A 144179-nucleotide genomic window follows, 5' to 3' on the forward strand; every position below is an offset into this window, starting at 1 on the left:
TAATAAAATAATCTTACACAATGAATAAATGTGGTAAGAAAAATCGTAGTCAGTTTGTTGAAAATTGGTGAACAGAAAGAGAAGAAAGATTAGCAAAGTATTAAGGGTGCATTATTTGTCCACTTGTAAGAATGACAAGTAACAAACCAGCATGACTTTTGGAAAATCCAATTGAAACCATTCTTTCTTTTTTTCACAGGCTAAGAATCTTTTGTTTTGAGCTGCTATAAACCATCTTCTGAAGAAATTGTCTGGCTTCAGGCATTCACTAAAAGGATTAAAAATGCCTCTCCCTTGTTTTTGGGCAAGATTCCAATGGCTTTACTGCCACTGAATGGTACATTATGCAGTGAGTAGTCTCACTGACACCTGTAAGGTATTTTTCAACCTAAAAATTGGACCCTGATTTCAGGCAATTCAGAGTGTATTGTAGATCTTAAGCTCTCCAAGGTGTGTGCCTTGGATGTGTGCATAGACCAGCTTATGCTCAAGTCCTAAGAGTTTTTGGTGGGCTTGTATGACATGGGGTCTTGAAATCACAAATCAATATAATGAAAACCATCTTCCCAACTAGTACTATTGCAGTGATAATTAAAGAAATTAAGGAAGGAAACTGGGATCTTCATGTCCTTTTTGTGGAACTCAGGTATCTAACAGCCATGATCCTTTGAAAAGCCCAGCCTCTGTGGGCATGGAAACTAGTTGCCCCTGAGATATGCTTGAGCCACACTTCTAATGGATTCACTTCGAATGCTTATCCCTCTGCTGTCAGCAATTTTTCTTTTGATGAGCCATTCCTTATGTCTAACCCTACAATATTTTTTATGCTTTAATGTTAAGAAGTATCCATTCAGCCAGAAGAGGGAGCCAGCAGCAGAACTATACGTATGTGCAAGCCAGGAAGGACTTAAATCAGGGCTATGACTGCTTGTGACTAATAAAACATTGCAAAGAGAAGGAAGTTTGTAGCAAAAGGAAAGACACACCATATTAAAACTTTAAAGGAAAATGAATGCAGCAAAGAATGATCTCCTCTGACCCAAAATAGATTACTGCATGAACATGAACTTGTCTTCTTCAGAAAGAGGTGCAATTGCTCAGTGTTTAATCTGAGTCAATGAAAATAATCAGTGAAGCTCCACCTCTCAGGGACCCTGCCATCAATGTTTTGTTCTCATGCCAAATTCCTGGACTATAAAAATTTGCCCATAAGCCAAAGCAAAAACATTCTCCTGTAAGTATTTTCAAGTTGCTAGTTTGCACTGAGATGGGAATAAATAACAGAAGAGCACTATGGATCTTCTTCCTAGTCTGGAGTTGTTGTGAAGCCAAAACACCACTGAAGATAGGTAAGAAAGATCTAACTCTCATGTTGTTCACTTAGATATTTATGCCCATTAAGTGATTCATATAAATTCCAATAAAAAAACAGAATTTGTTAGATGATGATAAATACAAGTCTTATATACAGTTTACCACCATGTACAGTCCCTATACATTGATCACATTTAAGTTATTCATTGTTTTCTTTGTACTAAAAAGCAATGTATCAACTATTTGTCTCCTTCATGATCAGTTGTTTAAATAACAGATTCTCTGGGCATCTTTTTTAATATATAAAAAATAGCAACATCCTCTTTAAATGTCTAATTATACACACAAACACACTGTATATGGGATAGTTGTTAGCTTGATGCCTTGCTCGAGTTTCTTGCCCAACATGGTATGTTATACCATTTTTTTATTCCTGTTCTGTTATATTCTCATTTCTGGTTCTCAGTGTCTCATGGCTTTCTGAGTACATTTAATACATAAACAATTGATATGATGGTTGTTGTATTACTAGCAAGGAACCCCGTCTCCCATTGCCTCAGGAGCAGAACTTTCTTATTTTCCCTTGCCTGATATGTGGAAAAGTACTAATTTACTCTACTCCATTCAAGTGTTACAAATAGCCATTACAAATTGTAACCAGAAAAACAACTCTAAAGAGTCATTGGCACCTTACTTCATTTTATAGATGTATCTTATGCATAATGAAATTTTCAACCCATGCTTGCTGATTCCTAGTTATAAATATTTCCTAACTTTTCAGAGTTCACTATGTAAGTTAATGGTTGCTTTTGATTTGAACGGTGATGCATATTGTTAGTCTGGTATTCCTACAAGAACCAGATTAAAAAAATCAAGGAAACTGCTCATTTTCTCCTGCTATTTTTCCAGCTGGGGCAATGAGAGATACTAAAATCATATTGCAGCAAAAACACATTCTTGAATCTAAGGTGTAATTTCCATTGAAGGAGTTTTTTGACTAGCTTTAGTTCAGCAGTATGAAAGCTACCAAGTTTGGTTTTTTTTTCTGAGATGTTAGTCCATTTGTCCTCTAAGGCCATTTTGAAATGTGGCAGGAGTACAGACAAATCAAAACTCAGATGATTTACTCCTGAGACAGGCAGAGAAAGGGAGAAGCCAGAGGGTTTTCTGAGCAATACAAATTGGCTGGATTGGGGCCAGGCCTCAGGTCCAAAGTGTTTTAGGTTGGATTGAGTTGTGCAGAAAATTGAGGGTCCACCTAACTTACAGCAAAAGGTCTTTATTGGCATTTCCATCAAGGAGGATAACATACTGACTAAGCTAGGACTAAACATAAATAAACTATGAAAAAAAATTGAAAAAATTGTAATTACAGCTGGCATTTTTTAATTTCTGGTGGAGGCGGCCATCTTGCTGCATAGACACATCACTAGTGATATTTGCTGAACAGGGGTCCAGTCAAAGTGACTAGTTTCTAACAGCAAACATGTAATGATATTTAAAGGGAATCATTTTAAAGGGGAAAAGGACACAAAGGCACTCAGCTCCCAGTATAATCCAGTATGAGTTGGATGTTATTACTGTTTGGGAAATTCTCCCATCATATTTTTAAAGAACCACACCAATGGGAGAGGCTTGTGTGGAAATAAGAGCTTGTGCACACTTGAACCTCTCCACTTTCTCTTTCTACAGTTCAGCTTCCTGCAGTCAACAAGAGTGAATGTGCTACCTGGGGCAATTTCCACTTTCAGACATTTGACCAGGTTAAATTCAGTTTTCCTGGAACCTGCTATTATGTTTTTGCCTCACACTGCAATGATGGCTACCAGGATTTCAACATCCAGATCAAGCGCAGTAAAGGGCAAGGATCCTCTGTCTTCTTCACAGCCAACATTGATGGCGTGTTTCTAGAGGTGAAAGGCTCAGGCATCATAGTGAATGGAAAGGAGTGAGTACACATGTACCGCTGACGTATTTTCTCTTCTACATGCCTTCTTCTATGTGGTTATAGATCACTGTTCTCACTGTAACTGGTATATTGTTTTGGAGAGTGAGAAAAAGTGAGGTAATACAAAAAAAAAAAGTAAGACATTCATGATACTTCAAACTCTATAGTGCTACTGTATACCAAGAGGGAAGTTCTTCTTTTACCCAGTTGACTGATCTGGCAACGAGAGCTTTAAGAAAGTCATAAGCTTTAAGACCCTTTGGAGTACTGAACATCATTGGCATTTAGGCAAAATTCAAATAAGTTTCTTAAGGGCCTACACTTAGGTTTGCAGTGCCTAAGTATTAGGCTCTGTGCTCAGGCAGTTCATTCAGTGTGACCAGATTAGGAGTCTAGCATCTCTATGCAATTAATGCAGAGGGTTTGGAGACACCTAAGCACTCTACAAAGAGAAGGGCAATTCAAAAAGCTGAAAGACCTCTAGACTAAGTTATAAACACCAAATGCAGGATGTCTGGTTTCCTACCTCTCCTAGGCTGGGTATAGACATTTAGGGAGGCTAGGAGAAGGTTATATTGAGTTAAAATAGCCAATCAGTCTAAAGTAAGTCAGGCTGAGGGGGGCTAGTGGGGGGAGACTGAGGTGTTTGCAAGGGAATTGGGAGGTAGGCATGGTCCATGGGGGGAGCTGGGGGGACAAGCAGGTTCTGTAGGAAGAATTAGAGGGGCTAGTGAGGTCCACAAGAGGGATTGGGAGGATCAGGGGGCAAGTGGGATCTGTGGGTGGGATCAGAGGGATTTGGGGAGCAGATTGCATTCATGGGAAGGAATAGGGGGCTATTGGGGTCTGCATGAGGGATCAGGGGGGCCAAGCAAAGCATGATCCATGGGGGGATTGGGAGGATTGGTGGGGGGGCAGATTGGGAGGATTGTGAGGGCGGGGGACAGGCAGCGTCCACAGGGGAATCAGGGGGGCAGGTGGGGTCTGTGGGAGATTGGTGAAGTCAAGGAGGGTTTGACAGGATCAGGGGGACTCACAGGGTCTGCAGGGATCTTGGGAGGAATGGGGGACTCTCTTGACTATCCCCCAGGCTCAGAAGCTATTTTCAGCCTCCCCAACCCCTCCCCCGCAACAAACCTACCTCCACCAGGACTTACTATCCCAATGTAACCTCTCCATAACCTCCACAAATGTCTGTACACACCCTCAGACATTTAAGTGCCTATATCACTTTATGAATTAGGCATTAGGATTGTGCGAAACAGCACCATTCCATTTTGACCAGTGTTTTGACAGAACAGCATGTCATTTCAAATTTTGTTTCAATGTGAAACAGCTGTTCCATTCCATTCCATCGAAACAGAGTCGAAACGGTGAAACTGTTTAGACTTTTCACTCATAGGATATAATGGGGAAGTTTCAAAACAGCCTATAACTTTGTCACTTGTGGCCTGATTTGGATGAAATTTCAGGAATGGTAGCCCTTTCTGAGGGCATGGAGCCTGCCAAGTTTCAAGGAGATAAGTATAGGGGGTTTGGAGAAACTGCACCCCAAAATCGTGAAAGCAAAACTTGTGTCACATGTATGTGTTAAGCCACAGCAAGGTCAAAACTGCAGACATGCTAGCCCCTACTGAAGCCACAAAGCCTGCCAAATGCAGGGGTTTGGGGAAAATTGCACCTCAAGCTGCAGACAAGCAAAACTTGTGACATGGGTGCACAGCAGGGTGAAAGCTGCAGGCCTGCTATCCCCTGATGAGGCTATGAAGCTTGCCAGCTTTCAAGGAGATAGGTGCAGGGGTTCTGGGGCCCTGCACCTTTAGCTGCTGACAGGCAAAATTCGTGTCATGGGTGCTTGTGCAACTGTGTCTGTCTTGGGGCAAGGGTGGTGGGGGCGAAACTACTGCAGGCCTGGCTGCTAGGCCCTGCTGTGGCCACAAACCCTTCCAGATGTCAAGAAGGTAGGTGCAGGGGGGTTCTGGAGCCCTGCACCCCTAGCTGCTGACAGGCAAAACTCGTGACATGGGTGCTTGCGCAACTGCTGCCTGAGGGGACTGAAGATCTCCCATCACTTGCCACCACATACCTGGGGGTAATAATTGACCACAGTATGAACCTGAGCTGGTAGTGCAATGCTGTAGCCAGCAGGGCCAACAATACCCTGGCAGGTAATACACATATTTGACTTACCCAAGTCCTGCATTTAGGCGAATTAATATTAGCGCCCAAGCAGAAAAATACACCCCGAGATGTGCATCATTTGCGTATATATGTGAGATGCACAGACTGAGTCAAATGGAGTTACGTGCAGCTTGGGTTCCCAAGCAGGATTCTGGATTCAGGATTCAGTCTCAGTATCGCCATTGTGTTCAAGATGAGTGCTTCTAATACTGATTCTACAGGTGCTTTCACCTCTACAGGGAAAAGGAAAGCTATAACTTTGGAAGAAAAGCTTGAAGTTGTGAAGAGATACGAAAGAGGTGAGAAGACAAAGGAAATTAGGTGTGCTACAGGGTTCAGTGAGTCAACTGTCCATACAATTAGGGAGGATGCAGAGAAAATTAAGGAGCCCTGTAACAGTGCTATACATTTAGCTACTGCCCGTGTCATTAACAAGGTTGGCCATCATGGAGAAAATGGAACTCATGTTGACAACATGGATTAAGCATCAGAATCAAGAATATGTGGCACTTTCGACCCAGGTGATTCAAGAAAAACCATGCAGCATTTATGAAGTGTTAAAGTGTGATGATCCTGAAGCCAAGCCATTTAATACAAGTGCTGGATGGCTTGATAGATTTAAAGCATGCCATGGATTTCATAATCTCAAGCTGATGGGTGAAGCAGCAGCTTCTGATAAAAGTTCTGCAGATAAATTTCCTTCGATCCTACAGGCTGCCACTAAGGAGGGAAGCTATGATCCGAGGCAAGTTTTGAACTTGGACAAAACCAGACTCTTCTGGAAACAGATGCTACATTTGGAATTGAGGACTTATTGTGACAGGCAAGATCTGCCTTTCAAAATTCTACTGCTTCTTGATAATGCTCCAGGACACCCCTAAGCCTTGGTGACCTCAATGAGAACATTAAGGTGCTGTTCTTGCCACTGAAAACAACATTGCTCATCTAGCCCGAGGATTCAGGTGTTATTCCAGTTTTCAAAACCTATCATCTACAGAAGACCTTCAAGAAGCTTATCAATGAGACAGAGTCAAAAGAAAAGGCAAATGTCAAAGAATTTTGAAAGGCATTTAACATCAAGATGGCCATAGACATCACTGGAGACCCCTAGAATGATGTTACACAGCTGTGCCTTAATGGTGTCTGGAAAAACATCTGCCCTGCTGTTATGAATGATCTCTGAGGCTTTGCCACTGATGAATTTATCAGTGATACAAGGCATGAGATCACTGAGATGGATAAGAGGGTGGACTTTGAGCAGGTCGACAAGGAAAATGTGGCTGAGCTGCTCAATTCCCATAGGAAGGAACTCTCAAACAAGGATCTTCTTGAGCTGGATAAGGAGAGCCATGAAGAGGAAGAGCCCATGGAAGAAAATGAAAGGCCATCCCCCCGAGTTCTCACGACGAAAGGCATGGCTGATGCATTCAAACTTTTGGATGGTTACCTAGCCTTCTCTGTCAAAAATAACCCCAATCATGAAAGAAGTGCTAAGGTTGCCAGGCTGATGAAGGAACCCAATGCCTGATACATGGAGCTTTACAGGGAGAAGTAGCGCTGCTTTGCGCAGTCTTCCTTGGACAAGTTCTTCAGGAAGCGTTACAGCACTATATCAACTCAATCAACTGACTCTCAGCCCTCCACTTCTGGGGGATAGCCAGCCACTTCTGGGGGAGAGATATCACCACCATCTTTTGATGTGTTCGACCTGGATGAAGACTTGGCTCCCCATTGATGGATGGATTGAAGATTGTTGCATGTCCATTTTTGTTTTTTTTATTATTTTACTTATAATGTAAATGAATAAATAGGTTTACAATACGTTTTTGTAACATAATAAATAAAGTATTGGTTGAAAAATGTTGTATTTGGTGCCTTTGGTCTCATAAATGTGAGGTCCAAGGAACGCAGCCCCTTACTTTTCTATTATTTCCTATGGGAAAATTCACCCCAAGTTGTGTTAATTGGTGATATGCAAGGTTTCTCAGGAACACAATATATGCATAAGTCAGGGTTCTACTGTATCCCATTCTTAGGTGTTTAATTTTCCCTAGCATTGTATAGAGAATTCCAAAAAATGGCAATGAACTCAAAGTTAGGCACTGTAGTGTTCAGTGGGTGCATCTACAAGAGATGTTTAGTGTACAGTAGCCGAATTAGCTGTGATGTAAATGTCATGCATTTACATGTGCACCCCTATTAAGCTGGAGTAAACTAATTTACTCTGCAACAAGATAGTACTTGTAAATACAAGTAAATACTGTAAATGCAAGTACTATCTTGCTGCAGAGTTTTTACTCATATAGATGCCTCCCCAGCTGTTTGGGGCACAAGGGTGCTTCACTGTGTAGGCTGCCTGCTGGCTAGCCCCATGCTGTGACACCCTCATGCCCCAGCCAGCCCCTTTGCAGCATGTTGGATCAGAGGGGAGCAGCCCTGGGCTGGCAGGCTAACCCTTGGGCCCCTTGCCAGCTGAGGCTCCTCAGACCTAGCTCAACATGTTGCAATCCCAGGCACATGTGTAAACGGGTGCACAGGAGCACTACAGTCTGCTGCAATAAGCACCAGAGTTTATTGCAGTGCATTAATGTGCATGTGTACACATGCCTAGTGTTGCAAAAGATAAGTCCATTTTTAGATCTAGTCTTTGGTCATTATTCCTTTTATGTTGTTCTTTACAAATGTGCAGTTATGCTGGTGAATGGGATATTTGGTTCTCATGATAGATATGGGAGAGCTCTGTTGTCCTTGTACTTTTATTTCTCTTGATACTTTTGCTTAGTTTTAAAATGTATAAAAATAACCCCGGGGGCAAAGTTTCAAATGTACAAATGATTTGGGATGCCCAACTTCAAATACCTTGAAGAAGCCTACTTTGTATGAAGCGGGGAATATCAGGCCTCTGCAAACTTGGGCACCCAGCAACAAAAGTACTTAAAAACAACAGTTGTGTCTGAAAATCTCGGTCTCTAGATTCATGTGGTATAAACAAATATAATATGACATATGTACAACTATCAGTGTCAGCTGAAAGCAACAGCTTCCCCAATTTCAAAAATAATTTTGACTTCAATCTGCCCTTCCAAGAAAACATTTGGAACAAACCTTGAGAGTTTAAAAAAAATAAAACTTCTAGTTATATCTGAGCAAGAAACAGTGCTGAGCAAGAATTGGGAGTTTCCATTCCACAGTATATTCTTGTCTCAAAAATGTCTCAAAATACTGCAGTTAATTCACAAAATGAAAAGATTCCTACTGATGTTTTTGGGACTGTTTAAAACATTCTCTTTCTGGGTTTTGAACTGAATTGAAAATACTGTTTCATCTTAGTCAACCATAAAACTGAAGTTGTCTCAGATTTGTCAGTGCTTCATGAGACTCACAGTTCACCTGCCTCATGCCCTGAGGATTTTTCCCCAGGAATTGGGATCCCTGACTGGAATAAATCTCTCCCATAAGGAATTTCAGTTTCTTGACTCCCTAGTTGACTTGGAAAGCTCTTTCAGGAGAAGGGGAGAGGGAGGAGATCCCATTATAACATAAGGCTGGCTATACACATGCTTAGGGGTGAGGGTGTTTTAATTAGAGTGGTTCCCAAACAGCCACTCTAAAACAGCTCTCGGTCACATGTATTAAGCCCCTGCACATTTCAAAATGGCTGTGGAACACTTTAAAGCTCATTCAGTCAGGTTTAGATAAAGTGCCCCCTCAGCCATTTTGAAAGGCATGGAGGCTTAAAACATGTGATGGTGAGGCAACGCTGGAGCGTTCTAATTAGCACGTGGAGCAGACTCGATTAATTGAGTCTGCTCTGACATGTTCTAATTAGAATGTGAATAAACACGTCTATAGGCACTCTAATAGCCAAGGAACCAGCTCGCTGGAGAGAACAGGGGCAAGAAGTTCCCATGAAGCACTATAGAGCTTTAGCCACATGCAATTGAATGTCTAACTGATCCCAACCCCAGGGCTGAGGCGAGTCCCTAGGAAGGGGTGCAGGCAATAAAACCTGGAATTTATTGCCATTTGAACATGCCCCCTGGAGTGCAGTACATTGAGCCAGATTGAAGAAGCCTGAGCCCCAGCTGGCAGGAGACCCAGGGGGTTAGCCTGCCAGCACAGGGCTTCTCTCCCCAGCTCACTGTCCTGCAGAAGGGCTGGCTGGGGCACAAGGATGTTCAGTGCAGGGCTAGCTGGCAGGTAGCCCCTGCACTGAAACACCCTCATGTCCCAGCCAGCCAAGGCAATGTTATATGTGCACTGCTGCAGAGTAAATTAGCTTACTCCAGTCTAAAAGGGGCACACACATAGAAGCCAAGAGGTTTACTGTGAGGCTAATTAATCTACTGTAATGTCTTGTGTAGAGATGTCCACTGTGTAGCAGAAGGTGAAAACCCATGCTTTGCTTTAACAAAACTAAGCTGCAGTTAGCTATGCAAACTGCATTCTTTTCTGGAGCCTAAAAGTAATTCATTCTAGCTGGAAAAGCAATGTAAGTGTAAGTGGTATCAGCATAGTGATGATACCACAGTTTCCTAATACCGTAATCTTGCTTTATACTATTTTATGAGAGGTAAGGATTTTATTTGTAATATCTTTTATTGGACCAACTGTATAGTTGAGAGACCTGCTGGACAAGCTTCTGGCAGTAAGTGCCTTCCTCAGATCTAAGGAAGAGGCAGTTTTTCCTTTGTTATCTTACTAGGTCGGATTCTAAACACAGCTAAACTGAAATCATTGACCCATTGCGAGGTTGGAGTATGGGTATTTCATTTAGCTGACCATTTGGCTCATACTGAACATGCTAATGTTCAAAATCCTTTTGTAGGGTTTAGTATAAGCAAGAGGGCATGTTGGACAAAATGCTTGTCTTGCTAAAGAATGGATTATCAATAAACAGAGACCAAACCTATTTTTTTCCTGAATAAATGTACACCTTTTGGGGACCAGTTTGATTTTCATTAATTATTACCTCTGATGTGAGAATTTTATCTGAGCTCTGGAATATGTCTTGATTTTTCTTTCGTTTTCCTTGTCTAGGATTCCCCTGCCCTACAATGTGAAGAACATTTTGTTTGAAGACACCTGCGCTTACTTCCAAGTCACATCCAAGCTGGGCCTGACTCTCAAGTGGAACTGGGCTGACACTCTCTTAGTATGAAGATCCAGTTAGTTGGTTTTCTTTTAGTGAATCTTAGTGTCCCTGATAGATGCTATCTTGACAGCCCTTGAACCAGTTGTTCTGTAGTTATCTGCTCCTGAGTACAACACAGTCAGTGCCCAATGCTAGTTTTCCCCACGTTATCCCGTTCAAGTGCCTCAGACCTGTATATGAGGGAATTGTACAGGGCTAGGGGTGAAACAGTAGTTTTGTCTCAATAGTCCATTCAATCCTTGGTGTCTTTTCTTATGGGACTGCAAACAAATTCAGGGGAGTTTTATTTTACCTTTCCACCTTGAATATGCATATCACTATAATATTGTATTGCCAGTTTTGTTGTGTAAATAGTTCCTCTAGGATCATGACTAAGAATACCATATTTTCTTGCATACCACATGCCCCCAAATAAGATATACACTTGGTTTTTGGTAATGCAGAATAAAGGAAAAAATTATGTTTCCAGAGTTCTGGCCACATGCAGCAGAGATAGATATAGCTTAATCTGCAGCTGACTTATCTTCCCTTTCCTTGTGAGACAAAACCAACATTTTTAACCCTCTTGGCTACTTTTAATTAGCAGCAGCTCTTGATTGCTCAGCCAAAAGTCACAGCCAACTGCAGCTACTGTGAAAAGATTAAAACTAGCTGCTGCTGAAAACTAGAATTCATCCCTTTTCCCATGATATCAGCTCATGGAGAGAATAGGAAAAGAAGCAGCAGCCATTTTACAATGTTTCCATGGTTCTATTCCAGACAGAAGATCAGTTTTCCTTGTTAAAACATGCACCCAAATTTTGAAGGGCTAATGGTTTTGAGCAGAAGATTTGTGTGGTATGTGAGTAAATATGATATTTCACATAGCCCCCCTTTGCATGTGCGGGTAAAGACATGTCTGTATCTAATGCATGACCCACATGATTGTGACTCCTGCCATGACACACACACATGGCAGGGAGCATGATTCTGGGTACATGCATAGCTTCAATTGCACCTTATTACCAGTGCATGCAATAAGGCGTATCAGTAAGGAGCAGGGTCCCATGACTGGGAGCTCCTTTTGCTGATGGGAGTCTCAGCTGTGGGGACCACGTGCAGCCATGACGGAGAGCCATCTCAGGTGTGGGACTCTCAGCCCCACAGCTGTGGAGCGCTGCTGCAGCCTCCCAGCCATGGGAGTGCATGGAATGCCCCACAGCTGGGAAATCACAGCCGCTATGATCTCCCAGACATTGCCTGGAACAACCCCACACACCTGCAGCTGGGAGACTACATTGGCTGTGATCTCCCAGTCCTAGGGGTGTATTATTCTCCCCAGAGTCTGGGACACTGCAGCAGCTGTTGTCTCCCAGCTGCAGGACTACATGCATGTGCAAATTAAAGCTAATAGAAACCAGCTATAAAGTTATTAAACATCGGTGAGCAACAACTTCATAAGTGGTTGAACTTTTTGAAGGCATGCTAGTTAATTTGCATGTGTAGCCACTCTACATGTATTGTTCAATTAACAAGTACTTATTAATTGCACAATAACAAGGTGATTATGCAATAGATATAACATGTTGGGGGGGGTCATAGGTAAATACATTAAAGTATTTTATTGCATGTATCATGGTTCTCAGAGAGAGGGAGAGAGTATGGAGAACAGAGAAAAAAACCCTCCAAAGATTGAGAAATTAATCACCTCTGATATCCAGAATCCAGATATCCAGATTCTTCATATTTAAAAAGAATATCAGATTCTGGTTTAGTTACCTGTTGCTTGTCTCCACTGGTAACTCCTGGAAATGTTATGAAATTTTCTCAGGTGTTGGTGGAGAGGATAAGCCAGTTATGTGTCAAATTAATGTAGCCAGAATCTGATACCTCCAGGGACTGCTGACTGGCAAACACTTCCAACTGCCTATCAAGAGTAGGGCTATAGTGTCTTGACCTAGGCAGGAGGCAGAAGCGCACATTAAGATAGCTATATTATTGGTCCAGCTGTGCGTTGTGTTTGTAATTGGCTGCTAAACCAGTTGGAATAATGAGTTAGAGGAGTACTGCCCTCCTTAAATTGGGCCATTCTGCTAAGAAATACCATTGCACATTGATTACTAAACAGAGAAATATCACAAAGCACTGAACATGTAATTTATTTTAAAATTGTATTCTATTAATTTATTTGTTGAAGTTTACATGCATATTTTCCATCTGACACTTTTTTCCCCTTTCTATTGAGGATCATCTTTCCTTCCTCACTGCATATACTTGAATTCATCAGGACAGTGGTAATGGTAGAAGTCTGGATAAAGTACTCCCAATTATTTTCTTGGCATTTTAGTCTTACTACAGCAGGTGTCTCATTAATCCTTTTTGTGCTCTGCATTTGGCAGGAGTTGTTCCTTTTTTTAATTCAGCTATAGAAATGCAGAGTCAGTACCACAGCCTTTAGGTAATTTACACTGGGGTAAATCTCTACTCAAAATAATGCAAAGATACCTGTAGAAAATTCCAAGCCAGTTATTGTTTTTAGATGAATTGTGTGAAATCAGAACTAATGCCACAGGAAATTATGTTCACAATAGAAGCCAAAGAACATTTTTGTTCTTTTCCATACTGAATCAGTGAGTATCAGAGGTTACTCTGGTAGCACTTTAACTTGTGATCTTCCTGTTTGTTCTCTTTCTTAGCTGGACTTAGAAGATACTTACAAGGGGAAAGTATGTGGTCTGTGTGGGAATTTTGATGGCGATGGGAAGAACGATCTGTTTTTGAAGGGTAGGAACTGCACGTTATCTGTATTCTATATACTAGAGCTATGTGAAATCTGAATCAAAACCTGAATACCATTTTCGCTTGATTTGCAGATTTCAGGTTTGCTGAAAGACACTCTAAAGTCCATACACATTTGCTAACCACAGTGTGTGCTTTGAGCAAACCAGAGTTAACAAATGATACTCAAGAATTTGGAAGCCTGAAATAGCATCTTTCAAACTTCAGTGAACAAGTGTTAATGGTACAGATCTTATATCGTGGTGCTGCTTAACTTCCTTTGAAATTTACCTCTCCTAGATGTATGCTGTTCTTTGGACATCTTTACATTTTCACCCGCTTATAGTAAGATAATGACTATGATTTTGCATCTGTGTATTGTGAAGACATTAATATTGATTTATACCAGCTCCATTGAGCTGAAGTTTCTTACGGAAAACCTGGTTCCATCTCAACTGGCTGCCTCAGATATTTCTTCGAACTTGAAATAGATTAAGACAATATATAGCTTTGGCCTCTACTCCAGTACATGAAAATAAAGGGCAGCTTGTACCCCAGCATACATCCTGAAAAAGCTGTAGCTGAGGGAGCATTTTCATACAAGATGCCCTGGGTCTGGACTTTTCCAAAAGTCAATATTACCTGCTCAGGCATTCAATAATCATGAGTCAGGATTCAAGGAATCAAGAGGGAAAAAAATCCCCCCATAAAAATCATAATAGATTTGGGGTTTGTTTTATTTCTTTTTAGTTTTAAGCATTTACAAGGTGTCCTGATCAATTTTTCCAGCTTTCCTTCACAGCAATCACAATGAGAAACAAAACCTGTTTTGAAAAATTTCTGATGAAGCAATTTTCTGTCAGTAAACACTGACTTCACAAAACTAAAGTGTAATTCATATTAGGGACCTGACTCCTTAGATAGTTGGCTACCAGATTCCAGAAGCAGTAGCTCCCTGGCACCCCAGGCCACCATGTTATCTGATCCTCACACTACCCATGGAGCAAGGAAGTTGGCAATCTGGCTGCCTTCCTAATAGGGGACAAGGCAGCCCAGTAAAATGGGCTGCCTGTCATGTTTTGGAGCTGGCGAGTCCAACAATTCAGTTTTGTTTCTACAAAAATGGAAATGTTCGCCCCTAAACATTCTGTGAAAAAATGAGATTTCCCCTCTTCTGCTTAGAGCAAAAAAAACCCAACCCTTTTTTTTTCATTTTTGCAGGAGAAGTATCCTATTCCTGCATAGTGCTATCAAAATCTCTGTTTTTAAAATGGCAGTAGATATGTTCATCAAATCATATGACTCCAGGAGCCAGGCTACAAAGAAATAATTTAATACCACAAATTCATAATGAAATTATGAGAGCTGGTATCACTGAGGTCTCTGCCAGAGTTTTCCCTTTGCCATATCTGTGATGGAAACAAGCACAAATTACTACAAAGGGAGTTATGATTAACCTAAATTTCATGACTTGCAATTATTCCAGGGGCAATCAAATGGTTAAGAAGTCCCTTCATGTATTTTATTTGTAGGCCATGTTATATAAGTCCTGAAGTAAGTTAGGGGATTGAATAGTATTGAAGAGAAGAGACAGTCAGAAATTTTTCTGTGAAACATTTCTTCAATGTAAAATGTTAACAAATCAAAAAAATCCTTTGAATGCACCAGTTTCAAGAAATACTTTTCCTTGAAAAATTCTAAAGTCCTGGATGAAATTTCTGGGGAAGTTATTTCAAAACTTTACACATTACATCAGGGAGGCACTTCAACCTATATAGCTTTTTAATACCAGAGACTTCTGATTGAGAGATTAAAGGTCCTTCTATTTCTTTTGGGTTTTTGTTTGTTTTCCAAAGTGCTCAGTGGCTCCCAATAAATGCATTTCAAAAGCAAAGCGGGAATTCTATTAATGTGTAACCTGCGGTGGTACAGATTTTTTGCTTGTATTAAATAATTTTGGTAAAGAAAATATTGCTCTAAAATAGGGATGTCAAATTTCTCTGGCCCCATGGGCTGGATGAACAGCAGGGGGCTGGTCCATGGGCTGGATCAGGCCCAGGGACCACCACCCTCTCTGTCTTCCCTTGCATGCTGGATCCATCTTGCGCTACACCTATTCTGGCTGCTCCATGATCTATGCCACATTTGGCAATCTCTTCAGCCAGGGCAGGCGGTGTGGATTCCAGAGTGACTGGAATGGGTGCCATAAGCAGCATGCATCTTGGGCCCTGCCCATGGGGTTGGTTCGGCATGTGCTGCGAACAGCACATGGATGAACTCAGACCCAATGGCAACACCCAGGGTTGGATAACAGAGCTCCATGGGGTAGATCTGGCCCATGGGCTGTATCTTTGACACTGCTGCTCTAAAACACAATGTTTTAACTTGTCCTCACAACAGACAAATGAAACAAAAGATTCAGCCTGGATCTGATTGGTATTCAGAAGGCTCTTGTGTATTTTATAGGTTACAAAATACATCCACGGCAGTTTGGAAACCTTCACAAAGTAGAAGAGCCAACAGAAATGTGTCCTGATGTAGCTGAAGATGAAGAAATAGATCAGTCTGACCAAAAACACCAGTGTCGTCAGTATGTAAGTGTGCCAGCCAGTGCTTCGGGAAATATAAACCTTTCTAAATTACAGTGATGTGAATCATGAGGTTATGTTGGGGCAAATCTGTAACCAACATAAAAAGAATTAAAATTGTTCCAGAATCCAGCCATGAATCTCAACTCAAAGAAAACCTAGACCTGCTGTTACAGTGATGCACAGCAGAAAAATGCATTCCAGTGAATAGAAGACTCCACTCAAAAAAAGAGTAGCAGATGCTCACATCAAATGCACCAAAGGCCATTTCTGTGACCTTTTTTTGAACACAGAACCAATCTTGATAGCTTCCTGAAACTCACTGAAGTTTGAGGATCAGGAGAAAAATGATATTCAGATTATTTCGTTTCCTTTCTTTACAGAAAAAAAAGTGTACAAAAATCATGTCCGGTTTTGGGAACTGTCACAAAAAGGTTGCTTTTAACGACTACGTAGCAACCTGCGCTGAAGATATGTGCACCTGTACAAAGGAAGCTTCTGATTCTGGATCTGATTCTGATTTGAGTTTCAGATGTATATGCAGCACTCTTAATCAATATTCTCATGACTGTGTCCTCAAGGGGGGAAATCCTGAGAAATGGAGAACCAAAGAGCTTTGCTGTAAGTAATCATGAAGTTTGATGTTTTTCAACCAACTGGATTGGTACCAAAGAATAAGTTATATACCCTGAGCAGAATTTATAAGAGCAGGTAACAGCAGTGATTGTTTTAAATATATTGTATAAAAGCTTTGGGGGTGGGGGTGGGGGTAGGGGTAGGAGGAGAATTGTCTGAAATTACATGTCTTTTTATAAAATTCTCTATTTAGAATGACTTGTTTACCGGTTAAATTAGTGAAGCATAAAGATAAAAAATGCAGTTCTTTACTTAAAGCCTTTGAATATGCCTCATTGACCTCAGAGAGTATGGGAGGATATTTACTATACTAGTTGAGCATAGTAAGTAAATTGATATAACACCTTACCATTTATGCCTGCTTCATCTCGGTTTGCAGACAAAGAGTGTCCAAACAACATGAAACATATGGAATGTGGAGATCCCTGTGCTGACACTTGTGCAGACCCAGAGAGGAGCAAGATTTGTAAAGCCCCATGTACAGATGGTTGCTTCTGTCCTGCTGGTAAAGTAACGTTCTTTTTATAATAAGCAGTACTGAACAGGAGGACAACAAGAGGAGATTTCACATAAAGGAAATGTTTTTCCTGCTCAGTAAAATTTACAAGTATTTAAATAAAACCACAGAGAGCTTTACATTCCTAAATGTATTAAAAACTGGCATGTAGATAGTACATTCACCCTACAAGAAATCTAGATAGTCCAAGGCAATCAAGGGAAGTCCAGTCTACCATTATTACAGCACTACATAGGAATGAACAGTTTCTTATGGTCTACAAACTGGTTGGAAAAACATCTCTCTCTTCTTGGTGAAGCTAGATCTGTGTGCTGTAAATCAGGGGTGTCAAAGATATGGCCTGTAGGTTGGATCTAGCCCACACAGCCATATCATCCTGCCCCCAGTGCAGCTCACAGATCTCAGTGACCCACAGGCAGCATGTGGGAGGCACCTGATGACTCTGTGCACCACACATGATGTTTGCTCCAGCTCACATCCAGGTGCTGCAGAGCAGCGGCCAACTGCAACATAGCCCTGGAGTATTTGTGTGCCACCTGACAGCTGTTTTGCAGCCATGCAGAACAGCCCTGTTCCAGTGGATCTGAGGCTGTGCCCCACAGCCCTGGGGCGGCAGCTCCAAGGCCATGTAGCACAGCCCAGCAGAAGCTGCCATGTACAATATAGCCCCAGAGTAGCTGGCTTAGGAGTGGGGCCAGGGCCCAGAGGTGGGGGCCAAAGACTGGGAGTCATACTAGAGACTGAGAGGACCAAGGGGTCCATAGCATTAAAGGGACAAGGACTGGGGTTGGGAGCCCATAGCCCAGGAAGGGTGTATAACAGCAGGAGGTATGGGCGTAGTGTAAGAGGCAGTCAGTCATGTAATTAGCCCTTAAGGCAATGAGCATCGACACCTGTATTCATGAGAAGAGATCTGACTTGGGAAACCCTGGGGCAGTCTCCCTTTTCTGAAAGTAGTATTTCATCAAGGCATGGCAGGTGAGGAAAAGGGGAAAGTGACCAAAGAGAGATAGACCAAACAAGGGCTGAGGGAGCTCCAGGGGCATCAAGGTCATGGCTGGAATTAAACCCTGGGACAGAGCCATACTATTCTTGATATGCTGCTTACAAACAGCTAAGAATTGGTGGCAAATGTAGAAGTGGATGGCAATTTGTGCAGCAGCAACCATGAGATGACTGAGTTCAGGATCCTGAGGAAAAAAAGGAAGGACAGCAGCAGAGTAAGGACCCTGGAGTTCAGAAAATCAGACTCTGATTCACTCAGGGAACTGATGGACAGGATCCTGTGGGAGGCCAGTCTAAGATGGAAAGAAGTCCAGGACTGTTGGGTATAATTTAAAGAAGCCTTACTGAGAGCACAGGAATGAACCATCCTGACGCGTAGGAAGAAAAGCAACTATAGGAGAAGAACAGTTTAGCTTAGCAGGGAACTTTTCAATGAACTAAAACGTAAAAAGGAAATTTATAAAAACTTGGACAAACTACACAGGGTGAGTATACTACACCTGGAAGCACAGTTTGAGGAGGAGGTGAGCATCCAACATCAGCAAAAGAACAGGTTAGGAACTATATAGAAAAGCTGGATGTGTACAAGTTCATGGGGCTGGATGGGATACTCCTGAGGGTGCTGAGGGAGTTGGCTAATGTGATTGCAGAGTCTCTGGCCATCTTCTTTGAAAACTCATGGCATTTCTAAGCACTTGGAGGAGAAGAAGATGATTAGGAACAGTCAGCGTGGATCATTGTCTATGATGGATGACTGGCTCGGTGGATGTGGGGAAAGCAGTGGATATTATATACCTTGATTTTTCAGCAAGGCTGTTGATGTGGTCTCCCACAACATTTTCATAAGCAAGCTATGGAAGTATGGGTTTGGATGAATGGAGTTACATGAATGGACTGTAAGGTAGATAGAAAACTTACTGTTTCATAGTTTTATAGTTAGTAGGGTCGGAAAGGACCTGAACAGATCATCAAGTCCGACCCCCTGCCATGGTAGGAAAGAGTACTGGGGTCAAACGACCCCAGCAAGGTGTTCATCTCGCCTCCTCTTAAAGACCCCCAGGGTAGGAGCCAGCACCACTTCTCTTGGATGTTGGTTCCAGATCCTAGCTGCCCTGACAGTGAAGTAGCGCCTCCTGACATCTAGCCTAAATCTACCCTCTACCAGCTTGTGACCGTTATTCCTAGTCACTCCTGGTAGTGCTTGGGGGAACAGAGAATCCCCCAATGCCTGCTGGTCCCCTCTGAATAGTTTGTAACAGGCCACGAGATCCCCCCCCAGCCTTCTCTTGTGGAGGCTGAATAGGTTCAGGTCCCATAGCCTCTCCTCGTAGGGCCTGCCCTGCTGTCCCTGGATCATGCGAGTGGCCCTCCTCTGGACCCTCTCCATGCTGTCCACATCCCTCCTGAAGTGCAGTGTCCAGAACTGGATGCAATACTCCAGCTGCGGCCTAACCAGTGCCTCATAGAGGGGGAGGATCGCCTCCTTGGACCTGCTTGAGATGCATCTGTGGATGTATGACAAGGTACGGTTGGCCTTCCTGACTGCATCCCCACACTGCTGGCCCATGTTCATCTTGGCATCAGTGATGGCTCCAAGATCCTTTTCTGCCTCTGTATGGATGAGAAGGGAGTTCCCCAGCCTGTAGGTATGGTGCTGATTGTTCCTCCCCAGGTGTATCACCTTGCACTTGTCAGTGTTGAATCCCATCCTATTCTCACCCACCCACCCCTGTAACCTGTCTAGGTCTGATTGTAGCCTATTCCTCCCTTCTAGCATGCCCACATCCCCCTACATCTTAGTGTCATCAGCAAATTTGAACAGGGTGGTTTTTACCCCCTTGTCCAAGTCACTGATGAAGATGTTGAACTGTGCAGGCCCGAGGACTGAGCCCTGCGGAGCCCCACGGCACACATCCCTCAAAGTCGAAAATGACTCATCCACCACCACTCTCTGGGTGCGGTCCTCCAGCCTTTTGGGGACCCATTTGACTGTGTAGTTGTCGACACCACAGTCCCCCAGTTTTTTAATGAGAATGGGGTGAGAAACAGTGTCAAAGGCCTTCCAAAAGTCCAGGAAGACTATGTCCACTGCAACCCCTGCACCTAAGGATTTGGTGACCTGGTTGTAGAAGGCCACAAGGTTGGTCTGAAAGGACCTGCCTCTAATGAACCTGTGTTGGTTGCCCCTAAGCATAATCTCCCCTGCTGGTCCCTCATGGACATGTGCCAGTATTATTCTCCCAAAAAGCTTGCCCAGGATTGAGGTAAGACTAACTGTCCTATGAGTTCCTGGGTCTTCCTTCCTCCCCTTTTTGAAGATGGGAACAACATTGGCCCTCTTCCAGTCCTCTGGCACCACACCAGAGCACCATGAGTGCTTGTAAAGCTGTGCCAGGGGTCCCGCAATGACCTCAGCTAATTCCCTCAGTACTCTGGGGTGGAGATCATCCGGACCAGCTGATTTGAATACATCCAGTCCCTCCAGAAGTTCCCTAACTAGTTCCTCACTAACCCTTGGCCTAATTGCACCTCCCCTGAGGTTTAAGGGGGGCCCAGAGCGGGGGTGGCTGTTCTGGTCCCTGCTCAGGAAAATAGAGGCAAAGAAGTCGTTAAACAAGTTAGCTTTGTCATCTGGTGTGACGACCAAATTTCCTAGCATGTCTTGCAGGGGCCCCACATTACCCAGAACCTTCTTTTTGCCCTCTCTGTATTTAAGAAAGGACTTCCTGTTGTCCTTGATCTGGGAAGCTAGTTCCTGCTCCATCTCCACCTTGGCCTTCCTGACTGCCCTCCTACATCCCCTAGCAAATGCAGTATAATTCTCCCTGGTGATGGCCCCTCCCTTCCAGTGGGTGTGCGCCTCCCTTTTAGCTAGAATACATTCCCGGATGCTTTTGGTGAGCCACAGAGGCTTTAGCGCCCTCCTGCCCCCTTTGATCTGTGTTGGGATTACTTCCCTTTGGGCTTGGAGGATCGTCTCCTTAAGAAGTGACCACTCTTCTTGGACACCTGGCTCCCCTCCCCTCTGGGACCTCAGTGCTTCCCTGACTATTCTCCTTAGCTCATTGATGTCCACCCTTCTGAAATCTAGGGCTGCTGCCTTGCACTGGATGGTGAATTCCATCCTTTTCCACCTTGCACTGGATGGTGAATTCCAGCAGGCGATGATCACTGTTGCCCAGGTGGTCAAGCCCCCTCACCAGGTTGTCGCCAATGGCCAGCACCAGGTCCAACAAGGCATCTTCCTTGGTGGGGCTGTGCACCTCCTGGGTTAGATGGAGGTCCTGCATTTGGGCTAGGATCCTACGTGAGTGGTCAGACCTGGCTGACTGCTCTTCCCAGCAGATGTCTGGAAAGTTCAGGTCACCCATGATGACCACATCCTTTGACCTAACTACCTCCGTGAGATGACTTAAGAATTCCTTGTCTAGCTCTTCCCCTTGGTTGGGTGGTCTGTAGTAGACCCCCACCATTAAGTCTCTTTCCCCTCGACTGCCCTGTATTCTAACCCAGAGCACTTCAGAGTGCCACTCCTCTGACTCTTTGCTAATTGATGAGGATGTGTATTCCTCCTTAATGTAGAGCACCACACCCCTGGCTTACCTCCCTGTCCTGTCTCTCCTGTACAGCCTCTAGCCCTTGATATTCACCGCCCAGTCATGTATTGGGTCCCACCACGTTTCAGTGAGCCCCACTATGTCTGGGTTGGTGTCAGCTAGCAGGGCAGTAAGTTCCTCTTGCTTGCCGGATCATCAGGCTCAAAGGGTAGTCATCAATGGCTCAATGTCTAGGTGGCAGCCAATATCAAGTGAAGTGCCGTGGGTGTCAGCCCTGGAGCTGGTTTTGATCAATATCGTCATCAACAATCTGGAAGATGAGCCAGTGTGCACCCTCAGAAAGCAGATGACACCAAGCTGGATGGAGTAGTATGACAAACTGGAAGATTGGACCAATGAAATTCAATAAAGACAAGTGCAGAGTCCTGCACTTAGAAGAGAACAATCCCATTCACTGGTGCAGACTGAGCACCAATTGACCAAGCAGCAGCTCTGCATTAAGGAAGGTTACAGTAGACAATAAACTGAATACCAGATAACTGTGTGCCCTGTAAAGCCAGCATACTGAGCTTTATTTTTAGGAGTGTTGCCAGCAGATTGAGGGAAGTGTCTCTTCCCCTCTATTCAGGACTGGTGAGGCCACATCTGGAGTACTGTGTCCAGTTTTGGGCCCCCCACTACAGAAGAAACGTGGACAAGTTGGAGAGAGTCCAGCAGAGGGCAACAAAAATGGTTAGGGAGCTGGGGAATATGATTTATAAGGAGAGGCTGAGGTAATTGGCTTTTTTAGACTGGAGAAGAGATGATTTAGCAGGGATTTAATGACAACCTTCAACTACCTGAAGGGTGATTCTAAAGAGGATAGAGCTAAACTGTTTTCAGTGGTGGCAGATGACAGAACAAGGAGCAATGGTCTCAAGTTGCAGCAAGGGAAGGTTAGGTTAGATATTAGGAAAAATTTTCTCACTAGAAGGGTAGGAAAGCACTGGAACAGGTTACCCAGAGAGGTTGTGGAATTTCCATCCTTGGAGTTTTTTAAGACCTTGCTAGATAAAGCCTTGACTGGGATGATCCAGTTGAGGATAGTCCTACTGTGATCAGTGGATTGAATTATGTGACCTCCTGAGGTCCTTTCCAGTCATATGATTCCTTTCCTTTCTATGATTCTTTGACATTCAGAAATATTGATGGATGATGTACTCTGTTTACTTCCTTTCTGATCTTTGTTCTTACATCAGAAGAAATATTTATTAACTAATGTGTTTCAACAGGAACCATTCTCAATGACCTCAAAGGCAAAATATGTGTCCCCAGAAAGAGATGTCCATGCATGTTTCAAGGCAAAGTCTATGCAACTGGAGAGACCTACTCTGTTCCTTGCCAAAATTGGTACTGTTTTCATCTGTTAATGCAACAGATGCATTTATTATGGAGCAATGCTAAGTTGCATTATGTTGTCCTTTTATTTCCTGTTCTTAATATTTCATTTAACTGAATGTATACTTACCCTAAGCTTGAGATATAAGCATAAATCATCTTGTTCATTCACTGTAAAGAAGCTCAATCAGAACTGAACTTGATGTAATTATGACTGTGGTTGGGGTCTTCTGCAGAGACTGAACTCAAAACCTCAGAATCTAAAAAAGCATAAGGCTCTCTTGCTTGGTGTAAAGAACTCAACCTGTTCCCCTGGAGACAATAACTTATTCAAATCATTCTCTGTATGGTCTAGCTCAGGAATGGGTAAAATATGGCCCATAGGCTAGATCTGGCCTGCCAGGCAATTTCATCTGGCCCATGGGCACCCACCAACTAATTGTACCCTGACCAGCTCATATGCCTCATTTACACCTTTGTGCATGGAAGGGCTCAGCCCAGCCAGTGCACAGCTACTGCTGCCACTGCTTCAGCTGCTGGGGGAGCTGCTTCGCTTTCCCAGTGTTCAGTGGCTCTCCTCCTGTCCTTCCTATAGTGCTCACTCTTGGAAGCAGGTAAGGAAGCATCAGGGGTGGGGAAGGGTTAGCTGCAGCTGGGCAGGAGCATGGGGCTGGTACGAGTACAAATCTAGGACCCAGGGGAGGGGAGCAAAGAGCTCAGAGCCCAGGTGGGCAAGTTGTGGGTGTGAGGGGGAGTGGAGGGGGATGAGGGAGAGTGGGGAGGGGGGTTTGTGATTTCCCATGCACTCCCCCCCCATGGTGTGCAGTCCCTGTCGCTGGCGGCAGCAGCAGGCAGTGAGCACTTAGGGCACTCGTGGCCTACACAGATGTTGCCACCCAATGGTGTGTAGCTCCAGCCAGCTCTGTACTTGGTAACAAGAAGCGCAGCCAAGCTGGCCTGCCTCTATTGTGTGGGGCTCCCTGTGGCACGCGTGCAGCTCTTGGCACTCATGTGTCACCAGGGGAAACCCCATGCAATGGAGCCAGCTGCCTTCCCTGCCCCCTGCCCCCTGCCATGCAGATCCCAGTACTCCACTGGGAAGCAGGGGGTGGAACTCCCTTCCACTTCTGGCAGAGTTCTGGGACCTTCACAGCAAGAGGTGGGGAAAGCAGCCAGCTCCATTGCATGGAGTTTCCCAGTGGGAAGCCCTTTGTGATGGAGGCAGGCTAGCCTGGCTGCATACCTTGACACCATGAGCGGTGCAGACCCCTAGGTGGCAGCACCTGACCAGTCCACGAGCACCCCAAGTGCCAAGGCTGCTGTTGCTGCCTCTGGTGGTGGGACCTGTCTTCCATGGGGGAAGTGTGTGGGGGGTCCCCACATCCCCCACTCTCCCTTACACCCCACAACACCCACACAAACACATCCTGCCCCCATGACTCCCTCACATATATACCCACCAACATACCCTCTACCCCCACACATACACAGCCACACCCCAGCACAAACCTCCCCCATACACCCTTCCCACCATATGCACCTACCCCAATCATACCCCACACTCCCCCCACAAATATATAAGGATAAAGCTTTTGAGTTATTATGCAATCAACTCTATATACACTACACAGACACAAAGTATGACAAAAATATTTTTTGTAATAAAATTAAAATATGTCCTAGTAAGAGTTTGACTTTTAGTCTATGATTTGTTTTTATTCCTGCTTCCAGGATGGCAACCCTCCCCTCCTACAATAAGTACATTCAGGGGTAGGGGGAGGGACTTTTAGTGGCACAGGTCAAGGGTTAGGGGCAGGACTTTGGATCCCAAGATGGCGACCAGGGGGTGGGGCATCTGTCACAGTTGGGACTACCCTTGTATCCCTTAACAGCTCACCAAAATTCATTTGTTTTGAGGCTGTTTCGAAGCCCTTTGTTTCGATTCTATTTCGCTGTTTCAAGCTTGAAATGAGTCAAATCAGTGTCAAATCGAAACAGGTGGTGAAATTTTGCACAGCCCTAGAATCCATAGTGTTAACAGTATTTTGACTTATTATGGTCTTTTTGACTTCTTTGCAACAGAAAAATTGCACTATTATTTATCTGAAGTCAAAAAACTAATAAAAACAAAGACCTGGAATTTTCTAAGAGGTGCCTCAAGTCTAAAAAGGTTGAGCACAATTGTCCTATACCTTTATGTAGCTTTTTATATTTTAACACATTTTTTCCTTCTTGTGTTTTTTATAGTACCTGTGCTGGAGGCCATTGGGCTTGTATATCTCTTCCCTGTGCTGGAAATTGTAATATAGAGGGAGGATTCCACATTACTACGTTTGATAAGAAACAGTACATTTTTCATGGAAATTGCCATTATGTCTTAGCTAAGGTAGGAGAAAATCTCTTATTTAATTTCTCGATTTATTTAGGATCAAACGTTAAGCTAGATATAAGTTGTATGCCTCACTTTTTCAAATAACCACTTATCTAACAAAAGTTTTAAGTGCATGTTTACCTTTAAACCACATAAGTGATCTTGCATGATCTATGATTGTCACTAGGTATTTTCTGCCTCAACCCATTTTTAAAAATATATATATATTTTCACATGGACTTATTGACAGTTTTAATGGTCTTTCCTCCCTTGAAGTGATGGACAGTTATCATCAGGCAAGTATTCTTTCTTTCAAAGGCTGTATTTCAAATAGGCTGGTGGCAGAGATTGATGGAACAGGAAGTAAAGAAAGGGTAGTGGAGATGATAGTGCTATTTGGGAAGGAAATGTTGTAACCCTTTGCAGTTAAGGATGACACAAATGAATGTTGTGCTTTCTTATAAAGTTCTTGAAGATTGCTGTCTGTTTCTTTTCACTATGCCAGAAGATATTTCATAAACTTATTTTTCTGATTCTATTCTAGGACACTGAGCGTACCTTTGTGGTGGTTGGAGAGATTGTTCAGTGTGGGCCGTTCAGTACAATGTCTTGTTTGAAGAATTTGTTGATCACGCTAGGAAATACTGTAAGTCATTTGCCCTCAGAGCTGTCATTTCATTCCTTTTAAATTAACAGAAGTGTGAGTAATGGGAAAGGATTGTACTGTATGTACACTTGTTTGGTTATCTGTAATAGATGCCTCCACTCCCCCATCAGAGTTAAAGACAGTCTTTGTAACAAAGTGTTTAAATAGATCAGTTAAAAGAAAAGTGAGATGCAGAAGTGTTACATTTCTTATTTCAGGCAGGGACAGCTGTTTCCCAGCCACTAGGGCTGTCTTGGGAACAGTCAGCTGATTATCAGCATCCACTGGGACAGCCCCAGGTCTGGAGACACATGCCACACACTCTAAGGTACTGAACAAATGAGCCACAAGGATATTTCTACATTAATTGAACCATAAATGTAACATCTCCTGGGGCCATGAGTTACTTAAAGCCACACATGAGGCTTGTGACAGACCCAGGGAACGAATCAGATTTTGTTGAGGCTCAGTGTGGTACCCTGATCACAAAAACTTTTTAAAATGTTTTATGAGCATCCATACACTCTCTTATTTCAGGAACAAATCTTTGGAGATATTGAGTAGAATATCTGCTAAGTGCTCAGAAAGATAACTTCCTTTATAAGTAAGTTCATGCAGCTTAGGGATATTGCTTATAGCATGAGTTCTCCTTTGTCCAGTATGGCTGCTAACATTATTTAATTTTGATGCAGATCTCCCTGTTCACTCCAGCACTGTCAGGTGTTAACTGTAAGAACTGTCCTGGTTGGTATACATTTGTTAAAAACCCTTTTTTCTTCAAGCTTGCAAGTCTGGAGCCCTTCAGGTTGTGGCTGGAAACTTGCCACTTCTTTTGACATTTATTTTACATTGTGATGTCTTCCTTTTCTTTTCTTCTTTTTTTCCTTTACAGCATATACGACTGTGTTCCTGTGGAAATGTGTATGTCAATAACCTCATAGTGATACTGCCAACAACTAGAGGTCAGTGTTCCTTCTTTGGTGTTCATATCTGGCCCAGATTAATTTACTTCTGCCTATGGCAGTACTCTTACCCCTGCATCTGAAGGATCTAGTGCAAGCTACTGTTAGAGTGGGACATTGGAGCAGCTGAACCTAGGGTCTAATCTAGTATGCAACTTCTGTTCCCCTATTAAATGACACGGTAGATGGAGATGCATATCTGGCACAGTGAATATTGTATGTATAATAGGGGTGTGCGAAGCAGGACCTATTCGATTCAGATTTGGCTCAAATCAGGGACTGTGATTCAGTCCGTTTATTTGGATCGCTGTCCCTGATTTGATTTGGCTGAATCTGAATCTGACGATTCAATGCTGATTCAGGGAATCAGCGATTCAGACACAGGCACAGCTTTAAAAAAATGTTCTACATCCCTTAAGGCAGGAGCACGGTTCATGATTGCTGCAGTGCTGGGGCAGATGGAGCATCCCACAGCAGCATGAGGAGCTCTCAAGAATGCTTGGCAGTGAACCCAGAAGTAGACTGGGAGTATTCTGGATCTGCTGGGGAGCATGCTAGGGGGGTCCCCGTGTCCCCCAGCCTGGTGATTGGCCACAGGGGGACCCCAGGTGTCCCCCCAGACCCAGGAGGAACCAGTTGCCGAGCTGGGGAGAAGGCGGGGGGGGGGGGGGCCAGCATGCTCCCTGGTGGACCCAGAAGTGCTTCTCATCCACTCTGGGTCTGCTGCCAAGCATACTGGGGAGCTCCACTGTGCTTCTGTGGGACACACTATCCACCCCAGCACCACAGCACTCATGAGCCCCTGCTACCTAGAGGTATGTAGAAAAAACATTTAAAGCTGTCTCTATGTCCTAATCACTGAATTGGTCCAATCTGATTCATAGAATCATAGAAGTCGGGTCAGAAGGGACCTTGTAGATCTTCAAGTCCGACCCCCCCACCTGGGCGGGAGAAAAAACTGGACTCAAATGAGTCCAGCCAGGTAGGTATCAAGCCTCTTCTTAAAGACCCCCAGGGTAGGAGCCAGCACCACTTCCCTTGGAAGTTGGTTCCAGATCCTAGCCACCCTAACTGTGAAGGGTTCTGAATCAATCTGAAGAAATTAAAGGGTCCTTTGATTCAATTTGGATTCAGAGATTTGGCCACTGAATTGGGCTGAACCTCTGCTGAATCGAATCAGGGACCAAAGCAGATATATGCATATTTTCTTCATGAAGTGATATTCTTTTTCTTTCCTTCTTTAGATGGTATCACCATGTTCAGACCTTCCACATTCTACATCAACATCTTGACCCCTGTGGGAATACAAATTCAAGTACAAATGAAACCCATTATGCAGCTCTTCATAAGTCTAGATGACTCATACCATAATCGAACATCTGGTATGAAATTAATGTTCTTGCTGTATACCTTTATTGTAATGTGACTTACAGCTAGCTGTCCATCACCCTTCCTGTTCAAACTTTGACTTCAGTAAGTTCAGATACCTAGGCTTCTTAGAATAAAAATTAAAAGCTTGGCAAGATTGTCTAAACCCTTTATTCTGCTGAATTAAATAAATTGAATTTCACAGGCTGTGCCTACATGAGATGCCAACTGTACGTTTGTTACTTGCATAACCAAATACTAAATGGACTGCACAGTAATTGGCATTAATGCACAGTAGCATCCTGGCATGGATGCCTACTGATGCTTACTGTGCAGTAGCTCATTATTATTGCACAGTAGTTCATTACTACAATGCAGTAGCATCGTATGATGGTTAATGCCCAGTGATGCTACTGAACAGTACTAATGAGCTACTGTGCAATAGTAATGATCTACTGTACAGTAAGCATCTCATGTAGATGTGGCCACAGAATCCAGTATGTGTTTGTTTTGGGGATTGTGAAGGAAGAATAGTTAAGGTACTGGAGAGGGAATATGGATGAGACTTTTTGTTCTTCCAATGGATTCTTGTCCTGGGACAACTCCTAATCTCTCTATGCCTATGTTCTTCACTTGTAAAATGAGATAATATTCTGTTTCTCCAACATCTTACCCTTTTCTTATATTGTAAAGTCTTTTGAGACAGGGACTTTCTTTATTGTGTGTATGTACTGTGGCTGATATAATGGGACCTCAGTCTCCACTGGGATCACTAGGTATTATAGATGATGATTATTAGACTTTAAAAACAAGATATCAGCAGCCTGGTGTGAATGTTAAAACTCCTACTCATAAAAGATGTTTGCTTTTTGAAGGGTATTGGAGAGCAAGTGTTGTTCTTGATTATTTGAAAATTGTTAATTAATTTATATTGTGTGGGTTTTTTTTCCTTACGCAAGGTCTTTGTGGCAATTTCAATAACATCCAGACTGATGATTTTCGAACAATTAGTGGAGTTGTGGAAAATTCAGCTTCAGCCTTTGGTAACTCATGGAAGACTATGGCCAGCTGTCCTGATATCAAAGACAGTATTAAAGACCCATGTGCTAATAGTGCAGATAAAGGTATTAGATTTATCACCAAATTACCAGCTTTAAGTGACTTTTGTATTTCAGGTAGCCTGACCTGCTAGAAATATTTCAACCAGTTTTTCCAGTAGCAAGATCTGTCTGTCCTTGAATCAGTGGCATAACAAGGACAGTTGGCATGCAGGGCAAACCCTGTGGGATGGGGGAGGAGCACTCACTTTCAACAGTGGAGGTAGGGGTGTGGGGTCAAGCAGTCTTACCCATGCTGAGGACTGCTTTTGGTGTTTCTGGCACTGGTATGCTACTGGGTGACAGACTCTGTGGTGGCCTCAGTTCCAGGGCCTCTTCTAACTTGATGTCTCGGGTGGGTGCCCCTCTTGCCTACCTTTAGTTATGCTACTGCTTAACAGCTATTAGGACACATTAGTTTCCACTAGAAGTAGATTTAACCTAAAGGAATTATTATTACTGATTTTAACTTCACTAGCTTTGTCTTTTAAGAAGATGCCCACAAAGAAAGAAAGATGTGGCACCTTCTACCTAAACTGGCCATTGATGACTTTGAGAACATATATTAAATTACAAGATGTTAAAGACTCAAGGGCAGACACAGTTGTACCTAGTAAGCACTCAAGTAGACTTAGATGCTTAATTGTGACCCTATTCCTCCTTGTTCAAGTCCCTGAAAAATAGTTAATGCAAAATGTAGATAGGTCTTCCTCTTCCTCGCTATTTTTTGTAACTTAGACTTGAGATTAAGATGTTATGTTACAAAAGTAGGTACATTTTCTATTTTTCAGGGACTCAAACTAAACAGAATAGGTAGAGTAGGATCTGGCCCTAAAGGTACATGGTTGTTAACCCTGGGTGCATCTATACATGTGCATTTACTATGCATTAACAGAAATTACTGCACGATGAGGACATGTGCATACCCGTACTGTGCAGTAAATATGGTGATTTATGCCAACTTGAGTGTAAATTTGATACCTGCATCATGTAGATATCATATTTATGACCAATTAGTTACTGGGCAGTAATACATGTATGGATGCTTTACTCTGCAGTAACACTGTGTATGTGAACTGACTTAGGACTAACTTTAGTTCCAAGTCAGGCCACAGTGTCAGTGTGCTTTAACACACGCATATGTAGATGCCAGCTTATTCCCGCTTACTGCATAGTGATTTACTGAGCAGTAAATTTAAACCAGCATAAATTCACATGTAGACACACTCACTGTGAGCCACATTTTCAGTTGGTTTACATTGGCATAGCTTAATTGATGTTAATGGAACCACACACAACAGGTCAGTCACTGAATATCTGGCCTTGTCAGCCCCTCCCTGAATACACAGCCAGAACTCCACAATCAATACTCTCTGAAGTCCTGTTTTTTTCATATGTGTCTGGACTGCAGGACCAAGCCTTTTAAAAGCTACTGTGTGGTGTGAAAACATCAGTACACTTCTGGTCTCTTGGCTAGTTTGTGGTTCTTTGAGTAATGTGACTGTTCACTTATTTCACTAAAAGTAATTAAATTAAATACTTAAAACAGGTTTTCACATCAGCTCTTCAAACCTAAACCCGAGTAACAATATTAGTAGTATATTAAAGCTATCACACTGGGGTATCTGTCTACTCTCTTCACCATGATTTCTGAACATCTACCATTTCCCTCTATGGTGACCTAAAATATTTTAAAATATCTTTGGTATAAGAATTTTTAGATATTTGTTAAAATCCTGCTAAGAAAATGAATGCAATTAAGGAGAAATAGAGAGTATAAGGTAACAGACATAACTATGAACAATTTATCCTACTTTTCTGTTTCAGAAAAGTTTGCAAAGCACTGGTGTACACTTCTGTCCAATACAAGCAGTGTGTTTGCTTCCTGTCATTCTGTTGTAGACCCCTCTTCATACGTCAAGGTGAGGCATTGCTTTAGAGGTGTGATCTACTCCAGTCCAACATTCAGTTTACCGTAAAAGTATTCCTATCAGAAAGGAATACTTTTATTCCACTATATTATAATAGCTATTTATTTAAATGCATGGATGTCAATGAGAAAGTAAAAAAAAAATGTTCATGAATACTCTGCAAGGTTTTAAGGTTCTTTTTTCCTGCAGACCTAGCAATAAATAAACTTAACAAGCCTTCCCAGAGGATCTGTAATGTCATCAGTGAAAAAGCTGTTGTATGAGCAAGGAAATAAATTTAAAAAACAAGTTTTACATATTATGTTAGAAACATACACTAGAACAGGGATAGGGAAAATGTGGTCCTTGGGCTGGATCTGCCCCACCAGACCATTTCCTCTGGCCTGCAGGCACCCACTAATTAATTGTAACCAGCCCAGCCCACGTGCCTCACTCCCACCCTTATGCTTAAAAGAACCGAGTGCAGCCAGCATGCAGCTTCCAGGCAGGGCTGCTGCTGCCACTGCTACAGCTGCAGGAGGACCTGCTCAGTTTCCTTAGCATCCAGTGGCTCCTCCTCCTGTCTCTGCTGTACTGATTGCTTTGGGTGGCAGGCAGGGAAGCAGCAGGGGCAGGGGGAGCTGTAGCTGGGCTGGAGTGTGGGGCTGGGGCTGGCAGAAGTACAGAGGCTGCGCCCAGGGAAGTGGTGGAAGCGCGGAGCTAGGCAGAGAGGGTGTGGGTATGAGGGAGAGTGTGAGTGTGAGGGAGAGTGCAGGGGTGAGGACTCCCCCATATACTTCCCCCCATGGTGCACAGCCCTTTCTACCAGCCGCAGCAGTAAGCAGTGGGTGCTCAGGGCTCTTGTGGCCCACACAGATGCTGCCACCCAGGAGCATGCAGCTTTGGCCAGTGCTGCACATGGTGGCAAGGAGCACAACCAGGCCGAGTTGCATCTGCCATGTAGGGCTCCCTGTGGCACACGTGCAGCTCCCAGCACTCATGTGATACTGTGGGAAGCCCCACATGATGAAGCTGCCTGCCCTCTGCCATGCAGGTCTTGGACTCTGCCAGGAAGCAGGGGGTGGAGTTCCCCTCCACTTCCAGTGGAGTCCTGGGACCTGCACAGCAGGGGCAGAGAAGGCATCTGGCTCCATTGCATAGGGCTTCACCATGAGGAGCCCTGCACAACAGAGGTGGGCTGACCTGACTGTGCTCCTTGACACTATATGCAGCAGTGGCCAGAGCTGCACACCACTGGGTAGCGGCACCTGCGTGGGCCATAAGCACCCCAAGTGCCTGCTACCTGCTGCTGCTGCCACTGGCAGGGGCTATGTGCCATGGGGTGAAATGTTTGAGGGGCATCTCCACACCTCCACTCTCCCTCACACCCAACAAACCCCACACACCCACACCCTGCTTCCATAATCCCCCACATATACACCCCCAGCATACCCTTTTGCCCTCCCACACTGCCACACCCCCTCACAACCTCCCTCCCACATCCCCATAATCCAATGTACACACACTCCTACACCCAACCACACCTCACGCACCCCCAACACACAATATATGAGTGAGACCTTATTTTTGAATTATTATGCAATCATCTCTATATAGACTATGCAAACACAAATCATAACAAAAATATTTTTTGTAGTAAAATTAAAGTATGTTATAGTAGGTGTTTGACTTTTAGTGTATGATTTGGCGGGGGGGGGGTTCTGGTTCCAAGATGGCAACCCCCCCCCCAAAAGAAGTACTTCTGGGAGCAGGGGGAGGCACTTCGGGTGGCAAAGGTCAGGGGTTAGGGGCAGGACTTTTAGTCCCAAAATAGCAACGAGGGGTGGGGCACCTATCAGTGGGTAGTGCTACCCTTGCAGTCCTCAACAGCTCATCAAAACTCATTAAGTGGCCCTCTAGTGAAAATAATTGCTCACTTCTGCACTAGAGGCATATTGACATTCTTTGCCAGTATAGGTGTGCTGGATATACTTTGTAGATGCATTACCATCAAGGTTTCAAAGCATTCTTGTATTCTAGAGAGGAAAAAATATAGTAAAAACAAGTTAACGGTGTCTTTTTAATTGATGCTATTAAACCCTAATAAAGCAAAATACTTTAAGTGTTTTTAACATCAAAGTACATGAGTAATAGAACTGATAATATAAATCACCAATGGTCTTGTGGGAAGTTCCAAAAAAGTATTTAAAAAAAATCCCACAACCATTTTCTGTTCTTTTGACCAAAATCCAAAATTGAAAAACAAATTTTCCAATTTTGTAAATTGTTTGTGGGGGACAGGGATGGAAAGAGATGTTTTTAGAATCATTTCATTTTGCAAACCATACTCAATTTCTTTTTTGAGACCAAAAACTTGGGAAAGTTACCTGAAATGGAGATATGGATTTATTTTATGTGGGTTTTTTGCTCCATTTAAGAAGGATCTTGTAAATTATCCTTCAAATATGCCAGAGCACTAACATTCCAATGCCAGCTACATGTAAAACAGGTTGCATTGATCAAAACTCTAGATTCACCACACGATGGATATATTTGCTGTCCCTATTGATTTTATATGTGAGTTATGGCCCATTGTTGTTTCTACTGATGTCAGTGAGAGTCTTTCTTATTGATACCAGTGGGAGGAGGCATGGCCACTATATACAAATGTATAAGCACATTGCTTTCTGGCATCTGGTAGTAGTTTGGAAAGAATGTAAGGATATTACTATAGGTGACCTAACAGAACCATTTAATTCATTCAAGTGGTAGAGGCCCATCTCTTTTTTTGTCTCAACTAAGCAAATATATATTTTAACATAGGTAAGCAATACGTGCTTTACCTTTAAAGTTGAAATTGAAGACCCAAAATAAAGTTATTTTATGCCCTGAAAATGCTTACAATGATAATTTTTTGGATTTATAGTATTGAGGATTAAGTGTCAATGGCAGGAAAACATTCTGGAAAGTAATTAAACCAAAATGAATTAATTTTGAATATATAGATTTTTAAGCCCCTTCTGTTTCTACTGCTTAGATTTCCATTATAATTCTGGTTTCCTCTTCTGTTCCCTAGAACTGCATATATGATACCTGTAATGCTGAGAAGAGTGAGGAGGCAATGTGTGCTGTGTTTTCTACATACTTCAGAGATTGTGCTACAAGAGGAGTACCTCTGACAGGGTGGAGGGAGGGTATCTGTGGTATGTATAATATAAAAAACACATATATGTGCACTGGAGAGCAACTTCAGCAATGTTATGCTATTCTGTGCTTGCATACCAAGGGAATAAGTATCTTAGAAATAGGATAGGCACATTCCCAGGTCAGGTCCTTTGTTACTTAGCAATGACACTACACTTGCTATTTTGAGGGTCCTAAGACCTGGCTCAGCCTTCTATGCTCTTTAGTCTTATCAAACAATCTCATTGCTATGTCCCTGGCCTGACCAGTAGCAATGGTTGGGAGATGAGGAAAGAAAGGAAGGAGTACCTGCATTGCAGTACCTCTCTTGTGGAGAGACGCATCATTCTTAGTCTTCCTTTCAGTTTGACATTACCTCAAATAATAGGGCTGTGCAAGGCTTTGTACCCTGCATCAGACCTAGAGAAGCTTCGGATGCTTCGGGGTCTGAAGCAGCACACCCAGGTTGAAGCGCTGCCTCATTTGGCTTTCCAAAGCAGTTCAGAGCTTCTGAAGCGCTTTGGAGCCACCTTGGAGTCGCCTCCAAGATCTGGTCATAGGGTATAATGGGGAAACAAAATATCTATAACTTTGTTGGTTTTTGTCCTATTTGGATGGAATTTTCAGGGATGGTAGACTCTACAGAGACCATGAGGTTTGCCAAGGTTCAAGATGATCTGTGCAGGGATTTGGGGGGAAATGTACCCCAAATTCATGAAAGCAAAACTCCTGTCACATCAAGGTATTACAACATAGGAAGGTGAAAACTGCAGAAGTGGTAGCCTATGCTGAGTCCACAAAACCTGCCAAATTTCAAGAAGATCAGTGGAGGGGTTTTGGGGAGAAATGCACCCCAAATTCTTGAAAGCAGAACTCCTGTCATGTCTATGTGTTACAACATGGGGGGGGAGGGTCAAACTGCAGGAGCGGTAGCTCTTACTGAGGCCACAAAGCCTGCCAAGTTTCAAGAAGAGTGGTGCAGGGGTTTGGGGGGAACTGCCCCTCAAGCTGCAGACAAGCAAAACTTGTGCATTGGGTGACACTGTGTGTGTTAGGGCACAGCAGGGTGAAAGCTGCAGGGATGGTGGCCCCTGCTGAGGCCACAAGGCCTGCCAACTGTGGAGGAGATCGGTGCAGGAGGGTTCTGGGGCCCTGCACCCCATCTGCTGACAGGCAAAACTGGTGCCATGGGTGCTTGTGCAACTGACTATCTCTGTCTTGGGGCAGGGAGTGGAGACACTACTGCAGGCCTGGCTGCTAAGCTCCTGTGTTACCAGTTACCAATCAACCATGGTTCACTCAGGGATCAGCTCAATACAAAGGACCTAGCTAATGTAGCCAGTTAATTGCCATCAATTAGCACCTACAAAAACAGACTAAGGAGAGGAAAGAATCAATACAGACAATCAACTGCCCCAAGGCAGAGACAGTCAGTCCCACAAGCACCCATGGCATGAGTTTTTCCCGTCAGCAGCTAGGGGTGCAGGGCCCCAGAACCCCCGTGCATCCATCTCAACAGCTGGCAGGTGTCGTGGCAGCCGGGGACACCATCTCTGCAGCTTTGACCCTGCTGTGCCTTAACACACACAGGGTCACCCATGGCATGAGTTTTGCTTCTCAGCTTGAGGTGCAGTTCCACCCAAACCCCTGCACCACTCTTCTTGAAACTTGGCAGGCTTTGTGGCCTCAGTAGGAGCTACCATGCCTGCAGTTTTCACTCACCTGTGGTGTAACATACAGCTGTGACATGAGTTTGGCTTTCAAGAATTTTGGGTACAGTTACCCCCAAGCCCCTGTACTGATCTTTTTCAAACTTGACAGGTTTCATGCTCTCAGCAGAGGCTACCATCCCTGCAAGTTTCATCCACTTTAGACAAAAAACAACAACGTTATAGATATTTCATTGATTCCCCCATTATACCCTATGGCCAGATCTCCGAGGTGGCTCTGAAGCTTTGGAGCTGCTTTGGCCGGATCGAGGTGGAAATCTGGTCTGGATTTCCAGATCAGATCCGTGGCATCCAAAGCAGCTGGATCTAAAGCCAGATCAGATCACTGTGACTCCCACAGGCCTATCAAATAGTAGTAGTAGTAGTTTATCTGCAGCTTTCACCAACATAATATAATAAAATGAACAATAAAATTATATATACAAAAATTAAATACCATTTATATTATTCATAATTTGTGCTAAAAGCATACAATAAGATAATGTATTTTACCAGTTTACACAAAATTAAAACAGAACATGATGTATAATGATCTAAAAGAAGAGGTAAAATGGAGCAATGAATGATAGAACAGGAAATTGTATTTTATCTTGGCCCTTATTCTTGTGCAAGTAGCACAAATACACTTAGGGATTATTAGACAGGCTCTGAAGTGTGAGAAAGAAACCAAATTATCTTTTTCCTCATTTGCCTATTTAATGGAGAGATCTATTTCCCTCTTATTTCTTCAAAGAACATAGAAGACCACATATAATGATTTAGTCATCAATCTCATTCTTTAAGAGTATATTGTATCTGAATATGGACTCTGACATCACCTGCCCATGACAACTGCAGATATCATTAGTGTAAATCTCAATCTAATGATGCCTATTGTTGCTTGTAGTTTTGTATTACAGACCGATAGGTTTGTGGGCCAACAGGATGTTTTATTGACTTTAAGAAAGGGTAAGTTTGATTTAGTCTCACTGTCAGAATATCTTGTCTGCATTCTGTCATCCTTCATTCTTAAATATATGCCTTGTTTTAAATACAGGAGAAATATCAGATCAGTTACTCTCAGTATATTTCTGAGGCCATTTATATGGAAAAGAATGTAGATGTTCTTTAGCCAACCAAACCATAGTTTTTTGACAGAGGACAGGCATCTAAAATGCACTTCTTGGGGTATTTGGTTTGTGTAAAAGATCTAACTTTCATACAGGAATTTAAGGTTGTTAATTGGACTAAAATATTCACATTTATCAGTCCAGTTTTAGAGCTCATGATCCCCACTTCTGCAGAATTAGGTAAAGATAAAAGCTACCTTAAAAAGTAATTAGAAATCTTTTCAATTTTTGGGTGGACCATGAGGTCAACACCCCAGAATGCTGCTTTATACAATAAAATGCAATCTGCATTGTATCTATAGACCCTTCAGGTGTTTATAGATATGCTCTAGGAGGCCGGGGGGGGGGGGGGGGCGGGGCAGTGCTTTAACTGGAACAGCTATCAGAACTGTGTTATTTAAAAGTGCCCAGAGTGTCATGTGTATCAGTGTTCCCACACTGAAAAGTGGCAGCAGGGTACTTTGAAATGAAGCTCATAAAATGAGCTTCAGTTTAAAGCAGTCTGCCACCATTTTTCAGTGTGGGGATGCTGATACACATGATACTGGAATCTGCTGGAGTGTGGTAATTACTTGGGCTATGTGAAGCTTCAGTTCCTGATTCGACTCAGTGGAGATTTGGCCCAATTTGGTGGCTGAATCTCCAGATCCAAGTAGAATCAGGAGGCCCTTTAATTTCTCCAAATTGAATCAGAACCCTCGGAATCATTTTGGAAAGATTTGCAAAGATTTGGCAATTTGGACATAGACACAGCTTTAAATGTTTTTTCTACAAACCTCAAGGTAGCAGGCAGCTCATGAATGTTGCAGTTCTGGGGTGGATGGAGCATCCCACAGGAGTATGGGGTGCTCCCCGGCATACTTAGTAGCAGAAGCCTTCTGGTCCACTTCCAGGTCTGCTAGGGAGTGCGTGCCCCCCCCCGCCCCATGTCCCACCTGGCTTGGCAATTGGTGTCTCCTGGGTCTGGGGGGGGGCACCCAGGGTCCCCCCAAGGCTGATTGCTGAGCTGGGGGGGAACAGGGGGCCCCTCCAGTGCACTCCCCGGCTGACCTGGAAGTGGACCGGAAGTAATTCGGGGTTTGCCACCAAGCACACAAGGGGTCTCCTGGGCTCGTGTGGGACACTCTATCTGTCTCAGCATTGAAGAGTTCACGAGCTACACCTAGTACCTTGAGGTATGTAAAAAAAACATTTAAAGCTGTGTTTATGGCCGTATTGCAGATGCTCCAAATCGGCATCAAATCTTCAGATCTGGATTTGGCCAAATCAAATCGGAGACAGTGATCCAAATCAACTAATTAAATCATTGTCCCCAATTTGGGCCTAGTAATTACCACCCTCTAGCATACTCAATTAATTGATTCTGCTCTGACACACTTCAATTACAGCACATCGGAGCGGCCTCATTTCATATGTGTAGGAGCCTTTTGTACTTCCAGACCTGGTCTTCTGCCAGTCTTATTGTAAAAAGATAAAACTCCACCCAAAGCTTGTTTTGCTCTAACATTCACATTTTCAGTGTGCTTATTCCAGCTCAGATTTTTGCTAAAATATATTCCAAGTATTTAAAGGAAGACACCACTTCTTGTTTCTTTTCCTGTGAACACCCATCCGGTTTCATTCTTTCATTTCCAAAGCCCATTACTTTGGTTTTAGCTGTATTAATTTCTAAGCTATTTCAGGTTCAACACTATTGAAAGGCATCTAGTAATCTTTGAAGACCTATTTGGGATTGTGACAGAATTAATGCATCATCTGCATAAAGCAAGAGAGATATAGTCTTTTGGAAGTACTAAGTATGGTGCAGTAACAGCCCGTACTGCACTGTGCTGGTGACCCACAGTTATTTTTAGCCACTACACTGCTGTAGCAATGCACTATAGCAGCATCATGGTTTGTGCCTATCAATGCTATGTCACTGTAGCATGTTGCTATGGCAACATAGTGTCATGTGTAGACATGTCCTGTTAGAACCTGTTTTAAATCATTCAAAAGTAAATTGAAAAGTGGCAGAACCAGTAAACATCCTTGCAATACATCTGCCTTAGTTGGGAAATAGGGCACCGCCAATCCCGCAATGCACCCTTGATGCTCTGTTTGAATGGAAGGTGACAATTAATTGTAAAAGAGCTTTGTCTACTGACATTATTGCCAGCTTCTTCCATAATTTTAATAGGTCTATGGACTCAAAGGCTCCCTTAAGATCTATAAACGTAACATACAAGTGATTACGTCTTTTAATGTATTTAGATGCCAAGTAATACAATGCCAAGCAATGGTCCATGCAGGAATAGCCTTCTCTAAAAACAGCCTGCCTTTCATCCAAAATATTTTTTCAGAGCTCCATACCCAAAGGTAAAAAAGTAAATGTGTCCTGAATATTTTGGCAGGAATACACATAAGGCTAATTGGGCATTAAGATGTAGGAGCTCTCTTATTACCATTTAAAAAAATTAGGACTATTATATTTAAATTCCAGTACTTTGGATAAATGCTTTCTAAATTAATTATATTACATTTTTTGGTCAAAACTGGCCTTTCCATTTCTCAGTAAGGATATATAGGATCTTACATCATGAGGTTCAGAGGTGAGATAATGATCTTACTTCTGAAACAGAACTTGTAGCTTAACAGATAAAATTTCCTTCAAAAAGAAGCTACAATTAACTTCACTGTCTCAGTTAAGTTGTTAAACTTATCTTTAAAGAGCAAGACCAATGTATCTCCAGGGATAGATGCCTCAGGAAATACATTTTTTCCCCTTCTGTTATAATCTGCTTAAAAGCATTGATATTTTCCCCCCTGCAGCTAGTAGTTCCTCCCATTGGTTCATTTGATATTGTTTCCTTTGCTTATCTATTGATTTTTTGCAGTCTGTTTTAATCGTCTTGATCCACTGAAAGCTAATGCAGTCAGTCATTTTTAGACTTATATTCCTCCAAGTCACCTCTAAAGTCATCTTTAGTTTGAGAACATTTTTCATCAAACCAGAGTTTGTGCCCCCAACAGTGCTTATTCTCAGCAAAGGTAGTCTCTTTTATAAGGGCAGTTTCCAACAGTTGAACAACTGCTTCACATCATGTAATTGCTTCTCAGGGTTCTTGACTCTGAGAATATGATATAAGTGGTCTGAGAGAGTATCTTGGAAGAAGGCAACACATTTATCTCATAACTTATTATTCCATTGAATTCTGTTTTTAATGACTATTTCCAATTTGGGGGCTAGTTGCACAGTTTTGAGGAGGAGCTCCCCGTAAAATTGTAATGGAATTTTTAGTAAGAGGAGGAACTGATCACTTTCTACCCACAGTAGAACTGTTAATGATTTATAATTATACTACATCTATGGTTCTATTAATATATAACCTATCACACTTGCTCCATTAGCCATAACAAAGGTGAATATCCCAGTATGTCTTTGCCATTTTATCCATTAAGCATTCTCTTCAGCAATGAATATTAGGAGGCATCATCCTCCTTCATTAGTTTCTTATCACATAAGATTGCAGGGGGGGATTTCCCATATTCCAAAGACTAAAACAACAAAATAATGAGATGGCATAAAATAAGCTAAAAGTTATATAAAAGTTCTCAACTCTTAAAACATATCAAATAAAAAAGTACATGCACTTCAGACTTACAGAGTGGTCAGTGACCTTCAGCTGCCACCTCTAGGGCAACAGCATTTTATGTAGGGGGAAGGTCCAGCTCACCCAGGTACGGAAGGTTTTACTGACAAAGACACTGCTGGGCTCCTGCCTGCAGCTCCATACCCCTCAATTCAAATAGTAGGAACCACTTGCCTGTCACTGTAACCTCTTGGGTTATTCTTCTGTATACTTCATGCTCCTTGTAAAGATTTGAAGATGGCTGTTGTCAATGGTATGTTCAGTTTGTCCAGCTTTTTACTTTCTCACTGGGACAACTCAACCCTTTTAGACATTGTGTTTAGCCTTTTGGTGCACTCAAGGGAGCCTAAGACTTTGTTTCTAGGATGTTTCTAGGGATGTTTCTCAGGGGGTCCTTCAAGAATTTCTCACGTGGTCTCTCCATTGTCCTCAGGAAATCAAGCATCTACACAGAGTTTCTTTGGCAGCTGAAATCATTACGTTTCACACCTGCTGAGTGCTATTTTTTTTTCAAATTTCTCTTAACTGAAGAAGGATGTATCAGAAGTATCTGGGGCCTGATCTAGAAAACAGATTTGTAGATATTATCCATAACAAATTTCTATCTAGTCATCTACTCCATCCCCTGCTACGTCAGGATTATGCCTGACTATAGTTTACAATGTTTTGTCTCGTTCATTTTTAAATACTTTAAGTGAGTAGGCTCCCCACCCTCCACCTGTGAGCAGATGAGATTTCATTGTAATGGAAAAGTGGGCATTTGCATTTATCAAAGTTCAGAAAGATACTTCAGGAGCAGGAATGGTGCTTAAGGGCTGCAGGTCACAAGACCATTTCCATCTTTGTTTCATTTATCTTGCAAAGATGTCTCCGATTGTCCTGAAACGATGGTGTACAGTTATTCTGTGAAGTTCTGTAACTACTCCTGCCGCTCGCTGAGTGAGCTTGATCAACTCTGTAGTGTCAAGAGCATTCCTATGGAGGGCTGTGGTTGCCCTGAGGGGACTTATCTAAATGCAGATGAGCAATGTGTGCTTCCGGAGAACTGTCCATGCTACTATAAAGGCCAAATCATTGAAGTGGAGAAATCCTTCCAAGAGGACGAAATGATGTGGTATGTTGATTCTGATGAGGTATTGATTGCGTCATAGCGGCACTGAAATGTTATACACACTGTTGTTTGTGCAAGTAATACTTGCTGAATAAATTTGTATCATAAAAGGGAACAATGGTATTTTTTTCCATGGGAAAATACTGGTGCAGGCTTCAGTACCAATGAATGGAGCAGCACTTCAGAGCAGTGGCATAACTAAGATTGGGCATCCGGGACAACCTCCTGGGCACCAGCTTGGAAGGGGCTGGAAAATTAACAGATGCCACTGCAGCTGCATAATTGTGCTGCCAACAAGGCAGGAGCTGCAATTCACCACTGCTTCCATGAATCACAGCTGTCCCAGGCACCTAGCTGCCTTGTTACTCCTCTGGGTTGGATGTAAAGCCAGGTACTGCAGCAGTGGACAAGAGGTTTCTAAAAAAGAAGGTGGGAACCACACATCAATACCAGGAGTGAGAAGGAAGAGTAATAGCTGTAGGCAGAAGTGAAGAGTGTGGAGGTATTAAGAGGTACTAAGAGAAAGGAGGTAATAAGAGGTCAAAAAGGAGGGAAGATGAGCTAGCTGAGTTGAAAAAGTAGAGTTAGTAGGCACATGGAAAAAGGGAATCATTAATGAGGTACAGAAAAAGCAAGGATAAATAGTAGGGGTGAAAATGGATATGGCAAGGGCTTTATGGTCTCAGATGTCTTACTCATAGGGCATGAATAGACCTCATACATGGGCTCATATATGCCCTTAATGAGCCTTAAAAATGGCTAACGTGCCTTAAATCAGCACATGTAGATGTGCCTGTATACTATTAGACTTTATTGATAGACCCCTTTCAACATACAGTTTTGAAATAAAGATCAGAAATAAAATTTTATTGTGGAAAAAAATGTCATTTTTGTCACAGTGTCCCTTTTCGGTGTAAAAAACTCAACAGAAACATTTTATTTCTTCCAAAAAGGAAGATTGTAAGTCAAAAACAGTTTTGGGGGAGCACAAACTTCAGTTTTGAAAGCCAGACATTTGAGAAATTCTAACACATGGTAAAAATAAAATGTTTTAAATTTCAAGTGAAAAATAATGGGCATTTTCAACCAATTGAGTGCATCACTGGATTATAACAATTTGCTCTTTATATAATCCCCTTTATTCAAGGATCTCAAAGTACTTTGAAAACATTAATTTTGTATCCCAGTACCCTTGACTCATTTTACAGATAAGGAGAAGGATTAAATGAATTGAACTGAATTGCTTAATGATGCACAAGTCAGTGGAAGTAGAAAGGACAGAGCATAAGTCTTGTGTCTCTTACTTCCCCCACCTTCTCTCTGTGGTGACAATTCTGTTTCGGAACATGGGAGACTTTATGACCCCTTCATGCTGGTGTGACAACTTTAGACAACTTTTGCTTTCTAATACAAATGTGCAAAGAACTGATGTGTTTCTTATTTTATGAAATATCTTTAGCAAATGCATTCAAGGAAGATTAGACTGCATTGGAAAAACCATGATAGACAAAGGTGAGATTTTAATAAAGTCAGGAATTAAGATGTCCTTTAAAAGTTATTTATTTTCAAAATATTTGTCCCTTTTTAATATTGTATCCACATCCTGGTTCTCCCTGAAATGTGTGAGTTAGAGGTTGAAAGCATAGTGGCTTTTTGGATACATTTTCTTTGTAAAGTATTTCCAAACTTGTTGAACTTAAAAAAAAAAAAGCATATATCCCAAACCTCATAAGATGAAAAAGGTGCTTTTTTCCTCCCCTATGCATTCAGCTTTTTAAGAATGAATCCTTCAGAAATGAAAGTATGGTTCATTTGGATAATGACTTTCTTCATGATGCTCTTAGCCTCACATACGCACTCATCTAGAATTTCTGATGTGCCTCACACAATGTTGTATTTCTTTGTTTCCCCCAAGAAGGATGTGTGTTCCAATATCACAAATAATTCAATTCTGACAGCATAGAAAGACATGTTCTTTTGTGGGAATTCTTTATTTCATGAAAGAATAAGGGGTCCCATGCTTACCTGTGCTGCACGAGTCTGCTTCATCCCTGTTAGAGACATAATGGATGAGCAAGGTTCATGGGTAGAGACGTATGTGTTGGTGGGAAAAGGAGGGGCAACTGCTATTGCTCTGTTGTTACATCTGCTAGGCTGCAGATTCCTTCTATATCTTGTGCTACATTAAGGCTAGGAAAAACACAAATATGGACAGAACCAAGGCAGTAAATAGTAGATATTAAAAGGGAAAGCCCACACTATAACAAGTGGATCCAGAGTTACAACATTATTCCTCTACAGGATTTTCAGATTATCCCCCACACATCCTTTTCAACTAGTTTACCTTTTAAAAAATTTCAAAGCCATTTTCAGCTCAGATTTACAGCAAGATTTTTCAGTGTAAGAACGGGCAGCTGGAGCCACTGTTGGCAAACTTTCTTGGGGGAAGTAGGAAAAGTTTACTCCGTACATTTTATAATTTAAAGAAAAAGAAAAATATTTAGTAAATTCAATGACAAGGGCGGTGCTTTCAAAAACAAAAAACATCTGCTAGTTTCTCCTTTAGAATCTCATCTAATAGCTCAAGACTCTATGAAAGAAAATCCCAGAAATACAGCTCATATGCTCCATAATGTACTTGAAATGTCTGGTGTGGAAAACATTATGAGATGACATCCGTATGAGCTTCATCAGCTGACCCTTCTGTTCTGGCTTTTCCCCTCTTGTAGAGTGCCCTCCTCCTATGTACTACTTCGACTGCACTTTCGCTGGGCCAGGGACCATTGGATCTGAATGCCAGAAAAGTTGTAAGACACAGGACATGCAGTGTGTAAGGGGTTAAATTCATAGTAGCTAAAAGATGCATGACTAACACTATTCTGCATGTACAATTGTTCTTAACAAATGCCAATGGCAGTGCATTACATTGTTTGCAAACAACCTATATTCAGTTATTAACCACAGCTATAACTATCCACTTTTTCATAATGCTTGTCATGATTCATTTTAATGGTTTGCAGCAATCTGACTTGTTGAAATTTTTTGAAAAAAATTTGCTTTCCTACATGCATAAAATAAATCAGTCCACAGAAACTATAGATCTGTAATATCTATGGCTTCCAAAAAAATATAATGGGCCTGATTTGTAGATTGTCTTTGGCTTAACTTCAGGTTTGCAGCTATAGTTTTGCACCCATGCCCAACTGTCTGTGATTTTTCTTCCTCCTACCTGGTTAACTAATATACCACACTGCATTATTTTTTCATGTTCACAGTATGTCACAGAATGTGTCTCTGGCTGCATATGTCCTGATGGGCTTGTATCTGATGGCAAAGGGGGCTGTATTGCTGAAGACCAGTGTCCATGTGTCCATGGAGGAAGTTTCCATAAACCAGGGGAAACCATCATAATCGGCTGTAATACATGGTATAGTATTCCACAGAGTCTTGTATTATCACTCACTGTGTCAGAAGGTGGTGGCTAGTAAAATGGCTGTTAAAAACAGCAGGGCAAATAATCCAAAAACAAAATAAAAATCAAATGCTCAGCCCCCCGCCCCCACTTCCTCAAAGGTATATGTACGGATGCAGAGTGCATTTTAATATTAGCCCAGGATCGTAATGTTGGCTCCCTTTCAGCACCCGCTTTTTCCCCACATTATATCAATTCATTTGCATATATAGGGACAAAAGGTGCTAGCTACTCTTCATATTATTTTTGGCCTCCTCTGTAAATTGTTCATGTACCTATACATGAAACACTCAAATCCCTGCCTGGTTGAGAGCTAGATTACAGCCAGTTATTTTATGAGTAGTAAAAGTGAAATTGCCAGATGCTTCTCTCCTAATTCAATATCTGTGTGCAGATAGTAGCCAGGGATGCATCTAAGTCTTCACCTACATGTGTGGACTGCTTTCTGCTACACTTGATGTGGGCTCTGTGCAGCCTAAACTGGATGGGAAGTAAGTAGGATTGGGCTTCCTGTTCCATAGTTACAACAGCACTAGTAGGCTATGGGAGAAGTCCTGCTATATTGTGGCTGTCTCTGCACTCTTCAGCAGTGCCCCCAGTTTGAACCTACCTGTTTGATGTAGCTGAGCCTTATAAGAAGAGTTAAACAGTAGGGCTGAATTTGAGGAAATCTGATGTTCTCAGGAAATAGCTGCATTTCTGAAGTTGTTGCTGAAGTTTATGTAACACCTGCTGCCTATGGCTGAGGAAACTGGGTGAATGTCTTTGAGGAAGCACCTTATATAAAATGTAAAAAAGTCAAATTTGTGCCTCAGTAATACAATTGATAGGAAAGACCGCAACTTAGCTTACCAGTCTAAAACTGGGAATTTGAAGAGTGTATGTTTTCTCTAACCAAGTGAAACCAGCTGAAATAAATTAATCATAAACTCTGAATTATTTAACATCTTCCTTGATTTATGTAAGACCATCCATCATGGAAAAATTGTCATCCTTTACATTTTATCTTTTAGCACATGTAACAACAGGCAATGGAACTGTACGGGCAATATCTGCCATGGAGTATGCACAGTGTATGGAAATGGACATTACTGGACTTTTGATGAAGAGAAGTATAATTTCATGGGCGACTGTGATTATATACTAGCTCAGGTATCAAGTTTTTATTGCCATTCTGACTCCTGCTGGTTTTCACAGGCTCAAGTCGCAGTGTTGCTTTGAAGTGCTTAGAAGTCTATCCTATATAAGGCAAGAGACACTAAGAAAAGATTCTACCCCTCCACCTCTTCATGGCTGTAGAAGAGCCCAGGCCTCAGCAGAAGTAGTGAAATGTCCTCTGAAAAAGAATGACAGTCAGTGTTTAAAAGCCCCACAAGCAGTGTTCAGCTCCCTGAGGGTTGCCTCCAGGATATCATGTAATAAGATTCTGAGTGGAGGACATGACTTCACAGTCCTCTGCCATGTGGCTTCATTAGTCTGTTGCTTAAGGTATAGTTGGGATATTATAGCTGTAGGATCCACTACAGTCTCAGACCTGGAGCAGGAGCTGAAGGGCAGGAGCTTCCTTTCCAGGAAGAGACCCAGAACAGTTGGGCAGAATTCTGAGCAGAGAACAATGCAGAGGTATCTCTCAGTGGCCTAACTGAGGGGGGATGACAGAGGCAGCTGCCCTGGGTGACAACTTGGTGTGTGTGGGAGGAAGGGGGGAGGGGTGTAAAATAGCTGCTACTGGTGACTGCCTTTTTGCATTCAGGAACTCGAAGTCATCACTTCTGCTTTGCCCCAGTTGCCCAGCCATGTTCCTGCACTGCTGGTATCTCTACAAGAACATTATACCTAACAGTTAAATACTGGGGCCCAGCCTTACAAGTTTTTGCTAGGACTGTCAAACTAACTGAAAAAAAATCCTGTTTCAGAAGAGATAATGAGGAAATCAGGGCACCCTTTGTCCTGTGGTGTTTGGAAGAAAAATGATGGTGCCAGACTCTGTTTATAATTGAGTGTATAAATTATATATTTTATATCTCAATTGTGTGGCTGTGACAGGGGGCACTCTCCCAGGCCTGGTCACAGTACCGGCCCACCCACCTGTCTAGGGCAGTCTGCCTGGTCTCTCCTGCCATGCCTTTGTTGTAAGGTAAACTGGTGTTACAATGTAAGCAGGAGGCTGCCCATTCAAGATCTCAATGCCTAGTGGTTTACACATGACTCCAACTTTCCCTTATTGTGTCCTAAGCCTCGCAGATGTCATCCTTGAGTTGCTGTTTGCTCCAGCTTGAGGCTGAGCCAAATTCAGCCCTTTGCTCAGCCTTATGCATTCATCCTATCATTCCACCCCAATGGACCTCATTCACACCACCTGTTCTCACTGAGCCTCTAGCACTTCACACACTCTCACTGGGCCTCTTACTTGCTGCTCCAAACAAGGCCACATTTGACCTGCCTTTTTCCCTTGGGTGGCTCCTGTAGGCCATCAGGCTTGCCTACTCACACTCCTTAGACTGAACCAGGGCCAGTCTTTGGGCCTCTCCTGCGAGCCTCATCTAAGCATTGACCAGCCAATTCACCTTGCCCTGGGCAGAGTTCTGACCCAAGCCCCTTGTCGGGTAACTCCTCATTTGTACCCTCTAATTAGGACCAATTACTTGCCCTCTTGGCTACAGGCCCACTGTGGCTTCAGGCATCGGAAGACTTACCTGGAACTAACTGCCCCCTTCCTGGGGCCTCAACACTCCACCCCTTCACCAGGGTAACTACTCTACCTTCGCTCACTGGGGCCCACATTCTGCCCCTATGATGGGGCCTTGGTGTATTATACCCCCATGGGCTCAGGTGCCTCTCTCGTAGGTGGGCCTGGCCCCACCATGCTATGGGGTCTTACACCCCAGTGGGCTCAGGTGCCTCTGTCTAGGCATGACTGACTCTCCTTCCCTCTGGTATGAATGACCCACTGGATGGTGGGGGCTGGGGTTTTAAGATGCTCCTACCTGCCTTTCATTGGGGAAGTAACTGGCCTGGTATTTTTGGGGAACTGTCCCACCATGGACAGCCCCACTAGACCACCCTTCCCCTGCAGGGTGTAGTTTTCAGTCTTACCCAGGACAAAGCAGACATATCCTCCCAGGTCTAGTTCCCTCATTAGGGCACCTGGCTGATGTACTTGGGCTCTTTTTCTCATTGGGCCCAGCTCTCACTCTGACCCCATTCTGATCTTATAACATTCTGCATGCTGGCTGACCCTTGCCCTCTTTGGCTGTGATATCCCCCACGTCGAAGGGACCTTCAGCCCTTGCAGGCTCTGGCCCAACCTCCAGGTCAGTTGGGGTGCCAGATAGCTCACAGTGGCCCTGGCCTGCCCCTCACATTGGGTTTAATGGCCCTTTGGCCCTGGCCCTCTTGCATTGAGCAGTGTGAGGGATCAGAGACTCAACTTAGCCACTGCTGACATCCATAGCCCAGAGGGGGGTCCCCCTTGGGTCCCACCAGAGAGCCTTCTTCTACTCCTGGGCTTCCTTGGATTCCTTGTAGGCCCACAAGCTGTTAGCCACATGCCTAGGCTGGGCCTTGTTCTAACTAAGCTGAAATCTTCTTCCTGGCTCTCAGGACCCCACTCATCTATAGGAAACTCTTGCCATCCATGTCAAGGTTTTTTATGAGCAGCAGCTCAGCCAGATTTCATAGATTTCATAGACATTAGGGCTGAAAGGGACCTCAGGAGATCATTGAGTCCAGCCCCCTGCCCAAGGGGCAGGAAGTCAGCTGGGGTCATAGGATCCCAGCAAGATAAGCATCCAATTTACTCTTGAAGGTGTTCAATGTAGGTGCTTGAACCACCTCTGCTGGCAGACTGTTCCAGACCTTGGGGGCTGGGACAGTAAAGAAATTCTTCCTTGTGTCCAGCCTGAAACGGTCTTGCAGGAGTTTGTGACTGTTCGACCTCGTCACCCCTTGGGGCGCTCTGGTGAACAAACGTTTCCCCAGATCCTGGTGGTCACCCCTGATAAACTTATAGGTGGCCATCAGATCACCCCTGAGCCTACGCTTTTCCAGGCTAAAGAATCCCATGGCTCTCAGCCTGTCATCGTAAGATCTGTTTTCCTGACCTCTGATCATGAGCGTGGCTCTCCTCTGGACTCTCTCAAGCTTCTCCACATCCTTTTTGAATTGTGGAGCCCAATACTGGATGCAGTACACCAGCTGCGGCTTCCCCAAGGCCGAGTACAAGGGGAGAATGACATCCCGGGATTTGCTGAAGAAGCATCTATGGATGCAAGCCAGCATTTTGGTCGCTTTACTAGCCGCAGCATCGCATTGCAGGCTCATGTTCATCTTGTGCTCAATGATGACCGCCCAAGTCTCTTTCTTCTGTAGAGCTATCCAACGTAGCACTGCCGAGCCTATAAGGAAGCTGCAGGTTTTTCCTCCCAAGGTGGAGAACCTTGCATTTTTCGGTGTTAAACACCATCAGGTTCTCGTCTACCCATTTGCTGAGCTTGTCCAGGTCAGCCTGGATCACCCGCCTATCTTCTGGCGTGGATGCTTTGCCCCAAAGTTTGGTGTCATCGGTGAACTTGCCCAGTCCACTCCTGACTCCAATGTCCACATCATTAATGAAGATGTTGAACAGTATGGGTCCAAGGACAGAGCGTTGAGGGACCCCACTGGTCACAGGGCACCACGATGAGTGACTCCCATCAATTACAACCTTCTGGGTCCGACCACGGAGCCAGTTTCCCAGCCAGCGGATTGTGGTGGAGCCAAGGCCACAACTGGCCATTTTGGCCAAGAGGTGATCATGGGATACCAGATCAAAACCTTTTTTGAAGTCAATTTATATGACATCTCTTCTCCCTTGTCCAGGTTATAGGTCACCTGGTCATAGAAGGAAATGAGATTGGTCAAACAAGACCTACCCGCAACAAACCCGTGCTGGCTATCCCTTAGAATGTTAGACTGGGCCAGTCCATCAAGGATGGCCTCCTTAATAAACTTTTCTAAGATCTTCCCCAGGATAGAAGTCAGGCTAATGGGCCTGTAGTTAGCCGGATTCGCTTTCCTCCCTTTCTTGAAGATCGGCACGACATTGGCCTTCTTCCAGTCTTCGGGTACTACACCAGAGTGCCAGGAGTTTTCAAAGATCTGTGCCAGGGGCTGGGTTATGATGCTCGCCAGCTCCTTGAGTTCCCTGGGGTGCAGATTGTCAGGGCCAGCTGACTTGAAGGTATCCAGCTTCTCAAGATGTTCCTTCACGAGGTCAGCATTTATGGAGGGTAGGGGATCCCCATCACCCGGATCTCCCTGTCCCATAGCAGGCATGGGCGTCCCATGGGACTGATGAAAGACTGATGCAAAGTACCTATTTAATAGGTTGGCTTTTTCCTGGGCGTCAGTTGTCAGTTGCCCCATCTGGTTTAGCAGGGGTCTAACATCACCCTTTCTTTTCCTCCGGCTCCCCACATATCTGAAAAAGGACTTTTTGTTGTCCTTGATGCTTGAAGTTAGTTGGAGTTCAGTTGCAGCCTTGGCTTTCCTGGTTTGCTCCCTGCAGGCACAACGCAAAATAATCCTCCTTGGAGGTGAATCCCATCCTCCATCCTTTGTAGGCTTTCCTTTTTAGCCGCAGGAGGTCCGCTAGGTCCCTAGAGAGCCAGGAGGGCTGCTGTGCCTTCTTGCTGCCTTTCCTCCATGTTGGAATAGATTTGGCTTGTGCATTGAGGATCGCATCCTTGAGAAGCAACCACTCTTCTTGAACTCCCATCTCCCTGGGGTCATGGTGCCTGAGGGCCTGACCGACAAGCCTCTTGAGCTTGTCAAAGTTGGCTTTTCTGAAGTCAAGGACTTCTGTGTTGCTGACTGACTTGCCAGCTTTACGGTGGATGGTGAAGGTGATCAGCTCGTGGTCGCTGTCACCCAGCTTCCCATCGATCACTAGGTTGCCGATTAGGTCATCCCCTGTAGCCAGTACCAGGTCGAGCAGCGCTTTGCCTCTCATTGAGTCAGGTAGAGGTCATTCACGCATGAAAGAAAGCTTTGCAACCGCTCGGATTTTGCTGAGTGATCTTCCCACAAGATGTCCGGGTAATTGAAGTCACCCATGACAACCAAGGTCCTGGAGCAAGCGGCCTCAGTCAGTTACTGGGCGAACTCCTGGTCAAGCTCAGGACTTTGAGTGGGAGGTCTGTAGTAGACTCCCACCGTTGTGTCCCCTGTGCCGTATTCCCCACAATTTTTTACCCAGAGGGTCTCTAGCTGTCCATGCTGGTCGCCAACATCAGCTTGCAGGGATATGTAGCTTTCCTTCACATAGAGAGCTACACCCCCGCCCCTTTTGTCAACACGATCCCTCCTGTACAGGGTATAGACCTCTATACCCGTGATCCAGTCATGGGTGGAGTCCCACCAGGTCTCCATTATCCCAATAATGTCATAATTCTTTGCACTGAGCAGGAGGACGAGCTCCTCCTGCTTGTTACCCAGGCTTCTGGCATTAGTGTACAGGCAGGCAAGTGTGCCCTTGGGGGCACTTGCTTTGCCCACAGGTTGTGCCAGGGCTGGGGCAGGGATGGGCTCTCTTAAGTGCCTTGGTCTGCTGGCTTTGCAAGGGTTGTTCAGCGGGCCAGCAGTGGCAGTAGTCCCCCCACCCCCAGTGGGCTTAGTTTAAAGCCCGGTGGAACAGGTCAGCCAGCCTGGCTGAGAAGAGCCTCCTCCCCAGGGAAGAGAGGTGGAGGCCATCTCTTCCCAGCAGCTTGCTGCCTCTCTCGCCAAAGAGCAGGCTGTGGTCATGGAAGCCAAAGCCTTCCCGATGACACCAGCTCCGCAGTCTTTGGTTCACTGCGTGGATCCTCCTCTCCCTCCTCAGCCCATAGCCCGAGACTGGGAGGATCGACGAAAACACCACCTGAGCTCCTAGACCCCTAAGCCCCACTCCCAAATGCCTGTAGTGCCTCATGACCCGGCTGGGGGTGCTCCGAGCCATGTCATTGGTGCCCACGTGAATAAGGAGCATGGGGTAGTGGTCTGTGGGCTGGAGGAGCTGTGGGATCCTCTCCGCAATGTCTCGGATGTGGGCCCACGGGAAGCAGCAGACTTCCCGGGCTAAGGGGTCGGGGCGGCAGATTGCCCCACAGGATGGAGTCTCTCACAACAAACACCTTTTGCTTTGTCTTGGGGAGAGCGGGGGCATTAGCTGCGGTTGAGCCTGGGTTGCCTGCGGGAGCTGGCAACTGAGCAGGCTCTGCTGGGGCTGCAAGAGGTGCGAACCTGTTGCTAAGCTCCGGCGAGGGAGGGGCCTTGGTGCGGCGGGCCTTGGGACCCTTGACCACCTTGGTCCATGCCCCTGACTGGGCAGAGTGGGAGGTCCCAGAGTCCTCCTTAGTCCTGGAGGGAGACGGTGCTCTACCCTGTGGCTCCTGGGGGAGAAGAGCCTGGTGGTAGGAGTCTATCTCCTGCTCGCAGTCCCTGATGGCACGCAGTCTCTGGACTGTGGCCTGGAGCTCCTCCAGCTGGTGTGCCAGAGACCCCAGTAGGGAGCAGACCCCGCAAGATGTTGTTGCTCCTTCATCTAATTGCAGTAGGCTGCTGCCTCAGCCCAGAGAGCCAGGATCTAAAATGGCCACCTCATGAGGGCTGGCCTGCACTTGCCGGCTGTTTGCTTTCAGGTCTAAAGGTGCTCTGCCACACACCTTCCCTCTTAAAATGGCTACGGGGCGGGGGGAGGGGCAAGGGGATCTCCCCGCTGATGACCATTCAGGCTGCTTTGTAGCCTGCAGCAGCACACTACATGGTGAGCACCCTGATTGTGCTCTGCCTCAGTGGCCAACCTGACGTGCATATTACTTTTCCTGGTAAATGCCTCTTGTCAGTCCACCTGCTACATTCCCACAACTCAGCTAGACTCCAAAGCTTATTTTTGAAGAGGTATGAAGGGTTCTAATTTATCCTTGGAGAAACAGCACAGATTCTGGCATCCAAATTCTGATACCTTTGCTTATGGGCTAGATCTCAACTAGAAAAAATCCTAGGAGACAACCTAAAGTTCACCAGGACTAGCAAATATATTGTTAACAAGCAATATACCCTGACTACATGGCATTAATTTAGATTTTTTTTTAAAAACACAATTTCTTTCTTCATCTCCTCATGGCCTTTTTATATAATGCTGTGTCGAACCATCACTTCAGTATGATTCCTTAGTAATAATAATGAGACTTGGCCTTTAAACTGGTTTAATTTATACATTGAATTGTCTGGGTAAAGCTGTATGCTGAATCAGCACAAATTGGGCTTAGCTTTCTCTTTGAATTTGGTCCTCTATGCCCACTTCCAAATGATTCCAGCCTGATTATAGAGTGTGCTTTGTATTGTGTGTGTATTGTTCAATGGTTAACATCCCAGGGCCACACTTATCCTTGGAGTAACTCCACTGACTTCAATACGTAGAGAAAACTGGGATTGCTTTGCTGGATTTGCTGGCAACATTTTTCCATATTCTGACCCTTGTGCCTCTTTGAAAGACATAACTGCTGCTACAGTATAGCCCATTCTATAGACAAAACATAGTTTGTGAGAGATTATTGTAAAATTCAACTTACAGGTACTGAAATGAACAGGATTCAAGGTCCCCATTTTTCAGTCTTCTTTTTTTTGTGAAAATGCTTAACTATTTATATTTAGAAATGTAAGTAGGTTTATAAAAAAGTTCAGTCTTTCACTTAGCTTTGCTTTCTGTTAAAACAGCCATTGACTTAAATAAGCACAATAAAACCAACACTGAGCACTTCAGAAAATTGGAATGTAATGATGATTCAAAAGGTGCAGTCAAATATGACTCACATCATTCATTTATGGGAATGTTTAAGACTTATACTTGTCAGATAAAAAGATGTAATATGCTTTTCTTTGTTTTGTAAAGGACTTTTGCCCCAATAACCCTAATGATGGCACCTTCCGAATTGTAACTCAGAACAATGCATGTGGGAAATCACTGTCCATCTGCTCCATGAAGATCACATTGATACTTGAGGTGTGTCTAAAATCAGTTTTAACTCTGAATTATGTTGTGGGGAGAGGGGAGGGTGGTGGCTAGATGGCATATAGGTAGGGACTTACTGAGTTCATGGCAGAAGTGGGGTGCACTGTGGGTCCTTTAATCTTGCAGGTTCCCTTGTGCCCTCCCCCCACTGATTGGTGGAGGAGCCCCACTTGCAGCTTGCTCTTGATCAGCAAGGAAGCAAAAACTATGGTTTTAAATATGGCATTATTTTTGCCTCCTGCCACTGATTGGATGAGGGCCCCTGGATGGCCCTGCTGTTTGCTGCTGACTGGCAGGGAGGCAAAAATGGTGCCATGTTTAAAACTGCAGTTTTAGCTTCGCTGGTGATCAGGAGGGAATGGCAGGGTCCTCTACTAATCAGCAGTGGAGGACGAGGGCACAAAGGGCGAGGTGCATGCAGGGGAGCATGCAAGATTAAAGGACCCGCCACGCACTCTACTTCTGCTGTGAATTTGGTAGATCCTTAGATAAAGGTCTCAACAACAATTAATTCACTGTACCTTAACACTGCTATGCAGCCACTATTAGAGAAGTAGCTCCAAAACTACAGAACATGACCTCAAGTCACATTGCAGTACTTATGAGTGGGCATCCAGTTGGACCTGCAGTTAATGTTGGTATGGCACAGGAAAGGAGAGGTATTTACCATTCCTCAGCTATTCCCCAATCTGTAATAGGGCAGTCTATCCCTTTAAGAAGGAACAGCCAGCCATGTTGAGACAGCCCAGCTGCAGGGGATTTGGATAATGAAAATGTCTCACTGGGAGATTAAAACCCCAGGGAAGACAGCAGAAAGGCAGCAATGTAAGGGAAAGGTTTGCAAGCAGGAGGCAAGCTATGACCAGAGCAACCTTGCTACCAAGGAGGGGCCAGGATGTTGTGCTGAGGTCAAAGTCAGAGGGCTCCTCTCCTAGCTCATGGAATAGATCAGAACACTATCCCCATGCCCACAATTACTCAACGTACATGGAAATTAAATTGGACAGCTTGTCCCTGTTTCATTTAAGGTTAAACTGCCATGGTTTAACTCCTGCTGTGGAGTAAGTGCAGACACAGGACTGATACCAAAGAGCAGTTGAGGCTTGGCTAGATCCCTTCCTTTCCCTGGCCCTATTAATAGAAATACAAATGGTTCGCGCCACATGGGGTTCCATAAAGTTATCAGTTAGCATGTCTACATGGTGTGCTACGGCAATGTAGTGATAACACTGGTCTGAACATGATTGCTAGCTTATAGCATACTGCTACCATGACGTAACAGGGAAATCTAAGTGTGCACCACCTGTATGGCATTGTATGGGCAGTTACTGTGCTGTGTTTTAGTATTTCCAAAAGGAAGAAATAAAGCATGGCACAGTAACAACGTTGCTGTATAGTGATGTGTAGACACACTCAGTTTGTGGGTTGGGTAATCAAACCAGGAAGCTTGCACTAGAGATTTCTTTGTTGAAAACAAAAAGCCAGAAAAAACAGAAATATGTGAGATGAGGCAGGGCTGGACATTTAGAACTGGTCAGAATGGCCAAGGCTTGGCATTTAAGTGGAGGAAATGAAGGAGACAGCAGCCCATAATAAAAGAAAAGAATCAATTTGTAGGGATTTAGGGCTACATGGGGGTGGGGAACGGTTATATTCAAGTCTCATGGTTTGTACACAGGGCAGTGGCTGCCATACTGTTGTATCGTCATCACATAAGGCTCCCAAGCTGCAAAGGAAAGAGCCTCTTCCTCACTGTAGTGTTATATTTTCTATTCAGTTGTGATTTCATTCTTGTTTTCTTCAGTGCAATCTAATTCCTTGTTCTAGAACAGTGAAATTAGACTCTTGGAGGGGAAAATTCAGGAGATAACCACTGATCTAACAGCTGAAAAGAATTACAAAGTGGATCTCCGAGGAATTTATATTGTGATTGAAACTACCCAGGGAATGACCTTAATGTGGGACCAAAAGACCACAGTGATTGTCCAACTGGCACCATCTTTCCAGGTAGGTAGAAGACTAAGGGTAGAGAGACTGATTCTCAAATTGGGTCTCAGTTTCTAGGAGGAACAATTGTGTGCTAGTGGACACATCTACATGAAATGCTACATCAAGCATCTACATAAGACTACAGTAAAGTAGCATCGGTAGGTACAAACTGTGTTGCCACAGTAGGATTGGAAAGGATCCATGCACTGCCAGAACTGAGCAGTAATAATGGTTACTGTGCAGTCATTTAGTACTCGCTAAAATAAGTACTAAATGACTGCACAGTAACAACTGCACAGTCGGGAGCACATGTAGACACGGCCAGTATTAACCAGGACTCCCTGACAAGTGCAACACTGACAAGTGCAAAGTGATGCACCTGGAGAGGAACAACCGGCACCATACCTACAGGCTGGGGAACTCCCTTCTTGTCAGTACAGAGGCAGAAAAGGATCTTGGAGTCATTATTGCCTCCAAGATGAACATGGGCCGGCAGTGTGGGGTTGCAGTCAGGAAGGCCAACTGTACCTTGTCATGCATCCACAGAAGCATCTCGAGCAGGTCCAAGGAGGTGATCCTCCCCCTCTATGCAGCACTGGTCAGGCTGCAGCTGGAGTATTGCATCCAGTTCTGGGTGCCACACTTCAAGAGGGACGTGGACAACATTGAGAGGGTCCAGAGGAGGGCCACTTGCATGATCAGGGGGCAGCAGGGGAGGCCCTATGAGAACAGGCTATGGGACCTGAACCTGTTCAGCCTCCACAAGAGAAGGCTGAGGGGGGATCTCATGGCCTGTTACAAACTAGTCAGGGGGGACCAGCAGGCATTGGGGAAGTCCCTGTTCCCCCGAGCACTGCCAGGAGCGACCAGGAATAACGGTCACAAGCTGGCAGAGGGCAGGTTTAGGCTAGATATCAGGAAGCGCTACTTCACTGTCAGGGCGGCTAGGATCTGAAACCAACTTCCAAGAGAGGTGGTGCTGGCTCCTACCCTGGGGGTCTTTAAGAGGAGGTTAGATGAACACCTTGCTGGGGTTGTTTGACCCCAGTAATCTTTCCTGCCATGGCATGGGGTCGGACTAGATGATCTACTCAGGTCCCTTCCGACCCTAGAAACTATGAAACTCCCAAATTTGCTTTTTATCTGCAATACCTTGCCAAAATATTTTTTAAGCTGAAAATTATGCCCCCTAAAAATGGAATACCAATTTGAAATCCATGCTGTAAAAAAAGAGTGTTTCTCACTCACTGTAATGAAATTAACTTATTGCATTAGTTAAGTTTTTGTGATCACATTGGTACTATGAACTATCCAGTGTAAAGGAAGGCTAGAACAGATTTTAATGCAATAGGGCTTATTGGGCTTTATCTTGTCCCTTATACCACAATTCTTCCAAGGTGTGCACTGCAAGATAAAGAGCTCTAAGGGATGTTTAGAATTTGTGAGATTTGGGAGTCATTTACTTTTTTCAGTATAGATTTGATGGAAAAGCAGACCATATCTGAGGACAGGAGGGGCAGCAGGAGAGGTCAGTACTTAATTATAATTTATATCTATTCCATAGGGTAAGGTCTGTGGTCTATGTGGAGACTTTGACGGTCGCTCAATGAATGACTTTACCACCAGAGGGCAGTCAGTGGAGCTGAATGTGCAGGAGTTTGGGAATAGCTGGAAAGTTACTAGTACCTGCACTAATATAAATGTGACTGACCCATGTGCTGATCGGCCTTTCAAGTCTATGCTAGGACAAAAGCACTGCAGCATTATTAAGAGCGATATCTTTAGTACTTGCCACAGTAAGGTAATTTCATTCTTTTATTAACTTTAGAGGTTTTCACTTCATCAGGATTCAGTAAATTTAGACCCAAATCCTATTGATTGGGAAGGAAATTGTACAGACACCCAGGAGAACCCACATCATGATTAAATTAATTCAGCAATATAGAATGAAGACAATCAAAGACCCAGAAAATAATTCTTATAGAGGGAAAAAATACCAATTAGCTGAAAACCTTAAAGGTAATATAACCTAGTGTAGCCTAAGGCTTCTCAGAAAAAAATCATCTACATTAACAAGAGGTGGGAGTTAAGATGGCCTTAATTTGGGTTAGTTTAGATCCAGATGGAATTAATCTGAACTAGGGGTTGGTAACTTTTTACTAATGGAGGGAAAAATTAACAAACTATGGCCCTATGGCAGGCCAGACCAGAGCTCCCAGCATGCTCCCAGCTCCTCTGGGACTCTGGTTCCCCCTTTAATTGAAAGTGAGGTGGGGGGGGAGGGCTGAGGCCATGAAAATCTCACAAACATTCATGTGTCTTGGAAACCTTGCATCGGCCTAAGCAGCTCTGACTTGCCTGGGCTAGGTCTCCTGTGTGCTCCCATTGCCCAGCCAGACTGGGAGAATGTGGGCAGTGGACTAGGCTGTGGAGGGTGGTGGGGGCTGGGGAGCCAGCTCCAGTGTCGGGGAGGCAGTGGAGAGTTCTTATGCAGTAGCAGGCACAGGGTGACACCTGGGACCTGGGATTTTTTGGTGTGCTTGGCAAACTAGATAAAATCTCTTCACAGCCAAATCCTCCCCGCAGGCCATAGGTTGCCAACCCCTGATCTAAACCAAATTAAGGCCATTGAAATTGTGACTGAAAATATATCCATATAAAGTTTAAAATAGTTTAATCAAGTTTATAAATTAATTCCCCCTAGTTTTCCCAAGTGTCCCTGAGTAAACATGTCCAAAGACACAAGCAAAATCCAGCTTTGTTCCACTCAGGATTTTGTTTTATATACTTTGAAGTGCTACATACATTTGGAGGAGTCCTGCCCTATTCAGTCCTATCCTGCACAGCTGAAATTCTAATGGCACTTTCAGCACCTTTATCTTCATTATGTCAAAGAATTTGGCACTGAATGGCAGATTACTTGGGACCTTTTGTCTCAGCTAAGATAGTTCTGAGGAGGAAGAGCTCTTATAACAGAGTCTTTGTTATCTTACTAGGTCGACCCAATTCCATTTTATGAGTCTTGTGTCTTTGACTTTTGTGGCTGCGACAGTGCAGGGGACTGTGAGTGCTTCTGTACAACAGTTGCTGCATATTCAAGAAGTTGCAGTAGAGCTGGTGTGTGTATTGACTGGAGGAGTCCTACCATTTGTCGTAAGTACTCACTATGAAAATCATAGAATCATAGGGTGTTTTTACATGTGCTCCAGGGTGGGGACAGAGGGGGCATTTTAATTAGAAAAGCTGTCAGGAGCCACTGTAATGAAAACACAGCATCTCATGTGTTCAGCATCCCACATTTAAAAATGGTGGCAGGGGCACTTTAACTAAAGCTTGTTCAATGAGTTTAGTGAAAGCACACATCCTCCACCCCAACATTTTGAAATACAGGGATACAGCATACATGAGATGCTGCAGCACACTGGAGAGTTCTGATTCAAACACTTGATTAATCGAGACTTCTCCAACACATTCTAATAAGAACATGAAGGGACTCATGCATAGACACCTGTAGAATCATAGAAAATTATGGTGGGAAGGGACCTCAGGAGGTCATCTAATCCAACCCCTTCTCAAAGCAGGACCATCATCAACTATCATCCCAGCCAAGATTTTGTTTGCCAAGGGCTTAAAAACTTCCAAGGATGGAGATTCCACAATCTCTCTGGTTTGCAGGTTCCAGTGTTTGACTCGTGAGAAAATTTTTCATAATATCTAAACTAAACTTCCCTTTCTGCAACCTGAGACCATTGCTCCTTGTTCTGTCATCTCCCACTACTGAGACCAGTATAGCTCTATCCTCTTTGTAACCACCCTTCATGTAATTGATTAAATCCCTCCTCAATCTTCTCTTCTCCAAACTAAATAAGCCCAGCGCCTTCAGCTTCTCCTCAGAAGTCATGTGCCTCAGCCCATGCTCATTATGAAGCAGTTTGCATGCAGATGAGCATATCTGAGATAAGTAAGGCTGTGCAAAGCTTCAGTCCCTGATTCAATTCAGCAGAGATTCGGCCTGATTCGGTGGCTGAATCTGAATTGAATCAGAGGACCCTTTAATCTCTCCAAATTGATTTGGAGAGATCTGGAAAGATTCAGAGACCCAGACATAGACACAGCTTTAAATGTTTTTTCTACATACCTCTAGGTAACAGGCAGCACATGATTGCCTTGATGCTGGGGCACATGGAGCATCCCACAGAAGTATGGGAGGCTCCCCGGCGCAGTCAGCAGCAGACCCAGAAGTACTTCTGGTCTGCTTCCAGGTCCACTGGGGAGTGCATCAAAGAGGCCCCCTGTGCCCTCCTTGGCTCGGTGAATGGTGCCTCCTGGGTCTGAAGGGGGTCATCTGGGGTCCCCTGCAGCCAGTCGCTGAGCCGGTGGATGTGTAGGGAGCCCCCCCACACACACACTCCCTGGCAGACCCAGAAGTGGACCAGAATTACTTCCAGTCCACTTCTGGATTCACTGCTGGGCATGTGAGGGGCCCCACCCTGTGCTCCTGTGGGATGCTTCATCTGTGCTAGCATTGCAGCAATCATAAGCCACGTTGGTACTTTACGGTACATCGAAAAAACTTTTAAAGCTGTGTCTGTGTCTGAATCACTGATTCTCTGAATCAGATCAAATCTTCTGATTTGGCCGAATCAAATCACAGACAGTGATCTGAATCAACGAATCAAATCCCTGTCCCTGATTCAGGCTGAATCCAAATCCAAGTCAAATAGGGCCCGCTTCACACATCCCTAATAAGAAGGGTAAAATCCTAACTTCTGTACAGGTTCAGGACTAAGAATCCTTCAGCTTTTAAAAATTAGAACATTAGAGCAAGTTTCAGTGACCTGAGATTTGGTATTTTACCCTTGTCTTCCAGCTGTGTTCTGTGATTACTACAATCCTCCTGACAAACGTGAATGGTATTATAAGCCCTGTGGAGCCACTTGTCTAAAAACCTGCAGAAATCCACAGGGAAAATGTGGTAACACCATGTATAGTTTGGAAGGTAATTCTTATCTGACTTTGATGGACTCTTGTGGGGTTTAAGCTAAACCACACTTGTCTTAAGTAATAGAGTTTCTCTCTTCTTTCAGAAGACTTTTCAAGTGATTGCATTGATTTCATGATGTGCAAGTCTAGGTAAAAATAGTCTGATTCTTTCTAGGTCTTGCAGCAAAAGAATATCATTAATACTATATTCGCAACAATAGAGATAATTCATATTAAGGAAAATAAAAAGGAGAGGATAAATGATCTGTGTATGTAGATCCCCATTGGTATCCATGAAGATAGAAGCCTGTCTTTTTAAAGATGTTTTAAAAGGGTTGTGTCTTCAGTTTGTGCTAAGCTGACAAACAATTCTTTCCTTCTGCTCATGTTCCAGGCTGTTACCCAGAATGCAGCCCTGACAAACCATATTTTGATGAGGAACAGAGGGAGTGTGTCTCTCTACTCAACTGCATGTCTTGGTAGGTCAATGGATGGTAAGAGGGACTATATAAGGCTTATCAATTAGCCACACACTGTGTTGCCTCAGCTAGTAGGGAAACTTTGCATCTTGAGTTCTCACCAAAGTCCTAACAGAATATGTTTTTTTCAGTTGGATAGAACTGTGACTTATTCTGGCTATGCTCTGGTGATCTCTTTCATTGGAGGTTGTCAAGAAGAGGATGATATAGGACTTTTTCTGGGATAATGCACAAGTAGTGTACTCTGTATTTGTGCAGGGGGTTGGACTAGATGGCCAATGTGGTTTCTTCCAGTCCTATGATATATGATAGTATGATTGCAAATTGGCTGAAGGGTCATACTCAAGGTAGTGGTGGACGGGTCTTTTTCAACCTGGAGGGAAGTGGGCAATGGAATCCCCCAGGGCTCGGTCCTTGGATTTCTTTATTAGTTACTTGGATGACAGGGTAAAAAGCATCCTGTTTAAATTTTCTGCTGATAGCAAGATTTGGGGTGAGGTGGGCATGCTAGTAGGGAAGGACAGATTACAGCAGGACCTAGATAGCTAATGAAAATAGGATGGGGTTCTATACTTACAAGTGCAGGGTTCTGCACTTGGGCAGTGGGAACCAGAAGCACACTTATAAGCTGGGAAACTCCCCTCTTAAAAGCACAGTGGCAGAAAGACATCTTGGAGTCATTATTGACTCCAAGATGAACATGGGCTGACAATGCGAGGTCACAGTCAGTAGGGCCAACCGTACCTTGTCGTGCATCTACAGATGCATCTCAAGCAGGGCCAAGGAGGTGATATTCCCCCTCTATGCAACAATGGGCAGGCCGCAGCTGGAGTACTGTGTTCAGTTCTGGGCACTACACTTCAGAAGGGATGTGGACAGCATTGAGAGTGTCCAGAGGAGGGCCACTCACATGATCTGGGGACAGCAGGGCAGACCCTACGAAGAGAGACTATGGGACCTGAACCTGTTCAGCTTTTGCAAGAGAAGGCTGAAGGGGGACCTGGTGACCATCTATAACCCAGCAGGGTTTGGGAGAGACCCTGTTCCCCCTAGCGCCCCTTGATGTAACAAGGAATAATGGCCACAAATTGTTAGAGAGTAGGTTTAGACTAGACATCTGAAGGCACTACTTCACAGTTAGGGCGGCTAGGTTCTGGAACCAACTTCCAAGGGAAGTGGTGCTGGCTCCTACCCTGGGGGTCTTTAAGAGGAGACTTGATGTCTACCTGGCTGGGGTCACTTGAGCCCGGTTTTCTCTCCAGCCCAGGGCAGGGGGTCGGACTTGATGATCTACAAGGTCCCTTCTGACCCTACTACTTCTATGAACTTCTTCTGTCTAGGGCAATAAAACATCAATTATATTTGGTTACTGTTTGTCCACAGCAACCCTGAAGAAGAATTGTGCGCAGAAGACAGCAAAGGTAACTTTCATCATTAATTGTACTATGATCGCAACAAATGACCTCAGAGTGTTAGGCAGTGGATATGCGTATAGCATATGTCTATGCAGCAGTTACAGATGCGATTGCTGTGCAGTTTAGTCATAGTAAAGCTAATGTTAAACTGCAGCAGCATGGAACTCAGCACAGGTTTGCTGCCTGAGTGATTAGCTAGCTTCTCAGGGAGGTTTTGCAGCTTACGCTGAGTTCCATAATTCTCAAGGTACCTTGCTTGCATGACCGAAACTGGATAGGTTAAAACTCACTTGGGTATATCTACACAATGACTTCAGTATAGTCATACACCTCAGTGAGCATATCTACATGTGCATTAAGGTGCTTTTTCTAATACACGTTAAATTTAGTATCTCCAATGTGAGGTACTAAAGAAATGTACATTAGGCTGCCTTAATGTTCAGTAATGAATGCACATGGTTTTTAAGTGATGTGTAATGCACAGTAGCCTATTTTACTGTGCATTAGCATAATTACACATTTTTAATGTGATGAATAAATGCTCAGTAAAATAGTCTACTGTACATTAAAGACCATGTTTAGACATACCCAGTGTGAGGCAGCTTTTGCCTTGAAGAGTTTATAGACTAAATAGACAGGCTAGGAACAGACATTACATTTGTCTCTGGACAAGTTGTCCTTATGTTTGTCCTGGAATAGAAAATTGATTCAGTGATGCATTCCCAGGATAATTTTTCAGAGGTACTTTGTGATGTCTTGGGATAAACTGTTAATATATTTTATCTTATAAACTTTTTTTGGATTTATCCAGGAACAATGGCCATGGATGTCCAATTGATTACACTTTGTCCTAGGATAAAATGGCTTATCCCAGGACAAATGCAGTGTCTGATTGTAGTCACAGAGGCATACACTGACTTGACTGAGATATGATACATGTTTTGTGAAAGTGTGGGAATAAAATCTATGTCTCGGAAAAGTCAGTCTAATATTTTATGTCCTGGACCATTTTGCTTCCCTGAGCAGGTGTTTGCTGAAGATGTGAGGGCCTCTTCAAATACAGTTACCTGGCATTACTAGTTAACTCATCAGGTGATGGAATTTTTTTAGGATTCAGCATATTCCTAGATGGCTACTGTGACATCTAGAGGCTCACTAAGGCAAAGGGGAGTTCCAAACACAGCTCTTGTTTCTGTAAATACCTGTTGTATTCAGGGATGGGTTACAAAAGCATCTGTATGCCACTTATAGCTCTGTGCCTTCCAGTGATTCCTTTCATACAAGTTGACTCTTAAGGGAGCCACTCAAGTCAGTTTTGCGCTGCCAGTGGGTCCCTGGTTCTAGCACAGAATGAAGTTTGGAATCCAAATGCAATTCTGCAACTAGAATTGGGATAGGGCTGTGCAAAGCTTTGGGTGCTGATTAGATTCAGAGGAGATTCATCCCAATTTGGTGGCTGAATCTGTGAATCCAAATCAAATCAGGAGACCTATAAAAAGGTCCAAATTGATTTGAAGCTCTCCAAATTGATTCAGAAAAGATTTGGAGAGCTTTGGAGATTTGAGCAGTCCGCATTTGTTGCCACAGGGAGCTGGACCCAGAATCCATGCTGGTAAGTAGGGAGGGGGAGGGGGGTGTAGGACCATGGGGGGGGCCCCACCAGACCCCATCCCCTTCCTGCTCCCCCAAGCATCCCTGAGCATCCCCTGATCCCCACCTGCTCTCCCAGCCTCACTATGGCTGTCCTGCCTGGCCCCAGCTCCTGGTGGTTTTTTTTTTTAAAGATCCAGGAGCTGGGGCTAAGCAGGGCAGCCATGGTGGGGGTGGAGTGGGGACTAGGAGAGCAGGTGGAGGTCGGGGGATCTGTGGCAGAGTCCCCCACACAGCGTGGGGCAGTGGGGTGCAGCAAGAATTGCCTCCCCCACCTGGCAGCAGCCGGTGTGGGGGCTTATTTTTTTAAAGAGTCGAGAGCTAGGGTCAGGTGGGGCAGCCATTGATGGGGCTGGGAGAGGCGGGAGGGAGGGGGCTGTCCGATTCAGAGATTCAGACAATTCAGCAGTGGCCAAATCTCCAAATCTGATTCAGCTGAATCAATTTTGGACAGTGATTCAAATCACTGAATCAAATTACTGTCCCCCGAATTGGCCAAATCCAAATCCAAATCCAAATCCAAAGAGAATACTAGCCACTTTGTACAGGCCTAAACTGGGATGAACTCTGCACCTATCGTGGCATATGCAGGAGCCACATCACACTTGAGCATCTTTTTATCTTAGAGTTGATAGTTTGGGGAAGAATTATACCTAATTCAGGGTTATCTTTTATATCTGTTCATAATGATGTGTTTCCTCCTTTTACCGCATTTCCTTCTCATTGTGTCAGACTGCCTCTGCTGCTACCATGAGAAGACCTACACCTTAAATGCAAATATCTACAATAAAACAGAATTGGGGAGATGCAGAACAGCTGTTTGTGGTCCTAATGGAAATATCATTAGAACATTCATCCCTTGTGAAGTACTACCTACAACACTACCTGCCATAGAAATGTCAGGTACCAGATTTATATGAGATCTGTTGTCTTCTACTTAGTATAAAGAAACCACTTTCAATTGTGACAAGATTCGTCCTCCTTAAAAAAGGCCTTTTGTACAATAATTGTACAGGGCTACGGTCGACACATAATGCAGGAGAGTACAAATTTGAGACATGATGCCAGGTTCTCTGATCTACAGAACCGAAGAACTAAAGAGATAGAGGCAAAGGTACCTCTATGATATTTTTACAGAACCCCAGTCCTAGAAATCTGGCAAGTTCCCAGTACAATTTAGATAGGAGTATATATGCAAACAGTTCAAAATATTTCATGGCTCTAGTGCCACCTTTTTATTCTGAACCTTGTTTTCCTGATATCCTTCTCACCTCCTGTCATACTGTCAGGCAATTTCCAGTGGATCACAGCAGCATAGAAATGTATCACTAGCTGTCTCGCACTTTGTGAAAAATTCCATATGTAAGGCACACTAGAAAAAACACCCATCTCACAAGAAACAATAGGGAGGGGAAAATAAAGCTTTGATATGATTTTGTCAAGGGCTGGTTAATGTTCTGAAAACCAGAATAGAAATGAAAAAATTCAGGGAGGAAAGTAAATATGTTATTCCTCCTTCAGTTCAATGAATTATAGTTAAATCAGTAACAAAATATACACTGTAGGGCTGTGCGAGGCTTCAGACCGTGCTTCAGATCCATAGAAGCTTCAGACACTTCGGCGTCTGAAGCAGCACATCTGGGTCAAAGAACTGGCTTCATCAGGGTTTCCGAGGCAGTTTGAAGCTTCCAAAGTGCTTTGGAAAAGCTTTGGAGCCACCTTGGAGATCTGGCCATAGGATATAATGGGGAATCAATGAAATATCTATGACTTTGTTGTTTTTTGTCTGATTTGGATGAAATTTGCAGGGATTCTATCCTCTGCTGAGAGCATGAAGTCTTCCAAGCTTCAAGAACTTTGGTACAGGAGTTGGGGGGGACTGCACCCCAAATTTCTGAAAGCAAAACTCATGTCACTTCTATGTGTTACAACACAGTGGGGTGAAAACTGCAGGGGTGGTGGCCCCTGGTGAGGCCACAAAGCCTGCCATGTTTCAAGAGGATTAGTGCAGGGGTTTCGGGAGAACTGCACCTCAAGCTGCTGACAAGCAAAACACGTGATATGGGTGACACTGTGTGTGTTAAGGGGAAGCAGGATGGAAGCTGCAGGGATGGTAGCCCCTACTGCGGCCATGAAGCCTGACAGCTGTCAAGGAGATAGGTGCAGGGGGGTTTTGGGGCCCTGCACCTCTGGCTGCTGACAGGCAAAACTTGTGACATGGGTGCTTGTGCTACTATGTCTGTCTTGGGGTGGGAGATGGGGGGGGTGGAACTACTGCAGGCCTGGCTGCTAAGCCACTGTGTTACCAGGTACCAGTCAATCATGATTCACTCAGGGACCAGCTCAATACACAGTTGCTAGCTAATGTAACCAGTTAATAAGTAACGATTAACACCTACAAAACCACAGACTAAGGAGAAGAAAGAATCAATACAGACAATAAACTGCCTCAAGGCAGAGACAGTCGATTGCACAAGCACCCATGTCACAAGTTTTGCCTGTCAGCAGTTTGAGGTGCGATTCTCCCCAAACCCCTGCACTGATCTTCTTGAAGTTTGGCAGGCTTTGTGGCCTCACCAGTGGCTACCACCCCTGCAATTTTCACCCCACCACACACATACACATGACATGAGAGGCTACTACCCCTACAAGTTTCATCCAAATCGGACAAAAACCAACAAAATTAAAGATATTTCATTGATTCCCCATTATATCCTATGGCCAGATCTCTGAGGCAGCTTTGAAGCTTCAGAGCTGCTTTGGCTGGATCAAAGTGGGAACCCAGTCCGGAGCTCCAGATTGGATCCCTGGCATCTGAAGCGGCCGGATCCAAAGCTGGATTGAACAGCTGCCTACTCACACAAGCCTAATACACTGGGAAAAGCTTAGCTGCATTGCTTAAGTGTTTTTGAGAACATATTTGAAAGGCTAGACAAAGTGCTTAAAAGACTTTTTGCTGTATCTTATCTATGACGATAACTGTGCTAGGATGCACACTAGGATAATACTTAAGAAAGGAGAAGTTCCAAGACAAAATTTGAAGCACTGTGGTGAAATATGATCTGAATAAAGTGCATGTATTCAACTTGGCAGGGTCCACACCTGCAGGTGTCCAGAAACCAGGCATTAGTTCCCCAAAGACACGGAAGTCAGGTAGGATTCAAGAACATGGGCAAGAGCAAACAGGGATGGGGAGAGGGGAAAGAGGGATGTTTCTGTTTGTTTGTTTGTTTTATTTTTTAAGAAAAAGAAAAGGGGGGACCCAAGGAATGGAAAGCTAATTAATTTTATTTCCCTTTATAAGTCTTCAGCTTTTTCCAGTTATGGGAATGATAAAGAATGTTATAAATGACAAGGGGAATTTAATGTAGCACTTTCAGATCCAAAATATGGGAGTAAAATATTACTTACTTTCAATTGTTATATGCATAGGAATGACTACAGTAATTCCTCTTACAACACCAGCACCTGCAATATCTATCCCATGCTTCTGCAATGTAAATGGGGAGCTGATTGCTATAGGTAAGAAGCAATCTAATTGTTTTCATCTTGGTAAATTCTGTTTTTTCTGTGAATAAACTGTGAATGTTTTGCAGAACACTTACCAGTAAGGAAGTATTCATTTTTCAGGTACCATAGCTTCATAATAATAATTCTTTGATTTTTTTCATTGTAACAGACTAGGATCTGATACATCTGAGACACCTAGTCTCTTGACTCTGTTTTGTGGTTATTCTATTCCCTTAATAGGGCTATCCCACATTATTGAGAGGCCAGTTTCTGCTCTTTGATATGCATATGCAGTTCCTAGGAAGATACTTCTTTGTGAGCAGAAGAGTTGAATGTTGAATGAGTAATAGCCTTCCCCAGTCTCTGTTGTTGAAATGATGTCAGCCATGGCCAAGCTGGTAGATACAGATTAGTTGCAGATTCACTATTTTTGCCAGTAGTCACAACTAAGTGTGACTCAGTTCAAGTTAGTAAAATGTGCTGCTCAGTCTGTAGCTAGTGTGGGAAAAGAGTGCTACACTACAACATGGGAACTGGTAGCTCAAACCAAAGTTTCTGGGAAAGTATGTCAGACTCATGGAATCCTAGCAATTACTTTTCTGGTCTTGCAGGAAGTAACATATCTCAGACAACTAATGCTTCAGATCAGTGTATTTACTCCAAATGTAATGCATCATGCCAGATTGAAAGAATCCAGGGCAAATGTGTAGGAATAGCAGGAGTAGAATCCCATAGCACCTACACACCTCTTTCAACAACTACGGTGTCTACTCCCAAAATACCTCTGGTGACTGATTGCTTTGACCTTCTTCCTCCAAGAAAGGTAAGTGAGCAAAAATAATGTATCAAAGCACAGATGGGACACAAACATGATCACTTAGGGTGATGTGTCTTGGGGCTGGCACCAAACCATATACTCTGGGATCTGGGCAATGGAAAAGCAGAACATTTTTGCATACTACTTGAAACTGCTGTCTTAGCAACAGCACTGCTATATTTCCATGACCAGGATCTGACATTCTACAAATGAGCAATCACAAATTCCCACTGAAGTAGGTAATAGTCAGGGCTGTATGAGGCTTTGGACTGTGCTTCAGATCTGGAGAAGCTTCAGATGTTTTGGTGTCCGAAGCAGCATGTCCAGTTTGAAGTGCTGGCTTCTTTAGGCCTTCTGAAGTGGTTTGGAGCTTCCGAACCTTTTTGGAAAAGCTTCAGAGCTGCTTCAGAGATCCAGCCATAGGGTATAATGGGGAATCAATCAAATATCTATAACTTAGTTGTTTTGTGTCTGATTTGGATGAAACTTGCAGGGGGGTAACATGTTAATTAGCAAGGATTAACACCTATAAAACCACAGACTAAAGAGAGGAAATAATTGATACAGACCATCAACTGCTCCAAGAAAGAGACAGTCTGTTGCACAAGCACCCATATAATGAGTTTTGCCTGTCAGCAGCTAGAGGTGCAGGGCCCCAGAACCCAGAAGCCCTGCACCGATCTCCTTGACAGCTGGCAGGTGTTGTGGCCGCAGCAGGGGCTACCATCCCTTCAGCTTTCATCCTGCTGCGCCTTAACACACACAGTGTCACCTATGTCACGAGTTTTGCTTGTCTGAAGCTTGAGGTGCGGTTCCCCCCAAATCCCTGCACTTATCTTTTTGAAACTTGGCAGGCTTTGTGGCCTCACCAGGGGCTACTACCCCTGCAGTTTTAACCTCTCTGTAGTATAACATATACACATGACATGAATGTTGCTTTCAAGAATTTGGGGTGCAGTTCCCCCCAAACCTCTGCACCAGCTTCTTGAAACTTGGCAGGCTTCATGCACTCAGCAGCAGCTACCATCCCTGCAAGTTTCATCCAAAGCAGACAAAAAACAAGAAAGTTATAGATATTTCATTGATTCCCCATTATACCCTATGGCTGGATCTCCAAGGCAGCTCCGAAGCTTTGGAGATGCTTCGGCTATATTGAAGCGGGAAACAGATCCTGGATCCAAAGCCAAATCAAATAGCTGCCTACTCGCATAGGCCTAATAATAGTTATAGTGGTCCTCCTCCATCCCTGACACGCTAGGTTTCTGAAGAAAGTAGAAGTCAGTCAGAATACTGCAAAACCATACAGTAACATAGGACAGGAAGTAAAGACCAGACTATCAAGACAAAGCCTAGAAGGTAGGTGGTGTTAGAAGGTAGGTGGGCAGGATCGTATAAGTATTAATGTTGGAAAACATTCCCTCAACTAGGACCACTGAAATTCAGGAGTGATCATGATCTCAATATTGGATCTGATACAGAATTTTTTTATAGTACAGAAATAGGCCTTGAGGCTTCATTCATGGTTATTTGTTGTAAACTGTTATGAGATTTTGAGAATTAAAAAACAAAACAAAACCTCAACAGATCATGAATGCTGCCAGGCTAGTTGTATTACTGAGCTGCCTATGCTCTCTGCCAGTAATTTTTAGAGTGCTAGTAAGTTCATTTCCTATGCATAGTCTCACCTCTTTCTTTTAAATTGTCAACAGTTTAATGAGTCATGGACCTTTGGAAATTGCCAGATTGCCACTTGCTTGGGAGAAGGAAACAATATTAAACTGACCAGTGCGGACTGCCCACTTCGGCAATCAAATCTCTGTGTCAATGGTTTCCCATTCACAAAATACTTTGATGAAACTGGCTGCTGTGAAGTCTTTGAGTGCAAGTGTAAGTAACATGGCAACAAGATTACAAATTTTGTGAGGTGTTAAAGTAAGCTCAAGGGAAGTACCATATTTTACAGTGTATGCATCAATATATTGTATAACTCAGAGTGCGAGGCACTGGAAGCCCAGGTGGACTTGTAGGGAAGTTGAATTGGGTGCCTTGTAGCTTGGGCAGCTGGGCCCAGGGAGTGCCACCCCCACAGAGGGAAGAACTGGGTCCCCCCATGCTCAGGGGCTGCCCAGCCTGGTGGCAGCTCACCCCCCAGCTGCTGGTGGGGAGGGGAGGGCAGGGGGCGGGCAGGCTCTGCCTAAAGGAGGATCAGGCTCCTCGCTGCTTCTGCCTTAAGCAGGTAGGTAGCAGGATGCCTGGCATGACCCAGGAAGGGGCTGCCTCACCCCGCATGACTCAGGCAGGGGCCTGATCCTGCTTTTGGCAGAGCCTGCCCACCTCTACCATGACCAGAGGACAAGCTGCTGCCAGGCTGGGCAGCTTCTGAGCTGTGGGGGGAGCACTTCTTTCCTCTGCAGCAGTGGCATACCTCGAACTGTCTGCACTCCCAGGGGCCCGATTCAGCTTCCCCAGAGACCACCAGCATGCCACCTCCCTGTGCAGCAGGATGCTGACATGGTGTCCAGTTGAAGTACTGATATGGTGTATAAGTCAAGGTGGACATTTAAGGGTAAATTTTGGGGGTTCAAATCTCAACTTATACACAAAGAAATATGGTACACCCAAATCAGTTCAAATTCTGCTATCCATCATTCTCAGCTTAGTGAGGTCACAATTTGCTTCATATGTAAAGCATGTAAGCTAGGTTGAGTCCTTACTAGAACCAACCATCTTTAGAAATATGTAGCTTAACACAAGTAATGTTCAGAAGATTTTCTAAGGGAGCAAATGCTGTGAGTAGGGGTGATGGAAAAAAACTGCCAGAAGTAGGGATGTAGCAGAATGGCATGAGAAGAAGGCAGGAAATATTGGAAGTAGAGATGGGACAATGTCTCTAGGTAAAATATGGTTTACCATGATGACATGTGAGATTGCTTAGATGTGGAGATAAATGGGAAGATGAATAAGAATAATAAATGAGCGGGATAACAAGAGGCTCAATGGGACAAAGGCAACATAAGGATAGAAAGTGGAAAGAAAAGAAATGGCTATATGTGAGTGAGTTTGGAAAACTGGGTTTACAGAAAGTGCTTACCTATGGGATAAGGGGTATCTATGAGACTGAAATCTTGACTGCCTTTTTGTAAGTGATTTCTTGTGGGCCTATCATAGAAAACGTTTTATTTCCATTATGGCATGGGGTACGTCAGAGGAACTGAAAACCTGGACTGTTATAACATTTATTAACCAGAGGTAGAAGGTCACAAGGAACTCACACTGTAAAGCTGACCAAAGAAACAGTGTGGGACAAGATGCAACTTTGTCAGTTGGCAGAGAGATCAGCCATGGCTGACTTAAGGCTTATTCATGCATTCAGGAACCCTAAAATAAATCAGCCTTTAAGCTTATCTTTGTTTCTAGGTATTTGTAGCGGGTGGGCAAATGAGCATTATATGACCTTCGATGGAACATATTACAATTTCAAAGGGAATTGCTCCTATGTCCTGGTGAAGCCAATCCAGCCAGATTCCCCAAACTTCTGGATTCACTTGGACAACTACTACTGCAGTGATGTTGATGGAAACATTTGTTCAATGTCACTCTTCATTTTTTATAATGATTCTGTAGTTCTTCTGACACAAGCAGTAGAGCATGGAAAAGAAGGCAACCTGGTAATACATTTTCTATCACCTTTTTAGATTATTCCCATTTATGTTTTTGGCCATGCCAATAGCTCCACCAGGTTTAAGAATAGAGCTAATTTACAGTATAAAACAAAAACAAAACAACAAACAAAAACAGAGGGGGAGAGAGAGAACTTCTGTTTTATTTGGCTTCTTTTGTTTGAAAAACATTCAGTGAAATGTGCAGGCCTGTGTTTTTATGATAGAGAAGATCTGTAAAATGTGGGGATTTTAAACAGAAAGATTTTGCTTCTTGTTGTTTGTCTTTGTCCTTTTAGTGTTCAGTGACTTACATCAACATTGTCTGGTGCTCCCCCTCTACTGAAAGATGGCTGCTCTACAAAGGCCATCACTATGACTGGCACTACCCAGGATCATGCGATCTTATTCTCTCACTCCAAATTATGAGTAGCAGCTTCCATTGAAATTGATATAGATCTAATTTGGGTACATATGGCAGCAGGTTTGAAGGAAGGGCCTGGAGGCTGATGGTAGTCTCCTTTACCTAGAGATAGTCCTTCCAGCATAGGTAAGGCTGACACACTTTGACAGAGCAAATAAGGGTATTTGCTGTATCACTGCCCATGCTGTCCTTGCCTTCTGAATAAATGGAGGGACGTCATTCTGAGGGGCTGTCCGACCTTTTTCAAGAGCCTTGGAATAGCTTAATTTATTTATGAATAGGTTTGTGTCATGTTCCTCAATAATAATAATAACTTGGGCTTTTTTCTATGAAAGAAAGGACCACAAAAGACCACTAAAGTCAGTGTACTGACTTCAGTGAGGTTTGGTTTATTCTTTTGCCAGGAAGCAATAGTTGGGAGGTAAGCCATAAGTGGTGTCCTGTAATTCATGGTTTCTTTTCTTGTGATTTATTCCATGGCCGATCAAAAGAAACTTGACCATACACAGAACAATGAATGATTCAGAGAAACCGTCTTGTGAAAACTAATCAAATTTGTGGTAAATTGCTGTATCATTTTTACTGCTAATATTTTCTCTGCAGTTAGTAACTGAAATACCTGAAAGCCATGTGGAAACTCAGCCAGTCTAAGCTTCAAAGGCTTGCACTAAGTGGCCTACACAAGACACTGGCTGCACAGTCGTTACTGTGCAGTCAATTAGTACTTGCTTATACTTGTTTATACAAGTATGAAATGACACAGGCTACTGCACAGTCAGCGTCTCATGTAGACACAGCCAGTATATCTGGAAAAATAATTTGTCCTAGGCATTCCAAACTATAAAGTTTATATTAAGCAACATGACACTTGCTGAATGATTTGGACTTTTTCTTTTATTTAGGTTCTGTTCAACGGTAAGAAGATGGTACCAAATTTCTTCAAGAACGGTATCAAGATAACCAGTTCTGGCCTCTACATTATTGTTGAAATACCTGAAATAGGACTTTATGTCTCTTATAGCTATAATGTGTTCTACATAAAACTCCCTTTCAACACCTTTTATAACAATACGGAGGGACAATGTGGTAAGTGTATTCAGATATAATTAATGTCTCCAGATTCTTGTTTTTTTCGTTTTGGTATAAGATTTATCAGCACTAGATTATAATGTTTTTCTTCCTCTTTGGTGGAACAGAGGGTGGTAATAGAGAGTTCCAAGTAATCTCTTTTTACTCCCTTCTCCATCTGTGGATGAATGGAGGAATTCAAGAGACGCTATCTACATGTATGCGGGTATGTATGTATGTATGCATGTGCACGTTTCTTCTCCCTTTTTGCTATCTCCTGATCACATCTGTTCATGAAATGGCTCACAAAATCCATTTTAAAGGACAGGACTGTCTCAATTGCTTAAGCAAGTTGAAAGAATTCGTTACCTGACACTTTACTTGTCATCCATAAATGACAGACTAGCTATTTTAGCCTTTTCCTTTAAACACCTCCTTTCTGTGAAGTCAATGAAGGCCCATTTGTGTTTGATACCTTTCAAGACCAATTAAAATTTTCCACTTGTCTTTATGCATGTAATTTCCTCTCCAGAAGGAATTCTCTGAAGTCCCTGAGTTCTTCAGCTTTTACTTGTTTTGTATTGCTGGCAGGTACATGCACCAATGAAAAGTCTGATGATGCTAGGAAGAGGAACAGTGAGATTACAGACTTCTTCAGTGAGATGGCATCTGACTGGAGAGTTCCTGATCTTACCAAGAGACCTTGTGAATTTAGTATCCCAGAACCCACTCCGACTGAAATAGATCAAGGAGTTTGCCCCCCTTCTGCTCTTTGTGCACTCATCTGGTAAGACACGCTTTCATGAGCATCGTACAGGTCAGCAGTAAACAACCCTTCCTGGCTGCAAGCCAGAATGACTCACCTTGGGTCAGAGGTGCGGGGGGGAGGGAGGGGGAAATCAGGACCCACTCATGATTGGTGCTTCTCCCTGCAGCAGCTTGGGGAGAGCACCTGAGCTTAAACCCCCTGCCGCTGAAGGCTACTGAGGCTCCACATTCACAGGCTGGATTCAGTGGCTCTGTTGGCTAGATCCAGTCTGCAAGTTGTAGGGGTATCTATACGCTTGCTCCAGGGTAGGGGGCATTTCATTCAGAGTGGTTCTCAGGAGTCACTTGTATTAAAATGCCCCCAGCATCTTGTGTATTCAGCATCTTGTACTTCAAAACGGCAGCTGGCATGTTTTAACTAAGAGTTATTTAATGAGCTGCCATTTTGAAATATGGAAACACTGAAAACACATGATGGCAAGGCTGCTGGAGTATTCTAATTAGACTCAATTGATTGAGTTTGCTCCGACACATTTTAATTAGAATGAGTTGGAGCAGGCATCCCACACATGAACAGACATCCCTAGGTTACTGAGCCCTGATATACATGATCAGGCCCAAAAGGAGGCAACTGTGTGCTTCCCAGACTGGCTATGAACTACCTATAAAAGGTAAAATAAATTGATCTAAATTTAGTGATTTATGATCTGAGGCTTAAAACTGCTGATTTTTAATGGTTGATACTGAACAGCTGATTTCTCAAAATCCATCTTCTTTTAAGGCATTTTAAATTTTTTGCCCAAGATAAGTTTTGGAACATTAAGGCCAACATTTGTAGGTATCCTATTGTTTTTGTCTGAAGGCTGTAAACTAAAATCACTGCTATAAGCCTATCCTGCAAGTTTATTTTCTTAAATAATTTTATTATTTTAAAATAAGATTACTAAACTAAAAAAACAAAAATATCTGTACCTAGAATTACTGCACTAAAATTGCAAAGAAGACTTTATATGATTCACTCCTGTATTACATAATCTATGGGTAAATCAAGATGCTGTAAATAACATGAGAAAAAGGTCATCATTACTAAAGAGGGATATATGATTAGTTTTCATTGCATGCATCTACACATGAAGTTAATGCACCTACATTTTCAATGTAGAAAATTCAGGCACATTAAACTGCACCTCCCCCCCCATGCATCTGAATGTGCTCCCATTATGAGCAAATTTGCTTCTAACAGGAGCAGTTCAATCTAGAGCTGTTTCTGCTCTGCTCTGCCCCCTATAGCAGCCAGGGGGAGCTCCAGGATCCCCCGGGTGCCAGCCCCAGACTGGCAGGGGTCATGGGGGCTAGTCCCAATCCCCACATGTCTGGGAAAGCAGTCCCAGTAGCAAGGCAGCTCCCTGCCAGCTGCGTGGGGATTGGGACCCGTGCTGTTCCCCATGTGGCTGGGAGAGACACACCCACTGAAAGATTTGCTAGTGGTTGGTATCCAGGAGAACATTTCCCATTAAAACATTTTAAAGTTGTATATTTAACTTGACAGTTTTTCTCCATGGATTAGTGTGTTTCTGAGCTGAACTTTTGTTATGACATTGCTAAAATCCACCATGAAAAACTTGCCTATTTTTATTGTTTACTAAGGAATATGACAGACTGTCACAGTGAAGTTCCTCCCCAAGCTTACTATGCAGCTTGCCTCAGAGATGCATGTTCAGCCGTGGGTCAGAGGACTGAATGCTACAGCCTTAAGACCTATGCTGCTTTGTGTGGATTACAAGGGGTTTGTGTTGACTGGAGAAGCAAAACAAATGGAGAGTGTGGTGAGCTGAAGTAGGGTTTTCTGGCCTGGAAGTAATTTTACTCTGCTCCCTTTACTATTACACACATATATTGTGTATGTGTTGATTTTAGAAGTTACATAGGGCTTGAGTCTTCCTTGAAAGTATAGACAAATCTAATTGCATCCATACTGATAAAAGCTGAAACACTACAATTTACATCTCTATGATTCTGTACTCATACAAGTACGGTAAAACCTTTCCAACTTTTATCCTGCTTCATTCAGGGCAAATTTAGGAAGATGGGCAGCCAGGCCCAGGGTCAGTGAGGACCTAGTCAAGGAACTTCTGGTAGGACTGGGCATGTTCAAATCATCAGGTCCTGACAGTCACCACCCCAGAGTGCTGAGGGAACTGGCAAAGGTCATTGTGGGACACCTGGCACAGCTTTACAAGCACTCATGGTGCTCTGGCAAGGTGCCACAAGACTGGAAAAGGACCAATGTAGTCCCCATTTTCAAAAAAGGGAGAAAGGAGGACCCAGGAAATTATAGGCCCGTTAGTCTTACCTTGGTCCTGGGGAAACTCTTTGAGAAAATTATCCAGGTGCACATCTGCGAGGGGCAAGCAGGGGAGTGTATGCTTAGGGGCAACCAACATGGGTTCATTGAGGCAGGTCCTGTCAGACCAACCTGGTGGCCTTCTATGACCAGGTCACAAAATCCTTGGATGCAGGTGTCACTGTGGATGTAGTCTTTCTGGATTTTAGGAAGGCCTTCGACACTGTCTCTCACCCCATTCTCGTTAAAAAATTAGGAGATTGTGGTTTCAATGCCTACACTGTCAGATGGGTCACCAACTGGCTGGAGGGCCACACCCAGAGAGCGGTGGTGGATGGATCATTTTCGATCTGGAGGGATGTGGGCAGTGGGGTCCCCCAGGGTTCTGTCCTCGGGCCCGCACTGTTCAATATCTTCATCGGCAACTTGGACGAGGGGGTGATAAGCACCTTGTTCAAATTTGCAGATGACACTAAGATGTGGGGAGTAGTGGGCACGCTAGAAGGGAGGGACAGCTTGCAATTGGATTTGGACAGGTTATAGGGGTGGGCGGATGAGAATAAGATGGTATTCAATACTGATAAGTGCAGGGTACTGCACCTAGGGAGAAAGAACCAGCAGCATACCTACAGGCTGGGGAACTCCGTTCTTATCAGCACAGAGGCAGAAAAGGATCTTGGAGTCATCATTGATGCCAGGATGAACATGGGCCGCCAATCAGTCAGGAAGGCTAATTGCACCTTGTCATGCATTCACAGATGCATCACGAGCAGGTCCAAGGAGGTGATCCTCCCCCTGTATATGACACTGGTCAGGCCATAGCTGGAGTACTGTGTCCAGTTCTGGGCGCCGCACTTCAAGAGGGATGTGGACAATATGGAGAGGGTCCAGAGGAGGGCCACTCGCATGATCGGGGGCAGCAAGGCAGGCCCTACGAGGAGAGGCTATGAGACCTGAACCTGTTCAGCCTCCGCAAGAGAAGGCTGAGAGGGGATCTGGTGGCCATCTATAAACTGGCTAAGGGAGACCAGCAGGCAATGGGAGAGTCCCTGTTCCCCCAAGCACTACCAGGAGTAATGAGGAATAATGGCCGTAAGTTGACTGAGAGTAGATTCAGGCTGGATATCAGGAGGCGCTACTTCACAGTCAGGGCAGCTAGGATCTAGAACCAACATCCAAGGGAAGTGGTGCTGGCTCCTACCCTGGGGGTCTTCAAAAGGAGGCTAGATAGACACCTTGCCGGGGTTGTTTGACCCAGCATTCTTTCCTGCCCATGGCAGGGGGTCAGACTTGATGATCTGCTCACGTCCTTTCTGACCCTACCAACTATGGAACTACCTATGCCAGTAGTTTTCAACCTTTTTAGACACAAGACACCCCTTTTAGTTTTCACTCAATATTTGACCACAGAAAAATAATAAAGCAATTTTGCAAAAGACTCAAAAAGACCACAACACATTAGAATGTTTTTTCCATTATGGATTCCTGTCTGAAATCTCTGGGTTTACCTTGTGTTAATATTGTGCGGTACCCTATGGCACCCTTGAAAGGGTCTCAAGGCACCCCAAGGTGAGGTCACCTGAGGTCACTTTGAGAATCACCAATGTATCTTGTAACACTACAGGAAGATGCCAGGGTAATAGTTACAGCCTAAGAACTGATGGGCACACCCAAGTGGCAGATCCCCATCCACTTTTAAAGCAGCTAACATGTACATTTGTCCACATGCTCAGATGCATCAGCAAAGCTAGAATAAAATAATTGATGTCAATGTAATTATGCCTGTGTGGAACTAATGGAGAAGGGAAAATTAGGTTCATGGCATTCTCTGAATGGCTTAGCACTAGGGCTGATTGAATTTTCAGTCCCAAAATACTGAAAATTCCCAAAAGCTGGAATGGTTTTTCTGTGTTTTGCCTTTCTGATAAAAGAAAACAAGGATGTTTTTGAGGAAACCTGGGGATGAAAGATTTTGGGTGAAACTTTTTGTTTTATCAAAAATTTATTTTTCCATCAACATTTCAACGGGAAAAAATAGCTAGCCCTATTCGATACTCTCTTTGGAAAAGTCTGAATCTTCATACGCACTATTCTGTGAAGGTAGCAGCTCTAGAGTACTATACATTCTGCTGTGGTTATTGTTACACTACAGCCAAAGGTGTGATTACAGCATGTGTAAACATAATCTGGCTAGTTTGGGTACTGTTAACGGTAAAATCAGAGGAACTTTAGATTGCAACACAGGCTACCTGATCAGTATTCTTCTAAGACCTCAGGCAGGTTTGCATAGCTTGTCCTGAAGCTTATTTTGCCCCACCTATACTGCAATTGGTACCAGAGCTGACTGGATCTTCTGGGCCATATTTTGGCCTTAGTTACACTGTTACGTTCATGTATATTCAGAATAACCCCACTGATGTTAAGTGGAATTACTTTAGATTTACATCAGTAAAATAGTATGGTATTTGACTTAGTCAATTTTCCCCATCATTTACAACCATCTTGTCCTGCCACTGGCAATATAATGGTACTTGTTCAAAGGTTTATAATAGAATATATACATAATGATCAGAACCTGTGCTACATTTCAGTCTTTCACTATTGTTTTCTAGTTTGTTCATGTCCAGTACAGTTTTATCACTAGGTGGCAATATATATATACCCTTTCCCTCTGCTTGTTTTCCCTGTGCTTGCTGGAACTGTTGACACAGTAGTAAAGGTAGCATGTGTTGTTGCAAATTCATTACTGGAACAATCTGCCCTCATGATCAAAAATACAATAGAAACCTCTCTTTGGAAACCTGCTCTTTTATGTTTGTGGAATGCACAAAGTGAAATACCCTACCCAGATGTAATTTATATTGTAAGGCCGTAGGCAAAGCAGGACATGCTAATCTGCATATTGTCAATGTTCTACAGAGGCAAGTTGTTCTGGGGACCAGGTCTACAAGCCATGTGGGAGAAGAGAAAGAAGAACATGCTTCACCAGGTGAGTAATTTCCTAAGCACTAAGAATACAAGCTGGTAATTTTTAAAGTATTGAAGGGATTTTCACATTCAAATCCCACTAAAATTCCAGCTCTCCTCAGACAGATTTTTGTTTTTAGCTTTCTATAAAAGCTGGGCTTGGTGTCACTCATCCCTTCCTATTTATTATATAATTATGCAGGGAAACCATTCCTGGTACCATTCCCTCACAAAGTAATGCAAAAGTGTTTGTTGAAGGATGTTACTGCCCTGATGGGAAGATCCTGTTGAGAGATTCTGAAGCCATATGTGTTTCTGTCTGTGGTAAGGAAAAATACAAGGTGGGGGAAAAAAATAAAAATTTGCTGTGAACACCTGCTATAAGATTCCATAATACAATCACTTTCAGTCATCAATGCCCTGTGCTGTATGAATAGAAGCAAGGATTTCAAAGGGTGATATCTTTTACTGGACCAGCTATGTGGTTGGAATAAAGTTAGACAAGCTTTTGAATGCAAGACATACTTCCTCAGGTCTTGGTACACTTAGCCTTTAGTTCTTGGATGGCACTTTCTGACTAGACCAGAAATACTTCTGAGGGGCATTACATCCCCCTAATATTATCCAGAAAGAAGAACTTTCATTTGGGAAGATGCAAATAAAATCAGTCTCCAAGAACGTTTGGATTCAAGTCCCTATGTTTTGGCCATTGTTCACTGTTTCTTCAGTTCCTTTTCTTAGATCCCAGGGCCTTGTTCTTGATTTGTGTCCCTTTCCCTTTCTCAGCTTCGATAATTTTCTCCAGCATTCTTTTTATTTTCAATGGTTCTAACAATTGTTCTGTTTTACAGCCTGTACTGGACCAGATAGATTAGTGAAACAGGTAAGGAAGGAACAGAGGTAATGATCTTCCAATAACTATTGTGATACGGTAGCCAGATGCTGTGTTCTACTGTAAAAATGTTTGCAGAAATATTTCATTTGTTTAATCCCAAATTCAAAACCTGTGTACAATAGAAACAGCAAAGACAAGGACAGAGACTTTTAATTCTGCTACATAGCTGCACTCCTTATGAGTGACTGAAGCAGAACTGGAAACCCATGAAAGTCTATTGTTTTCTCACTCATTCTTATTTTCTTCCTATTTCCTCACACAAGGCTGCAGAGGACACAATCAAACACAGCTTATTTTACGATAGAACTCTCTGGTCCCTGTGAAATTTAGTCTTTAGGGTTTCATATGTACCATATTTGCCCAAATCCAAGACGACTTCAAATTTAAGATGATCCCACAATAAATAGATCATGAACATGAGAAATGTATAAATTTGTTAAACATTTCCATGTATAGTATCTAATTATTGGAATGTCATCTTAAATTCACCATCCACCCTCCCCCCGCCCCCTGCCCTGCAGAACCAAGGAAAGCACTGGCAGGTGAGCAAAGAGGAGAGGGAATTAAGCAGCCTGACCCCTGTCCCTTAAACCTCCACATCTTGACACCTGCTGCTTGTCCCCACCATCACTTCTCCCTTCTGCCTGTCCCCCCACAGTGCCTACACTCTACCCCCAAACACCTGCTCCCCCCTCACTATTTACTTTCCTACCCCTTGCTGCTTACCCTTAGTTACAGCTCTGGCTCTAGCCCACTCTGGTCCCTGCATAGCCACGCAGCAGTGGTTGCAATAGCATCCCTGGCCCTGGCCCCAGAACTGGAGCCAGGGCAGGAGCTACCATCACCTCAGCTAATGCTGCCTGGCCAGGTGGAGGCTGAAGTCACAATGTACTTCATGTAGCCAGCCAGAGCGGAGCTGGAGCCAGAGCCAGAGCCATGACTATGGGTAAATTGTTGGGGGGGATAGAGAGGCAGCATGGGGGGCAGAGGTAGCAGCACAGTGCAGGTGGCAGGGGAGGCTGTGGCTCTGACTTTGACTCTGACCCTGAGCCTGGGTCAGGATTGAGGCCAGAGCTGGAGCTGAACCAACCACCCGCCTCCCTGCCTTGTACTTGAAACTATGTTGAATGGTGGAAAAACGACCCCAGCAAGGTCGTTCCAAGGTCATCTAGGATTTGAGTAAATACAGTAATAAACTCATAAAACCCAGCAGTAAACTTATGCTCAGAGGGTGTCTTTACAATTGCTTCAGGCCGGGGTTGGGAGTTTAATTAGAAAGGTTCTCAGGAGCTGTTCTAATTAAAACACCCACAGCGTCTCATGTATTCAGCATCCCACACTTCAAAATGATGATAGAGATTCTTTAAATAAAGTATGTTCGATGAGCTTTTGAAGTACAGGGACACTGAATACAAATGATGCTGAGGCTGCTGGAGCATTCTAATTAGAATTAGACTCAATTAATTAATTAATCAAATTTGCTCCGATGTGTTATAGTTAGCATTCATTGGAGTGGGTGTTGGGCACATGTACAGGAGCCCAGAGTCTCTGGCTTATCCCCCACACTCTTTTCTCATTAGTTTATCACTTCCAACTTCTATTCTGTGAACTGTTGCTTCTTTTTTTTCCACAGCCTGGAGAGACCTGGGAACATGATTGTCAGTATTGCACCTGCAATAAGAATACCTTGAACATTACTTGTTCACATCGATCTTGCCCAGTGTCTCCATTAGTGAACTGCACTATAGAAGGATTTGTACCCAAACCAATACCGCATCCAGATGACCCATGCTGCATGGATACAGTGTGTGGTAAGCTTGATGAAAAGCTGGAAGAACTGGGATTATTTATAACGAGGATGGCACAACATTGTTCTTCATAGTCACTATAGACAGGACAATAAGTAATGTATTTAAATTTCAAAAAGGGAGGTTTATATTAGATACAATAAGAACTTTCTATCTAGGAAGGTGTTTAAGCACTGGGGCAGTTTACCTAGAGTTTAAGGAATCTTTCTGTCATTCATAGTCTTAAAGAGCAGGTTAGACAAATATAGGTACATAATGGTTTAAAGAAGGATTCATTTATCCAGTACAGAGGCAGAAAAGGATCTTGGAGTCATCACTGATGCCAAGATAAACATGGGCCGGCAGTGTGGAGATGCAGTCAGGAAGGCCAATCGCACCTTGTCATGCATCCACAGATGCATCTCAAGCAGGTCCAAGGAGGTGATCCTCCCCCTCTATGCGGCACTGGTCAGGCCGCAGCTGGAGTACTGCATCCAGTTCTGGGCGCTGCACTTCAAGAGGGATGTGGACAACATGGAAAGGGTCCAGAGGAGGGCCACTCTCATGATCAGGGGGCAGCAGGGCAGGCCCAACAAGGACAGGCGACGGGACCTGAACCTGTTCAGCCTCCACAAGACAAGGCTGAGAGGGGATCTAGTGGCCTGTTACAAACTAGTCAGAGGGGACCAGCAGGAAGTCCCTTTCCCCCAAGCACTGCCAGGAGTGACCAGGAATAAGTTACAAGTTGGCAGAGGGTAGATTTAGGCTAGATATCAGGAGGTGCTACTTCACGGTCAGGGCAGCTAGGATCTGGAACCAACGTCCAAGAGAAGTGGCGCTGGCTCCTACCCTGGGGGTCTTTAAGAGGAGGCGAGATGAACACCTTGCTGGGGTCGTTTGACCCCAGTACTCTTTCCTGCCATGGCAGGGGGTTGGACTCAATGATCTGCTCAGGTCCCTTCTGACCCTAAAAACTATGAAATTATGTGGAGGGGGATGAATCTGTGTGCCATACTTTAGACGTATATGTTTGCATATGTTGGCATAGTTGGCATATATTGGGTATAATTTAAAGAAGCACCAGGCCATTTGATAAACTATAGTCTAGAAAGTAGGCCTGTGTGAAGCAGCTTGTATTAGTCTTGGATTCAACCCATTCGGGGGACAGTGATTCAATTCGGTCAATTCGGTAATTCAAATCACTGTCCTGAATTGATTCAGCCGAATCTGATTCAGAGATTTGGCTGCCGCCAAATCTCCAAATTAGGCAGGCCAGGTCCATCCCCCACCAGCTCTCCCAACAGGGCACTGGCTGCCCTGCCTGCCCCAGCTCCCAGCACTTGTTAACCCCCCCCGACTCAGCGGTTGCTGCCAGGCGGGGAACAATCCCTGTTGCCCCCACTGCCCCATGCTGCATGGGGGCTCTGCGCAAGCCCCCCGCCACTTCCCCAGCACCCCTGTGGCTCTGCCCCTTTAAGAAGAAAACGCCCTGAAAACCCCCCAGACTCACTGTTCCTGCTGGCAGGGGGTGATCCTCACTTCCCCCCTGCTGCATGGGGGGCCGTTCCATGAGCCCCCCAAAGCCCCAAGGTTACCACAGGAGCTGGTAAATCTCAAGACTTTTCTTGGGTTTTTTTACCTTAAAGGTCTGGAGCTGGCCTGGGTAGGGCAGCCATGGCAGGGCTGGGGGAGTAGGAGGGGGTCCAGGGGCTCATGCAAAGCCCTCCACACAGCATGGGGCAGTGGGGATCACCCCCTACCCAGCAGCACCTGGTAAGCACTGGGGCTTTTCTTTAAAGGGGTGGGAGCTGGGGCTAGCGGGGCATCCATGGGCGGGGCTGAGGAAGTGAGCGAGGGTCAGGACGGGCTGGGGGAGCAGGCTGGGGCTGGGGCTGGGGCTGGCAGGGGCAGCCTTGCAGTTCCCTTTTTGAGGCACTGGCTGTCACCTACCCACCCTGAGGTCCTGCAGGAGAAGTGAAAAGGGCAGTTTGGGCCAGACACAAAGACTGAAACCCTTCAGATAAGAGCCTCAGAAATGAAACCTTTCCATCATGAAGAGCAAATGTACCTATCCCCGGCCCCAGGTATCCTCTGGTGAAACCACTGGTTTATAATGTGAGCAGTGTAAATTGCTCTTCTCAAGGCATTCTAGAGAGAAAGACACAGCTTCTCTTCGTGTGTGTTTTTATTACCTCTTCATGCAGCCCAAGCCATGTTTCTGCACAGATGGGGAGGGATTTAGTGCATCTGGCACAGGATGGAATAGAGAGACCTGAGTTCTAGTTCTAGCTTTGGGAATGTCTGTCTGTATGATATGTGGCCCATCACTTTCCCCCTCTGCACAGTTTCTTTTTTGCAAATCACTGGCATTAAATTATATTTTAGTTGGTAATCTCAGACATGAGGCAGAGTATAGAACAAGTCTGGATACTGAATGTTTCTTTCATTCCTAGGGCTGAATCCCATCAATGTTATAAATAAGGTGTATTTACAGAGCACTGAAGGGAAGTTTGCACTGCCAGTCCCCTTTCTGTTCATACTCTGTAAATGAATGGACCAGTAAATGCAGCCTATAAGACTTTGAGCCAATGTAAGGAAATTATTAGGAGATAATTAGGGTGTGCAAGTCTTGGTACTCAGGTAAAATCACTGGGATAAAAAGGCTTTTTGACACTTTTTTCTACATCTCCTGTTTCCAGAATGTGATGTGAAGTCCTGTTCTGTCATCAAAAAGGAATGTGACGCAGGCTTTCAGCCAATAGTAGAGATTTCTGGCTGTTGTCCTATATTTTCTTGTAGTAAGTACCATGATTCCTTATAGTATGTTGGTTTTCATTATTTGAAATGGGACTTTATTTACAGTTTAGTCCCAAGACATATCCACACCCATATGTAGTTGTATTGTAATGGACACATCTACATGTCACCCAATGATGACGTAGTGTTTTGCTACATGGCCACATGGCGCACTACACTGACGTAGTGATTATGTAGGACTACATGTAGTGGTGCACTCCCTGGTTATATAATGTGCTGTAACAGTGACATCTAACTGTGCACCGTGTGCACAGTGCAGGAACTGCCTGTACTGTGCCATGCTTAAAGGAAGTAATAAAGCACAGCGCAATAACAATGGTGTCATACGGTGGCATGTAGCCGCACCCAACATATGGTATAAATCCCATGGATTTTTAATACTTAATATTGACTTATCTTCCCAGTGCAAAACAAATCGCTATTTCTGTTGACTTTTTATTAGGTAGGACTTACTCTCAAAGTATATGCCAATACCGTGGGCAGATCTAGAATTTTGAAAAGGGGGGTGCAGATGGTCAGATGCATTATAACACATAAAATAATACACATTTTTTCTCCAGTTAAAACTAAAGTAGAAGTTTTACGAATATGCTAGGATCCAAGGGCTGTATTATTCAGTTTAATTGAAGCAAAAAATATAACTTTATTGGAATGAGTTAAATATAATCTTCAGGGTTGTGAAATAGGAGTTTTATTACCAGGAGCAGCTAACAGCAGAATTGCAGAACAAAGGATTGTTTGACTGGTGGAAAATCATGACCATTAAAAGGAAAAGAGAGTTGTTAACATTTGTGGAATGAAGAATTGAGAAGGGATCAGGTAGATTATAATGAGCCATCATGTCAATTGGCACTGCCTGACTAGAAAAACTGCTACCACCGGCAGGCAGTTGGTTTTAAACTCTGGGTGTGCCAGGAATCCAAGGGGGATGCAAGTGTACCAATGTATCCCCCCTGAATCTAACCCTGATCAATACCAGGCATCATCTTCATGACCTGTAATCCAGTTTGCTCTTTAATCAGTGATGGTGATCCATAACAATAAAGCAAAGAAGGAAAGCGCTGCTAATCTGATTTAAATATACAGGGAGAAAAATAGTTTGTTAAATAGAAAATACTGATGGGTATAACTTGCACTTCACACACAAAATCAAAATAAACAATAAATGTGGGTTTCAGGATCAGAAGTAGCAAAACAGACAAGCTTTTGGCGATCACAGATCCCCAACTGTTTGTCTATCTACTCGAACTATGCAGTTGGTCCAATAAAAGATATTACCCACAAGTATATTTTTCACATACTTCCTGGACCATCACAGCAACAATATCACTTTAACACTGAAAAAAAGCACAGTCATTCTGTAGTTCCAGTGCTGGGTAAAAGGGCTTCCTTTAGGTCTTTTCTACATCTTTTGAGGAATGCAAAACTAATACAGAACCTGATAATATTGTTTCCAAAGCCTCTCTTTTGTTTTATCTTTCTTACAGTACCAAAAGGTGTTTGTGTTCATGAAGGAGTTGAATTTAAGGTAGGAGTTGAATTTAAGTTACTTCTGTCAATATGCTGGTGTGTTGTAACTTTAATAGACTATTAATTTGTAATACCAGAATTCCCTTCAAGAAGTAATTTCAAAGAACATAAAAACATCATGAAAATGACATGATTTTTTTCTCTAAAAGTTCATGCGCAGTTTTTCTTTCAGAAATTATTTAATAATCAACCCAGGAAGCCAATAGATTCCAATATACATGAACCATCCACTTGTATTCAGGTCTAAGTAAAAATGTTGATGTAACAAGAGTGTGTACAAAAACAATTAAATATCATTTGAAGTTTTGCGCATGGCTAATGGTTCAGACAGTTCAAGGCATTAGAATAGGAAAGTTCTGAAATTATGAAGTAATATTTCACAGGGCTTACTTAACACAGGGTGTGTCTACATGTGCATTTGATCCAGAAGCAATTTACTCGTGAGTAAACTACTCGTGAGTAAAGGCTCCTGGGCAGGTGTCTATACTTTCGGTGCCTTAGAAGCAGATTTGCCACTCATGGCAGCAATCTGCTTCCACCTCCACTGGCCCTACACCAGTCCCTTGCAGCAGCCAGGGGGAGTTCAAGGCTCCCCCTATCTGGATGCTAGCCCAGGGGCTAGCAGGGAGCACTGGGCCAGGAGACAGCTGTCTCCTGGCAGTTGCTGGGACATTGATCTCTGATCTTGGGGGGCTGCCTTCTGCATCTTCATTCCCTGGCATCAGGGAGTTCCTGGCCCTGGCTCCCCAGTCAGGGGCATCAGACTTGGAAAAATCTGCAGGGGATAAGCGGGTCCCATCCCCCTGCCCTGATCTGCTGGTGGGGTAGCTAGCAGCAAGCCTCCACCCAGCGAGGACAGATTTCTCCTCCCAGATAGGGGCTTGCTGCTAGCTGTCCCTCTGGTGGATGAGGCAGGGGTCTGGGAACTACTTCTGCAGCTCTTTCCAAGCCGTGTGCCTCAATTAGCCAATCAGGGCATGGGGCTGGGACCTGCCCCTGATTGGGACAGTTCTCAGCCCCTGCTCTGTGATCAGGGGGCAGGGTGGAAAGCCTGTTGACTGCCCAGCTCCACAATCATGGAACTCAGTAGGGAGCAGGCTTCCCAGCCCCTGACAGCAGGGACCTTCCACCTCCTGCTCCATGATCATGGAGTAGGGCCTAGGAGATCTTTATTTCCATGGTTGCAGAACTAATGCTAGGAGATCCTTATCTCCCAGCTCAAGCCCCATAGTCACAGGACCCAGGCTGGGAGATCTTTATCTTTTAGCACCAGCTCTATGCTTTGCTCAGAACTGAGATAAGGATGTCCCAGCACTGACTTCACAACCACAGAGCTGGAGCTGCAAGAATCTCCCAGCACCAGCCCTGTGATCACAAATCAGGAGCTGGGAGATCCCTAGTGCTGGGGCAGAGGAATATTGTCCTTGAAGCATGCAGCTCCCTGGGGCAGGGAGCAATCTCTCACCTCCTGGCACCCCCTGCTGCCCAGCTGACTGGGCACACATTTGCTCCTGTTCAGGGGTCTACACATGCACTATTGCGCAGTTACTAATCTTGAGTAAATTTGCTACTTGCATTTGCAGGTAGCAAATTTACTCACAGTTAGATCCAATAACTGTTCAATAAGCATCTGCACATGTAGATGCAGACACTTACTGAACAGTGATTAGCTCTACTGTGCAGTAAAGCATCTCATGCAGATGTATCCACTGTGTGGCAAATTAGTGCAATACTATTTTTTTAATACTTTTAGGGCATGTCTACACATGAGGCAAACTGCACAGTTGTTACTGTGTTGTTGCTTAATACTTGCTTAACCAGTGTTACTGCACAGTCCCATCACCACACAGTTATTTCTAGATGCCACTGTGCAGTAGCAACAAGCTATACTACTGTGCAGTAGCATCACCCTCATGGTTTATGTCTGGCAATGCTACAGCACCATAGCAATAAGCTATGATGCAGTAGCATCTCATGTAGGCGCACCCATAGTAAGTTAACTAGAGATTGAAAAGTGTTGGTTTCAGGACCTACTGCCAAAAATAAATGCCAAAAACAATAATTTATTTGTATTACAGAGTAATATATGTGTATTACAGGGTACTAAGTTCTCTCACTCTATTTTTCCCTCTCCTATTCTCTCATTTTAAGCCAGGAGCAGTGGTGCCTAAAACTTCTTGTGAAGACTGTGTATGTACTGAAATTCAGGACCCTGCCACACACATCAAACAAATTCAGTGTGTTCCAGTGAAATGTGAAACTGAGTGCCAGCAGGTAAGTCACTTTAACTGTTACCTTATGCTCTGACATCCCATTAGCTAAACTTCAGGTTCTGAACCATGGTAAGTGAGAGAAAGAGATATCTCATCAATAAAAATGGCACTTTACTGATATAAACAAACTTGTTTCTTCAGGTTAGTGGTTGTTTGTCTCTTGAAAATTTAAAAAACAGTGCCAGAATGATATTCTGGGCAAAGAAATTTCCGATAAAAGTGTGACCACAAATATAACCTGATTAGAGTTAAAGATGTTTGTGTGATTGCTTTGGAGCTGTCTATTATCACTATTGAGTAAAAAATGTTAAAAAAACTATTCTGAATTGGCCCATGTATAAAGGTCCTGATGAAGGTAAATATTCTAAAATTGAATGGATTATTTGTTTTTAGGCAATGCTTAAGGTTTAATACTACCACCCCCCCCATCCAAGCCCCCAACCATGTGCTGCTGCTGCTAAGTCCTATCATCTTTCTATAACACTTCTGGGTCATAGGTAGGCATGGCCATGCAACCCCAGGTAAGACAGTGAGGGGCAGTGTGGCCAGATCAGAGGTGTGGGGCCAGGAAGGGGGAGAGAAAATCAGTGGGGAGGTCCATTATGGAGCTGACAAGAGGAGCAGAACTGACAAGAGTAAGGCTGAGAAGTGGGTTAGAATGGGGTGCAGCATGGTGCATGGTGTGGTTAGGGGAATCCAAGTGTAGAGGTAAGTAGTGGGCCCCTGGAGTTGGGGGTAATATCATGTAAGATCATTGCTGTCATCAAACAGTGTTGCCAACCCAAACATTTTTTTTTTACTGACAATCTGAAAACTTTTATTGTCAACACAAGATTTTTACTATGGTTGTTAAACCCCTAAATTTGAATCTGGCCTTTGTTACTGCTATCCAGCATCTGGCAAGAAGGGTTACATTTACATTATGTAAAACATATGTCAGTAAAAACACATCAGTAAAAAAGTTGGTTGTCAGTAAAAAAACAAAACAAAAGAAAAAAAAGAATGTTCTTGTATTGGCAACCTTGTAATGTCAGTACCCCAAGGGTTCAGTAAGGCAATGAAACAAATGTAATAACCAAGTAGGTATAAGCATCAGGTTTGAAATATCAGGCCTTCATCAGTCAGTGGATTTCAAGAGTTTTTTTACAGAAATATAAGCATCAGTTTGTTGGATTTTTCTCCCTCCCAACATTAAAGAGAACAATATGGCTTTTGTCTTCATGCTTTTTGCAGGCAAACCATAACCCATGTAGCAATGTTTTTGTTTCTACAGGGCTTCCACTACATGCAGCAAAAAGGTGTGTGCTGTGGCCAGTGTGTGCAGGTGGCCTGTATGGGAACTTTTCCATCTGGCACCGTGACCATTGAGGTTCGTGTTCCCTGTCCCACAAAGAACTGTAATGTCACAGTGGACTGTAAACATTTTAATTAGAGCTCATGGTTCATTTCAATAGAGTTCTGCTTCAAAACTCGGACCACAGAATGCTTCAGTTTTACCATACCTATTCTGCTGTCAGATTTTATTTATTTAAACTGAGGTTGCAACTACTGGTAGAATGTGCAGAGGAGTCTAATGGAATGTATGTAGGCTGGTATCTTAGGAGTTGGTTGTATAGTAGCAAAAGCAAAAAAAGTATTAAAATAGTTATAAAAACTCATCATATGTTGTAACTTGTTTTCTTCTTCTTATTCAGGTTGGGAAGCCCTATAAACATCCAGAGGATAACTGCACTCAGCACATGTGCACAGAGTTATCAGGCCAGTTTGTTCTGACTAGCACAGTAACAACTTGTGTGGAATTTGATCCAACAGACTGCATCCCAGTGAGTATTGCATACATGGAATAGTCTTAAAATGATCCATCATGCTGTTTAAAAAAATCCTCAATTCTCGGTTAAAGAAAGTAAACCCAAATCCACAATTTTCTGTTATTTAAATGAAACACCACTATATATGTCTCTCTATATTAGTGGTGTTTTATTTAAATCCTGGAAAAATGGGGTTACTTTTTAAACTGAAAACTGGGGATTTAAAATCAAAGAAAACCAGGATCCCTGCTGATCAGTAATGATATATACATATTACTGATCAGCAGGGATCCTGGTTTTCTCTGATTTAAAAAAAAATCCCCAATTTTCAGTTAAAAAAAAGTAACCCCAATCAACATTTTTCATAATTAAAATGAAACACCTCTCTCTCTCTCTCAATAGATAGATAGATAGATAGATAGATAGATAGATAGATAGATTAGTGGTATCTCATTTAAATCACAGAAAAAATGTGGATTTGGGGTTACATTTTTAACCCAAAATTGGGGATTTTTTTTAAATCAGAGAAAACCAGGATCCTTGCTTATCAGTAATTGAGTTATGTGTGCACTTTATAGAGGTTGACAGAGAATATTTGATGTTGAAGGGTGAGGGGATAGAGGGAGAAATGGTGGAGTGAGATTTTCTTCATTTATCTGGCAATATCATTTTTGTTGCTGTGCCACTCTCCATAATTGACTTCCCGCCACGCCTAAGTGGTCACAACCCACCAAAAGCAAAAGTGGTCAAGTAAGAAAGAAGCCATAAATAAACACCTGTAGTTACATACCTGGGAAGCACCGCAGTATTGGTAATCACTATGCTTTTGGCTAATTAGTGCCTCACTAAACAGAAATTGATGACAACAGGAAGACAGTAAGTATCCATAACTGGTTTTTCAAAGGTAAGCAGCTTCTGATTGCTTCAATAAGTGATGCACATTCTCTGTACTTGTAAAAAATTGGGCTTCATGTGTCTGATCTCAAAACCAAGCAAATGTCTAGTGGAAAGATACCCATGGTCTTAAATCAATTTGAATCAGGCCACATATCAATACATCTTCACTTTACAAAAACAGAAAGCTTAGCCTTCCTGTTGTTGATGATTTAAGTCAGGGGGAAAAGCATAAAATCTGGGATCATAGTATTTTCATCCATCTTACATAGGTCATGGATGGAAATACTAGTTTTGGGGAAAACTCACCCTGTTCCTTGTCAGATTTCTCAGAAAACATCTTACATCACTGGAACAGAAACAGCTTTATGATTATACATCAGTGGATTGATTGTACAGTTTGCAAGTTAGACATCTCTCATGATAGCTCTAGCTTGGTTAGCAACAGATATATCTAAGTTTAGAATCTGAGCATTTGTGGTACTGTTTCCTTTCACTACAGGGGACTCTTACGACAACTCCAGATGGATGTTGTAAGACATGTGAGTATATTGCATCTAAATATTTGAAAGCTAATCATAGTCAGGATCTCCATTCATTATGTCTGTGACCTAGTGAATGCCCTCAAATTTCATTGAAGTCCATAGCTTTGATGGCTGTAGCATACATCTGCCAGGTTCTTCCAGTGTTGCCATTGGCTAAACCTTCATGTTCTCCTTTTCTCTGTTTATTTTAAAGAACTGAGGTAATTTTAGATTAAGTGGAGCTTCTGATTAGATAGACTTTGTTTTCATAGCTGATCTCTTTCAGAACATTTTACCTGTTACCTGAGTAAGGTTAATAGAAGGAACCCTCCCCACAGGTAAACCTTTGAAACATGACTGCAAACCTACACCAAAAACGGAGACAATTATTCACAACAATTGTAAATCATCGAGACCCGTTTCAGTGCCTTCCTGTGAAGGGTTCTGCAGTACGTACTCTGTGTAAGTAAGGAACTGCTTCTCCACCCTTTTGTCCTGTCTTCACATATCTTTGTTCCAGACACAGTTATCGCTACACCATCAAACTCTGCAAGGCTAGTATCATACTGATTTGATTGTTACTTATTTGCTGAAATGTTAGCATAAAGTAAATATGATTTTCCCACTGATGCTTAAATAGAAGACACTCTAAATTTCTCCTGTCTGACAGATCTTGGGGGGCTGGAGGAGGGAGCAGCTAATGATAATGAAGAGCAGGAAACCAATAGTTAGTAGACTGATCACTTAGTTTTATTTTATCAGGTACTCCTTTGATGTCAATAAAATGGTTCACAAATGTACTTGCTGCTATGAAACAAAGAGCCATGAAGTAGAGGTGGAACTGACTTGCTCTGAGAAGAGGAAAATCAAATACACATATGTTCATGTGGATGACTGTGGGTGTGTAAAGACAAAATGCCTAGAGAAAGAAGCATAAACACCAAGTACTGGAGAAATGTTGACTTATTTGTAATACATCCCTTGTAAGTAGTTAAGAATATAGCTGTAAGTGATTGAGCTCCTTCTAATGAGTCTTCTTCCCTCCATCTTTGCTTTTGCTTCCAGTAATATGTGCAGTTGTGGAAATTAGTTAAAGGACACTGCTCTAAATGTTTGTCAAATAAAATGCATTTCAAAATGGTCATGTTCTGCTTTTGCAATTACACTGTTAACAGATATGTGTAGTAGTAGTTTCTTCCATTCCAAGTGACTTTATATGCTGATGAACTTAACAATATCTGTTTTGAACTCCAGATATCCCTGGTGCTTTGCAAACACAAAACAAAATCCCTGTCTGGAAAAACTATGTATACATTGCAGAACTATACATTTAGGTTGCTTCATTTCCCTTTGGGGTGAAATAGAACATTCCTAGAAGAGATGAAAAAGCAAGGATAGATACTGTCTCCAGTCTTTTCTGTGTCCTTGTGACAAGGTATTTACCAGAATTTACAGATCTGTTAGAAATCTGATAGGGCCTCACTGTGAGTATTTCAAACTTGCAACCTCTGGGTGCTCAACCATATGCCTTAGGGCCCATGTAAAGGGTAGTGCAGATTGGTAGGTTGCGGTTTGGTTGGTACCATGGCTAGAATTCAAACTTTTACAAATACATTAGGAACTCTACATGCCATGAGTGGTCAGGACTTCAATTGTAGACATTATCCAAGACAATCCAGTAACATTTTCCTAGGGTGTTGTATCTGCTGACTGGAAGCACAGGGAGTAGTATCACCACTTCCTGCAGCTCCCATTTCTAAGAAATTTCCCCCCATTCAAATACCACACTGTCATGACTGTACCTAGTTTGTTAGATCTATTGAGACTAACAAGATGGCAGGACTGCAGATATTCAAAATGAAATGGACCGATGGTAAACAGCTAGTATACAGTCTTGAATAATTGGGTTGCTTTGTGCTGCATTATTTTAACAAGTTGGACCTGAACCTGATTCATAGAGTCATATGTGTTAGGGTCAGACAGGACCTCAAGTAAGTCATCAAGTCTGACCCCCTGCCCTGGGCAGGAAAGAGTGCTGGGGTCAGATGACCCCAGGTAGGTGCTTGTCCAGTCTGCTCTTGAAGACCCCCAAGATAGGGGAGAGCATCACCTCCCTTGGAAGCCCATTCCAGATTCTGGCAACCCTTACTGTGAAGAAGTTCTTTCTAATGTCCAACCTAAATCTGCTCTCCACTGATTTGTGGCCATTGCTCCTAGTCACTCCAGGGGATACCCTAATAAATAAAACATCTCCTATTCCCTGCTTCCCTCCCCTGATGAATTAATAGGCAGCCACAAGATCACCTCTCAGCCTTCTCTTGTGAAGGCTGAAGAAATGTAGGTCTCTCAGTCTCTCCTCGTAGAGCCTTGCTTGCAGGCCTTTGACCATACAAGTGGCCATTCTCTGGCCCCTTTCAAGATTCTCCACATCTCTCTTGAAGTACGGCACCCAAAACCAGATGCAGTACTCCAACTGCGACCTGACCAGTGCCTCATAGAGGGGAAGCATCACCTCCCTGGACCTATGTGTCATGCATCTGCTAATGCATGATATAGTGCAGTTAGCCTTGTTGATCACTTTGTCACATTGACGACTCATGCTCGTCTTGGAGTCAGCTATGACTCCAAGATCCCTTTCCACTGCTGTGCTGCGGTGAAGGTCATCCCCCAGCCTGTAAGAGTGTTGGTGGTTCTTTTTGCCCAGGTGCAGCACTTTGCACTTGTCTTTCTGACTTGGTATCAGTAGCTCTGGGGGAATCTCTTGGTAGTCCAGTGTGATCAACATAGTTCCTGCCCCATCCAATGTAAATGACATGGCCAGGGAAAAAACACTGCTGAAGCATCTCTTCATCTTGTCAATGCATTGATGTTTTGGCAAGTGGTATAAGGTAGGGCAGACCAGCCATTTCCCCAGCTTATATAGGCAATTCAGATCAAGGTTAGGGGAATGAGACGATGGTGGAGGGAATTTTCCTTACTCTTCCTAACTGACTTTGTGCAAAGTTGGCTAAGCATCAAGGCCCAAGTCATAGAATAGGAGATATCACTTTTCTATTGCACAGTATTTCAATCATGGCTTTCTGGTGCAGTTTAAAAAAAATGATATTTTATGTATATGCAGCAAAATGATTATTTCCCCATCCTTTTTCACGCTTATCTGACTGAGTTTTATTTACTCAGTAGTCACAGTTCCAAATAGATTGTATATTAAATTTTAAATAAGTAGGTTCAGTGCCCAATGATAGACTAAGATATAACCATACCATTCATTATATAATTATTTTATATGTCATGTTACATGTTATACCTATATTATAAACACTAGATGACTAACTAGCAAATCCCATGGGACAGAGCAGTTATGCCAAAGTTAAGCAGAGACTATGGCAGTAAATTAACCACTAGATGTCACCACTGGGACATCTATTAAGTGTTCGAGCAAGGGAGAACAATATACTTTTTAGACAGCAGAACATGTGTTACTTGAGCTATCTTAGTTTGCACATAAGCCGTCTAAGGACCTTGTTGCACATTACACTTAGTATCTGTTGACTGCACTTAAAATGCTAGCATCCAAGCATTCAAGCACTAAAACATGAGCCAAGTGCTATCGTAGTGAAGCAAAGTTAAAACTTCCTTGGTGACGAGTATCTTTAGATGTAACATGCGTTGAGCTAACATTTGACTGCTCCACAGAGGTGATATGATCAGGAGATTCTGGTATGGTGTTGAGACTGGGACTGATAAATATTGTTCCCAGTACTCCCACTGCACTGGAGCCAGAGCTGGCCTGTCCTATCCTGCAAAACCTGTGGCCACAGGGGGCCCCACAGCCAAGGGCCCCCCTGTGCCCAGCCCCCTTTCCCCCCACTGCTGATGCCACAGCAGGGGATCCCAAATCTATATTTGCAGGGGGCACCAAAAAATTGTGGGCTGGGCCTGACTTGAGCAAATTCAAGACTCCAGTGTGATCGGGGGGTGGCAGGGACTGACAAACAGCTGCTCGTTGGTCGCAGCCCATCTCGCCATGGCACACTGCAACCCACTGAGTTTTCAATGACTCTGGTGTTTAGGACATGTTTTATTTAGTTTATAGTAAGCATTATTGTGCAACTGCTCAGAAAATTTTCTAACTCGTAATAATGCTTATTACTAGCTAAATAAAACATGTCCTAAGTATAACCTGTAACAAGGACCTAAAAGGAGAGGGAGGCTGTGAAGTTTTGGTTCTCAACTATAACTGAATGCATTTAAGTGTGAAGTTGATATTCATATGGGGTCCCATCACATTTCAAAATCAGGACCTAAATAGACAAAACATGAAAAGCCAAGTTATTTAATCTCTACCTTACCTATATAATGTTTAATCCAAGATTCTAAAGTATTGAATACAATATAATCCAATTTATTCACTTCAAATATAAAATTCCTCAACTTGAATATCAAAATTGACCTTTGTAGCCTTACTGATGACTACAAATAATAGATATTTGTTTTCACCTGTAAATTTATACCAATAGGTTAAGGATCATGGAACATCTCTTACATACTGACTCAATTGCTTGGCTTTTCCTAAAGAATAATTGTAATTTAAACTCCAAAAGCACTCAGCATCCTATTATTGATGAATAATGTTAATTATTTCAAGGGATAATTATTAATGATAACATAGTCTAACTCTACTAATGCTTTATTGGAAAGGAATATCCAAATATTTTCAAAATGACCTTGTAAATCTGAAAAGCCATTACTTTTAATTTCTTTTAAGTGTTCGAGTTGTAGAATTTCACGTCACCGTAGCTATTGCTTAATACAGGTTTTTGATGATGGGAGGTCAATTGAATGAGAATTAACACCTTACATAGCTATATTTACTGGCATTTTTGTGTCCACCTACACTGGAAGACCAAGGATTTGATTGGGCATAGGATCTGAATGACCTTCTGACTCTGGCCACTCCTGGAAATGGTTCATCCCATACAGGAGTGAGGAGATCATTGGGGCACTCTAATGAATCTTGTTTTAGCCCTGTAGTAGTTTACACATTGTTTTTGTTACTTTTCCTTATCTGTGGTCAAGTACTGAATATTCCTACTAATGAAGAAAAGAAGAATACAGCATGCTGCAGTTATGAAATGTCCTCTATCTAGCTATAATGCTGGTATAGGAACTATGGGCATCTTTACATGTGCTTTGGGGTGGGGTGGGAGGGCTTTAATTAGGGTGGCTCTGAAAGCCACTCTTATTAACGCATCCTCAGCATCATCTGTGTTTAGCACCCACACGTCAAAATGGTGGCGGGGTACTTTAAGTAAAGCATATTCAATGAGCTTTAGTTAAAGCACTCCCACTGCCATTTCAAGTGCAGGGATGCTGAACACATGTGTGGCGGAGGCTTCTGGAGCATCCTAATTAGCATGCTCCAGCAGCCTCAATTAATCGAGTCAGGTCTGACGCATGATAATAAGAATGCATCAGAGCAGATGTCTGACACATATATAGGTGCTTATAATTCCCTTTTTACTGTATTGTATATAATTATTCTCTTTCTGTGTCATTGAGTCCTGTCTCTACCAAACAGCTGTGTTCCTGTTCTCTCTCTCTACAGTAGCTCCACTAATAACTTCTTACCACTTTTCATGATGAAACAGTCTAAGACTCCAGTAAAAGATTATTCAGTTTCCAGGCTCATTCCATTCTTGGCCTCCTTATTCAGTATGACCACATGAATACTGGTAAGTAGGGGCAAAAATTAGGAAAATAAGGGTAAAAACATAAGTTATACCTGGCAAGGGAAATTAAAAACACAAACAAAGGAACAGCTGGAAGATATAGCTATTTCTTCTGGCTGTGAGGAAAGCAGATTAAGCAGTGAATGGGCTAAAAAATTTCCAATATTTAAAGGCTGATATAAAGCAGAGAGATGCAAAGGACTGGACACAAAGTAGTGGTTTTAAATTGCAGCAAAGCAGATTTAGACTAAATGTCAGGGAAAACTTTCTTATTGTCAGAACAGTAAGGCAGTTGAACAGACTATGCCCCAGGGTAGTTGTGAAATCTCTTTCACTGAAGATTTTCAGGAGGAGACTGGAAAAGCTTTGGTCAGAGATGATTTGGGAATAACATTCCTGCATTTGTACATGGGGTTAGACTTGATGACATTCGGAGTCCCTTCCAGCCTTCTGATTCTATTAATATGTTATAGTGTAGTAGGAAGACTTCCTAGCAAGTTTGTCCACAGTGCTTCACTTGTACTTCTTTAGTTCTGAACCATTTCTCATGTGAATGGGATAGTAAGTTAGTTCAGTTTTGGGGACTGTCTAGATCTTGCTGTGCCTGCTTATGTTGCAAGTAAGTGATGTGGCTGACCACATGAAATCAGACTGAGATCAAGTAACATGACTGCTTACTTGTCACAAAGCAGAGTGATACCAATAAAGAAGAACCAAATGCAACTGAGTATGCTGGGACAGAGCTTTACCATGGAGCAGCTGATATTCAGTAACTATCTTTACATTCACACTTACTGAGTGGTAAGGAGCAGTTCAGCCCTCCAGGAAACAGGACTAAGCTACTATGGCTTCATTTTCACCTTACCATGGGGTAAGAGTATGCTTATCCTGGTTGAGTGTTCAAACCATTGAGTTATTTTATGAGGGAGCAGGACCATCACCCTGTTCTCATCCGGCAACTGTGTTTTGAAAGAATGAAGCCCCTGCTACCACATCTTGAGCACAGTCTTATCCTTTAGGTGTGTCCTAAGGTACATTTTGATCCAGTAAGATCAAACCTGTTGGGTGAGATAGCAAAATGTCTAGTCTGTGTATTTCAGAGGGGTTCACATGTAAGCTGGCCATGCCCCAAAGCAGAAAATTAGACCACCTAATGATTTTAGGTGCCTACAGGGTTAGGCAACAGCTGGGTAGGGGCTTTGAGTATCTCAGTTTGGAACTTAGGCTCCTAATTCCTGCCTGTGTTCCTCTTCAGGGCATCTAAACCAGCAGCATGGCAATGAGGTCTGGTGCCTGGGGCACAGGGGCAGTGGCAACTTCTGGTTGTGTGGCAGCTGGGTATTTTTCACCCCCTCCCAAGTTGGCTCTCAGGCCAGTTGCCCCACCCACCCAAGTTACATCATTGCCTAAATCCTTTTCTAATTCTAGCCCCTGGGCTCTAACTTCCATTGATTTCAATCTTAAAGAAGGTCTACAATAACATGGGGAATTGAAGTTTCCCAAGTCTCAGACTAGTGTCTTAAGCTCTGGACTATTCTTCTCAGGTATGAAAGTGTTCAGTATCTCCAATCCCCTTGAAAGGTGCACTGTGATCCTCTTACTCTGCAAAGTTCATGCTCGCTGGATATCCTGCTGGTATCTGTCAAATGTATGTGCCTTTTTTAAAACAAAAATATAAAAAGGGATATTCCTCCAGTTCTCCAAGTGCCAGCTTGGGAAGGAAGCCTTTGAATGTTGTTTTGGCATCAGCAAGGGAAAAAAGCATTTTTGGCAGTCAGGTAATACACACATTAATCCAGTAAATCAATCATTTCCACTAGGGGAGCTTTACAGGAGCATTACTGGAAAGATTTCATTACCCCTGCATTGTGTTAGGAAGAAAAAACCCCCCACTCATTTCAAAAGACGTACTCTTAAAACTGCTTTCAATGTGTGTTTTAGTTATGATGGAACATTTATATAAACTTTGAGTGACATTTATTTATGGATACCTAGTGCATTTATCTTTCAAATGCAGTGTTTTTCAAATGGATAAAATTGTTTTAGCCTCGAGGTGGGCCAAAGACAAATGCTGGTCTGCAGAGTACTGAACTTTTAAATGTAAGGAGCACCTGTAGGTCCAAGAGAGCTTGGGTATTTTGTTTAGCCAGTAAAGCTTCTCGTTGCTCTGGATTGTACCTTTCAATAGATGGCAGTGTCTGATTGCCAGATTGTAAACAGAACTTGTTAATTCTGAGCTGTCCTGAAACAGAAGTCTACAAAAGTGCTTTTGGTCCACTCCCAGGTCTGCTGGCGAGTGCACTGCAGAGCCCCCCACGCTTCTGTGGGACACTCCAGGGGCCCCAGCATTGCAGCATTCATGAGCCGCCTGCTCCCTAGAGCGATGTAGAAAAAACATTTAAAGCTGTGTCTATGTCTGAATCACCGAACTTTCCGAAGCAATTTGGAGGGTTCCGATTCTATTCGGAGAGATTAAAGCGTCCATTGATTCGAGTCATATTCAGAGATTTGGCCACCAAATCGGGCCAATTCTCCGCCGAATCAAATCAGGGACTGAAGCTTTGGATAGCCCTACTGTGTAGCAGCATCTCTGTGCATATATGTGCACCCCGATTAGGGCACAAAAAACTAAACTGTACAGCAGGGTAGTACTTTTGTCTCAGCCAACCCCTCCATAGTACATGGAGCACAGTTCAAGCAGCCCTTTGGAGTTGCTCCAACTGGGCTCTGCATTCTGTGCACAAATATACTCCAGAGCAATATGCTCCAGAGTTTATTCACGCACATGCTCCCACTTTCCCCGTGTGTGGGGAAAGTGGGAGAGAGTGAGAGAAGTTCTCCACATTGATGTCTATGATTTGGTGTTTAGGCTAAGATGAAGTCATATTACAAAAGTAGATTTATTAATGGTTTTTCAGAGATTTGAGCAAGGTGGAAGATCTCCTTTAGATGCTTAAGTGCTATTTACATGGAAGGCACTTGGCCCTCGATGTCCTTAAACATCCATTTCACTGCCTGAAGCTAAGGACAACCACCTGTCTGCCAAACTGCTAGGAGCTGTGCTTAGCTAGCTTCAGCCAGAAGCCATTCTTTTCATACCAAGAAAGTTGATTGAATTTTATTAGTAGATATTCAGGATTGTGAATCCAAAAAGATGGCAAAACCAGTAGGGAAATACAAATCACCTGAGCAAGGGACTAACATTGGAGGGATGGGCATGAGGAGTGGAATGCAACTAGGTTGCAGAAAATATAATATTAGCCAACTAAGCCCAGTTCTACTCCCTGGATGGCCCTGAGGCATTACTCCAGGAAGTTCTGCCCTTTGGCCCACACTTATTAACAAAATAAATATTTGCCCAGTAGTGACCAGCATTGGCCACTCATGTCCTAAAAGGCATTATCATGATATTTACATACATTGCTCATGAGTTGCTGTGGGAACCTTACCACTGACTTGCCTCCCTTTTGCAAACTTTATCTCAGCCCTAGTGTTGCATTAATTTAATTTCTTGCAACAAATCTTTTGGACCTTTTAGTTTTCATAAGGAGAAAAAAAATGAAATGTGGCTGCATTTTTATTTGGGGAGAGGTTCCATTGTCTTATAAGTTTTTCCATGGCATAGGTTAGTCACCTGAGGAATCACAGCTGGGCCTTCCAGTATTATAAACTTCTTATTGATATAAATCTGTTCTGATAACAATAATCTTGAATTAAAACAAAGGCCATAACTTGTAAATATTCCACAAATACAGAAGGAATTGTTTAAAAGAATGCTGTACTCATTTTGGCCTAGCACAGTTTTAATGCTAGCTTAACAATTAGAATGAGAAGGCAACAATGTAAACATGAAACATATTGTTTGAATTTACACCACAAAGTCCTTTTTAATGGTTTTAAAAGCAGAAGGGGAAAAAAGAGCTAGCTAATAAAATAGTAAGGATAATTTTGTGGTTAGGCCATGGGACCAAGAGTTAGAAGCTCTGCCTTCTACATCTACCTCTTCTGTATGTTTCTTAAAAGCCCTTAGGCAAGTCACTTAGTTGACTTGTGTCTCACTTACACCCTGCATTAATTTACCTGTGTCTTAAGGTTGTTTCAAATACCTGAAGGGTAATTATAGAGATGATGGAAATGGGCTTTTCTTTGTGGCTGTAGGGGACAGAACTAGGAGCAATGGCCTCAAGCTGCAGCAGGGGAAATTTCGGTTGGAATTTAGGAAGAACTTTCTGACTATGAACAGGCTAAGTAGGAAAGTTGTGGAATCTCCATCCTTGGTAACTTTCAAAAGCAGATTAGACAGACACTTGGCTGGGATGATTTAGGCAGGGGAAATCCTTCCTTGAGCAGAGGGCTGGGCTAGATGACCATATAAGGTTTCTTACAGCCCTACTTTCCTGTAATCATATGATTCCTATGCTGATAAACTGCTGAGCATTTCTATAGACCCTTCCATCTGAGGATCTCAAAGTGCTGCTGTTATGCTTAGAAGGCTGTGCTATGTCTATATATACTCTTTAGCAGAATAGGATCACTTGAGTAGATGTAAAATTGTGTGTCAGGTCCCAATAATATGACTAGAGAAAAGCACTCCTACTTTATAGCCTAAAAGCTTAGGGCACTTTCCCAGGGTGTGGGAGACCAAACTCAGGGGAGTTTGGGCCTGTCTTACCTACTTCCCAGCAAAGTGCTTTAATCACTCAGCGATTGCTAAGTACTACTGAGAGCACACTCTCCAGCTTTTCTCTTGAAGCTAATCTACTAATCAAGCAAGAGGAGAAGTCAGGAGAAGTAGACAGTAGAAGGACTGTGGCTCAGTGAGATGACCCCTGGTCTGGCAAGGAACATGATTTGGGTTCAGGTACTGGGTCATGCTTCTTTTCTTTCCCCCATGGGCAAAGCTATTCTACTATCCATTCTATCCAGTGATTGTTAATGTTGGTTCAGATGGTTCAGAAAAGACACTAGAGAAGGGTCAAAACCTTTATCTTGTCAGAGCAGTGTTCTTCTTATCAAACCACACTTATTTCCTCGGCTCTAGGGCCCCAGGGGGACAGCTTTTTCTTCAGGAACCCACCAGATATTTGTATGTTTTGAAATACCCCAGCTTACCAGCAGGTGTTTCAATTCCTGGACACCTATACATATGCCAGATGTCTGCTCCATGTGCTAATTAGCATGCATTGGAGCAGATTTATTTAACCTAGTCTTCTAGAGCCTGCTAATTGGCATGCTCCAGCAGCCTCTGCATCATGTGTATTTAACGTCCCCACACTTCAAAACGGCTTTAGGTCCCACCAAAAATCCTTTCCACCACCACCTTGAAGTACCAGAGGATGAATACATGTGACATTGTGGGAGCTTTAATTAGAATGATTCTCAGAGCCACTAATTGAAGTACCCCTCTACCCCGGAGCACATGTAAAGGTGCCCCCTGTGTCTGAGGGCCTAGCCTGTGGTCTGGCAGTTAGAGGATTTACTGTGAAGTAGGAAATGTAAGTTCAACTCCTCTATGTGAAACAAGGCTTTTATCCTCCATGAAAGTGCCCTAACCACTAAACAACAGATTATTCTCCAGCCACACATTGGAGAACTTACGCATTTATCCAAATGATCCTATTCTGCCATAGAGTCTAAAGCATCATAGTGGAGCCTTTTGAGCATGATCAGAAAAGTAAGTACATCCATCCATGTGGAAAGAAAATCTAAAAATGGCACTTATGCAGCTACATTTAAGTGCATAAGTAGCATTTAGATATATAAAGATGAGATAGGATTTGGCCCCTAGTTTCTTTTGCTTTTACATTGTAGTACAGGGTAGATATATCATTCAAATTCCATTACAAAATCTTATTCTTCCAAATTATTGTTCCATGTTAAGGCCTCTTTGCACCATTCTGGCAATAAAAAGGGGTTAAAGCTCCACAGGATTGGTAGTTAAGGATTTCCCTGCCTCCCTCTTTCCCCCAACATTTCAGAGATTCAGGCTGAAGGCTATTGAAAGAGTGCACTGAATTAAAATAGCCACCTTGTGGTCTGACCGAGACCTCTTCCATACATTTCCCCAACCTATTAGGTTAGTTCACTAAACTGACCAAAGAAAAGACTAGATTTCAGCTGTTTTCCACCTTCCCAACCAAACCACTCCTGAAAGCCCTATCAGTTTTCTTCTGGAGGCTTTTTCTGGACCTCTGGTAATATCATGAAAGTATAGTTTGAAATATTTTTTTTCACATTCTGAAAATAAATATTCATGACTCCCAAAAGTGCCATGCTACAATATCAGAGAATCATTTGCCAAGCTGTTACTTCTTCTTCCCTTGAATTAGCATTCCCCAAAGACATTTTTTTTCAGGACCACTCCAGACATTTATATATTTTGAAACACCCTAGCTTACCAGCAGGTGTCTCAAGTGCCTATGTCTGTCTGCTCACAATATTATCCCTCAACATTTTCAAATATCTTGATCTGATTTTTAATTTATATTTATTCATGCCACAGAGTCAAAAGATTTTAAATGGCATTGAGGTAAGTGATACAAATCCTGTTCTCTTGCCCATCATACCAAAACAAATTACTTAACCAGTTAAATTCTCTACTAGGTACTTCCTGAATAACAAGTTCTATTAGAATCTTTAAAAATCTTTTACAGGCAATGTCATTCATTCTTTACATGATGGTCACATCTGGGGGCCATTTGCTGGAAAATGGGCTTGCATTGCTGCTTGTATATATGACAGTTCCTTTGTAAGGTACAAAGAGATACTAGATTGGATTTGATTCACTTCAGTATCTTCCTAAAAAAGACTTGCCCTTGTCCAACAACAAGTGGCTGACTGGATGATAGTTAGTGGCTTGTGTTAAGTAAGTCTGAAGCCTGGTTAAAAAGGAACAAGTTTATTATGGCAGAACCTGATGGAGTTTAAGTACTGGCACTGCTCATTAATCTTGCCTGGAAAATGGTAGTTGATATTTTATTCTGTCCTATCTTAATCTGAAAGGTAGCTGCAAAGTCACATAAAGAAAATACTGATGTGTTTTTAAGGGTCAAATTTTTTTCACCAGGCTTCACAAATCATAAGGAACATGAGTGTATTTCATGGGTTATGTGACACGTTCACATGTTCTTTGTGATACCCTCTAAATTGTATCAGAGGGACCAAACAGATTTCTAGGTCTCATTCTATTTCCTTGGTTTCAATGGCAAATTCTCCAATTCTGCCATCTCTATCAAGAAGACAAAGTTGGGTATTGGAATTCCAAGTCAATTAGGTTGGTATAGAGAACAATTGTTCTGTTACAACCTGAATGATATGTTTTGTAATGAGATGGTGGGGGGTGGGAATGTTGTTTTAACTTATTTACCTTGTATAACATGTCTCTGCAGTTAGGTTTTAAACACCTGCTGCACAAAAGTTAATTGCCTTTTACACCACAAAACTTCAGATTGCCTGACTTACCCTCCTCAGTTAGAAACTATTTATGATCTGAGGTGAGTATCTGGAATAAAAAGAAGAGGTTGCCATGAAGTTACCCTGTTAGCAGCTGCTTGTGCAGTTCTAGATAACTGATAGCTTGGTTTTGTAGCTGAGCTTTGGCTTGATTTGTAAGGCCTTCTGGAAAGTCAGCCCTTGTAGTTTAGTGCTGAATTGGTGGCTCCTTCTGCTCCTTATAATGATTTCCATCAAGCTGAGAACAAGTGATGTGGGCCATGGATTACATAAGCGTCATTAACCACTGAGCTTGAATTTAACAGAAACTTACTGGGTGTAGATCACCTGATGTTTTATTTACTAGGATGTTGAGTTGGGTCAGTGCGATGATAGGAGACTCAGAAAGCTTTTAACCAAAATAACCTGGATATCACTATCATCAAATGTTAGCATGATATGTTTCACAAAAGCTTGCCGGTATTGGCAAAATTATTAGCACAGAAGCCCTTATCTCACATGACTAAAATTCCTGAGAGGCAAGGAGTTCTTAGGATGGTATCTTTTAGTGAAGCAACACTATAGTTGGGATATAGTTAGACAAGGTTTTGAATGCAAGGCATTCTTCATCAGTTTGACCAGAACAAGCCAAGTCATCATCATTGGCAAGCATAGGTCTCAGGAGATCATGGAAGTTGCACCTTTGGTGGGTTACCAGGTACCATCACAGTTCCTTGAGTGGCTGAGGAGTCCGATGTGTGACAAGCAGGCTGTCTGGCAAGTTGCACATACAAACTCTGGTTATCTTGCACCAGCATGCTGAGTACCGTCTTGTCTTGCCTGCCTCTGATGCCTCTTCTCTATCTCATCATTATTGCTCCTTTCCTTCTCAAAACAACATAGACCCTGCTTCACAGTGGCTTTCCACTCATAGTGACCCAAAGTGATTGATTCCCAGTGTTGGCCATCGATGTGTAGCTCATAAAAGTTTTTCTTGCCGACATCAACAAAATGGGGTTTGGGCCATCCAAGTTGACTTTTGCCAGTGGCCAGCTCACCGTAGAGCAGCTTTTCTCAACCCACTGTGTCCAGTTTTAGGCTCCACAATTCAAAAAGGATGTGGAGAAGCTTGAGAGAGTCCAGAGGAGAGCCACGCGCATGATCAGAGGTCAGGAAAACAGATCTTATAATAATAGGCTGAGAGACATGGGACTCTTTAGTCTGGAAAAGCGTAGGCTCAGGGGTGATCTGATGGCCACCTATAAGTTTATCAGGGATAACCACCAGGATCTGGGGGAACGTTTGTTCACCAGAGCGCCCCAAGGGATGATGAGGTCGAACGGTCACAAACTCCTGCAAGACTGTTTCAGGCTGGACATAAGGAAGAATTTCTTTACTGTCCGAGCCCCCAAGGTCTGGAACAGTCTGCCAGCAGAGGTGGTTCAAGCACCTACATTGAACACCTTCAAGAGTAAATTGGATGCTTATCTTGCTGGGATCCTATGACTCCAGCTGACTTCCTGCCATTTGGGCAGGGGGCTGGACTCGATGATCTCCCGAGGTCCCTTCCAGCCCTGATGTCTATGAAATCTATGAAGCTCAAGAGTGGGTTGCAAAAATATTTCAAAGGGTCATGAGCTGCAGCAGAGCAGAGTGGCAGCAGGAAGGTATCTGCCCCTTCTAGTCAGGGAATGGCATGGGGAAGAGCTGCATGGGCAGGTTGGTGGCACTGGGGTTGGTGCCTATGTTCACGGAGGTGGAGTGGCCATGACCAGGCTGCCTGATATAACATTGCAGCGCAGCCCAGGGAAGGGGAGGAGGTGCCACAAGCCTCTCCTCCTTCCCCCTCCAACCTGTGCCAGGGTCAGACTTACTCCACTGCTACCTGAATGAGCTGGAGCCACTGGAGCCACTGTTCTCTGGCCTGAGGGGGATGGGGGCAGCTGGGGTCCCCTCTAGCAGTGTTGATGGGTGGCAGGGGGCTGTGGGTTGGGAGTGAGAGACACCAGCATGGCCCAGGAAGGCAAGGGAATGAGGGTCAAGCACCAGCAGCGCCAGGGGGGTATGGGACAGGACATGCCATGGATCTTTGCAAATGGGTCTCAGTAGCAAAAAGGTTGAGAACCACTGCTGTAGAGTATGTCCTTGGGGATTCAGCCATTGCTCATGGCTCATATGATTCACATGTCGTAACCAACCGAGATGTCTCCATCTCAGGAGCATGAATATGCTTAGTATCTTGGCCCATTCCAGAACAGTGAAGTTGGAGATTTGTTATGCCATGTTATGCCTAGGATACAGTGGAGAGACATTGAAGATGTACACTATTCGGTTTTCTTTCTTCCTCGGCATAAGAAATCCACGTTTCACTGCTGTACAATAGAGAGCTAAGCAATACATGTATGCAAATGCTGTAGATGGACATCTCTGTAGATAGAGTGGGTGCTCTGTTTTTTCAAACTCTTTTGAAATTTAGTCATGGCATTGCTTGCCTGTCCAATGTGAGCATTACTTTCAGCTTCCAAGTCAAGATTTTGCACAACGACGGAGCCCAAGTAAGTGAATTTTTCAACCACTTCCAGGCTTTCATCATTTATTGTAATTTCAGGAAGGCGGTCAATTTGTTGATCCATGACTACTGTCTTATTTAGGCTAATGGTCAGACCAAAATCATCACAAGCATGAGAAAAATGATCCAAGAGACTTTGCAGTCCTGCTTCTGAATGATTAACAGTTTCTGCATCATCAATAAAGAGCAGTTCACAGACAAGAACTTCTTGGATTTTTGTTTTCACTTTGAGATGAAAAAGGTTAAAGAGTTTCCCATTGGATCTGGTCCAAAGGAATACTCCTTCTGAAGAACCACTGAATGCATATTTGAGTAGGGCAGTGAAGAAAATCTCAAAAAGCATTGGAGCTAGGACACAACCCTGTTTGACACCATTCTTGATTTCAAATTCTTCTGAATATGGCTCATCCAACTGCACCATTCCATGCATACTGATGTGGGAGGACTTGGCTGACAATCTTCTTCAGGATTCAGAACAAAATCTCTCTGCTGACAAGATCAAAAACTTTGGTGAAATTGGCAAATGCTACATACAGAGATTTCCTTTGTTCATGGCACTTTTTCTGTAGCTGTTTCAAGGAAAGTATAGTATGCATGGATCTACCATATTTGAAACCACACTGGGACTGAGGGTAAACTTTGTCTGCAAGGGTCTGCAGTCTTAGCAGGATGACTTTGGCAAACAGTTTCCCAATGATACAAAGTAAGGATATACCATGATAGTTATTGCAGTCACTCATATCATCTTTGTATTGGTACAGAGTGACTATGCTTGCATCCTTCATGTCTTGAGGAACTTCACCTTCTCTCCCACACATATATATTAATTCATACAGATGAAGGAGGAGGATGGATTTCCTGCACTTCATAACTTCAGCTGGTGTGCAGTCCACACCTGGGACTTTATCACAGGCAAGCTGATCAATGGCTTGTCATGCTTTATCCACAGTAGGTTCATGGTCAAGTGCTGTCAGAGTTGAGAGGTCTTGAAGTATGTTGAGAGCAAAGTCATGGACAGTGGTTTCACAGGCTTAGAGTTCTGAGTAACGTTCAACCCATTAAGCCATCTGTTTATTGTGGTCACTGATGATTTCACCTGTGGAGGATTTTAAAGGGGCGATCGTCTTCAGAACAAGTCCAAGAGCTTTCCTGATTCCCCCATACATTGCTTGCATGTTGCCTTAGTCAGCAGGTTTTTGGATACTTTCACACAGTTGTACTTAATAATTGTTTGCACACCGTTTGGTGCTATGTTTGACTTTTTGCCAGATCCCTTGAAGCATCTGCAAGTTAGAGTGGCTAGCACTTATATTTAAGGAGGACTGACTGTTTCTTTTCCATGAGTGGGATCAGTTCAGATGAGTTCTCATCAAACTAATCATTTGAGTTGCAATGCAAGGTACTAGGGCTGTGAAATTTCAATGGGTATTTCATTTTGACTCTGTTTTGATTCATTTGAGCTCATAACAGTGAAATCAAAATGAAGTGAAAGGCTTTAAAACAGCTTTGAAACTAAATGAGGGCATGCGAAACATTTTGAAAGTTTGCTTTCAGATAAAGAGAAACTAAGGAGAGGGAGGGGGAAGTGAAAGGAAGGACTGCTCTCATATTGACATATGTAGCTGGCCAGTGACTGTGATCCTCCCCTGAGGTCCCTTCCAATCCCAGTGCTCTAGGGGAGGGATGGAAAAACAGCATAAAAATCATTGTTTTAACTGAGCTTTCTCTGTGCCATGGGTTTAGCTTACAGAGCTGTGTCTTCCAGCAGCTCAACAGCATCATAGAAAGCCTATCACTTCCTACTTGCTAGCCTGTTCCTAGCAAGTGGGATCCAATACCTTTGGCTTTCCTAATACCCTTTATTATTATATGAATTACTTTCAATTTATTCCTCCCCCAAAATCCTCTTTTTGTTTTTGTTAGTCTCTATTTTGATTATTTTCCCACAGAAAATAAATCTGTGCTTTCTCTAACAATGTGCATTTCATTCACTCTGCAGGGAAGCACAGAATATATTGCATATTATAATATAGAATTTATTCAGGAAAAAATGCATATTACATTACAGAAGAACACACAGATTTTCCAGCACACCAAACACACTATGAAACACACTATGAAGCACGTTGGAAAGGCAGCTGGCAACCCTTCAGGGAGGGGTGGAAGAGGAGGTAGAGGGAGAGCCGAAAGTCCACCTCCCCCCCAGTGGAGACACAGCCTCTTTCCTACAACTAGCAGGCATGAGGCTTCTGGTTCTACAGGCAGCAAGGAGAGGGGAGCAGTGCCAGTTTCATTGCCTGTGCCTGAGACTGCATCCCCTCCAAGAGCACCAGTCATAATCCCCACCACCACTACCATGACAACAAGCAGCACCAGCATGACAGTCTCCTCCACCCCCATTTTACTTTGTATCCTGAGCCTTCCAGTGCTAGAGAAAAAGCTGGAGCTGGATCTGTCAAGGGAAAGTGAGAAAAAAGAGAAATGAGAAAAACATTGTTCATTTTCATTTGTTTTGCTGACACCATTGATACCCAAACAGTAAGGCCAGGCAAAGTGCTCAACACCAACCGTTGTGTTGAAGTCTCAGAGCAATAGGATTTTTTCATTAAGTGAAATATTACTGATTAAATCACTAAGCTCATCATAAAAGTGGTCCTTTTATTCAGATGAAGCAGTGAGGTGTTCTTTTAGTTCATTCAGATAAACCGGTGAGAGTTGGAGTGTATGCATATAAGAGATTGACAGAACCAGAGGTAGTAGCGAATCAAAGCACCATTGATCTGTCAGAGCCTTTGTTTGGGGATTCTATTGCAAAGAGCAATTTATTTTTTAATGTAAATCCAACATCATACTCTCTGATTTCTTTGGGATGTTTACCATACCAAAAAAAAGGTATAGTTTTTCTGTTTCATGCAGCCAGTGCCTGGTAGTCTGAACTCTTGCAAAGCAACAGTATTGACATTCAGTCTCAGCATCTATGACTGCAGTTTTGCGTGTGTTGTCAGTGTTTTGGAGGTCATTGGATATTCCTAGGGTCACTATATGTCCATTCCAACTTCCAGTCTTTAGGATTGAAAGTTTTTTTCCTTGCATTTTTTTATAGTAGTTGGTGATGCATGATAGCAGTCAGCTTTCAAATTGAATCTCTAAGCTATAAGTACCCATTGAAGCAGAAGACTGTGATGGGAAAACACCTTATTGGCTGGGACTGCCCAGCTTGAAGTGGGAAATAGTTTTTCAGTGAGGTGCAGTGACCTCTTCCACAGTCAGAGACAAACCCTGGTGCCTGGATCTATACCAGTAGTTCAATGGCTTATAACTGGTAACTGTTGACTCCTATTTGTTTCAGTGCATTGGCAAAGATGGAGTAATGTCTCCGGTATGCAAAAGCCTGAGCATTTGACAGGTGTTCAAGTGTTGCCCAAGCATCCAAATCACCCTTCCAACTTTGCTGATTTATCCACTGGAAAGGTAGAAGAGCAGGGAAGAATTGGTGGGGAATGTAGTATATAGTGGATAGCAACTTGGCCACCAGTGACCATGAGATGCTTGAGTTCAGAATCCTAAGGAAAGGAAAGACGGAGAGCAGCAGAGTAAGGACCCTGGACTTCAGAAAAGCAGACAACTCGCTCAGGGAATTTATGGGAAGGATCCCCTGGGAAGCCAGGCTGAGGGGGAGAGAAGTCCAGGAGAGATTCCTGTACCTTAAAGAAGCCTTATTGAAAGCACAGGGACAAACCATCCCGATGTCCAGGAAGACTAGCAAGTATGGCAGAAGACCAGCTTGGCTTAGCAAGGAACGCTTTAGAAAATTTAATCACAAAGGAAGCTTATAAGAGGTGGAAGCTTAGACAGATAACTAGGGAAGAATATAAGAGGATGGCTCGGGCATGCAGGGATGAAGTCAGGAAAGCCAAAGTGTGATGGGAGTTGCAGTTAGCAAGGGATGTGAAGGGTAACAAGAAAGGTTTCTACAAGTGTGTTGGTAAGAAGAGGAGGAATAGGGAAAATGTGGGTTCCTTAGTGAATGGGGGAGGCAACTTTGTGACCGAGGATGCAGAAAAGGCTGAAGTGCTCAATGCCGTCTTTGCCTCAGTCTTCACAGGTAAGGTCACCTCCCAGGCTACTATGCTGGGAAGCACAGTTTGAGGAGGAGGTAAGCATCCTTCAGTGCTGAAAGAACAGGTTAGGGACTACCTAGAAAAGCTGGACGTGTACAAGTCCATGGGACTGAATGGGATGCACCCAAGGGTGCTGTGGGAGTGGGCTGATGTGATTGCAGAGCCATTATTTGCCATCATCTTTGAAAAATTGTGGTGATCAGGAGAGGTCCCGGATGATTGGAAAAGGGCAAACACAGTGCCCATATTAAGAAAACAAAAAAGGCGGACCTAAGGAAATACAGACCAGTCAGCCTCACCTCAATCCCTGGAAAAGTCATGGAGCAGACCCTCAAGGTATCCATTTCTAAGCACTTGGAGGAGAAGAAGGTGATTAAGAATAGTTAGTATGGTTTCACCAAGGATGAGTCATGCCTGACCAACCTGATTACTTTCTATGACAAGGTTGCTGGCTCTGTGGATGCAGAGAAACTGATGGATCTAGTGAACCATGATTTTAGCAAAGCTTTTGTTCTGGTCTCCCACAATATTCTCACAGACAAGCTAAAGAAGTATGGGCTGGATGAATGGACAGTAAGGTGGATAGAAAACTGGCTGGAGCATCGGGCTCAGAGAGGAGTAATCAATGCTTCAATGTCTAGTTGGCAGCAGGTATCAAGTGGAATGCCCCAGGGGTCAGTTGTGGGGTCGGTTTTGTTCAATGTCTTCATCAACAACCTGGAAAATGGCATAGAGTGCACTCTTAGCAAGTTTGCAGATGACTCCAAGCTGGGGGAAGTAGTAGATATGCTGGAGGGTAGGGCTGGGATTAGAGTGACCTAGAAAAATTGGAGGATGGGGCCAAAAGAAATCTCATGGGTGCATTCAGATGAGCGTGCTCATGCCTCTTGTCTTGTCTCAAACCCCTTTCAGATGGGGCAACAGACACATGCAGGAACAAAAAAAATGTTCCCTGCACTGCTCACTTGCAGTGGGGGGAGAAAATTAGACCCCTGAATATCCAGGCATCTAAAAAAACCAGTTTAGAAAAGTGAGGCAGGGCACAGTCTGGGATGAAACCCTGAGGCAACTGGAGGCTGGGTCCTTCATGGAGGCACTCTGGCTTCCAGAGTGTCTCTGTGGTCAGCCCCTCACCCTAGTTCTGAAACATGCAGCCTGTCAGTCTTCATGTTCAGCACCAGGGCTCCAGTGCCTTAAGTAAGGGGTCAGGGGGCTGGAGGATGGGGGAGGGGATCATGGGGGGAGGGTCCCTCATGGCCCCACCCACTCTGCCAGCCCCTTAGACCTCCCCCAAAACCTGTCCTGCCTGGCCCCATCCCCCCCAGCCACCCAAGCCCCCCCAATCCCTGCCCTCCCACCCCATAGTTTAAAAAAAACAACCCCCCGGCACTTACCAGCAGTCCAGCTGCCATCTGTCTCCCTGGGGCCCAACCTGGGTCCTCCTGCCCCTCACTGCCCTGTGCTGCCCAGGGGGGCTTCTGCCCAGAGGCCCTGGAGCCCCCCAATCCCTGCTTCTAGGGTAAGTAGAGGCACTTTTTCTGTTTTTTTCCCCTTTAAAGTGATGGTGCCTTAGGTTGGGGATGCAAGCTTTTCTTGTCTCTTACAGGCTTTGCTTTCAAGTGGATATTGTAGTTCTTTTGTTTTCTTTAGTGAGACTTAGCTCCATTAATATGTAGATATAGTTTGTAGGTTTCTCCTACAGAAAGCCATTTTAGCTTTCTGACTTGCTCTAAGTCTTGCCACACCCATGCAATGAGTGTGCTAGGTCTCTGCAAAAGGGGACCTCTTGTTACAGTAAATGAGACAAAATCAATGGACAGTAGCAAGCCTTGACTTCTGAAAGCCTTTTATATAATCCTACTTGGCATTCTCATTAGTAAACTGGAGATCTGTAGGCAAGACAGAATTTCTGTTAATGGTCAAATAATCATAAACAAAGAGTAAATATAAATGGATTGGTGGCAGACTGTTAGGTTTCAAGTAGAGTTCCATAGAGGGGTGAGCTAAGTGCTCTTTAACATTTCTGTTAATGATTTGGAGGCAGGAATTGAGAATCTCCTGATCAGGTTTACAGATGAAAAAATTGGGAGAAGTTAAAAACACTATGGAGGATAGTAGAAATCAAAAGGATCTCAATAAATTGGAGAAGTGGGCTATAGACAACAAAATGAAATCCAACAAGGACAAATATAAGGTGTTATGCATAGGAAAGAAAAACTATAGGCATAAATGCAAAACAGAATACTTATCATGGCCAACAATTCCTAACCAAGGTGCGCTGGCACTTTGGGGTATCTGGAGATCCTTTCAAGAGCCACAGAGTTCCACATAATGTTAGCACTGTTAGGTGTTCAAACATAATTTACAAGATAAAACCAGATATTTCAAATATAAAATGAGTGATAAAAACATTCTGACTGTCATACTCCTGAGTTCCTTTCTTTGCATCAGATAAATTATTTGATTATTTTTCCATCATCAAAAAATGAATGAAAACTAAGCACTGTCATTTTCTGAAGTGGTGCCTTGAGTCTTACTAGGGGTGCCTTATGTCTAATGAAGTTGAGAAACACTGATCTAGGGAATAGCACTGTTAAGAAGATACGGAGATTATAGTACATCACAAACTCAACAGGTGTGTCTCCATGAGCAGGAATATGTGTTACCCAGGGCCTAATAGCAGTAGGATATATTTGTACCACTGCTAGTTGTCCCTGGGGAAAGCCCCTGCATGCACACTGTTTTGCAGCAAGTTGCCCCAAGTGGGGTAGGGGAGGCTGAGGCCAGCACCTGGGCTGGACCCAGCAGCCTTACCTGGGGTTTTGGGGACCTATCAGGGCTGCAGTGGCAGCAGTCTAGGCATGTGGAGCCTGGCCAGTAGCCAGAGTGTGGCTCTGGCTAGCCAGGCTCAAGTTTTGAGTGGTGCAAGCTGCTTCCCTCTGCACCACGCTCCTTTTTTTTTTGGCATGCTTTTTTTTATACTGGGATTTCCTGAATTTGGGTCCATGCTACAAATATGCAGTGCAGAGAACCAAATCATGTGCATGGGGTGTGTTTTGTGGTGCCTTTGAGGTGCTGCAAAACATATATGCGCTTGTATGGACGCATCCAACATGAGTTACCAATGTGGTGTAACCACAAAAATGCAAATGCTCATAAGACAGTGGGGGTGATAATACCACTTTATTCAGTGCTGATTAGGCTTTTGCTGGAGTATAGGGACCTCCCAAAATTGGGGAGGCAAGTGACTGATTTTGTGGCCTGATCATATGGCCAGCTGCCATTTTCACAGGCTTATTGCAATGTCACACCTCTGCTCAGCCAAAGGGTCTGGGTGGCACTGCCCCTCACTATTGATTGGCCAAGGGGGCAGTCCGTCATGTGGTCACAGCTCTCACCTCTAATGGGCCAAGAGGGTTCTCTATAGTGTGGCTTCAGCCCTCACTGATCATTGGCGTAGAGTGGCAGGGCTACACAATGGACAGCCCTATTGGCCAATCAGGAGCAAGAGGCAGGGGCAGCCACCATCTTGGTTGCTCTGTGTTGCACCAGTGGCTTTCTTCCTTCACCCCCACCCTGCCAGGCTGCAAGCTGGGCTGCAGCAGTCATGAGGACTGCTGGCTCCTACTGCAGAGCCAGCATTTTATTTTTAGTAAGGTTTGTTTTATTGCATGGATTTCATGGACAATGCCTGCTTTCATGGTCAATGCCCAATTTCCCAGTTTCCATGAAATCTGTGAAATTACAAATTGAATACGTCCTTAGTTATGTACAATTCAAGGTTTCGTATTTTAAGAAACTAGGGAGGATCCAGGTGGTGGATACTAAAGATGATAGAGAGTTTAGAATGTAAGCTATAGGTGGAGAGAGTGATGCCGATTTTGTTTGGAGAAAAGGAAATTAGGCAGGGACATTATAATAGTTTGCATATATTTGAAAAGCTGCCATAAAGAAGGGGGAGAACAAGTGTTCTTTCTCGCCTCAGAGGGCAGGACACAAAGCAATGGATATAATCTTCATCAAAACAGATTTAGATCAAATGGCAGGGAAAAAAATCTTCCTAATCAGAAGAACAGTAGGACATTGGAATAAACTGACATGGGAAATTGTATAATCATCTTCACTGAGGCTGGCTAGGCATCTGCCTCGGATTGTTTAGGAAGACTTTGTCTGGCATCTATGCAGCAGTTTGGATTATGTGGGTGAATCTACTAGCAATGTGCTCCAATGCTGTAGCAGCCATTGGCAAAAACCATGATGCCACTGCTGTGTTGCCATAGCAACACCCTCCCTCATTACATCACATTGTACAGCGATATAGCAGCCAAAAATAACCATCTGCTGCCAGCATGGCGCAGTACAGGCTGTTACTGTGCTGTCTTTTAGTACTTCCAAAAGAAATGATGTAACACCTCCCAGACTGCAATAGAATGGAGTGCTGTCCAGATCAGTGACATAATCATTGTCAATATATACAAGCCATCCTTTGCTGAGTTGTCAATCCCATCCCTACCTATTTAAGACCAGATGACCTTGTATGTGGAAGACGTCAACTGTCAATATTGGGGATATTCTGTTAACAGTAGCAATGGAGGCAATCTTTATCTCTGGGAAAGCCTGAATGCTATAATCCTCCATATATTATTTGAAAGAGCCAAGCACCTTCCACTCTGGACGTTGAAACATTTCGACAAACCCAGTTCCTAGGTGAAAAGGGGCAGCTCAAATAAAATATCAATAAGAAAAGTACTTGACAAGTTTCCATCTTTCCAACATAGACCCTCACTCAATATGATTGACAATATGATTTTTCAGCCCATACCATTTAGAACAGCCCCAGGATGGAACTTTTGGAAGGCAGATTGGCAGAAATACCAAAGGCTGAACAACATGAGAGCAAAACAACAAGAGGAACCATCAGAAACCAATATTGATCAAGGCTACAATACATTTACAAACTGCCTAATGGAAATAGCTAAAGTCTATGTTTCTAGAGACTATAGAAGCCAGTATGTGCCATGCTGGTATGAGCAGTGCAAACAGGTTTTTAACATCATCAAGCAATACAATGACTTGGAAAAATTAATCAAGGAGTCTGTGTGATACGCTTGCATAAGGTAGGATTCTGAATGACAGCCATCATGGCTTCATCATGGGCAGGTCTTGTCTTACCAATTTCATCTCTTTCTATGACCAGGTAACTCGCTACCTGGTTAAGAGATAGGAGGTCGACATTGTATACCTAGACTTCCAAAAGGCCTTTGATCTACTATCCCATGATGTTCACATGGGAAAATTGGAGGATTTGCGGGCTTAACTGCTCAACAGTTAGGTGGGTAGGAAACTGGCTGCAGGGTAGGACCCAGAGAGTTCTAATGAACAGATCTGTTATCCTGGCGAGAAGTAGCCAGTGGTGTCCCTCAGGGGTCTGTGCTTGGTCCAGTGCTTTTCAACATCTTTATCAATGATCTGGATGTTGGGGTGAAGAGCTCACTGGCCAAGTTTGCAGATGACACCAAGTTATGGGGGAGCATGGTCACACTTGAAAATAGGCTGCAGATACAGGTGGAATGGCAAGTTGAGTGGAATCAGAGCCAGATGAAGTTCAACACTGAGAAGTGTAAAGAGCTCTGTCTGGGGATGAGCAGTCCCCAACATACTTACAGGCCTGGTGGCACCATACTGACTAGTGCCATGACTGAAAGGGACCTAGGGTTGATAATAGACCATAGTATGAACAGAAGCCATCAGTGCGATGCTGTAGCCATCAGGGCAAACAATACTCTGGCATACATCAACTGATGCATCTTAAGCAAAACCAAGAAAGTGATTCTTCTGCTTTACTCAGCATTGGTGAGACCACAGCTGGAGAACTGTGTCCAGTTCTGGACACCGCACTTCAACAAGACGTGGAAAAGCTTGAGAGAGTCCAGAAAAGAGTCGCCCATATGGTCAGAGACTTGTAAGGCAAGCCATATGAGGAAAGGCTGAAGGACTTGGGCCTCTTCAGCCTAAAAAAAAGGAAGGCTGAGAGGGGACTTGGTAGAAGATTACTGCTACATCAAGGGCTCAGTGAACAACTGTTCACCAGGGCACCCTTGGGAAAAACCAAAAGTAATGGCCATGGGTGAATGGTGACTCTTGAGTCAGGTGCCCCCCTTGACACTAGTCAGCAACTGGTGGGGGGGGGTCCCCTAGTGGGCAATCCCACTGACCCAGAGGGGGTACCCTGGCACCTGATAGCACTAACCAGGGGGTTCCCCACCCCCAATCTCACTCACCAGAAGTCCCGTGGCTGATTTTGCTGGCAGCCCCGCTCCCCAGATGGCACTGATGGGGCGGGGCACTGGTGCTCCCACCCACCCCCTGCCCTCTCTCTAAATGGGGAGCGTGGCCTGATAGGGGGTGCACCAGCACTCTCAGGGGGTGCATGTGCACCCCAGTGCACCCTCTATGCGTCACCACTGGTAATAGCCAAAACTCCACGATAATAATTTATCATTATTCCAGTTCCTAAAATGGAACCCATCTGAAAGATTTTCTTCTGGCTTATGTCACATTGTAAGTGGAGACCAGCATAGACACTTGAGATAGAAACTTTTCATTACATAAAATGGGGGAGAGATAGGCAGGTGTTCTCTGCAAGAGGTACTAAAATTCATTCCCTTTCCCCCTGGTTTGAAATAGCTTAGCTTCAGGCATCTGAACATGGTGGCAAATTGCAAGGGTACAGAATTATTGGCAGGAAGGGAATTTCTTTAAAACTGTTTAACTTACTGAGGAAATATTATATTAAACTAGGCTATTTTGCAGTTACACTTTTCATTGTGATGTATTTTTAAGTTATGTTAGGAATGTTCTGGATAAATTACTTTTTTATTTAATAGATTTTATAGACATTAGGGCTGGAAGGGACCTCGGAAGGTTGAGTCCAGCCCCTCGCCCGAAGGGCAGGAAGTCAGCTGAGGTCATAGGATCCCAGCAAGATAAGCATCCAATTTGCTCTTGAAGGTGTTCAATGTAGGTGCCTGAAACACCTCTGATGGCAGGCTGTTTTAGACCTCATTATTGCTTGGCGTGCTCTGGTGAACAAATGTTCCCCCAGATACTGGTGGTCACCCCGATAAACCTACAGGTGGCCATCAGATCACCCCTGAGCCTGTGCTTTTCCAGGCTAAAGAGCCCCATGGCTCTCAGACTGTTGTCATAAGGTCTGTTTTCCTGACCTCTAATCATGCGTGTGGCTCTTCTCTGGACTCTCTCTCAAGCTTCCCCACATCCTTTTTGAATTGTGGAGCCCAAAACTGGATGCAGTACTCCAGTTGCGGCCTCACCAAGGCTGAGTACAAGGGGAGAATGATGTCCCAGGATTTGCTTGAGAAGCATCTATGGATGCAAGCCAGCATTTTGATCACTTTATTAGCTGCAGCATCGCCTTGTAGGCTCATGTTCATCTTGTGGTCAATGATGACCCTCAAGTCTCTTTCTTCCATAGTGCTAGCCAGCAAAGCACTGCAGAGCCTATAATGATGCTGCAGGATTTTCCTCCCAAGGTGGAGAAACTTGCATTTTTCATTGTCAAGCACCATCAGGTTCTCATCCACCCATTTGCTGAGCCTGTCCAGGTCAGCCTGGTTCACCTGCCTGTCTTCTGGTGTGGATGCTTTGCACCAAAGTTTGGTGCCGTTGGTGAACTTGGCTAGTCCGTTTCTGACTCCAATGTCCACATCAGTAATGAAGATGTTGAACAATATGGGTTCAAGGACAGAGCCTTGGGGGACCCCACTGGTCACAGGACACCATGATGATTGACTTCCATCTATTACTACCTTCTGGGTTCAACCATAGAGCCAATTTCTCAGCCAGCGGATCGTGGTGGACCCAAAGCCACAATTGGCCAGTTTCACCAACAGGTGATCATGGGATACGAGATCGAAGGCTTTTTTGAGTCAAGATATATGACATCAATCTCTTCTCCCTTGTCCAGGTGATAGGTCACCTGGTCATAGAAGGAAATGAGATTGGTCAAACAAGACCTACCCTCAACAAACCCGTGCTGGTTATCCCTTAGAATGTTGGCATCGGCCAGTCCATTAAGGATGGCCTCTTTAATAAAGTTTTCTAAGATCTTCCCTGTGATAGAAGTGAGGCTGATGGGCCTATAGTTAGCCGGATCCACTTTCCTCTCTTTCTTGAAGACAGGCACCACACTGGCCTTCTTCCAGTCTTCGGGCACTACACCAGAGCACCAGGAGTTCTCAAAGATCCGTGCCAGGGGCTGGGCTATGACGCTTGCCAGCTCCTTGAGTACCCTGGGGTGTAGATTGTCAGGGCTGGCTGACTTGAAGGTATCCAGCTTCTCAAGCTGTTCCTTCATGAGGTCAGCATTTATGGAGAACAGGGGATCTCCCCCACCCGGACCGCCCTGTTCCGTAGTGGGCATGGGTGTCCCATGGGACTGATGAAATACCAATGCAAAGTACCCATTTAATAGGTTGGCTTTTTCCTGGGCGTCAGTTGTCAGTTGCCACATCTGGTTCAGCAGGGGTCCAATGTTGCCCTTGCTTTTCCTCCGGCTCCCCACATTTCTGAAAAAGGACTTTTTGTTGTCCTTGATGCTTGAAGCTAGTTGGAGTTCAGTTGCAGCCTTGGCTTTCCTGGTTTGCTCCCTGCAGGACCGGACCAGTGTAATCCTCCTTGGAGGTGAATCCCATCCTCCATCCTTTGTAGGCCTTTCTCTTTAGCCTCAGGAGGTCTGGTAGATCCCTGGAGAGCTAGGGGGCCTGCTGTGCCCTCTTGCTGCCTTTCCTCTGAGATGGAATCAAATTAGCTTGTGCATTGAGGATCGCTCCCTTGAGGAGCAACCACTCTTCCTGAACTCCCCTCCCCCTGGGGTCATGGTTCCTTAGGGCCTCACTGACAAGCCTTCTGAGCTTGTCAAAGTCAGCTTTCCTGAAGTCAAGGAGTTCCGTGTTGCTGACTGACTTGCTAGCTTTACAGCAGATGGTGAAGGTGATCAGCTCATGGTCGCCGTCACCCAGCTTCCCATCAGTCACTAGGTTGTTGATTAGGTGGTAGTCCCCCCATCCACCAGCAGGCTTAGTTTAAAGCCCGATGAAGCAGGTCAGCCAATCTGGCTGAGAAGAGCCTCCTCCTCAGGGGAGAGAGGTGGAAGCCATATCTTCCCAGCAGCTCACTCTCTCTCTCACCAAAGAGCGGGCTGTGGTCATGGAACCCAAAGCCTTCCCGATAACACCAGCGCTGCAGTCTTTGGTTGACTACATGGATCCTCCTCTCCCTCCTTAGCCCATACCCTGAGACTGGGAGGACTGACGCGAACACCACCTGTGCCCCCAGACCCTTTAGCCCTGCTCCCAAATCCCTGTAGCGCTTCATGACCCAGCTGGGAGTGCTCTGAGCTGTGTTATTGGTGCCCACATGAATAAGGAGCATGGGATAGTGGTCTGTGGGCTGGAGGAGCTTAGGGATCCTCTCCACAATGTCCTGGATGCTGGCCTCCAGGAAGCAGCAGACTTCCTGGGCTAAGGGGTCGGGGTGGAAGATTACCCCCTCAGTCCCCCTCAGGATGGAGTCTCCCACAACAAGCACCTTACATTTTGCCTTGGGGAGAGTGGGGATGGTGGCTGCTGTTGAGCCTGTGTTGCCTGTGGGAGCTGGCAACTCCACAGGCTCTGCTGGAGCAGCAAGAGGTGCATACCTGTTGCTAAGCTCTGGTGGGGCAGGGGCCTTGGTGCAGCGGGCCTTAGGGCCCTTAACCATCTTGGTCCATGCCCCTGACTGGACAGAGTGGGAGGTCCCGGAGTCCTCCTTTGTCCTGGAGGGAGATGGTGGTCTACCCTCTGGCTCCGGAGGGAGAAGGGCCTGGCAGTAGGAGTCTATCTCTTGGTCGCAGTCCCTCATGGCACGCAGTCTCTGGACTGTGGCCTGGAGCTTCTCCAGCTGGCGTGCCAGACACCCCAGTAGGAAGCAGACTCCACAAAGGGAGGTGGCTATGCTCCTGGGCCCCAGAGCCTGAAAAAGGGACAGGACCCCCTGCAGCCGAGAGCCAGAGGCTCTGTCTGTGTGGAACCCGGAACCATGGGCTCCATCTGGGTGGCCATCTCTAAGGTGCCAGGGGAAGCCGCAGAGCCCGAGGGGACCCTTGGGGTGTGATGCATGCCCATCCATGTCATGCCGCTGGTTGGCTGGCTGCGGCTGGGATGGTCTACCCTAGGGGGCTCACAGGCATATATAAGTTATATAAATCTGAAAATATTCCAATCTATAAGATCAACCACTTGTTCACTAGGCACAGTACAAATGCTGTTGATTACTGCTGTTAATGAGACAAATTAATAGGCAACAGAACACAGTGTTAATTGCCAAAATACCAGACATGGCCTGACAGCTCAGAAATGAGATCTATTACGTCTGAATAACTGAAGGTTTGAAACAAAGTAGGGGAAAATTACAGCTTGAGGGTGCTTTCTTTCTGTCAAGAAATACTCAGCTTTATTGGAAATTATTCTGAATTTAAAATATTCTCCCTTTCACTGCATCTTCAAATATGATCATGTTTGCATTCCACTTTAAATCTACTCATGATAACAGATAACAGAGGTAACTCTGCAAGCAATTTTCTATGAGCAAAAGTATAGTTTTAGTCATCCTGATAATGCTAAATTATGGTTAAAGGCCTTTACCTCCACTTTTGGATGCAATTTATCTTTCCAGGGATAGATCCTGTTCAGATATGTATTTTGAAAGACCTTCCTTCTAAATTTCTCTTCTATCCCAGCAATAGGTGCAGCTATATTACTAATCCCTGTATGACAGTCTCCTATACTGAGTCCCAACACAATAGTTTATTTTTAATGTACCTGTTACTCAATCCAATTCCCCTTTCAGTAACATCAGTGAATATATCAGGAGAAAATTCACTTAAGTCAATGGACTTACAGAGACATAAAACTCATGTGAAAAGACAGTTCTCCTTTGTTTACTATAAAATAGAAAAAAAAACACATTAACAATGGGTCCTGTTGCTTGCACATTGATTCTTCTGCAAAGCATGACTTTTTTGTTCTGCATGCCCTGTTTAAAATCTACATCTACTACTTCCCACTTGAATCCATAATATATCTGAAAATAAGTACAAACATTTGCTCAGAACCAAATGCATCTATAGAACTGACTGAACTGTATTTAAGTGTAGGGTGTAGAATTGTCTTGGGTGCCTTCATATACACCCTGAGAGTCAACACGAGAAGGGGGGAAAGTTCAACAGATTTAGCAAAAGCATTTATTTAAAAAAACACTATATTTCAAACATATATTTTCCCTGGGAGGATAATTTTTATTTGTAACCTTAAACTCAAACAATGCCTTTCCATCTCTGTTGACTTTCACCACATCCAGTATTTGCAAATGTAATAAGAAATCAAGAAAGGATCTGAAATATGAAGGACAGACTGATAGAGATGTCACTTAGTAAAGAAGCTTGCCAAATGGTCTGTTTATACTAGTATATATTAAATCACTTGCACTTTGACCTATTTCTGTCATCCAGACTATGGGGTGAATTCAATTCAGAATAACTGCAGTAACGTCCTACAGGGCTCCATGAAAATGAGATGAGAATCTGGCTCTAGAGTTCATAGATTGTCTTTTTTTTCCCTCTTTCTTTGTCTGACAAACTGGTTTTAACTTAAGAAAGGGCTTTGCTGAAAAAGAGGTGCCAAATCATGTGATGTTGGTGTCACGTGATTTTCATTCTTTCAGGGATTCAGAATTACCCTCCCAACTTGGCTTGGAAAGTTTTCTTGGCTATTTGTTCAGACCACTGAAGAAAAAAGGAGTCCCGGAGCTCTGTTTTTTATGTGGAATATTTTTTCTCAGGAGAAACCTTTTTGAATATAAATCCCTGGACATGGGCCTGTGAGGTATTGTGAGGAAAAGCCACGATCAGAGAAAACTACTGCAATAGCCATACAGCTATATTTGATTTTCTTTTCTCTTTATGGTCCATTGCCACAACTGACTTAGAAGGTGTCCAGATTCCAGATCTTTGGATCACTTTCTGTCAAAAATATGGCATCATACTTTCAATGTCCGCCATGATGTACAGTTATATAGTTAAACATGAAAAGAAGCCATATCACTGTTGTAATCTATTGCCCATGTCTAATTTAATTGGCTCAATCCTAATTTTACATTTTGGGGGAAGGGTCTAAATTAGTATGCACCCCCAGAGCAATGTTGATTTCAATGGCACCATGTTGATATTGCTCAATAGGAAAAGTAGCCATTGATATTTTTAAATAGTGTATAATGTTCTTTTTATTTGTATACACATATCACTTCTCCCCCCCGCAAAATCAGACCTCTAAAATGGGGGTGTATATTTTAAGCAGAGAAGCTGATTTTCTGCGTTGGAATGGAAGTGCGGATGGGAGCTGTAGTGGCTCCCACGCATCTCTACTTGTCAGCCTCAGGGTGGGAGAGTGGATTCATTGTTCAAGGTCAGAGCACCAGCATCAAAAGGACTGGCATCTCAGCTAAAAGCTCCCACCGTTTTGGCAGCAGGTAAAAGTAAAACTCTAGCTTTTGCTGATGCTGTCGCGTGTGCGCTGCCTCTGTGATCAGCTCTTAGCCATGACTCTGGAAAACCCTTTTTTTCATCATTTTGCCTTCAAAAAATGAGGGGCATGTCTTATTTGGTGGTGTGTGGTATGTGAGAAAATAATGGTAATTTGTAGTTTATGCAGGACAAATTCACCAGAACATTTTGGCCTTGTAAAGCAGTCAGTGCATTTAATCATATTTGTATTGTGACATACTTTGGGATGCTAATATGAAAAGCACTGATGAAGCAAACTCTTACACATCACTGGTACTGTCTGTGCATTTGACCACTGTTTATCTTTCAAAACTCATGTTCAATCGACTTATGTATTTCATTATTTTCCCATTTTCTCTGAAGCTCATGTAACCTTCTGCATGACTTAACCATGCAGAATTTAGCAAAATTGAATATGAGAAAAAAGTTGCAGACATGAGTACAGTAGGGAATATTACAATGCTGTGAAAAGCCTTTATTTTAAGAGCCTTCAATCTTTTCATAACTTAAAAACAACTTAACTGAATCACCATAATGGCAGAACATATTTTGTCACCGTGGGATTTAAGAATGGGAAGCATTTGTACCATAATTGTCCTTCCTAGATTCTAGTAAGCAGTTGTGATAAAGAACTTCCAAGGGCTTAGATGTGATATCCAGTTTTTACAAGGAAACAAGTAATTTAATGTAATCAAATCGGAAGACATTACTGAAACAAAACCATCTTTTCAGCTTTTTTATTATTTAGAATGATTTCCTTAAAGGACTTTAGGGTGTTAACCACTTTTTTCTTTTAATTTCCTACTCCTATTCTTTCTGAGGATAATCATTCATTAGCAATTAAGCCCTCTTGAAAAACCAAACACAACTCTTTCAAAAACAAACTCGAGCATAAAATCAGTGAATTTTGAATACACATACTCATGGTTTAATAAAACAGTCTGCTCCCTTCAGAACAAAGTAGAAGGAAAAAATTAGATGAAAGTCCTTTCTGGAGAAGCAAGGGGCCCAGCTCATTGTTTGCCAGGAGAGGGCGTGGTTTGATGTATAGGGACCAGAAAGAAGAATTTCTCAAGTTGCTGAGAAATTAGGAGCTGTTTGATGAGGGCATGGAGTGCAGAGAGATTGTAAAGCACAATGAAAGATGGCTGGTCATAAACATTGCTCAGGAGACCTCAGTTTAGAAGAGAATTCTAAAATACTAGAGAAAGAAACCAAGTTTGTATAGTGGGATAGAAAGCAGATTTGGGGGTTAACTGTATATCTGGCATTGTCAAGGTTGTGGAAGGAACAGCTTGAAAAGTGAGCAAGGGAGCAAGGCCACTCTTCATTGAGATATATTAGGGAGCAGGACTGAGGGATGCAGGAAAACCTGTAGTCTGTCACTCACAGGAGCAGAGCCTATCCTGCAGAAGAGGACATGGACCTACAGTGCAGCAACACTGACATCCCTTGCTTTTAAGTTTATGGTACCCAGTGCACATTGCCAGCTATGCCATAGGGTTGATATATAAAATAAAGACCCTTCTAATAACACGTTAGAATTGGGTCAGGGACACAATGGCATAGGATTTGTCATTCTTTTCTGGTATTTGGTCAACAAAATCCTACCACTGATTTCAGTAGTAATCAAATAATCCTGCTGTTTTAGGTCTTGGGAGTCTGAATGGAATTTTCTCATTCTGTTGATCTACCTACATGTAGTGGCTTGTGAATGAAGATGTGTGTCTTCTGGAAAATAAGAGTGCAACAGGCTAATTTACATATCTTAAATTGTATTTGAATTTACCAACACCTAGAGTACCCCTTATACCAAGTGCTCCTTAGAGAGTTTATTGATGGCTTCTCTACACAACAAAGTTAATTTGGGTTAAGATTGATTTTTAAATTCACATCCTATAGCTATTATTGATTAAATCCCTGTGTTGACACTCTTATTTATGAACAAGAGTGTCTTTAGAAATACAGGCAGCTCTCAGATAATGAGTGCAGTTGGCAGCAAAGATAAGAAGAGAGGCAAACAGTCTAGAATAGTGGAAGAAGATGTGAGAGATTGCTGAGGAAAGCTAGATGCTTTCAAGTCAGCAGAGCTGGATAGGATACTTCTTAGGGTACTGAAGGAACCGGCTGAATTAATTTAAGAGCCACTGGCTATCTTCACTGAGAAACTGTGGAGGTTAGGTGAGGTCTTGGAATATTTGAAAAGGGCAAATATAGTGTTCATCTTTTAAAAAAAGGGAAGAAGGAATCAGTTTGACCTTGATATCTGGAAAGATCAAGGAGCAGGCCCTCAAGGAATCTATTGTGAAGTACTTAGAGCAGTGGTCACTAGGGATGTGTGTAGCAGGCCCTATTCGATTTGGATTTGGAAGTGCTTCTGGTCCACTTCTGGGTCTGATGCCAAGCACACTGGGTAGCCCCCCGCACATCTGTGGGATGCTCCATGCGCCCCAGCATCACAGTGTTGTTGAGCCACCTGCTACCTAGAGGTATGTAGAAAAAACATTGAAAGCTGTCTCTATGCCCGAATCTCCAAATCTTTCCAAATCTCTCTGAATCAATTTGGAAGGTTCTGATTTGATTCAGAGAGTTTAAAGGGTCCTCTGAATTGATTCAGATTAGGAGATTCAGCCACCAAATTGAGCTGAATCTCCACCGAATCAAATCAGGGACTGAAGCTTCACATAACCCTAGTGGTCACTGACTGGTTGATCACATTTGACTGGTCAATTGTGGAGCCTCTGACAGTCAATCTCAGTCAGGGAGCGTGGAGATCAAGTGTCAAAGGCTCCATGATTGGGAGCGGTGGGATGTATGAGCAGCAGGACAATGGTGGAATGCACATGGCTGAGCTGAGCTGCACCCCCTGCCGCCGGGGCCAAGCTGGGTGAGTGGGATGATCCTCCTCCATGTCCTGCTGTGCCCCCTGCCCTCAAGCAGCCCGATTCACACCCCTGGCCCTGCTCCCCCCAGGCTCTGCATGCCCCTGCAGGAAGCTGGAGGGGAAGAAGTGGGGGGGGGCAGGCTTGGGGGAGGGCTCAGCGGCAGCTCCCACCCTGCCCGCTCCAGCCCTGGTGGGTCCCACAACTACAGACAGAACATGGGACAGGGCAGGGACAGGACTGGTGGGACCATGGAGACTACATCTCAGCCCATGCAGGGGAGCAGGACCTGGGACTGCAACACCTGGGGCAGGCACTGGCCACATCTGGGCAGGGCACAGTCGAGCACCACCTCCATGCACCCCTCCCGCAACCAGACTCCTGCCTCAGTTTCCCCCTGCACTCACAGTGCAGATGGTGGAGCCTGCTTAGGCACAAGTGTTGATACCCAATTCACCCCCACCCCTGCACCCCTCCAGCAGGGTGGAGCCAAGTAACAGAGCCCCCTGCACCTCTGCAGCATGTGACTGGCTGCCCTCACTGCCAGTCTGAGAGAACAGCCAATGACAAGCAGCCTTCCAGGTGTTAGTCCCACCTCACATCCCCCAGACACCACACCCCCACCCCTTCCTCTGTGGTGCTGTGCTGTGCACTGTGTGTGTCCAGTCGCAGCACTGTGCTGCCCATGGCCACACTGTACCAGGCCTGCCCAGCCCCACTCAAGGTTCCAGCAGCACCTTCCTGGGGGAAAGGCCTGCACTGGCCTGTCCCAACTTCTCTACCCTGAGTGCAGCCCCAAGCACTAGAGCTGGGCCCTCCAGGTTCCCCCAGCCTCTGTAAGGGCTGGCAGGGCTACAACAGGCTCCTCCCTGCTTGCCAGTGCCTTCCTCAGCTCCTGCCATGTCCTTCCTCTCCTCTCTGCCCACTCTAACTGAGACCTGTTGGCCCTGGGGCTATTTCGCACATGGAAAAATTCCCTTCCCTCTCAGCCCTGCCTTGCCTCCCTCTCTACCTCACTGTGGGGGCCTCATTCCCCCTCCCTTTCCACCCCTTTTCTCCCCCACAGACTGACCTGCTGGCCAGGGGTAGACCCTGGATTGCCCTTTACTTCAGAAAGTGATCTTCACCTTAAAAAGGTTGGACACCACTGATGTAGAGAAAAACAAGGTTATCAGGAATAACCAGAATGGATTCATCAAGAGCAAGTCATACCTGACAAACCTGATTTCCTTTTATGATAAGGTGACAGTCCTAGTGGATGGAGAAAGTGCAGTGGATGTGATATATCTTGACTGTAGCCAGGTTTTTGACAGTCTCCCATGACATTAATAACCTAAGGAAATTCAGACTAGATGAAATAACTGTAGGGTGGCTACATAACTGTTTGGATGATCATAATCAATGAGTAGTCATCAGTGGCTCTAGTCGGGAGGATGTACCTATCACAGTTCTCCAGGGGTCCATGCTAGGTCTTTGTTAATGATTTTTGGTCTAAGTGCATTCTTTGTTAATGATGACTGGTTTAACTACACACTTAAAAATGTTGTGGATGATACTAAGCTGGGTGAAGTGGCAGAAACTCCAGAGAGTGGGGTTAGGATTCAGAATGACCTGAATAGATTGGAGAAATAATCCAAAATTGTAACAAAACTAGCAAATTCTCCATCAAGAGGGACGGAAGAAGAGGGGCCAGTGGGGACGGAGCCCCACATCCAGCCCCGGTCCCACCCCCCCACCGCTTTGGGTCCAACTCCTCCCCACTCCCTCCCCCCCATTCAGATATGACTCCACTCCCTCCCTCCCCCCAGTTAGGGTCCGACCCCGCTCCACCCCCTCTTTCTCCACTTCAGGTCCAATCCTGCCCCCTTCTTGGTTCGGGTCTGACCCTGCTCCCCCCTTTCCCCTCCTCCTCCCCCCACTTCAGGTCCGACCCAGCTCCAACCCCCCCCCCCGGTATGGGTTGGACCACACCCCACCCTTTTGGCTTAGGTCCAACCCTGCCCCCTCTCAGTTCAGGTCCAACCCTGCCCTCTCCCCACCCATATGGTTTTGACTCCCCCCAGATTGGGTCTGACCCCCCCCCCACCCCTTGGTTCAGGTCCAACCACAGTCCTCCTCTCCCCAGTTTGGATCCAACCCTGTCCCCCTTCCCCCTCCTTCGGGTCCAACCTAACTATGATAGAGGGGCTCCTTTCTGCTTTTCTTCAGCTGGCCACACTGCTTATAAAGTGTCCATGCCAATATATATATATATATTTGCCTCTGTGGAGATGGGGCAGGGGGAGCCACCACACCGAGGGCTGAAGGAAGAGGTGGGCCCAGCAGAGGGGCTCCTGCCTTTCCTCAGCTGACCCCACCACTTTTAAAGTACATTATCCTTTTCTTTTCTTCCTTTTTTTTTTAGCCACTGTGGAGGTGGGATGGAGGGAGTGGCCACACTGGAGGTTGAGAAGGAGGTGGTGCTGGTGGAGGGGCTGCCGGTTTTCCTCAGTTGCCCCCACTGCTTGTAAAGTGCTCTTCCCAATTCAAAGAATTTTTTTTTGCACTGTGGAGATAGGGTAGAGAGAGAAGGTGGAGCCAACAGAGGCTAGAGGAGGAGGCGGAGCCAACAGAGTGACTCCCACCTTTCCTCAGCTGGCCCCACCACTTGTAAAGTGCTTGTGCCATTATTTTTTTTTCCTCTGTGGAGGTGGGGCAGAGAGATCTGCCACACTGGAGGTTGCAGGAGGAGGTGGTAGGAGCGATTCCTGCTGCTCCCCACTGCCCTACACCACATGGGGGGCTCTTCCATGAGCAACTTAGCCCCTACCTGCTGTCCCAGCACCGCCCCCCATGGCTGTCCCATGTGCCCTAGCTCCCGGCCCTTAAAAAAACCAAAACAAAAAACCCCAAACTCACTGACTCCTGCCTGGAGAGGGGGCAAACCCCTCTGCCCTCCACTGCCCCACACTGCATGGAGGGCTCTGCCACAAGGCCCCCAAAGCCCCAAGACCACTGCAGCAGCCAGAGAGTCTGGGTTTTTATGTTTTGTTTTTAAGGGCCAGGAGCTGGGGTAGGCGAGGCAGCCATGGGCGGGGTTGGGAGAGTGGACAGGGATGAGGGGGCTCGTGGCAGAGACCCCCATGCAGTGTCGGGCAGTGTGGGACAGTGGGGATTGCCCCCCTGCCAGACAGCAGCCAGTGAGTGGGGCTTTTTTTTAAACCACTGGGTGCTGGGGCAGCCAGGGCAGCCATGGTTAGGGCTGGGAGAGTGGGCAGGGGTTGGGGGGTGCTCAAAGGGGCTCGGGGAGTAGACACAGGATGGGGCCTGGCAGAGGTCCCTCCATGGTCCCCTCCCCCTCCTCCAGCCTTCCCACCCCCTACTTAACAGCTCAGAGTCCGGGTCCAGCTCCCTGCAGCAGCAACTGGGGACCGCCCAAATCTTTGAAGCTCTCTGAATCTTTTCCTAATTGATTTGGACCTTTTCATAGATTTCATAGATTTCATAGCCATTAGGGCTGGAAGGGACCTCGGGAGATCATCGAGTCCAGCCCCCTGCCCAAAGGGCAGGAAGTCAGCTGGGGTCATAGGATCCCAGCAAGATAAGCATCCAGTTTATTCTTGAAGGTGTTCAATGTAGGTGCTTGAACCACCTCCGCTGGCAGACTGTTCCAGACCTTGGGGGCTCGGACAGTAAAGAAATTCTTCCTTATGTCCAGCCTGAAACGGTCTTGCAGGAGTTTGTGACCGTTCGACCTCGTCATCCCTTGGGGCGCTCTGGTGAACAAACGTTCCCCCAGATCCTGGTGGTCACCCCTGATAAACTTATAGGTGGCCATCAGATCACCCCTGAGCCTACTCTTTTCTAGGCTAAAGAGTCCCATGGCTCTCAGCATGTCATCGTAAGATCTGTTTTCCTGACCTCTGATCATGCGCGTAGCTCTCCTCTGGACTCTCTCAAGCTTCTCCACATCCTTTTTGAATTGTGGAGCCCAAAACTGGACGCAGTACTCCAGCTGCAGCCTCACCAAAGCTGAGTACAAGGGGAGAATGACATCCCAGGATTTGCTTGAGAAGCATCTATGGATGCAAGCCAGCATTTTGGTCGCTTTACTAGCCGCACCATCGCATTGCAGGCTCATGTTCATCTTGTGGTCGATGATGACCCCCAAGTCTCTTTCTTCTGTAGTGCTATCCAATGTAGCACTGCCGAGCCTATAAGGATGCTGCAGGTTTTTCCTCCCAAGGTGGAGAACCTTGCATTTTTCGCTGTTAAACACCATCAGGTTCTCGTCTGCCCATTTGCTGAGCTTGTCCATGTCAGCCTGGATCACCCGCTTATCTTCTGGCGTGGATGCTTTGCCCCAAAGTTTGGTGTCATCAGCGAACTTGCCCAGTCCACTCCTGACTCCAGTGTCCACATCATTAATGAAGTTGTTGAACAGTATGGGTCCCAGGACAGAGCCTTGAGGGACCCCACTGGTCACAGGGCACCACGATGAGTGACTGCCATCAATCACAACCCTCTGGGTCCGACCACGAAGCCAATTTCCCAGCCAGCGGATCGTGGAGGAGCCAAGGCCACAACTGGCCAGTTTGGCCAAGAGGTGATCATGGGATACCAGATCAAAAGCTTTTTTGAAGTCAAGATATATGACATCAATCTCTTCTCCCTTGTCCAGGTGAGAGGTCACCTGGTCATAGAAGGAAATGAGATTGGTCAAACAAGACCTACCTGCAACAAACCCATGCTGGCTATCCCTTAGGATGTTAGCCTGGGGCAGCCCATCAAGGATGGCCTCCTTAATAAACTTTTCTAAGATCTTCCCCAGGATAGAAGTCAGGCTAATGGGCCTGTAGTTAGCCGGATCCACTCTCCTCCCTTTCTTGAAGATCGGCACCACATTGTCTTCGGGCACTACACCAGAGCGCCAGGAGTTTTCAAAGATCCGTGCCAGGGGCTGGGCTATGACGCTTGCCATATCCTTGGGTACCCTGGGGTGCAGATGTCAGGGCCGGCTGACTTGAAGGTATCCAGCTTCTCAAGATGTTCCTTCACGAGGTCAGCATTTATGGAGGGTAGGGGATCCCCATCACCCAGATATCCCTGTCCCATAGCAGGCATGGGCGTCCCATGGGACTGATGAAAGACTGACGCAAAGTACCCATTTAATAGGTTGGCTTTTTCCTGGGCATCAGTTGTCAGTTGCCCCATCTGGTTTAGCAGGGGTCCAACATTGCCCTTGCTTTTCCTCCAGCTCCCCACATATCTGAAAAAGGACTTTTTGTTGTCCTTGATGCTTGAAGCTAGTTGGAGTTCAGTTGCAGCCTTGGCTTTCCTGGTTTGCTCCCTGCAGGACCGGACCAGCGCAGAATAATCCTCCTTGGAGGTGAATCCCGTCCTCCATCCTTTGTAGGCTTTCCTTTTTAGCCGCAGGAGGTCCACTAGGTCCCTAGAGAGCCAGGAAGGCTGCTGTGCCTTCTTGCTGCCTTTCCTCTGTGTTGGAATAGATTTGGCTTGTGCATTGAGGATCGCATCCTTGAGAAGCAACCACTCTTCTTGAACTCCCATCTCCCTGGGGTCACGGTCCCTGAGGGCCTGACCGAGAAGCCTCTTGAGCTTGTCAAAGTCGGCTTTTCTGAACTCAAGGACTTCTGTGTTGTTGACTGACTTGCCAGCTTTACGGCGGATGGTGAAGGTGATCAGCTCGTGGTCGCTGTCACCCAGCTTCCCATCGATCACTAGGTCGCTGATTAGGTCGTCCCCCATAGCCAGTACCAGGTCGAGCAGCGCTTTGCCTCTCATTGGCCCATAGACTTCTTGAGTCAGGTAGAGGTCATCCACGCACGAGAGAAAGCTTTGCGACTGCTCAGATTTAGCTGAGTGATCTTCCCACGAGATGTCCTGGTAATTGAAGTCACCCATGACAACCAAGGTCCTGGAGCAAGCGGCCACAGTCAGTTCCTGGGTGAACTCCTGGTCAAGCTCAGGACTTTGAGTGGGAGGTCTGTAGTAGACTCCCACCGTTGTGTCCCCTGTGCCATATTCCCCACAAATTTTTACCCAGAGGGTCTCTAGCTGTCCATGCTGGTTGCCAACATCAGCTTGCAGGGATATGTAGCTTTCCTTCACATAGAGAGCTACACCCCCGCCCCTTTTGTCAACACGATCCCTCCTGTACAGGGTATAGCCCTCTATACCCGTGGTCCAGTCATGGGTGGAGTCCCACCAGGTCTCCATTATCCCAATGACGTCATAATTCTTTGCACTGAGCAGGAGGACGAGCTTGTCCTGCTTTTTACCCAGGCTCCTGGCATTAGTGTACAGGCAGGCAAGTGTGCCCTTGGGGGCTCTTGCCTTGCCCACAGATTGTGCCAGGGCTGGGGCAGGGGTGGGCTCCCTTAAGTGCCTTGGTCTGCTGGGTTTGCAAGGGTCGCTCAGTGGGCCAGCAGTGGCAGTAGTCCCCCCATCCCCCAGCGGGCTTAGTTTAAAGCCTGGTGGAGCAGGTCAGCCAGCCTGGCTGAGAAGAGCCTCCTTCCCAGGGGAGAGAGGAGGAGGCCATCTCTTCCCAGCAGCTCGCTGCCTCTCTCACCAAAGAGCGGGCTGTGGTCATGAAAGCCAAAGCCTTCCCGATGACACCAGCTCCGCAGTCTTTGGTTCACTGTGTGGATCCTCCTCTCCCTCCTCAGCCCATAGCCCGAGACTGGGAGGATCGATGAAAACACCACCTGAGCTCCCAGACTCCTAAGCCCCGCTCCTAACTCCCTATAGCGCCTCATGACCTGGCTGGGGGTGCTCCGAGCCATGTCATTGGTGCCCACGTGAATGAGGAGCATGGGGTAGTGGTCTGTGGGCCGGAGGAGCTGCGGGATCCTCTCCGCAATGTCTCAGATGCGGGCCCCCGGGAAGCAGCAGACTTCCCGGGCTAAGGGGTCGGGGCGGCAGATTGCCCCCTCAGTGCCCCGCAGGATGGAGTCTCCCACAACAAACACCTTTCGCTTTGACTTGGGGAGAGCGGGGCCAGTAGCTGCGGTCGAGCCTGGGTTGCCTGCGGGAGCTGGCAACTGCGTGGGCTCTGCTGGGGCTGCAAGAGGTGCGAACCTGTTGCTAAGCTCTGGCGAGGGAGGGGCCTTGGTGCGGCGAGCCTTGGGGCCCTTAACCACCTTGGTCCATGCCCCTGACTGGGCAGAGCGGGAGGTCCCAGAGTCCTCCTTAGTCGTGGAGGGAGACGGAGCTCTCCCCTGCGGCTCCCGGGGGAGAAGGGCCTGGCAGTAGGAGTCTATCTCCTGCTCGCAGTCCCTGATGGCACGCAGTCTCTGGACTGTGGCCTGGAGCTCTTCCAGCTGGTCCCTTGATTTAATTCGGATTCAGAAATTTGGCCACCGAATCAAGCTGAATCTCCTCTGAATCGAATCAGTACCTGAAGCTTTGCACAGCCCTAATACATACCACTGACTTTAAATTGAGCTGGGATTGAACAATTGTTCTGACAGATTCAATCCTTCAGTCTCATGTGGATAATACTTCTCTCATCCTTTCTCCCACTTGTCTACTTGATCTTGAAGGCCTTCAGGTAGTTGCTTTGTTATTGTGTATGTGTACAGCACTAAACATAATGAGGCTCCAAAAGCTGTTGGAGCATGTAGGTGCTATTGCAGTACAAATAATAAAAAATAACTATGTCTGTTATAAAGAAGGTAAAGTCGGAGAAACACCTGTATTCAAAAAAACTTCCCAAAAATATTTTTCAAAAACTAAAGTACAATGGTTCTAATGATAATAATCAAGCCAAAAAGGCATTTATTTTTAACTGTAATGTCTACGCATATATTCTGTTAATGATTTGGGATCTTGAACAGCATTTGTTATTTATTTTTATTTGTGACCATGATGATTCCCATAGCTCTTTATGCAAGAATAGCAAAGTTATCCTGGAGACTTGGGCCTGTTCCAACCTGGGTAATTCCACTCAGCCTATCTAAATTACTCCTGTCTTTTCAGATGCTGTAATAAATATATTGCTCTTTTCCTGTCTGAAACTAGTTCCGTGAGTTTCTAAAAAGCTGGAAAGCCGTTTAAATAGGAACTGTATTTTCCCTCCCTCTCGCTCTCACTCAGATAAACTAGTCAAATAGGTAACTCAGCAGCAGATATTTTTCATACTTAGTCTTATCCAAATATAAAATTTTCTGAGCGGGGAAAATTATTACTTCCCTGCCCCCAAATTCCACCCCAGCTGAATTTATTCCTGTAATCTTGTTTGTCCTCATGATTCACTGTCTCTCTTTTTTCTTTCTTGTAAAAAATCATATTTCTGGCTGAGAGAGACAGTAAGGGGAGTCAGAAACATTATTTTTGTACTTGTATTAAGAAAACACAGAAATCTATATTAAGAAAAGAATAGAATGACTGAAAAAAATCATGTACCACTGGTCTCCAGCCTTTTTAAGTAGGAGATCACCTCTGGCATTTGAAAGCAACCCAAGATCTACTGGGCACCGCCACCCCATCCCCTCTCACCAGCAGGTACGTCTGTGGGGTGGGAGGAGAGGGTCAGATTGAGGAAGAGGGAGAAAAGATTATTTGGGGGCGTGCCTCCCCAGCAGGTAAGTCCCATATGCTTGGTGGAAATTACTTCCTTAAACAACTCTTTACAAAGTGCTCTAGGGTAAACCTGTCTCAACTTGAGGAACAAAAGAAAATCATGAGTCTCCTATGGGGTCCCTCCTTTATATTAGTTTTGTTCTGCAAATTCTAAAATTTAGATTTAAGTAAATATAAAAACTCCTCTACTATAATCATGTGCTTGTTCTTCGCTCTACTATGTGAATAGTTCTGTTGAACTCAGTGGCTAAGTACAGAGGTTCAAAAAGCCCCAGATGGAATTGATTCAATCTCTGCAAGTTTTTCTAAACTGCATAGCTTGGACCAATTAGGAACTGAACTGACAGCCTACGAATCACTATATATATATTAAAACCCCATGATTTATTACAGTTAGGTCCACAAATAAGCAATCATCCCAGACACACCAAAAAAACTAATCTACAGTCAGACCCTGAGAAACTACTTCATCTGCTCTCAGGAGAATACTTGTAATTCCCATCTCACCAAAGAAAACTGAAAACTACCTTTATTCAGCATGGACGCTCCATCATACCCTACTGACTGCACATTCCTTGGTTCTCACCTACCATCCCATACTTGTGTTGATAAGAAAGCCATCAAACAGTTACAGCCTATACTCAAAAAAGACCAAACCCCAAGGGCTTTCATACAGCCCTCTGAACTTGCCTAATTCATCATTGGAAGTAAATATTGATCAACAGGTATGGAAAGAAGTATAGAGGACAGAGACACTAGAACACAGGAAGAAGAACATTTTTCACAGAAAAAAACCCCATTCCCTTTCCGACCTCCCAGTCCTTGTGCTCAAGGGAAATTTACAAAACACTTCCAAAGTATGGGCTTAGCTACCTGTACTCTAAGAACCAGGAATTTAACACACAGTGGGCATGTCTACATGAGACACAGACTGTGCAGTAGCCCATACTACTGTGCAGTAGCATCAGGATGGAAAAACTGTGATACAAAGGTACTGTGCAGTAGTATTAGGCAAAAGGCATTTAGAACTTGTATAAATGAGTACTACATAAATGCAGAGTAATGACTGGGCAGTAGTGTCTCATGTAGATGAGCCCATTGACTCCATAGCCCATTATAATCTACCTGTAATCTCTGCACTCTACAGATGATAATAACCCTCTTGAATGGTCTTGCTCTTCCACTTACCAGGTTACCCTCAGGTTAGTTTATTTCTCTTGTCTGTTAGTGACCTGATAAGATCTCTTGTGTCCTCTTTTTATTTATATATAGAATTTTGCACACGCTTTTGTTCTGCCTGCTATTTAGCTCTGCTGTGTCTGCTTTTCTCAGAGACCTGAAGAAGGGTACAGCATTGTCTGACACTGATCTATATAAGTTAGTCCAAATATAAGTTAGTCCAATAAAAGATATCACCCACAAAAAAATCCTTGCCTCAAGATGCAAGTCAGTCTGACTTCTGTTTTATCGAGAGTTCAGAACACTCTCATCTGCTATTTAAATCACATATATATATATACACCCTACTGAGTGATATCTTTTTACTTGTATGCTTAGTGGGATAAACCTGCCGGTAAAACAGGGACAAAATTGCTAGGATGATAACCTGCGATAAGTTAAAAATGTTTAGATGAAATACTTTTTACTAAAGATGCACCTTTATTGACACTGAAATAATACAAAAGAACATGCTGATTTCAATGATATTTTTAGTTAGATGTCATTTTGATAATATCTGATTTAGTGATTTTTTTGTTAATGGTCTTTTCATATGTCAAAATGAAATGACACTTTAGACATATTAATATAGTACATTATAAATAAATCAAAACAAAATTAATCAACACATTTGAAGAATTTTCTGTATGTTATCAAAAGACTTAAAGGGCAATATTTGAATAAATCCTAAATTTAAATATATTTTTAGAACTTTTGTTTTGATAAACTCTGGTGTAATTATACTTGGAGCACATACAAATACAGTAAGAAGGAAATATAATTGCTATAAATGTATTAAGTGAGTTAACACTAAAAAATAAACAGCCATATTGGTTATGCCTATACTGATATTTAGGGTTGACTTTAAGTTCATCCTAAAGTCATATCCCCTACCTAGTTATACCAGTTGCCATCCTTTTTAGACTTAAGGCACCCTTCAGAAAATGCCACTCGCTGTTGGATTGCAGAAAAATAGTAGAGCAATTCTTCTGTTGCAAAGAATTCAGAAGACCACAATAGGTCAGAATGGCTTTTACACTATGGATTTCTATTTGGAATCCCTGGATTTATGTTTTGTTTTGTGAATCATCTGTAAGTTTTTGCACATCTAACAGTGCAAATATTGCATGGTGCCCTTAAAAAGTTCTCATAGCACCCCAGGGTGCCATGACACCCTGGTTGAGAAACAGTGATCTATACTATAAACCTCTTAGCTTTACTTCTTATGGAAGTCCTTCCTGTCCCTGGAAGTTCTGCTGAATTTTCAGATACAAGATTTCCTCTACCCTTGCCTGATTCCCAGTTCTCCCATTTCTGCAGTGTGTTTGGAATTTACCTGCATACTACAAGCCCTGAATACAAGATATGAGCTAGTCACACTTCCACAATTCCTGACTTCCATTCCAGCTCTTGTAAGCCCCACTTTTTCTGTTGCCCACAAGTAATGAGAAAGGTGAAGAGACAAGTAGCCTTCAGACTGATTCAAAGTCTCCACAAAAGAGAACCTGCAATCCATCTTAGTATGTAGGGTGCAGCTACACATGCCCTTTAATGCACATTAGCCTAGTTTAATGTGCATTAAATCATCAAAAAAATATGCTCTTTAGCTAATATGCATGAAAGTAGGCTAATATGCATTTTTTTTCACAATGGAGGGAACTTTTACACGTGGTCCAAGGATGAAGGAAGCAGCACTTTAATTAAAGTGGCTCTGATACATTTTGTGTATCAGCATCCCTGTACTTAAAAATGGCAGCAGGGGGTGCTTGAACTAACTCACTCAATGAGATTTAGATCAAGTGCCCGCCCTCACCAACATTTTTAAGTACAAGGGCACTGATACATGAGGCACAGGAGACTGCTGGAGCATGGCAATCGCCTTGTTCCAGCAGACTCAATTAATCTAGTTTGCTCCAACACACTGTAATCACAGCATGTTAGAGCAGCTTCCATACTCGTGTGTAGGCACCGGGATGTACTACATTACCTAAGTGCATTAATAAACATGTAGACATGCCCAGTGTGAATGGTTTGGTGCAGGGTAAAAAGATGTGAAATAGAGAGGGAAGGAGAGCTTGCATAAATTGGGCAGGTTCAGAGACAACCCCAATACTGCCCTATACCATTATAGGTAACACTATGGGTGTATGCAAGGGGTTAGAAAGAGGATGAAAGTGATCATCATTGCATCAGGATCTGCCATTAGCACTCAGAACAACCTGGTGGCAAGCATAAGTTGATGGGGGTGCTATTGGCAACACTAGCCACCCTGAGACCCTGATTCAGCAAGACCTAACTTTAAGCACTGCAATAGGCCCAGTAAAGCTATTAGGACTATTCACATACTTAAAGTCAGGCATATCATAGAATCATAGAAAATTAGGGTTGGAAGGGACCTCAGGAGGTATTCTAGTCAAACCCCTGCTCAAAGCAGGACTATCCACAACTAGATCATCCCAGCCAAGGTTTTCTCTACCAGGGTCTTAAAAAACTCCAAGAATGGACATTCCACAAGCTCTCTGGGTAACCTCTTCCAGTGCTTTACTATCCTCCTTGTGAGAGAGTTTTTCCTAATATCTAACCTAAACTTCCCTTGCTGCAACTTGAGACCATTGCTGCTTGTTCTGTCATCTGCCACCATGGAGAACAGTCTAGTTCTATCTTCTTTAGAACCATCCTTCAGGTAGTTGAAAACTGTTATTAAATCCCTCTTCACACTTCTCTTCTACAAACTAAATAAACCCAGTTCTCTTAGCCTCTCTTCATAATTCATGTTTCCCAGCTCCCTAGCCATTTTTTTTGCCTTCCACTGGACTCGCTCCAATTTGTCTACATCCTTTCTGTAGTCAAGGGCAATAAACTAGAGACAGGACTCCAGATCTGGCCTCACCAGTGCCAGACAGAGAGGAATAGTTACTTCCCTCTATCTGCTGGCTATGCTCCTAGTAATGCAGCTCAGTACTCCATTACCCTTTGCAACAAGGACACACTGTTGGTTTATATTCACTGGGGTGTGCAAAGCTTTGGGTGGTGATTCGATTTGGAGAAGATTCAGCCTGAGTCAGTGGCCAAATCTCTGAATCTGAATTGAATCAGCGGACCAATTAAAAGATTCAAAGCTCTCTGAATCTTTCGAAAAGATTCAGAGAACTTTGATGATTCTGGCAGTCCCCAGTGGCTACAGCAGATAGCTGCAGCTGACTCTGAGCTGGTACTTGGAGGGGAGCATGGGGGGACCCCTGCCAGCCCCCAGCCCCTTCCTGCACCCCCCAGGTCCCCCACGGGTGCCCCGCCCATCCCAGCTCCTGGCTTTTTAAAAAAATGCCCCAGTGCTTACCAGGTGCTGCCAAGTGGGGACAGGCAATCCCTACTGCCCCTCACTGCCCCATGCTGCATGGGGGGCTCTGCATGAGCCCCCCCAACCTCCCCCCCTTGCTTCCCCAGCTCTCCCATGGGTGCCCTGCCCATGGCCAACTCAGGCCCTTTAAGAAAAAAAAAAGGAGAGAACCCCCCAGGACTCACTGCTCCTGCAGTAGCCTTGGGGCTTTGGGGGGCTCATGCAGAGCCCCACACATGGCGTGGGGCAGCAAGGATCACTCCCCGCCTGGCAGGAATGGTGAGTCGAGGGGGTTCTTTTTCTTTTTTCTTAAGGCCCAGAGTCATGGCAGGCAGGGCAGGCATGGAGGAGGACTGGGATGGGGGGAGGGGGAGGGGGCTCATGACAGAGTCCCCCATGCAGCGTGGGGCAGTGGGGGGAAGCAGGGATCGCCCCCCTCCACCCGGCAGCACCCACTGAGGATTTTTTTTAACAAGTGCCGGGAGTTGGGGCAGGTAAGGCAGCCATTAGTGGGCTGGGGGGGATGGCCTACTTGATTCAGAGATTCAGAGATTTGGCAACAGCCGAATTTTCTAATCAGATTTGGCCAAACTGATTTGGGACAGTGATTTGAATCACTTAATTGAATCACCATCCCCCAAATCTGCTGAATCCGAAGTGAATACTAGCAGCTTCGCACAGGCCTAATATTCAGCTTATTGTCCACTGTAACCCCCAGGTCCTTTTTTCCAGAGCTGCTGCTTAACCAGTTAGTCCCCAGCCTGTTCCACTGCATGGGATTGTTTCATCCTAAATGCAGGACTTTGTACTTGTTCTTATTGAACCTCATGGAGATTTTTGTTCTAATCCACCATTTTGTCAAGGTCTCTCTGTATCCTAGCCCTGTCTTATGTTTAAGCAGTTAACTATACTAAGGCTCAAAAGAGGTAGAATAAAGATGAATCTGACACTTCAGCTCCTTCCATTCCCACCAATCAGCTAAAGTGAGTGGCCACAGGAAGGAAACACCCTTCATTGTGCCAAATGATGACTTATGAACCTGCTTGGAAATTTTCCAGTGGAACATTTTTTTCCATGGGAAAATGTCAGTTTGTTGAAAGAAACATGTTCTGCATGAATGTCTCTGTTTTGACTCCTCCCTGGTCCCCTTGCCACCCTCACAACTGTCCAAGGCTGTGTCTTAATGGCACAGTTTGTCCCCATCTCACTAATTAGGTTTAATCTTTAATTTCAAGTTTTGGCACCTTTTATAAACCTCCAACAGCAGAACTTCTGTCATTTTTGTTATTCCAGTTACTATTATTTCAGAAAGAACAGGCTAGGGGAATATAGCTGGTTAGGTAGAAGAAAAGGCTGTGCCTCAGATACAGACCTTCACTGTACAAAACCAAATATGACTTGACTTGAGACATTACGTAATGTGGCCTATCATCTCATTCCATCAGGATGCCAACATTTTTTATTTCTTTGCACTGTGTAGATTTTATTACGCTCATTAAGTGGCACTTCTCTAATCTCTGTTTTTAACATACGTCAATAAGAAATAACTGCAGGCAAGCGCATTAGAAACTCCTTATCTTTTCTTACTCTTTATCTCGTTCTGCCACCATCCTATATTTTCTGGGACTTGTTTATTGACGCCAAATTGTTCCTTTATATTTGCAGTAATAAAACAATGTGTGTTTCCTTTCAGAAACAGTGGAAAAATCTTCCATATGGCAATGCCTGGTGTTCACTGTGAATAATCTACTATGACTTGATCATTTTAAATATGTATTGTTCCTTGATTACAAGAATAATCAGAGTTTATCTTAGTTCTTCATCTCCATTCACTGACTATATATTCTTTAACCCTCATCTGTACTGTTCCCCAGATCTTGGGTGATGTCAACTGAGATAGCTTCATTGAATTCAGTGATGCTACCTACAATCCATCCATGAGTATTTGCTAGATTCAGATTTCACATGTAGCTTAGGAGAAATTTCCCCATTATCTTCATGCTGCCTTAAGAATCAATTAGTCCAGTGTCTTTTAATTTGTATTGGCTATTTCATGGGCTATCTTAGTATGATTACATTTAGCTGTAAGTTAAATTGCTTTAACCAAGAAGACAGACAATCCTGGTAGCATTTTTCCCAGAGACCTGGGAAGATTGGGATTTATGCACCTTGACTGAAAAAAATGTTGAGTAACTCTCTATGGTAAAAATAATAACATGCCTCATAAGTTATATAACCACTTAGAAAGGAAATGTGCTATGCTACTTTAGACTTGCTCTAAAAATGACATGTGTGGCTTGAGTAGTTAGGCAGGTGCTCCTAAAAGGAAACTTGTCTGTGTCTGCTGATTCAGCCATCAGTCTACAGTAGATCCCATGGTTCCTTCATTTCTTATTCAGTTGAAGCAGTGGCTGGTTGGCTTGTGTATAGTA

At 44.0% G+C, this 144179-nt stretch overlaps 1 protein-coding gene across 1 annotated transcript; it reads left to right on the forward strand.

Moving 5' to 3' along the window:
• Positions 1-1239: 1239 nt before the first annotated feature.
• Positions 1240-94346, forward strand: LOC149871400 (mucin-5B-like). The gene is made up of 48 exons (XM_090032452.1): positions 1240-1349; positions 3007-3262; positions 10484-10598; positions 13274-13361; positions 15822-15949; positions 16327-16564; positions 16959-17084; positions 22930-23047; positions 25283-25421; positions 25951-26052; positions 26945-27014; positions 28259-28396; positions 29342-29506; positions 31307-31401; positions 34466-34592; positions 41905-42154; positions 43611-43663; positions 44881-44981; positions 45427-45578; positions 46637-46775; positions 54535-54645; positions 56482-56661; positions 58208-58444; positions 59640-59796; positions 61514-61642; positions 62021-62105; positions 63489-63526; positions 65903-66073; positions 68264-68323; positions 68603-68692; positions 69292-69503; positions 71207-71384; positions 72915-73165; positions 74483-74666; positions 75240-75435; positions 77064-77242; positions 80680-80749; positions 80930-81051; positions 81579-81610; positions 83256-83433; positions 86109-86207; positions 87714-87754; positions 89908-90030; positions 91303-91398; positions 91724-91852; positions 93234-93273; positions 93594-93717; positions 94018-94346. Exons 1-48 carry the CDS (start codon positions 1268-1270, stop codon positions 94190-94192), a joined length of 6369 nt encoding a protein of 2122 aa, XP_089888578.1. The 5' UTR covers positions 1240-1267; the 3' UTR covers positions 94193-94346.
• The last annotated feature ends 49833 nt before the right edge of the window (positions 94347-144179 follow it).

Source organism: Crocodylus siamensis, chromosome 2 (genome assembly GCF_052110815.1).
Source record: "Crocodylus siamensis isolate JL-2025a chromosome 2, ASM5211081v1, whole genome shotgun sequence".
NCBI classification, from domain to species: domain Eukaryota; kingdom Metazoa; phylum Chordata; order Crocodylia; family Crocodylidae; genus Crocodylus; species Crocodylus siamensis.

What these genes read in the sequence shown, in the direction of transcription:
- LOC149871400 (XM_090032452.1), top strand. Translation starts at nt 1,268, where the DNA reads ATGGGAATAAATAACAGAAGAGCACTATGGATCTTCTTCCTAGTCTGG. An exon ending in GATACTGCCAACAACTAGAG is followed by an intron (nt 27,015 to 28,258) that starts GTCAGTGTTCCT and finishes TTCCTTCTTTAG; the next exon opens with ATGGTATCACCATGTTCAGA. An exon ending in GAGGAGTCCTACCATTTGTC is followed by an intron (nt 59,797 to 61,513) that starts GTAAGTACTCAC and finishes CTTGTCTTCCAG; the next exon opens with CTGTGTTCTGTGATTACTAC.